Source organism: Tauraco erythrolophus, chromosome 17 (assembly GCF_009769465.1).
Source record: "Tauraco erythrolophus isolate bTauEry1 chromosome 17, bTauEry1.pri, whole genome shotgun sequence".
NCBI lineage: Eukaryota > Metazoa > Chordata > Aves > Musophagiformes > Musophagidae > Tauraco > Tauraco erythrolophus.
In genome coordinates, this window is record NC_141481.1 from 5,956,229 (window position 1) to 6,100,407 (window position 144,179).

Sequence of the window (144,179 nt, forward strand, 5' to 3'; positions counted from 1 at the left end):
TATATATTCTAGGTTCATGTTGGAAATCAGATTTTTGTCTCTCTCTGATATATAAGAATCAAGAGGAAAATCATTCCAGTGTCACCTCAGGGTAAGTCTGGCAGAAGAAAAGAATCAGGCCCAAAGCCTTCAATATTAATGATAAAGTCAAGGACTCTGTGCAAAGCCATCTGAGGCTGAAATGGACTCTGATAGTTCAAAGGAAACCCACTGTCAGCATCCGCTGCTTCTTCAGAGTTAAGGGTGTTTTTACACAGCCTTTGACTATCAGCAACATCTCACATGCTTGGGCAGGAATTCAGGTAAAGTTTCTAGCAGCCAATATCGAATAAATAATTAAAAAAAAATCCCACTGACTCCAAACTGCAAACAGCATAAGCACGGGATGCTGTGATCAGTATGAGAAGGGTGACTTAGCCACGGGGGTACAGAGCCCTCCCTGCTAAAACGGCAAGTCCCTGTACGAGGACACATGGTCAAGATATTCCTTTGAAGGCTTTTCTTCAGGAGTTCCTTGAGCATCCCCACACCTGCCTCTCTGGCAACGCAGCAGGGCTCAGCCTGCTGCTCATTTGAGGCTGCAGCACCTCACACCAGCTCTGTACTGCATCTGGAAGGAGCTGGGTTAAAACAAAGTCAGGTTTTAAGAGGGAGGAAAGGAGGGTGTAAGCTGTGAGGCTACCAGTGTGCAGTTACGGAGCTGGGACTGTATCACTGCAGGTGTCATCTCCCACAGCATCCTCCTATGGCAGGTCCCCCAGCCAGGAGTAACAATGGGAAACACTGGCATGTGAATCGCTCCTGCTGAGTGAGACACTAATTCCAGGCAAATTAAGAGAAACACAGAGCGAGTCCTCACAGGTTATTGCAGCTGGGATAACTCTTTACCTTTCCTTGCCAGAAATGTCAACACAAACAGGGTGAGCTATGAACTCAGGAGACTTGCTGGTATTTGCCAGCTGGCTACATCAAACTTTGTATGAGATAACAGACATGCCACACCGCCTCCCGTCAGCCAGCTTCCCTCTTCTGTCAGCCTCATCGCAAGTAAAAATTAATACTGTTTTTAAAAATGCATGTATTTACTTATTTGTTTCTTCCTTTTTGGGAATCTGTCCAAAGAAACTGAGAGCAATTCTCCCTGTTCCCACCCTCCAGATATAAAGACGAGAGCAAAAGTGAGTAAGAGTCCAATATGAGAGGGATTCAGACACTACAACATAGGAATCACCTGTCTTGTGCCTGATACACATTAAAACAGTGAGGTTAAGGAGTGGCAGCCATTGATAGATGCAGGTTAGTCTTTCCTGTAAGATACTGAAGTGGTTCAGAGAGAGTGGTCTACAGCACAGAAATTGAGGTAGCCCCTTTCTCCAGTCTCCCCAGGACTAACCAGCTCCTGCAGACCCGAGGGCATCAGGCCATACCTTAAGTGACATATTGTTTTGTCCCTTGTCACCATCATCTGAAGTCCTAGATCCTTGTCAGGGCAGCCAAGTATGCCCCTATCTTAATCACCAAGTAGCTTGTGATAGAATCTATTGCTTGAATTAATTCATCATTGCTGCATATTAGCACTACAGGAAATGTACAGCTGGATGTAGCATGATTTTTTTGTGCTTATATATACAGAACAAGCTATGGTGCATTGTTGTCTTCTCAATAAATCACACAAACTGCTGCTGTGTCTCGTGCTCTCCACTATATTAAATGCAACAGTCTCTTTTATGTTCTTTAGCACAGAGGAGTATCTCACATTGGCCATGGAGATTGCTCCAAATGTCATTGAAAGTCAGCAGTCAAAAATTCCCAAAGTATTGAATGTCACCAACAATATTACGGTGCATGGACAGATGAACATGATGTCAAGCTCAGTGGCTGCTCCAGAAGTTGGAAGAAAGGCACTGCTCAGAAAACAATGGTGACTGTGCAGCAGAGGGATTCCTGGAGCTGCTCCCATGATAACTATTGAACCACAAACCCTCATTTGAGAGCAATGCTAGTTAGTTTTCTAGGAACCATCCCTTAGGAAATAAGGCTATCTCATCAGCAGTGCAGAACTGGCTATTCTTTGTAAGGCCATATTGCAATTTTGAAGTATTAGAGAGTTCCTGCCACACAGGAAGAGCCAGGCTGGCACGGAAAAGCACAGTGCTGATCTTCACAGCACGTTGCCTCCGTGCTGGTTCCCCCAGCAGCCACGGCTCTCCCTGGCCTTTAGAAATGCCCTGGTGACCTTCACAGAAATCAAAACTGAAACGTCACCCCTATCCTTGCAAAGCCCAGCTGGGCACTTTCATCAGTTATCTTGCATGGAGGAAGATGTCTGTGGAACTAACACCAATTATCTTAACTGACTTGGTCCCTGAGCAGAGGTACCAGAACACTTTCAGAGCTTGGACCTTCCCAACAGGACTACCTGCCAAAACCCTAGTGATGCATCGCCCAAACTGACCACCAGACCCTGGCAGGAGAGATGAAGGGGACAAAAGGTCCACCTGCCACTTAAAGTCACCCAGGAGATAAGCCAAGCTCAAACACCAAAAAACCTCCCAGAGCTGTAACTGCCCTGTTCACCCGCCCTGAAGCCTTCCCAGCAGGGTCTAGCAGTGCCATCTACTGACTCCTGCTTCAACAGTTTTCACTCCACCACCCAAGCAGCAAGGGACAATTCTGTAATTTTAATGCTTTATAAGGGACATGGTAGAGACATAAGCTGCCACTGAGCCAAAGGCAGCTGAGAAGCAAGAAATCATCTGGGTTTCACTAATTGTTGTTCCTGTTTCACTCCAGATTTAGCAACCAGTACACAGATGAATCAGTCAACAAAGATCAGCCATGGGAACAGGCTGATAGACACGAATATGCTTGTATGCTTTTAAAAGCCACGATAACATGCAATACTCTTAGCTTATTTTAATTAACTGAGGCAGAATGAACTAATTGTTGATGCCGTTGCAGTTGGTCTGGGATGTGCATTAATCTAGAAGGACAGCCAACATTTTGACACGGTGAACATTGTGGCATACGCTACCTAGTTGGTTTGAACGGGGGGGTAAAGATATCAAGAGCAGAGACTGGCAAATCAGCAATAGCCTGAATGCCAACACTCCGTCCTCGTCAGCTGGTGTCACTTTTGTGTTAACAGCCGACCATGAGCCAGCACAGGCAGATGTTAGTGGGGCCACATGCAACTCTTCATGACAAGAGGAAGAACAGTGTAAAAACAAGAGAAAATGTTGGGTTTATACATTCATACAGAGAAAATGCTCCAGTCAGCTTTTGTATCAAGTCAGGCAACAAAACCACCATAGGCAGAAAGCAACAGAATGCAATAAAGCAAAAACTGGGGTCTTTTTTTTTGCATCCTGTGCTCCTTCCAAATACCGAGAGCAGAGGAATGCGGGTGGAGGTATCTGACAGCTGCCCACAAGGAGCTCGGAGGCGTTGTGGCTGCAGCAGTGACAGAAAGGGCCGCCAGCCTCACACCGCTGAGTCCAGCCCTTTTCAATTGCTGGCAGAGTCGATGACATTTTCTGTTATGCTGTCTTTCATTTCTTCAGCTCCTGCAATATTTCCTAGCAGGACAGGCTGGGTGATGATTTGGCAATCAAGAGCTCTGCCACACAACATCTACCAGCACTACCAGAGGCAAGCGACGTGGCCAGTTCATCCTGGTTTTCTGTCCTTGTGTTCAGCTCCTCATCTGTGGGCTGCCTTATACCTCAGATCCCAGCCACATGTTTCATTTACTCCCCTCTCCAACCTCCACCAAAGAATTGTCCATATTTTTATCCCTCCAGTTTACAACATCTGGGAGTTTTAAAATTATCTATTTACAGGGGCTAATCCCACACCCCTAAAATCCCAGTACACAACGTGGTCTTGTACACAAACACCTCCCCTTTGCAAATATCCACCTGAAAGTGAGGTGTAACCCTCTCACCCTCTACCCTTTGTGCTCAGTCCCTCAAGATAATGAAAACTCAGGTCATAGCCCAACATCTCAGTACTACAGCACAGATCAAAACCAAGTTTTCAGTCACGTCTTGTGCTACCTGTCATTCACATTGAATGGGGAACCTCTCTCCATTTATTAGTCACTCAAGAAACTAAGAAATTATGAATTCCACTCTCACAATGTGGACTGTTTGCTCTGGTCAGACCAGGAATTATTTCGGGAAGAGAGTCACAAACAGTTTATTGTAATGAATCGTTTGAGAATTTAGCAATCTGCTTATAGGCCATTTTCAGATAGAACAAAGGAGGAATTCATCCAATAACTTAATTGCAAATTATTATCTCATGTGTAATGGAAGGACTTTCCACCAAATGATACTTCCTGTGCAAAGATTTCAGAACGCTTTGCACACAGAAACGCAGCGGTACAACTACACTGTCAGAAAGGAGAAATTCACTCTGTTATAGAAACTGAGAACAATAAATGGAAGACAGGCACTAAAAAAGTGACTAAAATAGCCAAAGTGATGAGTGATTGGAAATTGTGACTTGCAGATAATGAGAACTCAGTAAATTTGTGTGGAAAATTATTATTCTTTTTTTTTCTGTGGCAGGGGAAAGGAGATTTTGCCATTCCTCAGTTAATCCTGAGAAGTCAGGTCAAGATTTCAGTATTTTCACAAATAAACAAACAGTAACAAACTTTAAGGAGTTTCATCTGTTATCCTGAATGTTTTATTGCCGAATCAAACAGATTTGCCAAACATACTACAAAACAGAAACTTAGAATCCTGTTTCTCCAGTTTCTGATGGTCCCCAACAAATTCCAGTTTGGGAGACTTGCAGAAACCAGCGCTTCACTGTGACCTCCCTTTCTGCAAAATATTGAGCTCTCAATCTCCAATCCCAGAGAAACCGTAAAGCAATGGGAGACCATCCAGCTAGTAAAACTAACACAGGGATGTGCAAGTCTGAGCACAGCCACAGCTACCCGTCCCGACTCCCACCGCCCTGCAGAAGGTGCAGAGGTTGTGGTTAGGTGCGCAGGCCACCGACAGCCCCTGGCCGTGCTCAGCAGGCTCTTGCCATGGCCAGGAGAGTCCTACACATGCAGCATCCGGCACAAGACATTTCAGCTGAGCAATTAACTCCGGGAAGGGGTTTGCTCTTTTCAGCAGAGCTGAGGTTAAATGCCAGCAGATGTGTGTCTTGTTTTCTGGGCTAGCCAGGACTGACAGTTGCACTTTACTGTGATCCACACAGCGCCGTGTGAAAGTGCAGGTTACAACAACTGTCAGATATAACAACCAAAAATAGCCATTTACAAATTCAGCAAAGTCTCGGCCTTAAAAATAGTGTTACAGCTGAATCCCCTTTCCAAGAGAGGCCTGTACAAGACAAGTGCATAACAGTTGTGCTCACTGCTACGCACCAGGGATGTCCCGAGTCCCTGCTATGTGCTAATCACTCCGCAGAGCGAGTTGTCTGTCACTGGTGGTGATGCAAACCCGACTCGATGCAGTTTGGCTTCTAGTTTTGAGTTTGGATGTGCTTATTTTTCTTTCTTGGGGAAAGACATTTGTTTTTCTCTGTGTCACCAAGGACTGCTCCCTCTCTAATGTGAGAATGCCAGTTTGGTGCTGAGTAGCTTTAAGTGGAGAGGTGACAACGCAACACACAACAAACACAGCCAGAAGGGGTTTTTCACCCTTTTGAAATTACACCACCAGACAGTTCAACTTCATTCAGGCAACTTTAAGCAACAAGGCCCACAACATATATTAGTATTCCCTGTCTAGTCAAGATCTGTAGTGTCAGGCATGAAATAGAGCTCGTGTGGTAAAATATTTGTCTAAAATTAATCCTTATTTTTAACTTACTTTCAAAAATGCTCTAGAATTACTTTCAAAAATCCAACTAGAATATCAAGTCAAAGGATCATTATACTTTTACCAATGCTAAAATTTCAGAAGAGGCTGTTCAGTTTTTTTTAATCACCTACTCCAGTTTTAAGTTCCTATTGTACAAATAAGACGTATTTTAATCGTGTCACATAAATTAACTCCACATACAAAAGTGAAATCACATACTTCAATTAAGGTTTGTGTGGTAGCAATATCCTCATCTAGATGAGCTCAAAGGAAACCACTCTCAAGACGTGGAAAATCATTTTCATTCTTTATCTCAGCATAGAAAGAACAGCTTTGAGATGAGGGAGGGTGGAAACGTGCTGCTCTCGCAGTTTGGGGTGTCCCCTGCACTTCGCAGAAGCGGTGAGCCTTCTGGTCCCAGTTCCCCTCACCTCCTCCACTGCTGGGCACCTGCCCCGCTCAGCCTCCAGCCCTCCTGCTGCCACGGCTGCTCTGGCACCATGGCCAGCCCTTGGCACATGCCCCACGTCCTGCTGCGCTGGGAGCGTGTTATCTCAGGTTCTCTCTCCCACCACTGCTTCATGCCCAAAGCACTGTTGAAAAATGTCACTGAGAAAGGCCAATTTCTTTAACCTCCTCGCTGGGCAGGCATGATCCCGGCACAACTCACCGAGGTTTGGACCGCCTCCCATGGGACATGCTGCATGTTTTCTTACAGACGCTGCAGCTGCCTTCCTTCGTACCCAGCTCTTCTCTGCCCCGTGCACATGTCAGAACATCATCTCTAGAGACCACAAAGGAGATCGCTTATCACTTTGTGATTAATCCTACAGAATTTAGTCCCTGTCCCAGCAAAGCTCCCACACCATCTTAAGCCTTGATGTGAACGTATGTTGCAGATGCCATATCATTGTCACTTCAGTATTCCCAGCTCAGAGAGAAACCCAGTTATTTTCCAAAGAGTGACCATAGGATTTTCTTGAAAACAAAGCATAGGCGACATCAGTAGCCCAAGAAATTTCACAGATTGGGAAAAAACAAACAAACAAACATACATCAAAACTCAGAATTCAGCTCAGTTTTGGCTCTCAGAATATCTGCTTTAGAAAGGTGATTTTAGTGTCTGCTTAAAAGCAGAGCAAACTTCAATTGTCACACAATCAGCACAGCCGATTGAATTAGAGAAGCGTATTTATGGGTCTAACAAGTTTGAATCTGCAGAAAAACCTGCTGGGAGCAATTTGAAAAGACTAATGAGACTTTTCCCATCACCAGCCAGGTAAGTTCTCCTTTAAAGGTTTATGAGCATGTCATTTAGTTTCACTACAGCTTTTGCAAAATCATTAATGAACTTGTGAAAACAATTAGAGAGATAAAGGGCAAGAAACGTGTGTTAGCCTGAAACCTGTGATAATACAGAGTAGGCAAAGCAGAGGAGAATGCACTGCTTTGAAGGCATCAGACACAAGATCCTGATGTTTTATGCCTGTTAAAATTATCAGTCCTAGTTTTGCTCCTGCTAATCTTAAAGTGGAAAAATATCTTTGTAGAACATGATCTTGGAGACACTATTGCTTATTAAGACAAGAGGGACAGCAGAACAATCTCGTTAGAATAAACAGAAGAAATGAATGGCAGGCCATACAAAACACACCTCATTAGTATCTGCATAAACTGAATGGCAGAGGCATGAATGCCATAAAGACTGGAGCTGACTTTGATCTTTTGAAGCTACCTTTGAATAACTCCCAGCCAACTACATATTGCAGAAGAAAAGCAAATGTTCAAAGGGAGAAAGGACTTAGAATCACAGATTCAGTGCCATAGAGGTCTTTTCTTACTTTGGGTGCATATATATTATTTTGGCAAGTAGACCCACCAAAGGCCATGACCAGTGAATATACCGACTTTTTCCCTTCAAAAAGCCATTTTCTCCTTCTGTGCCAAGCTTACAGGAATGGCACATTCCCACCCCACAGGCGACCCTAGCAGCACAAATATCCTTTGGCTTCAGGGATTGTGGTCTGTGTGCATCAAAGCTGCGAGCACCAGTGTATCAGAGGCTTCCTGGCATGGACCAAGGCTTGGGACTGAGCAGCATACAGTCCTGCCACTAGTGCAGCATGGGACCGAGCTGCACACAGGCTGCCGACCTCGCTCCTGCTGTCAAACTGCTTCCCTGCTTCCCCAGCAACTTCCAGCTGCTTGGAAGACCTCAGTCTGTCTCCTCCAGCAAAGACAGTACCTGGGTTTCAGTGCTTGTGCTCCATCCGAAAGCATAAACCTCTTTATTTAGATCTATCTCCATTATGAAGGAGTCATCAGTTAATTTCAGAGAGACTGCTCCAAAAGCAAAAGAAAAAAAAGTGCTAAAGTGACTAACTTGCTCATCTCATACCATTTTTCTCCTCTGTATCTAAACAGATACTGCAGCTGAGCCTGTGCCTCGGCGTGCCCCATGCATTCATGCAAGTAGGGTCTCTTCTTCACTAGTTTCCCCGACCAGTTTTCTGAAGTGCTCAGACACACAATTGCTAATTCAGAAAACGGAGACCGCAAGCTTCACTTCTTCCCTTTTACCCTGGAAACACTGCAAGTTTGGCCAGCTACGTGGCAAAAATACAGCTAAATATAGGTCAAAACCCAATGTCAATTCTGGATGATTTGCAGGCTAAGTTTGAATATAAACTGCAATAGAAACTCGCTGTCTCTGGGAAAGTTTGAAAATCGAATCTCTTCTCATCCGCACATTAATGACCTGCAACTGGCAAAAGGGATCATGGTAGTCTGTCCCATCACAGCCTGATGGCTTAGGTAATGTCTGAAAAGCATTTGGACCTCAGGAAGGGGAACGTTTTCAGCACAGTTTCATTTCTTAAGTGACTAAGTCACTTTCGGAAATAGAGCTTGGCTGCCTCAGCCATGCCATCATTTATAAGTGGTTTAACCTACGTGCTGGGCTCTCTTTTCCAGTAGCTATGGATAGTTCCAGTTTGGGCCCACAGTCTCAAAGCCTGAGACAAGTACGAACTCCTGGCTGTGAGTCAAGTCATCTTGGAGAAAAAGAAATGACTGCAAATGGCTCAGAGTCAACAAACACTGACAGAAAAACAAGTAAGACGTTTTACCATCCCCTACACCCACTCAAACTGGACTGGACTAAACAGGATTTGTCCACAGCCCAGAAAAAGTACTGGAAATCTTGGCGATGACTCCAGTGAATTTGGATCATACTCAAACACTCACAGGTTTCGGTGGAGAGTGAGCAACTCTCTAGCTAGAGAGTTCTGCCTCGAGGATACACTCCTAGGGAGAGTTCCATTGTGCCTTTCACTGCAAAAATCAGCATCTCGCATAGACTGCCCTTGTGCACATCAGTTGACACTGCAATCACTAGTGCTACTCCATAAATCTGCTCGCTCCAGGATTTGCTCCACTATATCAGAATTTGGCCCAGTCCCTGTGTCTAGCAGGGAAAATTGCATTGAAAAGTTCTACACACCAGCCATTCCTCCTTTCCCCAACATGCTCCAGTCTTCTAATTGCCTTGTTTGAATTCTCCTCTCATCCCTCAAACCTTCCTGATGGGAATAAAATACACAGTAGATGACAACTTTCAAGTCATTTTCATGTCACGCCTGATAGCTGCTGTAGGAAAGTTATCAATACTGTTATTAATTCTTTCATTTAAATTTTCCCTATACATTTCTGCCCCCAGCAAACCCTCAATAGGAAATTATTTCCTGAACTGTTTCCAGCCTGCTCCTGATGTTGCTCTCAGAATGATCTGAAGACAGATAATACAGCTGTCATTTCTCAAGGCTCCCCTGCCATGCTTTGATAAAATCCAAATCGTGGTTTTGATGGTGCCAGACTTTACAAGCCTATTAAGCTGTCTCTGCCAAGTGATGGTTTTCCTTTTACAAGCTCTGGGCTGACACTGGGTTTCCATGCTCTCCGCAACGTTTAACATCCCATCTCCGCCCAACCGTCTGCCATTTTTTTCATGATTATTTTTTAATCTGACTGCCATTATAGCAGCAGATTCAAATGAGGAAACCAGCATAGCCACAAGGAGCAATCACCTTATTTGTGTTCAAGCAGGGTGTTAAGGAGAAATGTTTGTGTTTAAACAGAAAAACATAAGCTCCATCAAAAATAAATAAAAAAAAGATACCCTGTCTTCTGGTTCAGATTTCTACACTTTTTTTTTTCTCTGACAAAAGATCTCCATTCACCAAAGTATGAAACACACATTTCAGTCCCTCCTAAATCTGAGAAATCAGATACTAAGCACATGCCCAAGCACCACATTGAAATCCCAGCAGCTTTAGTGAGCATCAGACATTGCAGACATCAGAGATGTAGAACAGGTGGGAAGAACAAGACCTGTAATTTATTCCACTGTTTCGTTATTGTGAGACATCTAATATTCTGATGTGCAAACCGGGTCTCACAGGTGATAACTGGCATTCTCTTGTCCTTCCAAGTTTTGCTCATGTAGGTTACACTGCACAGGGGGACAGACACATTAATTTAACATTTAATTGAACACCGACTCCCTGCAACATTACACTGTCTGAGAGTTTTCAAGGGGTTAATCAACTCTTGTGGTAAGCAGCCAAACAAGAGAGAGTTCATAGTGAAGGAAAATATTCATCACAAACAGAGATGGCTCTTCTGGCCAGCAGCACAGCCTGCCCACAGCAGATGGTCGCTTTGAATCACATTCAGTAGCTCCTCTCTGCAACTGCCTTTGAACGCTCGTACACCTAAAACAAGCCATCTCCGTGGTACCCTAACACCTTCATGGTGGGTATCAGACCCAGCTGCCCCTCTGCTTTCCTTTCTTCACCTTTACCTTGATAGACAGTAAAACCCCAACAGAAGGAGTGAGAGCAGTTCCTGTTCCCACTTGGCTGAGACCTAGCCAAGCTGGAAGAAATTTTCTAACCAGAAATTTTCTGCTATCAACAAACATCAATTAAATTGCAAAACAAATTGTTGTGAAGTCAAAGTGATAGGGATCATTCTCCGATTTCCACGAGTGCTAGTAATGCACAGACAACAGACTTAGTAGAAAACAGCAACCTGGCAGGCTGTGTCAATACCCACGAGTCTCACATAGCCCCAGCTCCCAACCAGACCTGCTACACTGTCTGCAGAGGTGAGCATGGGCTTTGTTGGAATACTGCTGCAGAATAAAATGCAAGGCTGGAGATCTGGGAACCGAAAAGGCAATGTTGTGTTCACAACACAGAAAACAAAGATTCAGAGAAGAAAGAAACGATCTCTGCAGTGCTGATGCCATTCTTGCGTGACTGAAGAGCCAGGCAACATGAGAGTGACTTTAACTTTGTATGTAGACCTGAGAGGTCCCTAGGAGAACTGCTTTCAGACCAAAAAGTCAACTTTCAGAGAATGGGAAGACATGGAAATGAGTTTAAATGAGAGCTGAAAGAAAACCAGGGCCTGGAGAACAATTCCTGCAGAGACAGACATGAGGAGTTTAATGTGTCTGAATAAAACAAAGGGACAACTCAATTGATACTCACAGGTACTTGCACACTGAAGAGCTAGCCAAGAGTAAGCCTCATCAAAATAGGACCCAATAGGCAGAAACTGAAGTCAAACAAATTCAGCTTTGAAATAAAAGCTTGTTTCCCAGCACTGAGTAATTAAACCATTGGAATGGCTTCCCTGGGGACGTGGCAGACTTCCCCACCAGGAAGCATATCCCTGCTGGGTGATATACTTTAATCTGCTTCGTCTATCCCAACACATCCAAACGTGCCGAACAGACGTATTGCAGTGGTCCCATCCCACATGGCCCATCTCAAGGCTAAGAGCCTTTGGCTTCCATGTGTCCTGCTGTGAAACAAGAGCCTGGAGCCAAGGAGCTCCTTTCTTAGCCAGGGCTTGGCGCTCCCTCTCCTGGCAGGTCCTATGGGGACCTTCAGATTACACCAGGCTCAGAGCTCCTCAGCTCTTATATTCAGAAACAGACCCTGATTATTTTATTAGAACAATGGAATTTTCTGAAGAAGGTGGTATATTCAGCCACTCATGAGTGAAACACACAACAATTAGCCATACAGGCTCCATATCCTTTCAGTCACTGCCACCACTCTCCTTTTCTGAGGAACTTCTCTCTCATCAGATGCACTCTCTGGAAATGGCTGCATTACTAGAGATACTGGGCCTGACTCTCTTTTGCTCACAAAAGAGTCATCTCTCAAAGGCCATATTCTAGTCAGAATCTCTAACAGGACAGAGAGGTGACCTCTCCTTGCAGCAGCATACAGTCTGTGAGCAGAGCTCACCTCCAAGTCTGCCTGACAGGGTCTCCCCAGCTCTGCAATCACAGCAAAAGCCCTGTACTCTGAACTGGCACGAGAAGAGGACAGACTGATACAACCATCTGTGCCATCTACTGCTATCTCACTGAGATCATCCTGAAACAGTACACTGTGCCTGCATCGTGGAATGGGCTCATTTTCCTAAATGTTGTGGCAGTGTCTATCACTGGGACCACACTTCCCAGATGAACTGGTGGGGCATCAGACCAGAAGCCTGCACTGTGAACAGCAAGACCATAGCTACCTTCAATACAAGGGTCAGGCAATGCAGTTCACTTCAAATTCTTCCCTCCCAAGCCTTTCGGATGCCTGGAAGAGGCCATTTAAAAAGCCAGACAATATTGCTTGTTTATTTGCTTTTCTATTCTTTATGCATACTTCCAACCAAGAGACTTTGCTCCAACTTGATAAGCAACTGAGCCACATTTACACTTGCTCCCAAATCAGTGGCGCAACAGTAACCACTTTAAGATGGCAAGAACACCAAGTTAAGTGGCAGTAATTTTTCACCAAGAAGAGATGAGGTCATATCTGCCTATTCTACTTTAGATTTTCCAGTGCAAGAGTGAGCCATTTCTTTTTATGCATTGCAGGCGCCTTTCAAGCATACAGTAAGTTGTTTTCTAACGAGCTGGAACATCTTGCTTGATGAGATCTCTGTTCAAATTGTTATTTTCCTCCAGCTGGGTCAGGGCTTTCTGGCTTTGACACGAGAAAAGCGCACACATTTTCCATGATTTATGTATTGCAGACTCAAGTGTCCACGCTGGCAGATGCAGTGCTCAGGCATCCAGCTCTCTCCAGCAGGTTGCTTCCCCTTCCTACTACACTCTGTTCACAAGGGGACATATCCCTTTCTCCCCTCAACTTCAGGAGAGCAGTACCAGCTGTGGTTCTTGCCCGTGACTACGTGTGTAATTTTCCTGTCTGACCCACAGACAACATGATGGAAAGGGCCTTTGTCTTACACCGAGGAGGAGCAACAAGTGCACCGGGTACACTGTACAAATGTGCCTCTAGCAACCACCAGCGTGACACAACGATGCAGCCAGTGTTGCTGCCAGATGAGTTCACCTGTCACAACTCACAGACCCTCATTAAGCACTTGGCCAACTTGCAGTTATTTGCTTTTATAATGTCTCCCGCTTGACAACAAACCTACCCATGTTGCTGGTCCAAAAGAAACATTTCACAAATAGCCATGCAGGGGTTTTATCTTCAAAGGAAATTCTCAGTGAGGCCACAGTTTCCACTCCACTACTCTCCCTCCACTGACACCAGGTGTCCACCCTCCCCAGCACACAGAGAGCAGCAGACATGTGGCAGACCACACGGCACAATTTGTTAGATCAAGGTTAGAAAAAACAATAATAAGCCTGAACTCATGAATAAACGGACTGGTTTAATTATGGGTGTGCTTTGTCAGAAAGAATTTCCCATTCAAGCTTTTCACAGCGCTCTCCCAAAAATAGGTGAGGACCCCAAGAATATCAACAAACATATCCTCACATTACCCTTCTGGGTGAAACAAAATCCATTTTACAGAGAAAAACTTGAAACAGGAGGTTTTAACATTTTGCCTACAGAAATCTATGGCTCATGGTATCTACTAGCCCCAATGACGTGACAACAGCAGAGTCTCATGCTGGAAAGGGAGGCTTTCCATCATGGTGAGCCGCACATTTCACCCATGTACAACATTCTACCTAAAATGCCACAGTGCTTTATTAAGTTTTGTGCTGTCGTGTTTGATTTATCATCAGAAAAACAGAATAGAGGTGATTCCTGGCCTGCCTTCAGATTATTCAGTAACCTGACTGCAGAATGCAAAAGCCATCCTGTCTTTCCCAACCATTCTCCTTAGAGCCACCTATGGACATTTGTTCCCATTTATCGGACGTTTCACATGTCTACCATGCATTACCTTGCTTTACACTGCTTACACCAAAGAGCAAAAGGCCATCAGTTGATGATAAAGACATGTCTGTCTACTTCTGGTTTGGTTCTTGAACTGTCCAAGCCTACAGAGCCCACCACAGTGTAAATGGCCTTTCCAGCAAGTAGGTTTGGGTGTGGGCCAGCTCCTCCAGGACAGGAAGGCAGATTTCCCAGGATTAGCGAGGCAATTCAGGCACACCACAAAGTGTGCAGTTCCCACTGTCCCTCCCAGGTAGCCCAGGCATAGAAAAGCAAAACACCAGCCAAAAACTGAGTATCTAGGAAAAGAGACAGACTGTTACACGAAACAGCCGAGATAAGGTTGCAGGGAAGGTGCAGCCTGAATAGGAGCCAGCCCTCCAGTGGCGGTAAGGCTCTGGAAGTGAGTACACAGTAAAGCAATGCACAGTTCATCAAGCATTCCATCATCTCTCACCCTGACTTTACTGAGGTGCTCAAGCAACATGGGAATGAAGAAACGGGAATTTGGGTCTACTTGAAAGTCAAAGGACAAGCGTAAGCTAGAGCGCTGCTTTGGGGCTGGATTGCGCTCCCACACTTACATCAGAGAGCAAAGAGCTGGATAAATGCACTGCCTGGACCTCGTGCTTCTGGCCAGACATTATTTGGTGGCCGCTGCCACCACGTGGCACTGTCACCCCCAGAGGGGCCCAAAGACAGAGTAAGGACTCCTTCAACCCTGTTACTCAGCCATGAACAACACAATTTAAACCAAAGGAGATCTCTGGGCTGCACAGCAGCACAGAAGCAAGAAAAGACCAGACTGTGTGGTTTTCCCCAGCTGGAACACCCTTGCAAAACATCCTCTGCCTAATTCCAAGCCAGTTAATTGAGCCCGGGGCTTCGACGCCCGTCCCTGTCAACACGTTTTTGCTAGCACAACAGAACTAAGCAGGTTCTGCTACATTCAGAGCACAGTTGGAAGTAAAATCTTTTACACGTGGTACAGTTGCCCTTTAGAAAAAAGGAAATCTAACATTTAAGAGAAGAATAAGGCCTGGAGAGACTCGGAAGTTTTCTGTTCTGATGGGTGGCTGAGGAAAAGCAACACTCCTACCACCAGAGAAGTTGTTCGGGGTTTACTGGATAGTACCTCCCTGCAGGTAAGGTGTGGTCTACATTATTCCAGCCACCCCTTGCTGTGTCAGAAGCTGGTCAAACAGAAATTTCCATCCATTACTGCTCCTCACTAACAGATCAAACAGTAGCAGCCCAGGCTTAATGATTCAGGCACTTCAGGTTCAGCCTGCAGCCAGGGCCCCCGTTGAATGCTGATGTTTAAGATCTCCAAACTGTTGTTACGCCCTGACTGCTTTCACACAAAGTCAAGGACAGGGTCTGCCCATGCCACCATACAAGGACACTACTGCGACACTACATTACTTTCATTGACAGAAGCCCTGGTTCTCACAGCAGACTGGTCCTGCTCATCTGTCCTCAAGGCAGTACAACCTCTCATCTGTTGAGGGTGGCCTACCACCACTGCTGAATCTTCCAGGGCAACTTGGTCACCAACCACCCACCGTTACAATACGAACTTCTCCTGAGGACTGCCTTTAATGGCAGGTCTTAAATCTCATTGCTTAGCACCATCTGTGCTTGCTTTTAATTATTTTTTTTTCCCCAAGATCTCTGTGCACATAAGCAGAGTGAAACCTAAATCATTGCACACAATTGAACTACAAATGAAATTATAAGAAATATGTCTTTGAAAGACAGGTTCCTCCTTCTAGGGGAGTGAGAACAGCTGTGGCTACATTCTCAACTATCCTGAGCTTCCCTTTGCCATTGCTGGAAGATCACTTGACATGTATTGGGTAGAAGCTCATGCAGAGCCACTGTTTTCATTGTCTGCACACAGTCCTTTGGGCAAGGGTTGCCATGGGTTAATGGGCATAGGCAGCACAGCAGCGGAAATCGTTTCCTCTCTGGGCGAGTAAAGCCTTCTCCAAACTTCCTTTCCGCAACTCCAAAACATAGCAAAGTTGTTGCAAAAATGTAGGTGAAACATGCAAGCTACATCCCTGAAGACGTAACACTCACTTTCAGATGCCTGGCAGAAGACAGTCAAATCTTTTTCTTTCTTTCCTCTCCACCAGCTTACGTTACAAGCTGGTCTGGGAGCACACAGAGAGCAGGCAGGCCTGCATGAGTACACCTGTAATTAGAACTTCAAACTGCTTTACCCCAACTCTCCTGTGGAAGTGTAAGCAGGAACCCTCCCTCTCACTGCTGGGTGACCTCTGCCTATTGTCTGTAGCGATATTTACAGTCATCTTGGTCTCCCTCACTCTGTAGGCTGGCTCCCGAAGTCTTTTCACATTTGGAATGTGTCAAGTAAATGGAAACACTGACAGGGAGAGAAATTTAAGCATACAGGAACCAAACTACCGTTAAAACATTGGCACACACAGGAACACATACTAATATCCTAAGGAAAAATAGCCAATCTGAAAAACAATAGGTAATTTTCTTCTGTCTCCCGCTCTTTTTATGGCTTATACTACCTGTCATAAGTAGCTATTAAAAAGTCCATACTGCAGTATGGGAGAGAGGAGGGAGAAAACCAAAACACACTACAAAACATTCTCCCTCAAATTCTGCCCATCAAAGGGAATTTAATCTCCAGCTGTCTACCATTTAAGAAATATCAAGTAAAATGGTGTGAATAGGCTGTAAAATGCCTTTTTTTGCCATTATACTCACTTCTGAGGGAAAACATTTTTGATGGGGTGACCTTTGCATCGAGCTATGTTCATACTGAAATGCATTTTGCAGACCATGAAAAAAGCAGCTCCTTTTGACAGCTGAACTCAATACATAAGAACTATTTAAGAGAAGCTGCTTTACAAACAGTGGGTGGCAGATGACAATTAGTTTTATTCTTCTATTATGGTACTGATGGAGGGGGGAAAAAAAAAAATCATCACCATTAGTCACAGTGTGCTTGATACGACAACAAAGAGGGACCGGGCTCTGTCTTCTTTCCCATGTTTTATTTTCCCTGTGTATCTGCAAGCATCGCCTTTATTCCTTCATACACACAAACACACATTGATTCTTTGGTCTGTTCCCAATTTTGTCTCCTTTGCTTTACTTCGGCCCTAAATATGTTAAATATTTAAATATGTTACACGCAAATCCAGGCAGCTTCCTGAGTTAGCGAAGCGTTTTGCGTTGGTCCTTGAAGAGCAAGACAAAAACTTGAATCCAAGAAAGACGGGGATTAAAGGAGGGCAAGAAAAACAGCACAGGGAAAAGAGGGGACACAGAATAAATCCTCCACCAGCGCAAGTCGCTCCCTCTGGTGCTTGAATTACACGAGATTAGTTTTTTTCAAAATCTCATCTGTGCCTCACCTCGATGCAGGGACCTTGCAGGAGCCCCGAGCAGAGCCGTTCGCTGCCCTCCAGGGACGCTGGCACCGCTGTTCCCAGTTGGGGCCAGTGCTTTCGGGCCAGTCCAGCCCCCGCAACTGGGCAGAAGGGACACGTGAAGGGCCGAGAGACCACTGGTTTGGAGGGGGCAGCTGAAAAGCAAGAGGAGGCTGAGTGCCTGCAAATCAGCAGCAGCTCCGGGCAGCTGCAGCCCGGCGGCCGCGCTCCGTGCAGCTTTCCCTGCCCCTCGGGAGGGGCGGGCCCTGCGGAAAGGTGGGATCCCGGCAACATCCCCCCGCCGTGCTGCCCTCCCCAGAGCAGCCCGGTCCAGGGGCTGACCCCGCGCACCGGGAGCCGGCACGGGCGGCGGCCACGTGGCTCTTGCGGGGCTCGGTGGGCCCGGAGCCAGCCCCGCGGCGCTGCCAGCCCCGCGTCTCTCGGAAGATCCTGAAACTCGGAGTCCGGCGGTGCTCACCGAGCTGAAAGAGGGAGAAGTGGGACGGGGCCTGGCTTTGGAAGCATCGGCTGTTACGTGGGGATCCCCAAACCCTCCCCCAGCCGCTGCAGAGGGATGGCCCCGGCCCCCCCCCCCCCCGACAGCCCCGGGTCTGGGGACACCAGCACAGCCCAGCGGGGTCTCCCCATCCCCTGCCCTCCATTGCCAGCGAACCCCCCAGCAAAGAGCCTGCTCGGAGCCAGGGCCCCCACCAGCGCCTGGTGAACCAGGAACAGCCACGGCAATTCCTTGCTGTGTCCCTTGTCGTGTAAACACGCGGTGAGCGTGTTCCGTGGGGGACTGGATTGGAGAGCGCTGCTTCAGTGCCCGATGATGGGCTGGGCTGGGCTGGGCTGTGTGTGAGGCACCTTTTTGCTGAGAAAAGAACGAATTCCACCGCACTGTCTGCAGAACACGGGCTGTTCTCCGCTCAGCAGACACCACGTAACACCAACGGGGCAGCGGGCGCGAGGGGTGCGGACCCGCGTCCGGCGTGTCCCCGGGGTGCTGCGTAAGGCACCAGTGACCTGCCAAGAGAGGCAAAAACATCTACTGAGCACATTCCCATCCAGGAAAGTGAGTAAACGAAAGGGCAAATAAAACTAATAAAAAAATATATCTTATAAAGAAGTTATTTGGCCATAAATGAACACCAGGGTGGCAGCATCAGATATGATGGTTCCCTGATATATTTTTTTCCCCAGAAGGTTAGGTAGCCCTTTGACTAATAAAATTTGAGAACCACAGCTATAAAGTCTATTCTTGCCTTTGTTCTTTGCCTGCAGAGAGAATATATGTGTATGCGTCTGTATTTCAGATAGCTGCGGCCAAGGATAACTCAAAAGATCTTCAAAAAGGATAAAAACATCCTTTGTTGTACAGCAGCTTCCAAACCATGATTTTGGTAGAAAATAGGCAGAGTCTTATGAAAAGCTACACACAGCATACAAAAGGCAACAAACAAAAGTATGTGAATTCAGGCAACGGGTTGAATCATTTTAATATCAGCGGAAGCTTTGAAAATCTAATTTGCATATAGTTAGGAGACACTTCTCCTTTGCATCTAAAAATACCATGCCAGCTCTGGAAGAGAGCAGCCACCAGCAGAGCAGGAGAGTTGCATCAGCCTCTGTGCACCATTGTCTACAGGGAGTAAAAGGGCCCCAGGTGCTTTCTGGGTGTTGTGGGAAATAGCTGATAGTTTGATTTTTATGACACTTAACGTAACAAATCCTTCAAGGTCAGCCTGAAAATGGTCTCAAGATGTAGATATTCACATCAGGCATTGACATGGTTTGCTAAAAGGCTGTGCACTTCCTGTAGCGCTTGAAAACTGATATCTGGCAGAATCTCCAAATGACTGTTTGAAACCTGAAATGGGAAGGAACATTTAGAGCCCAGTTTTATGGCTCTGATTTGCATGAGACTGCGCTCCCTGATAGCAGGGACAATAACAAACTCCATGGGCTGCGCCCAGTTGGGTTCAGCTGGCAGCGCTGCCTCTCCCAACAGTCACAGCCTGGTGGGGTTTGGATCCCTGTCAGTGGAAATCTCCCCTTCAATTGTTCAAAGCTTTGGATAAGGACTGACTTGCATAGACCTTTAAATGTGAGCTTCAGCGAGATTCACTAGGGAAGGCCAGTTCAGCACATACCGTCCATTAAAGGTCAGCAGTTCGGGGATGACCTTCACCAGGCAGGAGTGGGCACTGGCCAGGATCAGCTGTTATCCTCCAGACAGACCATAAATTGGTCTGGATCTTTCTCAAGTGTAGGCAGAGGCACTTTCCCACCATTTCTTCATGGCTGAGAGCTGGCACAGCACCAGCCCTGCTGCAGTCCCACTCTCAGCCCCATTCTCCACACTCCCATGTGCTTCCCATATAATCTCTGTTGTTGTTCTAGGCAGACGGCTCTGTTTTTACTTAAGGCAATTCTGTGCCTTTCATTGTGTTTTTAATTTTCATTTCACCAAGGTTTACTCCCACAACCGTGCTTTCAAACTTCTTGCAGCTTTTGTCCTTCATTTTTACTGCTGGAGTCAGAGATTATTATCTCTAAGAAAGAGATTTCAGCTGCATGATGTTGATGGTAAGTGCTGTTTTTCTTCCCCTGTCTGATTTTCCATGCAAGATGCTTTTCCTATAGCTTTAAGTGTTTTATTATTTGCAAATTGGTTGCCACGTCTCCAAGTTTCCCTTTCCCTGCTGTGGAAAGTGCCAACAGTTGTGTAAGGAGGGACTGAAGCCTCTGGGAGGCCTGAAGAAGCAATCAGTTGAACCTAGGAGAAGACTACAGAAACCTCTCACAAAGGCAGGCTGCTCTGGGGCACTGTGAGCTCCCCTGGCAGTACCACAGTGTCTTCGAGCACCTCTGTCTGCATGCCTCAAGCAGCAGAGACCCTCCTGTGCCAAGGCACAGGCTCACTGAGACACCAACATGATCGCAGGCTTCCCAGCAGCCAGCACATTCGGGTGCTGATACACAAGCTGTGACACCTCTGTCCTTGACAGCACATTCTCCAGCATGACATGGAGATCCTCAAACCATCAGTTCTGCTGCCAGCACTGGGAGATGCCCAGGCAGCCGGGAAGCACTGCTGAAGTCCAGGGCTAAAGCCAAATCCTGATGCCACCCAAAGTCGATATGAGCTGGATCTGGCCAAGACTGTCCTAGATCACCATCTTCTCCGTGACAGGAGGCTTCTGAAGATGCCATATGAATCTCCAACCATGACTAAGGTCTCCAGAGAGGCACCTTCCCCCTCCTTGCAGGCAGAGGACCTATGCCCTCCCCAGCCTCTCTGGCAGCACTCTATGTTAGCCTTCCCCACATTTCCTTCCCAGCGCAATTGCTGCCTGCTCATGTTTCGGACCACCAGTTCTCAGCTGCTTCTTCAGCCATGTTTCACAGGTCCACAGTGGCCTCTCTAGTTCTACATACCTATTACACAGGGCCTGGTAATGCTGTAAGGTCTCTCACATCACTTACTGTGCTGTCTCCCAAAGCTAGAGAAGCAGGCAACCCTGTAACGGAAGGCAAGAGCATTAAAACAGTGTCCTCATGTTGTCAAAGACCACCTGCAGGCGGAAAAGGTCCACCAAGGTCCTTGTCCCCTCAGCTGGCCATGCTGCCCATGGCCTACAGGGGACACTTGTCTGACTTCAGCCAAGTCAGGGCTGTAACCTCAGCATCTGGGTTTTTTCCTTCCTATGTCCTGCCTGACATAAACTACCTGCTCATCTCTCAGCTCTCCAATACCTCCCAGCATGCTGAAAATCAGCAGGTCCGTGGCCGTACAACGTCCCATAGGCTTGTGAAATAATATATAGTCAGGGCCATACAATAGAGCAAGCACTATTGAAAGCCACTGCTAGCTCAGCATTTTTATTTTCAATCAAAGCAGCATTTTTTATCTTTTGTAATAGTTTTTCCCCCTTTGGCATTTTCATTAGAAGACCAACAGGGGAAAAAAAAAAAAAAACCCTCAACAATCCCTGAGTGAAAGTTATAAGCAGTCTGACACCTGGTAATGAGATATTTCAAGCTATGGCCTGGCACTTTTATGGTATTTCTAAACCAAGTACTCAATCAAGCGAACTTAGAAAGAATGGAAAGTTTGTTACTCCCAGGCATATGTCTTACGGTTTTTCATCTTACATTTCAGCCATGGAAGAATACAGTACAAAATAAGGCAGGCAAATACCTGGCAAGTAAATAGTTTTGCCACAGTATAATTATTCTCTTCCACAAAAAGACTTCCAAAACTGCTCCTGAGACAGTACTCAGCATTCACAGCCGACCTGAGAAGCTCTTGGCTCCTCTCATTTGAAATGCCTCATGATCATCCTTAAGGAAACAGAGCTCAGACAGTCCCTTTGTCTGTCCACCTCATCTTCCCTTCCCCAAGCAACTCTGCAATCCACCAGCCAGTTTCACTTAAAGTTTAAGCAGGACAGTAAAGGTCCAAGACTGTCCATTTCTACATGTCCTTACATTAAAACATATGCAGAAGAGATGAGAAATCTTACTTCTGTGGCAAGGCAGCAACTCAAACATGATGCCCACTGAACGACTCGAGTGCTGAGAGGTTTGTCTGGAAGCTGTTGCAAGGGGGTCCTTCACCCCACGCCAGCCGGCAGCCAGTGTCTGCCCAACACACGGACCCTCAGCAAAACTTTCTCTGCCTCCCTCGTTACAGAAACTTGGGGAAGAAATGCCAACCGTAGTGGGAAGCCCTTATTGAACTGATCAGTGCTTTTAAAATTACTGCAGGCTCTCGGTCTCTAAGGGCGAGAAACCCCAAAGCCCATCAAATGAGAAGGGGCAGGACAGCAGCGGGGCTGCCAGACCCTGGCACAGCCAGCACGACCAAGCGGGCTCTGGGCAAGCGAGGAACAAGCACCTCCTGTGGAGCCTCCAACACCGCTCCCAGCTAAGAGCACCAGGGATGGGGGCAGCTGAAAGCTGCAGAATACAAGCACAGAAAAGCAAGACAAGAATAAGATGAGCAATTCCCGTCAGCAGAAAGGCAGGTAACCTGCACATTCCAGCAACCAACCTTATCTCCATTACCAGTCTCCACTTGGAGCACCCAACTCCTCAGAAGACAATAAAGCTTTCGTCCAGCCACCCACACGTCTGTGATTAATTTCCTGTGAGATAATCAAGATGTTTCACCTCCCCCCGCTCCAGCCACAGCTCAAGTTAAGACCGTTGGCTGCAGCTAGGCTGCCAGAAGCACCAGGGAGGCTGGTGAGGGGCATCTCGCCCTCGTAGGAGCTCTGCGGCACCCAAAAGCAGAGCAGAGCTGCCATGGGCAGGCAGCTCTCTGGCACAGACAGGCGAGAAGAGCCAGCCTCGTGTGCTGTTGTCTGACTTGTCTCTTGTTTGACACAAGGAAAGGAAGGTTTTCTCAAAGCACCGCCATGCTCAGGCCACTTGCTCATCTCCCACAACAAATGATGCCATCCAAACACCGGTGCTAATTGCAGAGAGAGGAAAATCATCTGCATCCTGCCTGTAACAGTCCATTGTTATTTTTACGCACGCACACACAGACACGAGTAAAGAACCCTTCTCATATCAAGCTGTGCCATTATGCTAACTACAGGGAAATAAATATGCCACACTGTAGCTAATAAGTGTCATTCACATCAGTATTTATTCCAAACATGTTTCCCCTATCACGTCTGCTCTGCCGGGAACTGCTCATCACTAAAGAGGAGACCTTTATTTCTAGTGATTTAAGCAGACAGGAGAGAGTTAGCAATTAAAGCACATTTTTGTATAGTTTAATTCTTTTTATTTCAGCTATCAGGGAGTGTTATCTGCTATCACTCTATCTTTCTATTTCTGGAGCTGCCACCTACCAGCACTGGGTTCATATTTCACCGATTTGAAAGACAGTTCTGCCACGTGGGCATGGGAACAGGGCAGACTCCTGATGTGCGATGGGCTCGTGGTCCTCAGCCCCATGGCCCGCACTGTAGGACTGGGTCTCTATCAGGAAAACGGGCTCAGAGTCATTCTCCCTCAAGCTCTGATACATTCTTGTACCATCAACTGCAGCTCCCTGACACCCCACGTGCGTTTAGGTCTCACCTGGTGCTGTCGTTCGGTGAAGTTTGTGGGCGGCTGCTGTGCCGAGAAATGTCCCAGTTCTCCCACAGCCATGCTGGGAGCTGCCAGCAGCCCTGCATAGGTGCAGGCACCTTCAGTCATTCCCTTGAGGGATTATTTCTCTGCTCATCAAAGCTTGGCGAGGACTGAATGTCATTCAAGAAAAGTATTTCAGAGCTAAAAATAGTCTCCTGATTTTTGCTTCCCTCCCAGAGCAAACGTCTGCCAGGCAGGTAGCAGATGAATTTAGTGGTCCTACCACACACATCTCTTCTTTCTCCTGATGATGCTTCACAAACACAGTAAGCAAGGCATCACACCAGACTCAGAAACCCCCACTACCTGGTCTGAACTATTTTCACATTAAACTGGAAACAGAACCAAGTCACAAATCCTCCACCGCTCATAGGAAACAAGGCTCTGACTGCTGCCCAGGAGGGACAGATCCACCCGCTCATCCACACCAGAGCAAACACAGGTCTCTGCACAAACACCAGCAATGTGTGCAGTTGGCTGCTGGATCCACAGCCTGCCCAACAGAGGGAAAAAGGTCTCAAATCTGAGGCACGCAGATGCTCAACTGAGGGGCTGATGCTGCTGCCCTAAGGAATGAATCCCAAGGACTGAATGAGGGCCAGCGCTAATTACCAGCCCACGCAGACTTGTGGATTACGTGTTGAGGATCCTGTTATGCAAGAATACAGCCAGGCATGTTGTTGCAAGCGAGGAGACAAGCTCCCATGTGAGTTGCAGAGGTGTAGGGAAAAAAGGGGAAGAGAAAATTTCTTCATTTTCCCCACGACTTTTTTCATTCTTATGGTTAAAGTCCTGATTTGTAAAGATACTAAAAACCTGAAGTTCTCATTGATGTTCCAGGACTTTGCTTTTAAAACAAACTTACGCTGCACAAAACAACGGACCAAACACCAATTAGGCTCCATTCATAGAGCTAATGAGGCTGGGAAAGTACACCAGAGGTGGATTTCAGCAGTAGCTTTTCTTTCAACCTCACTTGTCATCTGCTTTTCTCCTCCTGCTCCCATATAGAATCCTGGCTCCTTCCTGCTTGCAGCCTGATCCAGCTGAAAGCACAGCGGAAGACAAGAAGAATGGTTATGCCATGTTTCTTCCCCACAATAGAAGGGGCAAATCCCACTCTAACCTAGCTGGGGAGGTGAAGACAGAGGGGTGTTGCGTGTACATGTTTCTATCCAAGATCATACACCAAGTGTTTTGCTACTCCTGCCTTTTTCATATTTTCTTATACTAGGGCAAGAGGGACATCTAGAGATCACAGGCAGTGGATTGCAAGCTTCCAGAAAAACTGTTTTCTGTAGGATGAGTAGCACAATGTGATTACTGAGGGGGAATAATAAATAAAATGAATGAGATTTGAAACAAATGAACTCCTGGTTATAAATGATGAAGACCCAAGAGGAAATAGCAATAGGTTATAGAGTAGCAGGAACATTCTCCACCTCCATGGTTTGCCCTCACACAACACTACCCCCAAACTGTGAAGAAAAGCACCTTCTTGAGACAGAAAGTTTTGGGTAGGTCACATATCTTGCTAGGACACCCTGTCCAAAAGCAGCAGATACAACAGGAGTACAAACGCAATGATTAAGTGCAGTGCTAGCAGATAAAACCCTCAATAAAACATAACTAAGCTAGACTTGGAACTTGAATCCTGCCCTTTGAATGCCAAAGCACAGGCCCACATCCATCCCACCAGCATAACTGCACCAATGGCATCACTACTCTCAACTCAGTCACAAACTGATGAGATGGAGCGTCCTGAGAGGATCAGGAAAATTACAGCCCCAAAGAGGGAGAACAAGCTACCTATTTCATTAAAAATGCACCTGACCCATTTGCTTTTATAGACCATTTGGCATCCACTTTAACAATGCTTTATGTCACTATAAAAAGGGTAAGTGCTGGTTGCTGGGTGTTTTTAGCTGGCTGATCTCAAGCATCCTGCTGCATTATGCTGTTGCGTGGCACTAAAATTTGATCAACTACAACTGCACAAGGATACTGCCCTGATGCCAATCTGAGAACAAAATACACGTCCTCAGAGGTTTTGCTTAGACAGTTGAGCGTCACAACTGGTGTATGAAGGAGGGGGAAGAGGGTTGTAGGACACGTAACACAGTTGTAGTAAAATCAGCCACATTTAATCTATTGAAGAAACCAGATGTGAATTTGATTACTTTGTCAGACTGAGGTTTGGCACCAGCACATCAGAGATTTTGCAAAAGGGGTTTTAACTTGCTCCATGCTTGCTGGGAGTAATCGTCGTAGCATTGCTCCACTTGTAGAGGCAGCTTCACCACTGGCATACCTTCCTGATCATGTTTGCTCCCTCACACCCAGACAGAGCTAAGCAGGGTGAAATTCAACAGGAATGAGGTCTAGGGCCCTTGTTACACAGGGGTGAGAAAAGATAACTGAGTGTCTCTTCTCGACTTACTTCCCAACTCAGATTTTAGAGGGTGGAACGATTGTCTTAGTGACAAAAGTATTATTTTCCTCACTTTTACTTTGCATATAGTTTTTGGCCTGCAGTTTTCCTTCCCCCACCTTCAGCCAGTGAAACTCCAGCTGGAACACACATCAGGAGATTAAGGACATTCATTTCTCTGCGTAAGGAAAACTAGCACACCAAGAGAGTCGGCACGATAAAGCACCAGCACCCAGCTGAAACCTGTGTTACACAGACCCAGCATGACTACAATACTGTCACATCACAAGTATCACATTTTACCAGGTTGTAGCTTAGTTGTTAATCAAATGTCTGCCCATTCTTTCATTCTGGAGAAAGATCGAGCCAGTACAGCCTGTCCTGGCGGAGCTGTAACCCTTTTGGAGACGGTGAAATTCCCAGCAGCTGCTACCTCTGCTCGGCCGTGCCCACGCTCCCCCTTGGATGTGGTGCGCTTCCCTGTGCATTGCAGCACCCCAGTAGCACAGATTTTAATTTGTGCTCCCCATATAAGTATATATATGTTCGAGTTAGCAGCCACACACTGAGCAGGAATCACTTGATGGCTGCTAAACCCAGCGCTGTCAGATCAAGAGTGCCAGGACAGCTTTGGAAAGCATGAGTAACCACTAGGTAATGGTGGATACCAGCACTGCCTAATTGCATTGAGTGGTCCTAGCAAAGGTCAAAACCCTCATTACCTTCACCAGAACCACAGTATTTCTTTGTACTTGTTCTCCTCTGTTCCTAGTGCTTTTATGAGATTATTCTTACATATCTCACATAATAAATAAGACTGGATCAACTTAAAACTAAGTGGGAAATTTTATGCCTTCAGACATCCTTATTCACTTCATCTGAGAAGAGCAGGAGAAGGTCAATGGAATTTATTTCTTTTCCCCTGCAGAAAAGGCACCTTTGCATATCAAGCAATAAAGTTTACCCAGTTATTCTTGTCGCTTGCTATTTCAGCACTTCGCTCCTTGTAAAAATATTTGTAAACAAAACCAAGTTAATCCAGGTCATGAGCTGATTCTTGAAATAAAATGTACCAGAACAAAGAGATGAACAGCGGGAGAATTAAGAGAAAAATAGATAATTCTCTTAAAATAGAACTCCATGAGTAAAATGGCAGCACTTGAGGAGAGAAAGCATCAGAGGCAAGAGTAAAAAAGGCCACCAGCTTCTGAAACTCCTTGGCTCTACTAGAACAGTCTTCTGGACGAAACTGTGGCTAAATCCATCCAGACATTTACTGAGAGCCTGATATTTGCTTTAATTGGCAATAAGACACTGAACTATAGATGGTCTTGTCTTAAATCTAAATTAGTTAAATAGTGTTAGACGAAACTCAAAAAATCCTGTCATTTGAGAGCGTGTAATTTTAATGAAAAAACCCAAAATAATAGCTTTGGCAGTCCCAGACCCTTCAAAAATAAATTATGTCTCCTGTCCTCTACCACCAGCTCCATCTGCACATCTCAATGTTCTCATCACGGTGCTCCCCGTTGCTGCCCCGTGCAGTCAGGGCCCCCGTACCCACCACGAGTGACTTCTCTTTCTCTCACTGCTGTGAAATAACCGCTCAGCGCCAAATCTGCTGGGGCAAGTTCTAAAGCTTCGCTCATCACTTCTACTTGTTTCCTCTCCCTGCTTTCTGCTGCACCACCACACACATCCTTGTCTGTTGTTGCTGGCTTTCATCTAGACTCCAGTAGGCGTGAAAGAGCCCCCAAAATAACTGTTGAGGCGTGAAGATCAAGGCTCAATCACCACTTGCATTTCTGGTGCAAGTAATTGGCACATGAGTTTGAGGAAACAAAACACATGCTCTGCTCAGGGGAACAGAGCAGATTGAGTTACCCATGGCAGAAAACAAGCAAAAGGACAAGGAGGAGAAAGTGCCAGTGAAGCCACTCTTAGGCTTTTTACCCTGTTGCCGTATTTTGAAGATCCATACTTGTTCTCACCTCCCATATTATCTTAGATCAGGCTCTGTTGCATCAAAGACAGAAAAACTGATCTTTGTGGACCAGAGCACAGGAGAAGCCAGGATATTTAGCTCTGCAGAAGGCGCAGGGAGACCAGCAGTAACGCCAAAGCCCTCTTGGGACACCTTTCACCCAGGTCACCCTCAGTCTCCAGCAATTCGAAGTCAGGTGCTGCCATCTCTTGACAGCTTCCCGCTGCAACACGAAACGGGTATTTCTCTTAACACACAGCAGGCGGTTTGAACATGTTTTATCCTGTCACTAAACAATGGCATAAGGAGCAACGGCAATCGGCATCCAGAGGCGCCGATCGTGTCTCTGACAGCAGGAGTGAGATCAGGCTATGCCCCGCAGATGGGTCACCAACCCTCTCCCACCTACTTCCTTGACCCTAACAAGTCGATGGGCCCTGACAACATCCACCCGAGGATGTCAGGAGAGCAGCCTTGCAACGACATCAGGCTGACGTCATTGCGAGGCCACTCTCCATATTTTTTGAGAAGTCGTGGAGATCAGGGGACATCCCAGAAGACTAGAAGAAGGCTGATGTCACCTCCGTCTACAAGAAGGGCTTAAAGGAGGATCGGGGAAGTCACAAGCCCATCAATCTTACTTCTCCCTGGAAAAGTTGTGCAACAAATCCTCCTGAGGGCTCTCACAAGTCAAATGAAGTACGTGACTGGGAAAAGCCAGCATGGATTCACCAAGGGCAAATTGTGCTTGACAAATCTGAGTGGTTGATGTGGGGCAAGTGGTGGATATTGTCTACCTGGGTTTCACCAAAGCTTTTGATATGTTTTCCCATGGCCTCCTACTAGAGAAACTGATGCATTATGGTTTAGAAAAGTGGTCTGAGCAGTGGGTGGGGAACTGGCTGGAAGGTCACACCCTGAGGGTGGTGGTAAATAGCTCCTTTTCAAACTAACAACCTGTGGAGTCCCCCAGGGATCAACATTAGGCCTAATGCTGCTTAATACCTTCATAAGTAATCAGGATGATAGGATCAGGTGCACCCTGATGAAGTTTGCTGCTGATACCAAACTGAGTGGGAAGTGGACACTTCAGAAGGGAGAGCCACCATGCAGGAAGACCTGGATAGGCTGGAACAGTGGGCTAACAAGAACCTTATGAAGTTCAACAAGGACAAGCGTAAGGTCTTGCACCTGGTAAAAACATAATCCAGGAGTGCAGCACAGGCTGGAATCTACACGGCTTGGGAGCAGCTCTGTGGAAAGGGATCTGCGGGTCCTGGTGGACAACAAGCTCAATAGGAGTGAACAGTGTGCTGCTGTGGCGATGAAAGTCAATAGGATGCTGAATTGCATCAACAAGGGTATCACCAGCAGAGATAAAGTCATTATCCCACTCTACTCAGTGCTTGTCAGGCCACACCTGGAATACTGTGTTCAGTTTTGGTCCCCGCTATACAAAGAAGATACGGACAGGCTGGAGAGGGACCAGAGAAGGGCCAAAGATGATCAAAGGACTGGGAAGCCTGCCATACGAGGAAAGGCTGAGAACTGGGTTTGTTCAGCCTTGAGAAAAGAAGGCTTAAGGGAGACCTTATCACCATATTCCAGTATTAAAAGGGTGTCTCCAAAGATGGAGACTCTCTTTTCACAAGGAGTCACATGGAAAAGATGAGCGGTAACGGGTACAAGTTACTCCTGGGGAGATTCCAACTAGACAAAAGGAAAATTTTTGACAATGAGAACAATCAGCCATTGGAATAATCTCCCCAGGGAAGTGGTGTATTCCCTAACATTGGACACTTTTAAGGTTCAGCTGGACAGGGTGCTGGGCCATCTTTTCTAGACTGTGCTTTTGCCAAAAAAGGTTGGACCAGACGATTCTTGTGGTCCCTTCCAACCTGGTATCCTACAATTGTATACTTTGGACTTAATAAGTAATTTTCACAACTCAAATTAAGTTTTGACCCCATTTTAACCACCTGTGACTGAGACCACTGGTGCTTACCTTCTTGCAATCAGCTGAGCCAGTAAGAAGGGACTACAGGCAGTGCAGCATCGCCATACGCTATCCATACCGTAGTATGACCAGCCTCTCCGCACCACAACAGCCGGGCAAGCGGCCACGCTCACACGGACCAAGGTGTTGAGATTTGGCGTAGCAAGGAGAAGCAGATCTCCAGCCAAAAGGCCAAGACTTCTTTCTCTCTACTTCTTGAGAGGGTATGGAAGCGAGACAAGTGCTTCCAGACTCGTTCAGCGTTAAGACAGTAGGGTATCCAGGATAGCAGCAGACGTAAAGGTTGATAAGTAAGGGGTCTGCAGCACAGACGCTTTCCTCAGGTGTCACCCACCCTCCGTCTTTCCCACATGAAGGTCAACTGTCTCTGTCCCATAGGGGATTCCTCGTCTTTAGCATCACCCTCTGCTCCACAGGTACCACCCACCACCTCTAAAGTAACGCTTTGCCTTGATTGCCCCTTGCAACCTGTACTGGGTCTTTTCTTCCTCTCACCTCTTCCCGTTAATCCTTTTATTACTCCAAATGATAGTGAACTTTTATCCACAAACACTGCTTTCCCACGGCATATGCTCTCAGCTAAGAAAACATCACTGAGGCTTAAAAAAATACCACTTTCAGATTTTAAACATGTCTGAGAGTAAGTATTTCTGTAAACCCGATTAAAGCAGTTTCATTGCAGGGCATGTCACATCCTGCATGTCAGCTCTTGAGTCCTACTGCAGAAGCTCCTTGGATCTTGGCCAGCAGCAACTGCTGAGTAAAGCTCTCATCAGTGAGACGCAAGCTCAGAGATCATCTTAGGAACTTACATCAGCTTCCAGGTGCAGCTGCGTTTGTTAGATATGCTGTGGAAAAGGTCATCTGCTGCTGCATGCTTTCCTCCAAGTCATTCTTTTTACATTGGAGATCTAATTTCCATTTAATAACTCTACAAAAGTTGTCGGGCTGGCTTATGAAATTAACATAGTCTGTACCCAACTATCTGTCAACTGAGAACATCAGAAATTCTCTTACTTTAGAAGTCTCTGTAGTAGCCAGGGCCATAAACAGGTAAACTGGTTCAGAAAAAAGTGATGTGCATGTTCTGTGTAAAATAGGTTTAAAACACTTCCATCAGGTATCAGAAATGTGTTCTATTCTGGACTGATACAAAACAAGATTCTGTAAAAAGGAACAGCTGAATCTTGATACGATCTTCAGGGATACTCCAAGGAAGAAATACAACAGCTCGTGTGTGTATATCAGTGCTTAGTATTGCAGAATTATCCCCACCAAGGACAGAAAAAAAAAAACCTGTAACAAAATAGGTTGATTTGACTTTTGACTTTATAACTACTCTGTGTAATTCAGTATACAGATCTTGATCTTCAGCTAAGCAAATGTCTGTCTCAAATCAAACTGAGAACTGTACTGATCACATTTGAATGTTTCAAGGCCACCTGCAATCCACACTTTGTGACTGCATGTGACTGACATAAAACAAGTAAACTAACCTTTTTCATTATTCCCCTGCTCTTCTCAGTCAAGCTGCAGGTCTCTGTTACAGGATGCTCGTGTACAGTACCACAGCACTTACTGTAAGCATTCTTTCACAGCTTTGTTGCTACCTTCTTGTTCCTCAGAGAAGATCCACCACATCAGGAAAGACTGTGCTGCCTGTCTACAAAGAGTTAAGGTCTGTTTGTTTAGCAGTTACCATCTTCTCCTTTTCTCCATAAAAAGTAACAGGTTACATAGTTACTAACTATAGAGTTTAAAGATTTTGCACCCATAGACAGTCACTTCTATCCCAAGGCTCTCTGAAAACCTGTGTGATGAAGTATTGCCTTCAGGGCACACCACTTCTAACTCAAGCAGCTGCACATATCAAGCATCAAAATGTATCACCAAGAAGGAAAAACGTTTCTGTTTGTATGAGAACCACAAATTCAACAGCTGTTTCGAAGCTTGTTGAAACAGGCTTGCTACCGTTCCATAGGCTCCATCCTAACAGACTCCGAACAAAGCGAAGTAAGGCAAGGTATCTCCAACTGCTGTTAAAGGACAACACCATCCGCCCAGCAGCTTGCTTCCCGTTCTCCACCATCTCAAAGTGGCTCTTCAGCTGTAGTCATCTGCTCTGTGTGCTGCTTTGAAAGAAATTTGATTTTTCTGTATCATCAAACACATTATGCTGTCACACATCAGATGCCTGAAACAAAGACCAACTTACTAATATTAAACGTTCACTACTGCAGGTTCAGATATCCTTATGTCCTCGCTCCAAAAAGAAATCCCAAAGTTACATCTTCATGGCAACATGCAAGGCAGATGCAGGGCAACTACCCTACCCATAATTGATGTTTCAAGGGACTTTCAAACTACAAATTTGAAGAAAAAACCCCACTGCTCACCTCTACTTCAGTTACTCCATACACTGTTAAGCTGTGCAACAAGTTTTAGATCTGAAATAAAACTTCAATCATCTTAATTATTTCACAATCTCATAACTTCTTAAATGATAAACAAGAAGTATCTTCTGGCAAGGCACCTTCTGTTATTTAGCTAAAAGGTGGACAGAGTCAGGTAAATGTAACGATGGAGACACATGTATCTAACACCCAAGAGGCGATCCCACCACCACAGCCGAGTTATGTTGTTCAGAGCTCCCCTGCTGAGGCTATTCTGTAGTGACCTTAACTGTCATTCAAGTGGTAATTACTGAAAGCACATTATTAACAGAAACAGAAGTTGTGATCGGTGATGGTGCAGAACCCAAACGTCATTTGTGAACTTAAGCACTACTGAAGAGCTGTCTGTTACAAGCTGTCACAGGTAGTGTTAGGAGTCATTAAAATACCAACTGGAAACAGTAGAGTCCATTTGAACAATTTATTAGTATCCTCTTTTTTTTACAAGTTTTAGAAAAAGAATCCCAGGATTTTGCCTCCTGTGTGTTTTCGCCTAGCCTCCTCATGGTCCATGATGCCAGCTGAGGTTGTCAGTACAATGTACCTATTAAGAAAGAACAAACGTTCAGTTTACCATTTTGTTCCAGGCTCGTGCAGAGCTGACAGCACTCACTTCATTCCTGTATGACAATGGCAAGATCTGTTTCTGTAAGAATGGGCCTAACAGAACCACGATGAGGTTATCAGACAACAAAAAATAAACCCCTCTCACAAGCACAGCTCTGCAGCACACAAAGAAAGGACGTTTATAGGCTTCTGATCTCCAAACACTTGCACAAGTCTCAGCAAGAAGCTTTCTTGCACATTCCCACTGTAAAGCCAGTTCAGCTGTGGTAGCAGTACCAACTCTATACTTTCTAGACAAAGTCTGCTTCTATTTTAAGCAGATGTTTTTCTTCAGAGCAGGTAGAGTTGCCATGGTGCCAGACAGCTCCTCAACCCTGAATGCTTTGTGTCTCAGTGCTCTCAGCACTGTGCACTGATGCAGATGAGTATCTGGATCTGGAGTGACATCTGAAGCAGCCTTAGTCACTGCTAATGCCAACATTTGGATTATCAGCATACTTCATCCACACATCTTCGTGTTTGAGAACCTCTTGTCCCACCACTCTATAAATACTCTTAAAAACCTCAAGACGACAACGCACACTAGGAAGCTACACAGGTGCAGCTAAGGCAAGCGGCTTATCACTGGAGCTGTAAGAACAGAAATGACAAGGAACCACTACCCTGCCTTTGATGGGACACACTGGCTGAGTCCCTGATGACTCTGCTAGCTCTGTCATCCTGGTGCACTGAGATTTATTACTCCTGACTCAGCAAATTTTGGGAAGGGAAACCATACTGCATAATAGTAAGATTTTCTGTGTTGTGGAGGTTTGTTTAACAGAATCTCTCAGCACTTAATATCTGATCAATTTATATACAATCAGGAAGTGTAATTAAAGCAGTACAACCTACTTCCATTGACCTGGTAACTTACATGACTCTTCTCCAATCTATAAACAGTCATTAATAAAACTAAAATGAGAAAAAGCCCTACTTTCCCAGTAAACTGTAGAAACAACAAAACCAGTACTTACTAGAGCCAAGCAAAAATACGTCTTTGCTTAGCAGTGCCCCTTTAAAACTAGTTAAAAAGGGTATTTATATGGAAGATGGATTTTTAGTCTGGCATCTACCTCGAGATTGATCACAGAGGAAAAGCTGCCAGTCAAGTCTAACTCAGGCAGTAGGAAAGCATAATAAAACCCCCCACATTTTTATATAGGACGCAGATTTAACTCTTCTCCACACTTACCCAAACTGACGTGAAGGCAGTAGGTTGTTCTGCCACTTTTCCAAATCCTTCAGCTGAACATCAAATCTGGGACTGATTACACCGCACTATAAAACAGAATTCCATTGCACACTGGATTTGTACATTTGTCATTCCAACTCAACGAACAAAGGAATTTAACAACTGCAATTAAAATATTTTTGACAGCAAAACATTAGATTACCAAGGAGCACACTCCATTACCCACAGTATGAAACAGTGCTTCCTCTCAGGTAAGCTGAGACCCGCACAGAGCTATTCAGCTGGTTTTCCTTAGCCTTGCCTCCTCCTCACCTAAACAGAGTGACTTAGGCTGCTGCTGAAGCTAAACTAACAAATTACTGGCGAGACCTGGGAGAGCGCAAAAGCATAATATAAACCACTAGAGATTGCCAAGCATCCTGTATCACCAAAAACCCTGAGATTAATCAGGATTCTACTTCTAATCATAATAGCAAAAAATGCCTGTAGATTTCAAACAGGAAGAAATTAACATGCTTAAGAGCTATCAAAGTTTTCAAGTTAATTGTATTACTTACTGACCATGACCACTACTACCACCTCCAGTTAGCTCACTGGCTCCAAGTATCTTAATAAATACCCAAGATCAAGTAGACTTCCTGCACTGATGGGACATTTTTCTGAACCAAACAACTGTCCCCTTATTGCAACTATTGAGAGAAACGCTATATCCACTTGCACCCACAAGATCTGTTAGAAATTCATCCCAGAAGAGTTCAGGGAACACTATACTCAAACCTGACGCACATTAGTTTTACTACAAACACTAGGAATTTAGATGGTGTCGGAATTCTCTGCCTACTACACTCTAGCAATTTTCAGCTGCTTTATTTGTTCATCATGGAGAGAGCCCCTGACATATTTTGGCCAAGTAATTTTGTTTCTTTACTAAAAAGCAACCTCTTGCTAGAATAGCTTATTTGGAAACTATGATGCACAGCAAGTCATCACAGAAGGAGACGGCTCAGTATTTTGAGACAAAAGCATTTTAGGATTTCCAAAACACGCATGAATACTTCATACACCCCAGAAACTTAAAAACCACTAACTAACACAACATTCAACTTTCCCTCAAGCACAAGCAAAGCCTATCTAGCGGCAGGAGAAAGGCTTGTGTTCTCAACATTTACAGGGATTAAACACAAAGTAGAAAGCAACTCAGTTCCCATCTCTTAAGATAAGTCTTCTAAATAGTTTAAACATCAAACAAACTGAGAAATCACTAGGTACCCAGAAAGCCTTTAACGAGAAAGAAACACACAGCGCTTGCAAGCAGACAACCCTGAAAATGTATCTTACACATTCAGAGTTTAAAAGAAATGCAATTAGTCGACTACACCATTATGAATCTAGAAAAATTAACAGGCATTTGATAACCACTGATAATACCCATATTACTCTCATTTGCATGAATTCAACAAATACTCTTCTTTACAAGTAATTCTTTCAGAACTGGAGTAGACAAACATTAAAAAAAAGTCTCATTTAAACACCTTCCTAGAGAACCGAATTGAGGAAGACAAATCCTACCTTGTTGAGTCTGCCTGTGAGATTGACAACAATCTTCCCGGCTCTGTGATCATCAATTATCTCAAATTCACCAATGTAACCTACAGAAGGGTGGCACACAGACAAATCAAATTCATAATACTGAGCTGCATTATTACAACTCAATTAACTATGTTCTACAAAACTAGTTCAAGCATCTTGATTTGCTTTTAGTCAAAAAGCACCTTAACACGACAGCACCCACAGAAAGGATGGATGAGAAACAAGCCAGCGCTGGGCACCCTGGACTCACCGTGCTTCATCATCACAGTTAAAAACCGGACGATTACTTTGGAGCACGGCCTGATGAGAACTTGGCGTTTCCCACGTTTCTCTGCGTTGTTGATGCTTTTGAGAGCATCCGCGAGAACATTCATGCGCACCATGGTGCCTGTGGGGAAGAGAAGAGGCAGTTATGTACACCAGCTTTTCAGCGCAGAAATACTGAGCAGCGCGCTTTTTTTAAAGCTGATTTTAGAACTAAAAAAAAAATCCAGAAGTAACAAAAAGTTACATTAAACCCTAAAAAGCATTCTTAGGCTAAAAAGCAGATCAAACCACATACTCAAGTATCCCCAAGAAGATTCACAATTATCGTAACAAGTTAGGAAATCCGACACGATTATGTAAACTTGGCTTTATCAACATACACACACACAAATTTAAAAACCACTACCCAGACAACACTTCAGCAGTATGACACCTTCCCCAGGCGAATCGTTACAGACTTTGAAACCCCACTATGCAGCACTAGCCCTGTTCAAAACCTAAGTCGTACGTGGCATTAAACACAACAGACGCTGCTCGGCGTGCTTACCTGCAAAAAAATTCTAGGATACAAGTGCAACGCACCACTCTGGAAAGGCAACTGGGCACCAACTCCGGCATTCTCGTGACAAAGATAAGAGCCCCCCCCGAGCACAAGTCACGACAAAACCTGACAAACGGCCTCACTCGCAGCGCCGGCGCACGCCAGCCCTTCAGACGCGCTCCTGCCGCGGGGCCACTCCCGGGATGGCCAGGTCCTGCGGCACGCGAGGGCTTTCGCCAGCACGCCAGGGACCCCCGGACGGGCAGGCCTGGCGAACTGCTGCCCACGGGGCGAGCGTAGCCGGACGCTCGTCCCGAGAGCCGCCCCTCTCCCAAAGCCCGGCCCCGCCCGCTCCCCGAGCCTCCGCCGCCCCCCCCCCCCCCAGGCCCCGCCGCGCGACTCCCACTCCCTGGAGCCCACAGACTCCCCTGCCCAGCCCGGCCTCCCGCAGCGCCCGGCCGGGCCCGCCTGCCGTGCCCGTGCCCGCCCCCGGCTCCCGTCCCGCGTCCTGCGGCGAGCGGAGCCACAGGCGGGAGCGCTCCCCCCACCCTCCACCCCGGCGGCTCCAGGGAGCGCCAGCGAAGGCGCCGGCTGCTCAGAAAGGCCCGGGCCGGCCGGGCGCACCCTCGCGGCTCCAGTGAGGCGGGCAGAGGCGGCTGCGGGGCGCGGATGGGGCCGGGAGGCGGCGGATGGCGGCCGGGACCCAGCAGCACCCCCAACTCACCGGAGCAGCAAGATGGCGGAAAAGGAAGAGGCCGGGCGCCAGCGCGGGATTATGGGAGGGCCATGAGCGCGCGGTGGTGCGCGGCGCCCTGCGAGATCTCGCGAAACTTGGCGTCCCAGTCGGGAGGCGCCGCTGGCCGGGTCTTGTCATTCCCATTGGCCGAGAGCCGCGCGTGGCGCTTCCGGAGCGACGCTCCTGCCCGGGTTCCTATAGCAACCAGGACGCTTCGCAGCCGGCGGGACTACGGCTGGGCGGGAGGGCCAAAAAGGGGCGGCCCCGGCACCGAGCGGCGCGAGCTGCCCGAAGCCGGCAGGGCGGCTCCGCTGCCTCCGGCTGCTGGGACCCAACAAACGCACCGCGTGCAGAGGAAGGATGGGATACTGGGCCTCCCAGGAGGCGGGAAGAGAACAACAAAACGAACCCGCCCCAAAGCAACGATAAACGAAAGGACACAGGTGGCACCATCACGGCAGCTCTGCGCTTTGGTGGGTTTTTCCCCTCCTGTTTCTAATAATTTTTTTACAAGGCAGAACACCACTGAGGAACTCCTAGTATGTTTGATCTCCACTGAAGTCTCAGCGGGGTCACGCACATCGGAGAACAGCGCAGCCCCCGAGTGCTGCGAGGAGTTACGCGAGGAAGCTGAAGGTGAGGCGAGCAAAGCCACGCCAGGGGGATGGGCTGTTTCTACTGAATTTTACCTGAAAACGGCGAAGATGGCTCCGCTCCCAGCACCGAAACCGCAAACGTACAGTACTCTAAACTAGGGCTACTGGGGGGGTAGAGGGGCTGCCACCAGCTCTCCCAAAGACTCACCACTTGCCTTTTTACACCCAGCCACAGTCCATGCCAGTTAAGTAGAGCATTCTCTAAATAATGGTTTCAAGATGGTAGTGTAGCATCTCCCCACAGCTCAGAGCCATCAGCGGTTTCACTGATTTGTCCACGGCCTCAGTCACTTTGATCAGTGTTAATCAGCTACAGACGACATTTCCTGCTCAGGCAGGGGGACTGGACTAGATGATCCTTTGAGGTCCCTTCCAATCCCTGACATTCTGTAGTTCTGTGACATTACAGCCTTTCCCCTCTGCAGCAGCAGCTGGCAATGAACTGTCACAGCTGATACAAGTTTTACTATTCACCACGAGCTATTTAAAATAAAAAGTGTTTTTCTGATATGACACTGCACACTGACTCCCACACCAGCACTAAAACACCAGTCCCAGCTCCAGTTCTTGATTAAAAGACGCCTTTTACACAAGTTTCTGTATGGTAACAAAGAGCAAGACTTAAAAAAGTTTCTCTTTAGTCTGTATTTACCTGTTCAACAGTTACAATGGACACTGAAGAGAGTTCATTTTGAAACAGTAAACTTTTAAAATGCATTAACACAGGTTTTAGCTTTTTAAAGAGAAAAGTTCAGTTTTAAAAAAAAGGAGGGAGAGGTCATAGAAAAGCACAAACAATTCAGACTGGCTTATTTACAAGAGACAAACCTAGAATACTCAAGGTGATTTTGTACACAGACAACAACATTCATAAAACCAAACATGCTACATGGCTCCATGATAACAGCAGTTTTCAGAACAATCAGCTGTTAAGGTAACACACACCTTAACTCATTTTCTACAGTCTCAGTGCAATGAGTTGAAGTTTACACTACAGCTAATAACTCAACTACAAATTTATATATCCCAGACCCCTATCCAACAGATAATCTGCTATATGCAGCCAAAAAAATCAAACAGATTCAGTGAGACAATGGAATCACCTTCTGCAGCAATTTTGAGTACGCACCCTCAGCTACCATCATTGCTATTCAGCTAACTGCCCTCCTCTCACAAGGACCAGTAGTAGCAAACCTCCAAGAAGTCAGAACAGCCTCTCATACCTGCTCTAGCCACAAATTAACGATCAGTGAAACTCACACAGCTACAGAAACGCTACCACACTTTACAATTCTGCTGTTTCTTGGGTCGGGGTATTTATTCATGGGGCCTCTTAGTTTGGTGAAGACACTTAATAAGCTCCATACATCAAAGGCTGAGATCTTTCACGTAAGATCAGCTGCGGGCTGCAAAACCCTAGTCAGCAAGCAAGAGAGACACAAACCCACAGCAATTGCTAGAGTGACATTTTCACTTCATCAGGGAGCCAATAAAAAAAAAGCCAGTGAGCAATACAACTCCTATTGTCTTAATTATACGTTAATTCTCTAAAGTGTTCCCAAGGAAACCTTTTACAAGAGTGAACAGCAGTTAAGTCTTCATTCATTTTTCTTCTCCTTGTGCTTGAGAAGTTTGTTTATCTCCCTTTTCGCCATTCCAACATACTTTGTAATGATCCCATACTGGTTTAGTCCAGGAAACAGCAACAACAAGCTCACTAGAAAGCAGAGAAGGAAAAAAAAAAGTAATTACTTAATATTTCTTTCACAAGGAATACTCCTGTCACTTTGCAATTCCTTGCTTCCCTTAAGCCCCATTAACTGCTTGAAAACACAAAATAAAACCATGTGACAAAAAAAAAATCACGACGCTTGTATAATCAAAAATTAGTTCTACCAGTCTCATACTATTTCAGGCAGCTAATAAAAAAGTTACTTCTGTTTTGCATGCTGAACACTTACCAATAAGATAGGTCAGAAAGAGATTGTGAACTTGCTGTCCAATCCAGGCAACCACAGCAAGAGAAAAAAGCATGGTCATGAAGTACTAAAAAATGAAAAGAGAACAGTTGTCACAGATCTGTTGGGAATTCTTCCCCTTCCCTTGAGTATCCGTCAACACTTCAACATTTAAAGCTCACTTGAAGTTTGCTGGTTCTTCCACATGCGATACCTATGCATAGGCTTGTTAAAATTGAGATTAGAGAGTCTACAACTTTATGTTCTCCTTTATTTTCAGACCATTACAGGCTGTCAGTTCTTTTCTGTCCAGATATCCCTTAACAGACAGACTATGCCATCCCCACTGGCACAACGTCAGCCTCACACAGTGCCTGAAGCTGTTTTCAGGACAGTATACTCGGTAGCGTTCACGTACCTAAGCTGACACTTTACTAAGATCCAGTTTTTTGGACAGATTGTGTACACTGTAAACAAGCTGTTCCTCCAAAAATTGACCTATCCAAAGAAACCCAGTTTAGCTTTATCTTAATATCAAGGATATGCTCCTAACTGCACAGTACTGCAAGTCTGAAGTCATGTATCTCACCACTCCAGCTTTGAATAAGAAGTGTGACTGGCATTAAGTCACAGCCAGCACTGCTGGTTCTTGGTTTGAAATACCAGTTTGTTGTGCTTGAGACATGTGCCTTGCTAAAACGCTTAAGACAAAACAAAATAAATAAAATCTTAAGACAATAGAGATGAATTCCTAGAACTCAATACCATTTTAGGCTTTTCTTCCTTCAGTGCAAAGAGACGTTTCCACCAGCCAACAATTCGGCGACGAGATTTTACCAAACTGCTGCAAATCTCATGAAATCTTTGCTGCTGTTCTGTAGTCCTTTTATTAAAGAAAAAAAAAAAAACACCAGAAATAAGAATTCAAGATTTCATCTGAAATTTAAAAAAATCTCACATGGTAATTTTCCAGCAGTAAAAATTTATCCAGTACTTATCCTGGCGTTTACTTCACTTAGTTTTATACCTTATCTTTACCGAGCATTGTAACGCAACCACCCATGTAACTTTTCTGTACCCTGACTCTCAAATGGACCCCAAAGAGCCACCACATTCAAACCAGAAGACCACCGATTTTAATCTGATACCAGTGTGACACACCCAAGTAACGCGCACCTAATAGCAGCCAATACTTTGGCTTTTATGAGGGTTCATTATCAGACAAGAACACTTATCCATTAGTCATCTTAAAGCACATACACTGGCATTTATTTTTAACTCAAAATTTAGTTCAAACAAGGTTTTTCTCCAGCTTACTGTTTCTATATAAGCCTTGTCCTTCTTCAAATCTGTTTCAGTCACCTAAGATCACATTCATACTCTCTGTATTACTCTTCACTTCATTTACTACTGCCACTCTTTCCAAACATATAATCCAATACCCTCCTTCATGATGTTAGTTGTCAGTATCTATTATCCATTAATTACTAAAAACTAGTTTAGCAAAACTAACTAGTATCCTTAATGGAGAGCAAAGAATGTGCCTACTCCTTAAAAAAAAATTCTGTTTTTCTAGAAGAAAAGAAACAAGATACGTTGTAGTAGTTATCTTTCAGAAAAAGAAGAATGAAGGACACCTCACTAGTGTCTTCACTTCATACATTACAGAGATTGCCAAATTCTTACTACAATGACTCCATAAAGTAACCATTTCATGTGTGCAAGTCAGATATCCATTTTGACAAAGCTCATCATTTATTTACACTCAAGAAACTGTTTTAATTCAAGCTTTTCTTACCATTTATTAGAGCCAAAGATTCTAGGTGCAAGAGCAGGAACAAGATAATCAGCCAAACAGAGGAACATAACAAAACAGGAGACGCCTGAAAGAACTGAGGGGTCCAAGTAGTAGATCATCCTGCAGAAAGAAGATAACAAATTATTTCTGAACGCTAAGACTGATAAATACCAGATATATTTAGCCACCTCTTTAGATTGGCTCAGGACTTCAAACAGTAGACCTTTTGCCTAACCTCAAAAAAGTTTTCAAATTTGCTCCTATCACTAATAGAAAGAGCTTTAACTACTTCAACGCTATTACAAAGAAATACAGATAAAAAAATTACAGTTTTCTTAATGTGCTTGATAAGAAAATGCTGCAATACAGCAAGCATAGTATGAAGTTCAACAGAAGTAAAAATTCATCATTATTGCTTTCTCGGAATTTGAAATCTAGTGAACTTAACACTGACTGGGGGATGAGGATGAGTGAGTGCACATATGAAGTAACCAGGTAGAGCGAAAGCTCTAACCTTGTTGGTTCTTAAGTCAGTCACAGAATTTAAATCCACTAAAGGTTGTCATCTGCTCTGTCGCACCTGCGAGAGCTAACCAAGCCTGTTCTGCACAAGAAGCCATAAATCTCCAACTAGAACAGCGCTGTGTTTTACGTTACTGAGTGTGCCATCACTCAACTACAGCAGTACGGGTACTAGCTCGTCACGTAAGTGTCTGTTAACACCCAGCTGTGCCCCACGCCACTTATTTGCACTTAGCAGAACTTCCTGAACACTGAAGTAAGAAAAGTAAAAAAATGACACAGTCCAGCACAGGGACAGTCTTTCTATTCAGCTGGCACAGTGCCACCGCACTGAATGTCCAAATTAATTTTTGTTGAAGTACCAACTCAGAATCTAAAGTAGTTCTGTCTATTTCGTCGAAGTATTATCCAACACAAGATCTTTCCTGCTTTAATCACAGAATTTATAACAGAATATCCTGAAGTTCATGCAATTACTTCTTTTAAAAGTTACTTTTCAGTTTCATTTGATTTCCATCCTCCTCACCTCTTTTGTAACACCATAAAATTTATATTAGCCAGAAGACCAATCATCTCTGCCTCTCCTGGTTCAACGTTTATTTTTGTAACTCCCCTCTTATTATTATTTCCAAACCACATGCAACTGGCAAACTCCACAGCTGGCATGGACAAGGCAGGTTGGGGTCACCTTGACTACTACCACGTTACGTAAAAGCAAGTAACAAGTGCCTCTAGCAAGCTAGTTCTGTATCTCCAATCCAGAAACAGGCAACATCCTCCCATCCTGTCAACTGAAAGTTACCTGCAGTCTTTCCTTTTCCTTCTTTCTCAAAGGACAGGACAGAGAAAGCAAAAAAAAACAGTTGTGCAAAACCACCTGAACTCATCCTAAACACCATACCAAAGACGCAGAATAGGAAAGTCTGCCCTATGGAAACAAGTTTTCCGTAATGATATCGCTGTTGTTTCGGAGAAAAAAGCCAAAGGAGATAACCAGATTTGACTAAGAAGCAGGATACAAAGGATGAGGGCAGAATACGAACACACCAATAAAGAACATACAGCTGAGCATGGTAAAAAAACTACAGCAACCATTGCTGACAAACAGCTTTTGCAGAAAGCACCGCCTTCCCTCTGGGCAGGATGTGACTCGTGTTACTTCCTCTTCTCAATACTTCAGGTTTTTGTTTTCAACAAAGTTTATACGCGTTCAGAAACAGAACCTGGAGCAAAAGCCTTCCTACGAGGTTTTTAAAGATGTCTTACTAATTTCCTTAACAGGTTTGCTACCGACCAGGAAAGTGCAATGGTGTTCTAGGCCCCCTCCACAAGCTACTTACAGAAAAGAAAAGGAAACAACACTCATCAGTGCCAGAGGAAACCAGGCTCTCTCCCAGCGAAGAACTTTATCGGTCATCAGAATCACTTCTCCCCATCCTTGCAACTGCTCTTCCAAGCTAGCAGTTTCTGCAGCCTACACAAAAAGGGAAGAAAACTCTTTTATTACTTAGCAGCAAATTAATTCCCACACTCAAAGTAACTAAAAAAAAAAGTAACATAATTAAAGACTCCAGTCACAAACCTGAGAAATTACTAATAATGTTGAAAATTTTACTAGGTTATGACATTGCAGCAGTGATACTTTAAAATAGTCAAGATCCTAACAAAGTAGCAGTATATGTTATTAGACCAAATGACACTTCCTCCCAGATTTTGCCAAGGTGTTTTCCCCCATCTCCCATTTATGGTACTCCCTCCCCCTAGATGCGTAGAATGTCAAGTTTTAAAGTCTAGCTAAAACCTCTCAAGTTTTCAGTGTCAACGTCTGGAAAACTGCAACATGGGAACTATTTAAAGTATATGTATTTTCAAAGACAACTCTACCACATTAACCTGAAGCTTTCTAGTTGCTGTCCGACACCAATTTTTTATTACGCAGAAGACGGATAAAACTCAGAATCCACAGAAAAGTTACCCAACTGATCACATTTGGACTGCAAAGAACGTTTTCCCACAGGTTGCCCAAGACAGTGACGAAGCAGCCTTTAAAATCCTCTCTCTACATTATTTCTGCATTCCCCCCTACACATCTTCTGCAAGGAGGCCCCATCTGCTCTGGCATCAGCTTGCTAAGCAGTTCACCTGAGGTGTTCCACATTTAACATAGCTTAACAGTTTCCCCTCAGTGGGACAAAGTATCACAGAGATTACAAAACTCAGGCAACCAGGAACAGAACCAATCACTGCCCAAGTGGTATGCGGTGAAAAGTCATTGCAACCTGCACGTGTGCTGAGCAGAGATGGCTGAGCAGGTTTCATTCTCAACTGTGTGCTACGCTTAACTCAAATGAGAAGCCTGACACCACAGACTAACAAGGACAGCTGAGTGCAGCTACCACAGTAAAGCAGTTTTCTTGTGTGATACCATCGAAAATTATTTGAAATCTGCAGTTTAGGACCAAAAAAAAATGGAGTCGAAAACTATCTGACATGCTGCCAAATCCATTCCATTTCTCATGATATCTATTTCATGTTATAAACACAAACTGTCACATGGAGCTTCCTCTCCATGAAAAAAAAAAAGCTGCATTTCTCCAGAACATATTTTACGTTTTATGACAAACTGTTTTGCTTTATTACCTCTGGCTGTCTGCATTTAGCATCCTAAACAGCAAAAAAAAATTATGGGAAACAGACTAGAATATAGCCGTGTTGTTAACGGCAGCCTGCCTCTGTCAGCCTAGAAGGCAACTATTCTGTCTTCCCACAGGGCCGGTAAAGAAAACATAGTTCCACTTTTGCTAACACCACCTTAGTTCCAGAGCTCCTCTATCAAAAGTGCTTTTTCATTAATCAAACAACATAAAGTTTCCATAAACATGACCTTCCGCTCCCAAGCGGGCATCCCTCCCAAACACCGCGCGTATTTTCGGCCATTTCCGCAGCAGTTGGAACCTCGCTCCCACTCTGGCTATGGCAGTCCCGCTCTATCTCCCCGCCTGTTCAGCTTCCTGCTGCAAGGAACAACGCTCGTCAATAACACGCTCAAAGTTCCCTTCTCCAACCCCTTCGCGTGCTTTTACCCATCGGTTTTCCCATTTCCACAGCAGGCGTATATCATTACGGACATAAACACACACGTCCTTGCATTTGTTTAAGTTTTTAAGGATCCAGGCCCACCCTCGACGTGTTTAAGTCAAGCTCATCACCCAGCTCCTGCCCCTCGCCTGGCTGAGGCACTCGCTAACGCAGCCGAGGGGCGCTGAAGCACAAAGACACAAACACTGAACGTTAAGCCCCGCACACCGGCAAACCCGGCCGCTGTTACGAGCTCCGGCCGTGCCCGCTGCCAGAGGCGGCACCACGGCAGCCCCCGCCGGGCCCCAAGGCATGAGCCGGTGCCGGTGGGAGACCCTTTCAGAAGCAGGAGGCAACTCCCCGCGTTCCAGGAGCGCGGGGGGCCGAGGCGGCCCCCGCCAGCCGCGCCACGGGCAGGCCCGGCTCCCCGCCCCCCCAAGCGCCGGCGGGGCCGAGCGGCCGCCAGCCCTTCCCCAGCCGCCGGGAGGCAGAGCAGCTCCCCACCGCCCAACACCAGCCCGTGAAGGGGCGACTGGCCCCGGCGCCGCCCGCCCTCACCAGCTGGTAGACGCTGTTGTTGTCGCCCTCCGCCATCTTGCGCGGCACTGGCACCACCGCCCCCCGCCATGCCACGCCCTTCCGCGCCACCGCCCTTTATAGCCTCCGCGGCCCTTCTCGGCACCCTGATTGGCCTTCTTGAAACCCTGTGCGGACCAATCCCAGAGCTCCTCTGGCGCCCGACCAACAGCCGGTTGGCTGATGCGATTCGAACAGCGACAGCCGCCCAATCAGCGTGGGACGCCCGCGCCTCCTCCCCCTCCCTCCGTCGCAATGCGACTGCGGGAGGGGCGGGCGGCCGCCGGGCCGTGCCCGCGGCGAGCCGCGGTGGGCGCGTGGTGCCGGCCGGTGCCTGCTGCGCTGTGAGGAAAAGCCGCCCGCGGGGTGACCCGGCCGTTAGCACAGGCGGTGACACGGTCACCTCCCGCCACCGCTTCCGTGATAAGGCTTTTATTTAAAAAATCCTGACCCGTGTGACCGGAACGTGCGATTATTAGGAGCCAAATAAGTAAAACACAATGCAGAGTCTAAAAAATGTTACCTTCTCTTGACATAGGTTGTAAGTGTACGTGTCCCGTGAGCTAGACAGAGCCTTCCGATTGAAAGTGCTTCAAGGCTGGTGCATCGCCTGTTATGCTGAAATAACATGGCACTGGAGGCGCCAACAAACTTTATTTGACCTGAAGTTTTGCTGTTTTTTCAGCACAGGTATTTATTGCATAGAATCACAGAATGGTTTGGGTTGGAAGGGACCTCAAAGATCATCTAGTTCCAACCCCCCTGCCATGGGCAGGGAAACCCTCCACTACACCAGGTTGCCCAAAGCCTCATCCAACCTGGCCTTGAACACCTCCAGGGATGGGGCAGCCACAACTCCTCTGGGCAACCTGTGCCAGTGCCTCACCACTCTCTGAGTGAAAAATTTCTTACTTATATCCAATCTAAATCCACCCTCTTTCAGTGTAAATCCATTGCCCCTTGTTCTATCACTACACACCCTTGTAAAAAGTCCCTCTCCAGCTTTCCTGTAGGCCCCCTTTAGGTACTGGAAGGCTGCATGTGACAGACATGAAGGAACTGGTGTGTCAGTTGTGGACAGCAGAATCTGCGGCTACAGGATTTCCACATTACCACACGGGAAAACCATGAAAGAACTCCTAGCTTCACAGGAAGGTTCTCCAGCTCTGAACACCACCACAGCCTGACCTACATGTGGTAATTACCATCTGTCCAACTACTTGCTTTATTTTTTTCAGAAGCTGTAGCAGCATTGGTATAAACACAGGAAAGAAGCACTAGGATATAAATATTTTTTCTGACTCAACTTCCTGAATGTTTGTAACACGTTAATGAGCTTAATCACAATCCCTGGGATGTAATGTAACTCCAAAATGAGGGCAAAGAAAACATCATTTCTGGCATCAAAACTGCAATACATTTCCAACCCAGCTCACCAGCTTGATGGAAAGGAAAAAAAGGGCCAAGGATGATACCGTAAAAGCAAAACCATGCCTGTACTGAATTGTTTGATATTTTACAGGGTGCTTTTCAGACCCTTTCAAGATTGTATGTAAAGAATATATACTTTACTGAATAACTTTCAAGTGCATTTACATTGCTAAAAGATGCAAGTATTTTTGTGTACTGTTTTGCACTTAAAAATGATGGTGTCCACCCTCAAAATCCATAATTGCACCACAGCAAAGCTCAAACAAAAGCTAATTTCATAAGGAAGTGATGCCAGCCATAATTCTGATTAGTCTTTTGAGGAAATATGGAGGCATGCAGAAGCATGATGCATTGCTGGATCTAGGAACATTTGCAGCATCTGGCAGAAGCCACCTCTGTGTTATTCGATACAATCAGCCAGCTCCTGGTTTCATCCATTTGTATACTTCTCTACACAAAAACGCAAGCACTTACCAATGAAAAACAAGCAGGTGTTTCCATCATCTCCAACCAGTCAGTCATCTTCCAGCTAGTCTTTCAAACACCAGCTCCCAAATCAGTCCACAGCTAAAACTTTTCTCCCACCCTAGAGGGCCCACAGAGGTGGAATTCACTCCTGTAAAGTGCTTCTCCATAACTCGGGGAGGCAGAGGGAAACAGCGAGCCTTGCAGGATGCCCTCGTGGCCCAGAAACACCAGAGGAGATGTGCTATCGCACAGCAGAGTACAGGACAGCGTGTGGCCCTGCCACGCTGCTGAGCACCTTCCTCCCTGAGCAGCCGGGCCTTTTGAAGCACAATGTAAAATGAAAAAAAAAAAGTGTGTATACCTATAAATCTATATGTTTAGAAATGTGGTTGTTACAATCTTAATGTAAAAGGTAGAGAATGGTAATAGCAGTAGCTTAGAGTGTGGAAAACTATTCATCACCTTCTATACCTTACCTGAGCTATAGAAAGACAATTGTTTTCTGAACGCTTCAATGTGTGACACAGATCATGCTGCAGCGTGATGCATTCTTCCTATGCTCACTTAGCAGCTGCCCAGAAAATTAAATGCCCAAGCTAAGTTCAAAGCACCTTTCAAAGGAGCAGTTTAATTGCTCTGTGTACTTAGAACAGACATACAGACACAAGTTTTACATGTTAAGCGTCCACCCATTCATCAAACCTTGCATCTCAAACTTTCTTATGTTATCAATAAAAAATTAGACTGATGGATGGCAAAATTGCTCTCATCAGCTATGCATTTAAGAACATACAACAGTAACTTTATGTAATATCTGTATTTTCAATGAGATTCTTTAAATGTTAACAATATACTCACGAATAACTATTTCCACTAAAGAAAAAATACCCATGTGATAATTGGGTACAGTGTTAAGAAAGCCAAAAATGGATGGCAGGTGCAGTCTTAAATGTTTTCCTTAGTCCAGTCCTTTAATGCATAAAGGAATGTGTCTGCTACTTTTAGAAGCTTGCAAAAAAAGAAAGGGGAAAAAAAAAAGCAGATCTTTGAAGTACTTGAGCATGCTAAACCAGGATGGCCAAATGTACTTGGCACGGAACACACTGATGAATAATTGAAGCAAATTAACCTCAAGGACGACAGCATTTAGAAAAATGGAGCTTTAACCTCTACACTCCCCTCCAGTGTTCCTGAAGTCGTATCTTTATATGGTGCTTTTCTTTCAGGTCTCACAAAGCAGTGAACAGGATGGATGTTATTTGGTCAGTTTTTATCAGAGGGTGTCACAGGGCTGGGGCCCATGGCTGCTGCAATTCCCACAGCGGAGTCTGCACAGTGACACATCCCTCTTTCCCACACAAGGTAACCTTGCACTGGCAAGTGTCCCAGGGCTTTTATAGAGGACTCATTCATTTTTCCTTGGAAAAGTAGCTCCCTCCAACTTATGTCTGACTTATATGGCAACTTGAGTCTTTTACAGATATTTGAAAAATTACAGACGAAATACATTACTATTTAAATAATCACTGAAGGCAAAACTAATTGTTGCAAAGGAAAAAAAATGGACCATGAAATCCCTGCAAAGTACCAAAATAATTTAACTGTACATTATCTGTCTTAATTCCAATTTCAGTTATATTAACCTAACACTGCCACTATTCCACCAAAATAAACTGACACCACTAATGACTCCGGTTTGTTTAACACATCCCAGTAACCCGTTTGGCAGAGCAGTGCTCACATCCTGGCTTTACACAGGACAGCAGGAAGAGAGGCAAACTAGTAACTGGATTTTCAAAGGATTAAGAGCATCTCAGGCATAGCCTGTATAATTGGGAAGGAGTCACAACTGAAAACTGATGAGAATACTTTCAATTTGACTTTGAGAAATTAGTTTATAGCATAATCCCTTGATTAACATTTACTGCAGGTGAGCATCATGCAAAAATTCGCCATCAGCTGAACAGTCTGACTTCCACAGCTTCAGCCGATTTGTATGTATTTACAAAGATTTGATTCTAGAGTTGCCTTATTCTAGGTCTGTCGTACTGCAGGAAAAAAGTAAATGTCTTGGTTTTACTGAAAAAACTGAATATAATAACCTTATGTCTTTATAAGAAACATATTATCTTTTAAAAGATAACATGACTAATGCAGTCTTATTTAATATGCAAGATGCACGCAGAGAAATCTCCATTTTGAGTTTAACCAAGACTGTACCAACTTGTCATATTGTGAACATTTACCAAGGAAAACGCATCACCACGCAAAAGCTGACAGTCCCACTAACTCCTAAGCATGTGAACTGTCTCCTCATAGTGGTAACTCAAATTTAAGTCTGTAAAATCCTGCTCTAATCTGAGATTTGTTTTGTATTTGTCTGTATTTGGCATTTTATTCTCCCCCATAATTTTCACAACCACAAGTAGTTTTGCATACAAGGAAATTATGACTACATAATTTTTTTTTTTTCTTTTTAAACTTTATTAAATTACGCAGTAAGAACCCATCTCCACACAAGTGTTTCATTTCTGGATAGCAGAGGTATAGTACACGAGCCACAGGTGAGTGCATTACCCCTCCCTTCCCCCCAGCTTCCAAGAAATAAACCAGCATGTATCATACACTCTTGTTATTATGGTACTCCAAACGGATTGTTCATAAGGTTATTTTTAACTGGAGAAAAATAAAAAGGACTAACAGTGTCAAGTGTCTTCTTCTGCACATGAATGTTCTTCACTGCAACATTCAAACACCTTCTTCCTTGCAATGCACAGCCTGGCAGAGGTTCGGGAAGCAATGGCAGTGGAATGCGTTTGCACGGGTATTGTTAGATATAAAGTCTGTGACTTCGAGCTAAACAGGCAATCAGAAGGCAAAAAAGGCCGTGTGTCTCTGGAAAACCTTACACTTCAAAGCGCATGTCCACAAAAAATTGGCAACAGAGGCGAAAGTGAATTCTAAGACCTACTGAGGAGGCAGAGCAGTCGGCATAGTGCAAACCCTGACGATATACGATCTATTACTCATGCCTGCTGTTAATTTATGTTATTGGAAAATTACCAGCCAAGCTTTCTACTCAGATGAACTGCTGCAAATTCATTAAATTAAATGAATTTTATGCCTGCAGCAGGCTTGGCTCAAATCCTTTAATACTTAGATTTTGATTGAAAAAATGCTGTATTTAAGGCGTGGTTTCACTCTGAAAAGTTAATAAAATGGCATAAACGACCTTCCCACGTCTATTGTTTTTCAGCAACTAGGCGCAATGAATTCATCGAGTTTACAAAAGAGAAACTTTTTATACATAGCTACGCAAATTTATCTGGGTTGAGAACACCAGTGTGCATTTCTGCTTTAGCTATCAGCACCTGCAAGATTCTGCAATTTGTAACTGAATTGTTTGAGGTTTATTTGCTCTAAGAAAAGGAAGTTGCCTCTTCCTAAAGGTGTCCTACTTCAAAAAGTAAGCAAGAAGTCTTTTAGACAACTAGCAGGACAAGCAGAACATTGATCTAATTAAGAAGATGCCATTTTTAGAGAGACTTTTCTGACCATAATCATCTTTTGAGTGCAGAATTGATTAAAAAAAACAGAACACCTTGGTGGAAGATTCACTATGGATGCATTATTGAACAACCGTCTACAAAAGTAATATGGCAAAGGAAAATTACTTTGCAGAAGTCTTTACAGATCTAGTTGAACAAAAATCGGAGTCCTTCATTTCTTGGGTTATATGTATACCTCTGTGAACTGAAGCACTATAATTTACAAGTGTAAACTAAAAGTATTAGGAAAGTGAAGTAAAAAGCGCATCACTCTACCTCCACCAGAACATCACTTTATTGTTTTTCTGTCATCAACAATGTAAAACTCTACTAGATACTCTATCCTGGTTTTTAAAAAGGTAAAGATTACATTGGATTAGCTACGTCGTACGAAAGAAACTACAGCAATCACAGTAGAATGAGATTGGAGGGACAACTGGAATTACAAAAAAGTGTACACTGCAAGCAGAGGGAAGTGCACATTAAATCAAATGCCTGTAGGATTCATTACTTTTAAATGCACAGTGACAATTTTGAGAAACTGTACATAATAGAATCACAGAAATGACTTTAAAATAACCAAAATTACATTTTGCATTTGACCATCCAACTCATAAGTAATCATTGATGTTCTATATTTTCAGTGCTTTTGGAAAATTTGTTTACCAAACAAAATTTCAAGTTGTTAATTTGACTCAACCGTGAAGTAGAAGGATAGAAATAAAAAGTATATTGGAAGTACGCCTAACCTACAAGAATAAGCCGAGAGGGGTGTGTGCAAGGAGAGGCTGGGAGGGAGCAGAGAACGGAAAGAGGAAAGGGGGAGAAGAGAAGGAGAAGAGAACAAAGGCTTTTTCTTCTATCTCAGAAGTTCTTCCAATGCAGCGTATATCCGATGTACAGCTCTTTGCTTTCAGTCCATTTCTGAAGTTTACATTTTGTAGCCTTTTTCCATACTAACTGGTCGACTCCACCAGCACTGTTGCCACGCAACAAGAGTAACAAGAATCTGAATGCATCAAATCTTCCCTTGCTGTGATTTCTTCATGGCCCCATTTTTTCCGTTTTTCGTTGAACAGGGTTCGGTGTTTCCTGAATTGTTCACAGGGTCAGGTGGAATTGAGTTCCAAATCACTCTGCGGTTTGTAGCATCCCGATTTCTTTCTGCGGCTAACCCCCAGACACGTTTGCAGTTCTTCCGTGGCAGAAAGACAAACCGTGTTGTTCAAGCGGTGAGCTTTCACCCTTGACCGTGGAGGTTGCAGACCATTGTGTTTAGCGTATCCCTGAGTGCAGCTATCCTGCAGGATTCACTTCCCAGTGCACCGAGATTTCCTAGGTTTCCTCAGATTAAGCCCCAGTATGCATCACCACCGACTGTGGTGCGGCTATGGATGCCTGAGGCCGAGTTGATTCTGGTGGATGTCTGACCTCGCTGAACCAGACTGATCTGCGTTCTCCCTACTCATACCCAGGCAGTCCAACCTTCATACAGCTGAGCCAAGTTATCTAGATTAGTTGCTTCCTTAATCACAAAGTCAACCTATTAAAAAGGTCAAAAAAGTAATGAAAAATAAGATAGATTTTTCAAGTGATCTTAAAATTTACTGTTGAATGTCACCTGCGAATGCAAAGTTTCAGTTAAAAAAAATCTATAGTAACTGAATCTTACATAAAGCTTCGTGTAGTCCACATAAGAAATAGGAATTTGTACTGCAGGGGCAAAAAACCATCACGCATCATCTCATTCACAGCCCCTATCTTGAAAACAGTCACAGCGTTCCCAAATTTACAGGGACATCTGGGTCCCCTGACTCAGTTTCCTATAGACAGGAGTGTGGTTGTGTTATGCCAGTAAACACAGACGAGCTCTATCCTTTAGACAGCTGTACAGATCTCCTGTTCTCCCTGGATATCAACAGCTGTGTAACAAATGTTAATTTACTGATATACAAAAGGCAGTTTTATCCAGTTGATGAGTTCTTACAAATTTACGAGACAGAAAACAAAAGCATTTGATAAATAAAATGAACGCAGCAATACAAGGCAGCAGCCTACCTTGATTTGCGTTGGAATGTAAGTCACATACCTCAAAAGGGACCCCCAATTCACAACAGGATTTTAGTCTTTAAGGCATACTTCAGCACACATACACGTGTGCTTACTACCAAATATTTAAAGCAAGGACCAGTACTGGAACTTTCCTATTTTCAACTCACCTGTTCAGCAACAGACATTCTCCTGTTGGGATCCACATCTCGGCCCTCTAACTTGGCTTTGACCCGCTTCCACACGCTAACTGCATATGAATTCCTTTCCTGCACGGCTAAAGGTACAAAATAAAATTAATTTAATTTTACATTCCTGTACAGAAGCCACTGAGGTGTTTTGTGGTTTGTTTTTGTTTTGTTTTGTTGTTGTTGTCAGTGGCAGGTTTTTTGTTTTGAGTTGTTTTGTTGTGTTTTTTTTTTTTTTAAATCCCTGTATTTACCTTTTCCTGTTTTAGGATCCCTGGCTGTCTTTTTGGGACTACAGGCAACACTTTTGCCAGTTCCTGGGACTGTGCTCGGAGGAGTATCTGCTGACGTGGCAAGATTTTTCTGAATTAGCTTTCGTGCATTCTGTGACATCACCTCTGGCTGAGTTTTCTGCCCTGTATTGCTACGTACAGCTGCAAAGAAAGTTTAAAAGCGCTTAAAGTATTCAAAATAGTGTATTATAGATGCAAGAAAAATCACAATTAAATGTGTACCAAGTGTAACTATCAGTACAAATGTATTTTAAACTTGTAATTTTAAACGCTGCACCAATTCTTCTCTTCAATCTTTCTGTTTTCCTATTTCTTTTGACTTTATAAACAACAGGTTTTGTTCCATTGCAAAACATTTATTTACATTAAGCAAATTTTTATGGGTTCTCTCAACCTCTAATTCTATCATTTTGTATAGCAGTTATAAAATGCAATTGTTGTTTTTGATAGAAATCAGAAACCTGCACTTAGTCCAAATATTGACAGTAGAATAATCCTTTAAATACAAAGTAGTCCATGCTCACGAGAAGCTTTATTCATGTTTTTAACTGTAAAGTAATGGAAATTTTGTGAACATTAATGCATTTGTAGGGTTTCAGGGTTATCTCCAAAGTCACCAGGAGTTTCAATACTAATTTCAACCGAAATTACAGTTCAGTTGATATATGTGACAATGTGCTCGATGTATTCTGGGCTTTATGGGGTGAATCCAGATCTTGAAGGCCAGTCAAAGGCTATGATGGAGCAGTCATTCAGTATTGTATGCTGTATGACTTGAATTTTATAGGCTTTTATAATCTTATAGAGATTGTATTTCAAGCTTTAATAAAACTTACAATTTCCTCTCTAATATCAAGTCCTGATGTTTTAATGTTTGTACTTTTTAAAGTATTACCTGCAGCAAAGGTTGGCTGATATGTAGCAGCTGACGTTGGGCTTGAGCATTCATTTGATGTATCTGTGACTAAGGGTGATGCAAAACCCACTAGATTATTGTAGACACTAGGAAACAAAATAAGAGTTGATAAACATTCATGCAACTACTTGACTTATTGAAAACTCAAAAAGAAAGTTAAGTCAAATTTTGAAAAAGATTTCTGCATTCTAAGACAACTACCAAGTAGGTACCCCATGCAGTGTTTCTGCCATATACAAGCAGATAAGCAAAATGCCTTCAGCTCAGAGAAGGTGTCTTTCTTACCCTTGGCTCTGTGTTTTTAGTTCTTTCAAGGTGGGAGTAATTTCCTGCAGCATTTCAACATGTTCCTGACTGCGGACTTGACCCATAACCTGAACTAATGTAAACAAAACTGTCTGAATATTATCTTGCCATGATTTATATTCGCTCAAGAACTGCCTAACACTGTTCTCATAGGGAACATCTTCACCATCTGCCAAAGCTGCTTCTTCATCCTGTAACAAAGATGTGCAAAAAGGTTAACTATTTGATATAGTTTGGCTAAAAGAATAAAGTTGAGCATTTCTTAGCCTTTCAGCCCTTCAGTTTGTCACCTGACTACAAATAACCATAATTTTCAGTAGTTACATTTCAAGAAAATAAATTTGAAAAAGATAAAATGTTTTACTGACTAAAAACCAAGAGGATTTGTAAACACAAAGAAAATGTTACAACTGCCAAACGAGAGAAAAGGTTTCATTCAACCAAAGCCTGATTAGCCTATTTCTAGACATAAAGCTGTGTGGATTTTTAGAGATTAAGTGAACTTTATGTCTTGAACTACAAATGCATGAACACATTTCACTGTTTCTAGATGCTTTAAAAGGCACATAATTACAAGTGTTATTTTTCTTAAACCATACTGACATGGATTTGAGGAATAAGCTTAATGAAGTTCTAGGCATACCTTTGCCATAGCTTTCAGCAGATGTTTGACATCTCCAAGTTGTCTGTTATGACCCGTGAGCACAGTTTTAATACTATCCACCAGATTCTGAATTGTTTCACAAACTGTTTCTATTTGCTGTTCTCTTTCTGTTTGTACTGTTCTCTGTGTAGATATTTCCTGGGTCAACTGCTTGTGAGCTGAGTGAAGCCATTCAGAGCTGCCAATAGGATGTTCAAGACCAGTGCCCTAAAAATAACAAACGTTTTTGTATCTGTATCCAGAGATAAAATTCAATTACTGTGGAGATGCTACTGCCAAGTGTTTAGCAGCTGATGGAATAAGCTCTATAAACCACAACCCATTGGAAGGTATACATAACATTAATTTAGAATGAAAGACTAAACTGAGAACTCATGATTACAGTGATTCTGTAATGTTACATGTTTTGCTTTGACCTTTACTTACCACTCTCTGAAGCAGGCGAAGCTCCAGTTCAGAGACTGAACTGTTGAACTGCGATGCAAATGAGCACATTTGTTGACAGCGTTTGAGAAGTTCAAATAATGCAGCATCAAGATTTAAGGCTTCTGCTGTTCTAGTACGCAAACTTTCGAAGTGAATGATATTACTGCAGAGGAAAGTGACCTGAAAACCAAAGCAAGAGTGAGAAAAATTATTCCAATTAAACCATTACACAAACTGCATTTGTTCCATGTCCTTAGAAGGGAGAAATTTAAATACAGCAGTGAAGCTGCTCTGTTACAGTAGCAGTATAATTTCAGGGTCATCCAACCCTACAGCAATTCCCCCAGAGACTATTCATAATTGCTTTTGAAGTGGGTTTCCCATAAGTATTTGCTTATCTATGTTTGCTCTTTAGATGCTGAGGAAAAAAAACATCATCTACATAAATTCAAGGTAGGAAATAGAGTGAACACAATCAAGTCAATAGCACTACACTATGTACAGTACCTGACTTGCTCTTTGACTTTCTTTCAGTACAAGGTTTCTTCTTTCAGCAATAGTGGCATCAAAATCTTGCAAGACTGGCGCCAGTGCAGGATTAGCACCTCCTGCCCATTTTAAACGCTGCTCAATACTTGCTTCAAGTGCTGCTAGTTTCTCCTGCATTGAGGAAGAAAAAAAACAAACATATATATGGACAATCCATACTGATACATATCATCTTAAGCCTAACTTTTTTAAAAAAAAAGTTACGCATATATAACACAGGCAGACACATTCTTATACCCATATATATAAAATAACGTGGTATTCATGATCGACAAATGTTAGTTTATGCTGTTTGAAGGTTTCTTTTCAGCACACATCACGACTGGATTTGATTGTTATGGAAATTAAGTCACCTGTCTAAATTTTAACCCATCAGAAAAAAAAAAAAACAAAAGCAAGCTAAAAGTAATATTTCTAGACTAAAAATTATATAAAATCACAGGAGTCCTGAATTGTTTTACAAATAATTTTAAAACTATTATAAACAGTATCTTCACAACTAAAAGGGAAATTAAATTCAAGAAGCTAAACAGTATTTACTTTAAACAATTAAACACACTATATTACTGATATCCAAAAGTCTAAAAAGCTGAGCCAAGCCACACCACAGACACCTTAACACACAGAATAACTGACTTGCTGAGATCTACAAAGGAAGCTTTGACACATAGCTAGTAAAATGACAGTAAGGATGATCTAAGTCAGACAAACTTAAAGAACAGGAGTATGATTCAACCTTCAAAAAGAAAAGTACTTTCATATATTCATATTTTCGCTCATGAAACAGATTTACTGTTATTCCAGAAAGAATATTTTGTAAGAGAGAGCAAAATCAAACAATGTAACAGTATACATCAGACAGACTGAAAGAGACCAACGAAAATACCACTAAGTTTGTGCTTCGATAGCAAGAGATAACATAATCTGGAGGTAGCAGATAATTTTGCAGTTTGTGTTAGAGTCACGTTCCAATATGCTGCTGAACAAACCTCCCAAAAATAGTAGTACCTGGACTGTTGCAATTGAAGCTTCAATCTGACTGAGCGTGTGAAGTTTCTTTTTCATGTTGGCTAAAATTGCAGAACGAGGTGGAGGAGTAACAGAAATAGCTTGTGGGCGACTGATGAGGAGATCTTCATGCTGCCACTTTACAAAAATAATGAGAACACTTGATTATCAATATTGCTTAGCACAGAACACTGCTTCACAAACAGCAATTCTAGTACTCTGGTACACTTTATAAGTAAGGGCATTTTAAAAGATCTAGGTGTAGATGATACTGGCACACTTACAAGTTCTAAATCATTAGAGTGTGTTAAATTGTATAACTAGTTGTAAACTGTGTTTTGCTGGCTTAGATATTTATACCATTAATCAGTTGTTAACTTACTAGAAGTCATTTACAAACATTTCCTTATCTAAAGGAAAATCCATCGATATTCAGAAACAATTCACTTGTGATGCATTAAAACCAAGAGTTTTGCTTACCAGTCTATGAAATGGCTTATTAACTGACATGGAGCAAGCCTTTACCCTTAACTTACAAATCACTACAAAATGAAGATCAATGATTATGCAACACAAGTGGATACCAGCATACAGTTCAAGGCACACAATGGCATTTATCTAAAGCCTCAGAAGAATATTTTCAGGATTGATACTGCTGCTATTCGTACTTTTTCATGAGGCAAACAGTGGAGCAAGGAGACAGTTAATGCATTAAAACTTTGAAAGAAAGGTACAAGATGATATTCAGCAAAGCATACCCTCTGTTTTAAGCAAATTCCTCCCTTAAAGTCATAGTCTGTTTGAAAAGAGGGGGAGAATGTGACAAGACTGCTAGTAAGAAAGCCAGTGAATGACTTCTTTTCTAATAAATGACCTGATGGTTATTGAAAAAAAATTCACGTATTGACTCAAAGAATTTTCACTCGTGCGTCTTATAAAGTAGCTAGTCTGCAAAAGCAGCTAGCTATAACACTTTCTCCTTATACATTTACAGAATAATTTAAAACGAAAATACTTTATCAAGTCCATTAAAATACTCCAAAGCTCATTCAACAAAATACAAAGTTCCTGTTGTGCTCAGACACGGTAACTAAAGCTCACTTTCCACAGACACAATTTGGAGAGAAGTAACTTGCTTTGTGGTCTTACCTGGAACATGGCAATATGCAGCTGTACTCTCTGAAGACTGGTCTTGCAAGACGAAATACTGGTTTCAAGCCTGCGCACTAGATCATGCTTCTTCCACGCTGTATCATATGAACTAGCTAATACCGTGGCCCTGTTCATGACCAACTGCGAGAACTTGCCAATTTGGATGTTGTGCTCCACAGCTTTCTTGCACAGGTCATCCACAGAAACTTTGCTTTCTGCTCCAAAGTCTTTAGCCTCTACCTGAGCAATGATATCGACACCCAAAGCGCTGATGAAACTGCACAAAGTCAGTCCCAAAGCTTGATTTGGGAGGCCAATTAAAAGCTGTCTCACAAAGTCAGCTGTAAAAGCCTTGATTGGTTTGGCCATTTGGTCTTCACTAAAACAAGAGTTTCTGTAAAGGGCTTTCACATTGACAATTTGAACAGGTCCATTTACTGCATTCTGGTCTTCAAGTGAACTGATTCCTTTTAAGGGAAAGAAATAGTATTTTTGTTATAAACAAAATATTTGATGCATCTAGAAAAATATTATCTGACTTATAAACAGAGAGAGATTACAGGAGTTCATTTTTAATTTCTGCATACTTGCATAAAAGGTAAGTTGGAGCAAAAGTGACCATTTCGCATTCTCTTCTCAAAAGTCCACACACTTCAAAGAAGTGGACAAAGCGATACTGAATATTTGATAATGTTTATTTACCTGACAATGTTTTAGAAAAGGTACCACAGAGCCTGAAAAATTCTTTAATTGTTTGCAGTCTCTTCAGAAAGAAAATTTCCTCTAGAACTTGCCGATTATTGTCATCATCAAAGAAGTTAACTTGGGTGCTGCGGGCTTCCCTAATTATGTCAATCTTACGCCAAGCAACAGGTATTTCCATTTTGTTAAGCTGAGCAATGTAAAGGAAATAAAATTAGTTTTGTTTTTTTAAAGCTTTCATATTCTTGACTCAGAGTACTCTGAAAAGAACAAATCCATACCTTTTCAATCAATAAACCAAATGCAGTTTCCACTTGAGCAAACATTCCATCAAAGGCTACCAAAAGCATCTGACCAGCTGACATTTTGGGAGTTTCATCAACTGAACCATTTCTTGGCTGAATCAGCTCACCATACTGAGCATGAAGTACTCTAATAAAAAGAAAAAGGAGAAAATTTACCAGTTTTTGCTTAGTCTACAAGAAATAATCAAGATTTTCTTAAACTGATTGATCCCACATCTAGAATAGATTGGAATTAAGTTGCATCTGAACAAGGTGAAATTTCTGCAGGCTCTTCATACCCCACTCAACTTCATTTATCACATGAATCCTAACGCTGGTCTCATAAGAACAGGTAAGGATATCATATAAAACAGGATTATATTAAAGGACCAGCTACAAAGCTAACTTAAATACAGGTAGAGGATACAGACTGTGCCTGCTATGAGCATGGTAAAAAAGTTATGAACAGTTTTGTTCCTTGAAAGCCAAGTACTACTTTTATAACAAACACATCATATATAACTGACTGACTGAAGTAGGATAAAAAGCTGGAGGAGGTGGTCTTGGGTAATGGCCGAGATGGTTTAACAGCTTGCCGCTCCTGAAAGGGTGGTCTTATCCTCTCCCTCCACTATATCGCTTTTGACCCTCAACTAACAGGCTGAGCAGGCTTGCCAAAGGGGAAAACAGGAAAAAAAATAACCTAAGTAAAAAAAGTAAATTGTTTTCAACTGGTATAGCTGTACCACTAATGGGCCACCATAACTGGCTCAAGGAAAGCAGCAAGATCACTTCTACTTGGCAGGAAGCTTTTGAATTGACTCAGTTGTCTACCAAGCACGTCCCCAGAAAGGTACTGTTGCACATTACAAGATGCAGAACTCTGGTTGGTGGGTTCTGTTTGTGTTTTGTCTTTATTTTTTTAACCAAATCACTGATTCATTATGCAAAAACTGCTCAAACCTCTTGATGAGAGGAGTGCCATAGTTACAAGCTCTCCCTTTCACAGGTTCCTCCTACAAACTAATGGACCAGTTCCTGGTTTTAGCATCCTTTAACTTCAAACATAAAATCACAACTACGTATTCTGGAAAAAGTTGACTATCAAAAGTCAGCTTTAAGCAGATGTAAATATAAATTGCCACTGCTCTGTATTTCTACATATGCACACAGATAAATACACAAACACAGAGAGGGAACGTGCGCACTTGAAGACGCTGCACTTCGCTTAAGGTATTCTTTGGCAAGAAAAGCCTGTACGTCAAACAAATAATAAAATTTAGACAAACTAACATTCTGCAGTCTTCATTGTCTCATACCAGAACTAAAAAAAAAAAAAAAAAAAAAGAATTTACCTTGCAACATCAATGTAATGAGTATGTGTTTCTTCCTCTAGTCCCATCGCGGCATTTCGTAAGTAGGCTTGAAGAGATTCAACCAACGTTTGCAAAGGGACTCCATCAGTTGTTTGTTCAATAAGATTATCTAATTCATGGAGCATACTTTCTAACGTATACTCTCCTTTCATTAAGCACCTAAGGGCTTCAGGAAAAATGATCTGTCGGAAGTTTGAGTTCAATTCCTGTTGGGAAGCAAGTATGAAAACATAAGAAATGTTTCCCTCTCAAAAAGTATCATACGCAATGTCTTTCTCATTTTAGTATTACGCCACCCTGCAGCAGACATTATCCAAAAGAGAATACGATGGTGGTCAGCCAAGGATTGAAATCTACTTTTTTTTTTATTTAAAGAAGTCAGGAATACATTAAACTCTGTACAAACCAAGGTTTGACATTCGCACAATGTAGCAACAACCACCTCAACAGCATCAGCAGCAATACCTTACAGCAATCCTCAGCAGAGGATTAGTGGAACAGAAATCATTTTCAAATCCATTTCATCAAATCACGCAGCTTCTCTTTTCCATTATGTGACTATAAATCAGCGAGCTAAATTATTTACTGAATTTATGGTTTGCTAAACTGATGGGACCAGGCAAGCGAAAAGAATAAAAAACTAGCCAGACAGTGATTGTTTTGCTAGAGCCCTACTCATGCCACAGAAATCAATGCAGGTAAGTAAAGCAGTACCTGAAGTGGCACAAAGCACTTTTTCCCCAAGCAGAACGAATTAGGGGGCTAAAGGCAGCTACAGAAAGAACCAACCACTGTGCTTTGTCTCCAAAATGAGACAAGAGACACCAAAAAGTTTATCTCAACTGTTCAGTGAGCTACACATCTTAGCCAAGAGCTCAAAGGGAGGACAACAATGTGTGGGTGAAAGATCTCGGCTGCAATGCAATGAAATTGCTTGCATGTTTCTGAAAAATTTCTGAAATGTGAATACTTTGAAGAGAAACAAAGCGATGAAAATCTCAATGCGCTTACACAGGTTGGTAGGAAAATGTTTTTCAAATACAACACCATGTAACCAAAAGCCTCAAAAAGCTATTTACACCAGTCACAGTTTATAAACCACTTAAGTCTTCAGCAGGTATTTTACTCAAGCTGTCACTAATGTTTTTTGTTTGGTGGAAACATTTCTGAAATACAAAATCATAAATGCATTTTTCTCCTTCCCAATCTTGGAGACAGGGGCCTGTAAAACAGGTTTTCAGAATTTGTTTCTAACTACTTATTCAGGTGAAAATAAGTAAGGCTTAGCAGGAGCAGAAAACAGAAAGAGCAGATTCGACAGTTTGGAAGTTGTTCTGTACTGCCAGCAATAGAATCAAAGAAAGCACGACAGGAAGCTCGTATGTCTATAAATCTGATACTAACTTCTTTCTCCTGGTTACTTACTTGACAGCAGTTTTTACAATTTGTCATATATATATATATATATACACACACACACACACACATACATATATATATATATATATATCTCAAAATGGTTTCTTTCAACCAATAAAAATGTAAATGGTAGCAGCAAATGCCAGTTCAGCTCAGCCAAATACAGCAATCAAGACTAAGGTCCAATGGAAAAAAGCCTCAGCAGCATCATAAACAAACATTTAGGCTGGTTAATAAAGAAGCTGTTAAGACTGGCTTAGCTGAAGCTTTAAGAGGTTGGGGATGAGGAAAGAAAAAGTAACATAAAAATAACTATCACCTGAAGCGAGATATATACTCCATTTGCTAGGTGAACAGCTTCTGAAGCTTCAATTGGGTTAGGAATATCTAAGTCCTGGGGTACAAGATGACACTGCTTCAGCAACTGCACAAGGCACGTAACATTTCCACTCATGCTGCAAAGCTCCTCCAAGAACCAGGCTCCATCTCTTGAAGTCAAATCAACCAGTTGCTCTCCAGCACTAGATGCTGCACCTTCCATCATCAGATTTCGCCTAGATGGATTATGACAGTTAGACAGCCCTCCTGCTGTTGCGTTCTCCACATAATTATGTCACTTGAATAGTCCTTTTAAGCGGTCTCAAACATGAATGCATACAAAAAATGATACAAGAGGCAACTCACCTCGTCAGCGCACAAAGAGCAGAGATGATAACGCTTGCTAAGCTCAGTGAGCCCTCCTCTCCATTTTCATGAAGGAAAACCTTTATGCAACGTTCAATTTCTTTCAGCTGCTCTTCACAAACAGGTACAGTAACTGCCTCCTGTTTCAAACGCTCCACCTGCCTGATAAGTCTGTTATTTATATCTGCTGCATAGCGCTGTAGAGTCATTTCTGTAGCAGTTATGAACTGACACATACTTGGAGGTGGTTGAGGAGCATATTGCATTTCATACCTGTAAAACAAAAGTACAATGACAAAATTGTCCCTTCTCAAGAGCTAGCAAATCGCATTCTGCTCTGTGGGTAGGAAAAATACTCTACATTTCAACAGTTCCCACATTGCCTACTCCATATCAACTCTAAATATCACAGCAGTTGATTGCTACCCTATTGACACTTCCATAAAGTCCTAGAATGCACCATAAAATGCTTGAATATAATCTAGATCTTGTAAGCCAAGCAGTAATAATGCTGAAATAGCCTGACCTTAGAAGAAAAAAAAAAAAAATTCCTTGAAAATCTGCTTTAATAAAAAATCTTTAGTTAACTTAAGTGATTTTTAAATACTAAAAGCTTCTAAAATCCTTCTAAATAGGATTTTATTCTATTCTAAAATATCATTACCCTAAAGCCACAAACACGGTTCTTCCTTTGTTCATTAGAGGGCAACGTTACTTGGTTTTCTTTTTGCAGTACATAGATTAAACTCTGGAACAGTATTTTTAAAGCAGTTTTTCATCTTTTTCTCAAAACTTCTGGAATTACAACTTAATCTCATCTTGCTTTATAATCAGAGCCATCCTCACCAAAGTATTCATTTTAATTAGAAAATTAAAATCCTGAAACAGCTTGAAAATTGAGCTCTTCAAACAACCCATTATTCTGCCAACTTACTTCCTAAAGATATCCTGACAATGCTCTATGGTCATGTTACAGATGAGTTCTTCCATCCAGGTTTTCCACTGCTCTATTCTGTGCTTCTGAAACACAGCTTTTGGATACTGAAGAGCTACTGTTGCATAGTTGTGCAATTGTTCAAGACAACCACGTAACACGGATCTTCTCTGCTGAAGAAGCGCACCAACTTCTCCTTCCAGTTGTTCACACTGACTGATTAGATGTGCCTGGCCTGCATTTTGCAGAAATGCTGTTGCTGGTACATAACTTGGAGGACCTTTTAAGAAAGAGGGTTAAAAATTAAGACGTATCTCAAGCACACGTATTTTAACACACACAAATACTGAGCCTTAGCATCTTTTTGAAAATGTTCTTTTACTTGTGATAAAGGAGGCATGGAGAATTCGGATTGAGAATTTTGAGTATAAGGTAAGAGAATAACCTCGTGTCCAGCTAGGGTGAGACAGACAAGTTCCTTCAAAGAGCGTGGCACAGAAACTTGGAAGCGCTCTAAATCACGCTCTGAAGAACCCCCTTTCTTTTATTATATATAGGTCCTTGCCTTTATGTTAGAGGATACTCATAACACCGACTGATATTAAACTCTAGTTATTTTCAAACCGTTAAAAAAACCCCACAAATACTATTTTATACCTAGGTCCACTTGTGTGCTTATTTCTTGAAGAAGACTTGCAAGTTGCGTTGCCTCCAAATTACTGAAAGCAGTTTGGTAATGTGTTATCCACTGCTCAAACTCATTCAGCTTCACCTGGATTGCTTCCTGGACAGCTCTTTGTTGAGACTGCAACTGTGTGTGCTCAGAATACCTGAATTATTGAAGCCACAGAATCAAGTAAGTACTACAAGAAAAAAAATACTCGACTATATTGAATACAAAACCATATTGAACAAAACAGCTACCTTGTTGACCAGAAAAATAAACATATTCTCAACAATTACATAAAACTAATAATGTTGTGTTAATAATTAATTCTGTTTACATACAAAATAATGAAAGCATGTGCATATTCATGCAGTCTGAAATACTTGATCAATTTCAAATAAACTTGCAAAATAAGTTACAGAACCAGAAACTTAGACAAAGAGATTCTTGTGCTACTTATCAATAGCTGCATTATGCAGATTGATTTGATGGGATATCACATTCAGCATGTTCTGGCTCTTGCCTTGAGGGCCAAGTGTGGAACACGGACTAGCACAGCTTATATTGATGGAATACAAGGTGTAGGACATAAGATTATTCAGTAGGAAGATGGTTTCAATTGTTCTTCCACACAGAGTGTGACTTGCTTACGTAAGAATAGCTTTTACCCAGCTACTAATCTCTCTCATACATACATTTCTAACATTGAACTCATAAGTACATTACTAAACCACCAACTGTACTGAACGGCAAGATTCCTGACAGAATTCCCAGCTCCTCGTACCTGTGCTGAAGTGTGTGGGAGGGATGATCCACTCCTTCTGCACCTTCTAGAAATTCCATCTCCTCCAGTAGTTTTCCTTGTAACTTTTCTACATCTGTCAACTGCTCTTGCAGGTTCAGATACTCTTCTAAACTACTGTCCAATTTTGGCAGCACAGCAAGCATTTCATCTCTGTTCTTAAACCAGTTAACCTATAACCAAGACACAGATGTTAGAGAAGTGGACTTAATTCAAACAGATAAAGTAATACATGGCAGCACTTAACCCTTCAATGATGTTGCTCATCTAGGACTACCTCCAGTGCTACATCTGCTAAAGCTTAACAGACATTCTTTACTTAGACTGCTCTCTATCACCTTTAGCCCAGAGTCAGGCAAAACATTATAACATGTTTCAGAATTAAGCACACAGAAAACTTGCAAGTTCCATAAGCACTTCTCAATACAAACTCAATTTAGCTCAATAAAATTTGTGAACTATTTCTAATAAACAACCACCTCTTCCACCGTCCCCAAAAGGCAAATAAATGAAGAGAAAGCACAGGGCCTACTTTGGTTATAAAATAGGAAATTACTGTAGAAAACTCACCTTTATCTCAGCCACTCTTGAAGAAAAGAGACTACGTGTAATATCTCTTTCCATTTCTCTTTTGCTTTGCTTGTTTTCAGCCTGCTGGCCACCACCACCATAGACAGCTCCAGCAAATCCTGCTTCACCTCCTGCTGTCCAGTCCACCAGAGGATCATAAACAAAAGCTTCAAGCAATGTAAGCAAAGTCTCTCTCCCACGCCGCATAATATGAAGGACCTGCATCATATATTAAACAGACTCATTCTGATCTTGCATTATCCTTGTAGAACAGTGGAATTTTAAATGCAAAATACTGTACTTGAGTAGGTACAGAAATCCTTAATTTATCCCTAACCACTACAAATACAGGAAGAACACCACAATGTACAAATGTGGCTAGCCTGTAGTAACATCACTAAAGTTAAAGATTGCATTCTAGCCTTCCACACAAACTCTATACTCTAGCAAGAGACACTTGAGGAATAAAACTCTTTGTTCAGAGCATTTTTTTTTTAAAAACATTATCTGTCATGTTTTATAAGAGATAAATCCTGAAGAAAGCGAGTAAGCAAAACTTCAAAAAGAGCTTCAGGAAAAACATAACATTTTACATCTAGAGCTACAAGTTCCCCTTTACCCCTGAATTGTAGTTGTACCACTACTTGCACATGTATTTATTTGACATTCTCATATTTCTTCAATATCTACTACAGGACGTACCTAAAATAAGTCCAATTAAAATCACAGCAGAAAAGGTGAAGGCTCTATAAATCAACACCAGAATATCTAATAGAAAATTTCTAAGACAGTATTTGGCAAGCGATAGCCCTCTGTTTTCTGCAAGTTTCCTAATTTACCTGTTCACAAGAAAGCCTGAAAACCCCTTCTACTCCTGTCACTCCAAGTGCTGTTTCAATATTATGCGTCATCCGGAACGGAACCTTCTCTGGTACCCTAAGGCTTTTCCCTTTAAGATAAAAAATTAAGTTGTTTCTTTTAATTACCAAGAAGGGAAACCTTTTATTTGAATAACATATAGCATTTTTTAAATTACCTTTTTCAAAGCAAACATTATAATCTATGTGGACAACTTCTCCTGTAGTCATATCTATAAGAACATTATCCAGATGTCTGTCTCCAAGACCAATGATGTAGCCAACCATGGACATAACTGCAGTGGATCTTGCATACGACTTTAAAGAGAGTTTCAGGAAAAGATTATTTGTGGGAATCCTCTGCCAACACATCGGACTGACTACCATCTTAAAACATTATTTTAAGTGTAAGCGTAAGACAAATCAAAACCAACTTATTCCAAGCTGTTTTCTATTTGTTGTCTGATGATATCTTACAAAAGTTTTCATGTCTTAGGCTGATAATTCTAGTATAATAATGTACAGCTACCAGGTGTATACCCAATTTTTTATTCCAGATGGTACAACTGCCATCATTTCCTGTTACTTGAAACTTCAGCAGTGCTAGCTCACCTAACTCATGAGAATCATTGCTTCACCACATCCCAGACATTTGCTGCCTCTCATTCCATCAAAAACACAGGCTTTTGAAGTGAAAATCTATTTGTTGTAACTCACCTGTGTAACTCTCCACCATTCATCTGGTGTAGTACACGATGACCAGAGCTCCTTAGCTAGGAGATTCGGGGGAGTTGCTTCCATCAGTTCTTCTAGAACAGCCCTCATGACATTCAAGGGCCAGTCACGACGTGACACATCAAGACTAAGCCCAACCGCCTTTAAAGCTGGTCCAATTTTACTGTAGTAAAGTTCACTGGGTCTAGGCACTATTCCAGGATTCTGAGGAGCTTGGTAAGAGTCCTGAGCCTAGAAGAGGTAAAAATAGTAGTTTACTTATCACAACTCGTTACCACAGAAAAGTAGCTCAAATTCAGTTTTGGTGAGAATGAAACATGAAATCAACTCCTCTACCAAGGATGACTTTTACAGCTCAGAGAATTCTTTCAAAATTCAATAGTTAAAAAAGCCTAAATAAAATGAACACACATTGTTTCGGCCTAACTCTACTCTTACCAAGGTAAATTTCAAAAACATAACTGTAAAAACTATATTTAAAATGAAATGAGACGACAGAATGACACATGGAACTAAAATAATTTTAACCAAGGTTAACTATTTGTTCAAAAACAGTACTCCGTGAATTATCACACCAGAACAGTGTATTTATGTTCCATACTTTAACATATGTATTTTGATTTCATATATTGCACATATATGCAATTTCATTGACATCTAGTGAAATCCTAAGAGATATGAATGCACAGAACCATTCTGCATTATTATGACACAAACACAATCCTTTTAAGACTATGTTACTTCAAACTGTAATCAGAACAAATGTTTCCTTTCTGAGGTGCTCTAGCTGGCGTAAAACATAGTTGTTACCTTTTGTGCTTGTAAAGCAGCTTCTCGCTGTTGCCACCGCTTGTAAAGACCAAACAAAGGTGTAGCTCCATCCACCCACTGGATCAAGCCTGATCTTGTTCCCAGAGGCGTCACGGAGTAGTGCCTCGCGTGGAACCTCGGTGTCTCTTGACGGTTAATAGTAGCAAACATTGTGTTCACAATTGATAAGAATTGCATGATTCTTTCATCCAGATGCAAGTCTTCCAAACCTGCAATACGTTTGTGTTTAACATTTAGTTTTCTCTTAAAGTCCCAAATATAGCATTTTTTGAAATCCTACTTAATTTCATACTATGGATAGCTTTATAAATTATGTAGATTAAGGATGAGTTGTTCAGGTAAATCTAAATGTTTACATAGCATTTACCTACTAGAATCAGCAGTTTGTGACAGTTTTCTCTGCGAGCAGTACACACAACAGCTACTAACGTAACAAAGAGATCTCTCCCTTTCAGGGAAGGCATGAACTCTCAAGTTCTCTTCTGGGTGCTACCTTAAGCTTCTGGAAAAGTGCATCCAGCTAATCCTATCAGAATGGAAGCAGAACACTTTTTCTGATGGAATCCTTATAAAGAAGGGATCTGAAACACCCAACTTAAAGTTTCACACTGCAAAATTCCTTGAAAATGTATGAAGTGGGAGGTGGGGAAGAAAGGGAGCAGATGCTCCAAATAACTCCTTCTCTGTAATGTGCAGGCAGATAAAGTTGCAACAACGCATCTTCCCAACTATAATATAGTCTAAAGACACAGTTAACTTGTACGAGAAAAATTCAATTTCTTACCTTTGAACAGGTAGGGATAGTTCTTCCCATCTGAACCCAGAAAAAGCAGCTTTTTAGGTTTGGTTTTGGTAGGCAGGATTGTGATGGTGCTGCCCACACTATGAATTGTGACTGTATCTCTGGTAGATACTTCTCCAGGAAGGGCTATTTCAGTATTCATCATGGCAGCCAACCCAGGACTGATTTCTTCAAGTCGTAAAAGGTAACTAGCCCGTTTCTGTGCTCTTTGCTGCAAACTTAGCATAACCTATGCCAAAGAAATTTTTTGTTTAGGTTGAGGGTCATCTTAACAGCTAGCACTAAAAACAAAAACACCACCAAAACCGACTTAATGGTGGTCATCTTTCAGAAAGCATGGAGATTTTTCTTAAACTACCTTTCACCCTTGTCACCTTACTAATCCATTTACAGCTTAGGATGAAGATGACAAAAACTAAAAACCATCCTTTATGCAGCAACTATACCCTGCCTGGTGATAAGCACCAAAGGCACAACAAATGAAACTCCTCAAGAGGTTTGCTCCTACATTTATAAATATTTTGGCTGCAGTCAAAGGCAGCAGTGTTCAGCAACCTCCTGTTTATGTATCTGCATGCTTGCTTGTTCTGCAAAGCAGAAGCGGAACTACAAAAAATAAAGGTCTATCTGTGTAAAACTCAGGTTCTGTATAGCAAGACTTACACATCAAGTTGACTCTGGATATCTAACTGAATACATATTTTATTTCTCCTCAGATGTGTAAAAAACTAAGACAAGATCACAGAATTGAAAAACAAAATATCTTTCGGAAGGGTTGATCATCTGAAGGTTGCTGCACAGCCCGAGGACTACACTTAGATAACCAGAGTACCAACTTGTTAAAATTTAAATCCACTAAACTTCAATGGCATACAGCTTCAGAAAGACAGTATTTAAAAAAATAAAGCCCTCTGCCTCCAAAACTGACAGCAGAAGATGCCAAGATTTAAAAAAAATAATATAATTTCACCAGGTAGAAATGCAATAATGCAGAAGGTCAGTAGGACGTTGCTACAGAGACAAAAATCACTGTGCTTTAGTGTCCAGCACAAGTTTCAGGCTGCAATTTTAATACGGCAAGATAAGAGCAAAAGAATACTAAGGAGAGGGTTAAGCACATGGTGCAGCAAGAGTGCCAAGAGTCTCTATCTACATTGTACTCTTAGTCTGTGCATATAATACCTCTTTAAATGGGAGCCAGCTGCTTCCAGGTTTAGCAGGATTCAAAGGATTCTTAAGTTTCTCTAATGCGTTTTCAATTGCATCTCCATAGTTATCCTGAAACCATTTCTCATGAGGAGTTTCTGCAGGAGCTGCAGTGATGCTCCGTACATGTTCCAAAGCAAATACAATGGGCTTCATTAGAGCTGTATGCTTTTCACGCATGATTGCTATTTTCTCCTCTCTTGAAAAAAACAAAAAATTTTCCTCTTAACTCCATAAAATCATGTTACTTAATAAGCAGAGCATTAAAATAAGACTGCAAATGAGACATTTAAGAATTCACAAAAATTATAACATGTCTAAAATAAGGTCATCAAGGATGACTATATTAAAAGAGTATTTAATTCCACGTGGAATGCATACTCCACTTCTCCACCCCCTCCCTCTTTTTTAAAAAAAAAAAAAAAAAAAAGACTGAAACATTTGAACTGGGCTCTTCACCACTGGAAACTCTTGAGGAGAAGCTCAGAGATCAAAATCACTCTCCAAGCAACCGATTTCAATAAGAGCTCTTTACTATTATGCTTCCTGAGGATGTACCACACTATAAAGAAGGGGAAAAGAGAGAGATTCAGATCATGCTGTTCTCCCATTACAGGTCAGCCCCAACTACAGAATTCAAGACACATTCTTAAGCTTAGCCAGGTGCCCAGTGCATGGCTTTCCTCTTCCACAAATCCTTTTACAGGAGAACCCATGTAAGAGAGAGAAAAAAAAAAGGCTTGCTGAACACAGAAAATCAAAATCAAGATGTTTTGTTTACTCTAAATATCTGTATTTACAGTAAACTTCAAACAGATTATACCCTTCAACACACTTGTCCTCATTTTAGCTGACTTGTAAGAAATGAAGAACTATAGGACCTCATAATCCATCACTTACTATGCACTGGGTACTAACACATCATTACTAAGAAAATCCCATCATGGATTCACAGGTAGACTGTTGCTGTTTCTCATTTGATTTGAGTACTAGCTGTAACATCAAAATGTTCTTGAAATAAGGTCACTGGCTTTCAAAAAAGCAGCTAGGATAGCATGAATTCAGGAGCAACACTACTGTTGATTGGTTTGACAGTATGCCTCCCCAGGAACAAATATTTGCTACGATTATCACTTGAATTATTCAAAAAAGACATACTTCCGTAAAGTGTTGTTGTTTTGGACCCTCTTGACTTCATCTTCCAGTTGTTGAATCCTTCTGAGGACGTACATGTGCTGCTGCAGTAGAACTCCCAACCAAAGTTCATCCCAAAGAACTGTAACTCTGCGCAACTCAGCCACTAGCATCTGAACCTGCATAAAATAAGATTCACCTACTTCTAAGAGTACTAGTATTAAGACTTATTTTCGTAGATGAACAACTTGAAAAGTGATGACAGCCTAACAGCAAAGATGCACCAAACTTTCAGTAAGTCTACCCACAAGATACACAAACTACATATTTTGCAGTTCGAGAAGAGCACAAGAAGCATACATTTGGATTATTTACCTGCAATACCATTGTTGGATTTGCAGCAGAGAGTTTCTCCACAATTTTGCTGTAACAATCTTGCATCATTGCTTGATCTTCATTTAATCCAACTTTTGTGTCATCTTTACTACTTTCTTGAGAAGCTGGAGGGCTCCCTCCATCACATTCACCACCCAACAGTTCTTCTCCTTGAATATTACCTAGCAAAGTAGGGATGGCAGAAGGCAGCTTGTTTCCTAAATTAAAAAGCAGATATTAAAATATTAGCTACACTGTTCTGGCCTTGAAAGATACATCACTCAATACTTCATTTAGCATCAAGTCCACATATTACATTAAGTAAAGTAACTCACAATGTATATGATGACAAATTTTGAAAAACTAACTTATTTGCCAAACTGTTAAATGAAAGGCATCAGTGAGGTCCCATAATAAAAATATTCTTAACATAGAAAGTATCAGAGTTACTGAAAAAAAACCCAAACACCTCAGTATCATTTTATCTAGTACGTAAAAATATATTAGGTAAATTGTATTTGCACATTTATTTTTTCCTCCATACCTGAAGTCTGGGATTCACTGCTAAGTGAAATGGTACCCACTATTGCAGGATATAGTATGAGATGAGGAGAATCTTGAGCCACTCGACACAGTAAATTGCAAATACTCTGACGAACATACACTTCTGGGTGATTCAGGCGGGAGAAAAGCTGAGGTATAATCCCTTCATAAACAGGAAAAGAAAATGTGCCATTTCCTTTCACTTCAAACGATGCAGAATTTTATTTTTAAAAGCATGCTGTTGTTGTATTGGGAGGATGTAAATGTCTAGTTTCCCAATAAAAACTTCTTTTAAATAACTGTCTTTCACAGCACAGGCAATAGCTTTTTTTTCTTCTAGTTTTCAAATACAGATAACATCGGATGCGATACATACATATCCTTTAGTCAAGCACTAGGAATTGAGTTTTGCACATTGTATCTGTTAATATCATTTTTCAAATATAAGGAGAGTCACATTAATAGCTGTTGAAGTTAGCATAACTGGATGTTTCAAAATAAAGTACAATTTTGCAATAGTTGACCTCTTCTGCTGCCTTCCACACTTTAACTCAATAACCTTTTGTGGGGAAGTCCCTCAGCAACCAGAATCAGTAGTGCAGTGACAAGCAGCTACTTCTGAGACACCTGGTTTTAGCTGCACATCTGTCTGAACTGTTGAACTGCATTTCAAACTGTAGCTAGCAAAAAGCCCCACTCCCTTAGGGCATTTTTAGGGTGGTAGTAGAACGTAATACTTCACAAACTACACCTCCTTTCTCCTTTCAGTGTCTTAAAGTAGGAGAGGGAGGGGATCAGAATCTATGCTACTTACCTGTTCTAAAATCAGAATGCATAGCAGACTTGAACACATTTAATGAAATTTACTAAAAGACAGGCTTTCTTTCCATCACACTTAAATAAAAATTTTATGAAAGTGCAAGAAATATCTTTCTCCTTGTATTTCGAGAAAGTGTGTCAAAATTAATTTGAACAACTAGATCATCTTTTTACATTGAGGGTGGTGAGGCAGTGGAACAGGTTGCCCAGAGAAGTTGTGGATGCCCCATCCCTGGAAGTATTCAAGGCCAGATTGGATGAGGCTTTGAGCAACCTGGTGTAGTGGAGGGTGTCCCGGCCCATGGCAGGGGCGTTGGAACTAGATGATCTTTGCGGTCCCTTTCAACTCAAACCATTCTATGATTCTATAGCACAGACTTACCTCTCCAAGGAGCAGTAGGTGTAGTATCTAGCCCATGCTCTAGATACTGTCTAAGTTCTCCAGCATGTTTCACAAGCAATCGTAACAGTCTTAGGGTTGCCATCACAATAACATCATCAGTGCTCTGCTCAGAAGTACTTCTTAAGTGCAGCCTGGGATCATCTTCATCAAGCGGAACCTTGAAAGAAAGAAAGAAGTACTCCTCTAAGTTAAGTATATAGTTTATATCATCATTTAGAAAAGTTTGTAACTGGATTTCCTCCTCAGCACAAACACTAACCTGACCAGCATTGAGTTTGAGGAAAGTAAAGTATGCACTGCAGGAGAGTTTATAGAGACTGAAGATTCTGTCTACAACTTTCCTCCACACTTTAATTAACCCTTCTGTTGCATTTTCATCAAGATCTGAAAGCCAGGGACAACTTGTTAACAACTGACGCCATATAACATCCACCATATCATCTTCTTCATTGTCTTCATTTTCAGTGATTTGTAGAGTCATATCTTCATCCTAAATGCAAAAAAGAGAAAAGAGATTTGATTAAGTTCTCTAACCATTTCTGCAAGCAGTACTAGTTCCTAATCCAGTTTTAGTCTAGGCAACTCATACAAATGCATTACTTGATCATAGTCGCATAGTCGATAGAATAGATGCGTTATCACTTAGCTAACAGATAGTTTCTTAGAGAACTCTTGTATTGTTTGAATTTCAACTTTAAAACATTTACAAGAGTTAATATGAATCACAAGTAGAGGAAAAATAAAATTCACGCTGAAGTTGAACATTTTTTAAGCAAGCAAATTTACACTTACTTGAATCCCAGCTGGACGACACACTGCCTGCCCAAGAATCCCATAGATTTTCTCTTTATCTTCCTCTGCAACGTTGTCTGGAAGCAAGTTCTGAACCTCAGATTTCTCCCGGGGCAGAAGACGAACACCTTCTCCCTGACTGTAACATTTAATGCATTATTGATCCCCAATATATCAGTATTCATAGAGCTCCTGAACCCATTAAGACTGTAATATAAAACTTCTTGAAGGAAGAAATCTTCATGCCTATCTCAGAATTAAACTCAATTCTTTTACAGAAGGCAAACAATCAAGAGAATATTCAGTTCTCTGCTCACATGTGACTTCAGACCACAAAGAACAGTAATCATAAATAAAAAGCTAAGATTTCCCTTAAGAAAACTAATTGTGTCACAGAAATTTAAACATTAGGATGAATTTACCTGGCATTATCAACCACTTTTCGGCCCCATCTATAAGCCCAACTAGCCAGGGCTGCCCAAGACTTGGCTACTTCAGGTGCCTGTACTGAAGACAAGTGGTACAGCTGTCCCAAGATGAAGTCAGGTTCTCCAACTCCAATATTTACTGTGATGGGAGAAATAGAGCGATACATGTTATAACATAAAATCTACTTCTAATTTCCTTAACACAGGAAATAACATCAAAACATAAGTACTTTTTTTTTTTTCCTCAAGGTAGTACCCAAGAATATCAAATTTTCTTAAAAGTAATTATTTTTCACTTCTGATGCTGGCTGCAAAACAAAGACTAGTTTTTCATTTGCTAACAGCCACTGCCTGTACTCTACAATTGCTTTTGCTTTCACAGAAAGATGGAACTGAGACAAGAAACTCGTCATCTCCAAAAGAGCAAGGTGCTTCAGAGAGCAGACTTTTATGAAGTACCTAGGGCAGTGTGTTTGTGCTTATTTGTCTATATATTTACTTTCTTCACCATCAAGTCAGAAAGCACCTACAACTTAACATCCATTAACAGCTCTAAAATAATTCGCACTCTGCAAGAGAGGAATGAAGTTATTTATGAAATCCATGTTTAAGCAAAGAAAGAACTTTACTGAAATATGAAATATCAGTATTAAGGTGCATGGGTTTTACACCTGTATATAGTTATCTATTGCACAAAACACACTGTTTATACATGTATTAGGAAAACAAATACATGAGTGATGGCACACTTAGTTTTAGGGTATATATCCCTCAGTGGAATAACCAGTAACTAATTTAACAAAAAATGAGTAAGAACAACAAATCTACCTGTAGATTCACTTTCAATCCTAGGATATTCCTCTTCTAATGTATTAACAGCTGGGAGATCAATCAAATTATATATGTTTTTAGACAAGGTGGACAGACCAGTGTGATTTTGCTGCTGTCGAGCTCTATATACTTGTTTCAACTGTCCTGAAATCTCTTTCCATTCTGCTTGAATCCATTTAGCCAGCGTGAGAATAGATTTAGCAACTGCATATTCAGCTTTGGCAGATTTGCAAAATGATATGGCACAAGAACTCAGCATTTCCATGGCATGTGTTGACTGACCTGCATATCATGAAAAGCATACGTTAACTTTACTCAAAACACTTCTGAAATTCAGCATATTCAGGTATAGCTTGTAACAGTATATTTTTGCAAAGAAAATTCTCTTTAGAAATGGCAAGTAAGAAAAGACTTGTGAAAACACTTTCAGACTGAGACATCAGTTAATAGGATGAAATCAGTTCCTAATGATACTGTCCCATCATGATTTCTTCAAGGTCAGGGAAATTACCCTGGTTAGAAGGACAAGAAGCTCGAGTATCTAAAACACACTTAGCAAATACTCACCTGCTGTGTAGAGCAGTTTTGTTTTCTCAATATCAAGTTCAGGACCCCATTTTTCATCTATCTGACCTGGTGTGGACAATTTTTTAAAGTGCTGGACTAACTCTTGTGCAGTTGTGGTTTTTCCCAGCTGAACTTCACTGCACTGGGCAAGCAGTCGTGTAGCTAGGGCAATGTTTCCTCGCTTCCGTGCAAATTTTGCTGCTGTTAAGCCCAGTTCCATTAGATGGCTTTTAATTGGGACTGTTGGTTCTGAAGAAGAAAGCAAGACATTGTAAACAAAATTACTAAACAAACAATACTTGCACCTGGCTTATACAGATAATTTCTGCCAAATGTATTGTGTACATGGCCATCAGTAAAAAAAAAAAAAAAAAAAAAAAATCACTCAGCTCTTCCACATTTCCCAACACCTCCTTCAGAAAATTAAATAACTTCATTTCTGCCTAGAGTATTTATATACCCCATCTGAAACAAACAAACAAAAACATCCATAGATTATCTGCTGGGCAAAAGACTAATTTTTTCACTATAAGCATTCTTCTTAACTAAGAAATCTACTTGTCCCCTCATACAACTTTTTTCTCCCATTACCTCTTATCATTCTGCACATTTAAATGGCTTTCGTGACTTTTAAAGACCCATTATTGATAGCATTGTAATGTTCAAAAGTGAAAACATTTAAAGTATGAAGAGAAGCAAGTAAAGTGCAATTAGAAGAGTCTAAAATTGCTTAGCGTTTCAGAATATTTTTTTCTTTTTAAGTCTATATATCAGTAGTAGTTGTAAAGCAAGACACCTAAATAACCAAAACTTGGCTTTTAAAAAGTAATCCATCTAAATAATAGAAAAAGACACAGCTGCTGCTTTCAGCAGAAGATTTAAGTTCGAATTCTGCATTTATCCTTCATAACACTAAAATAAGAGCTTACATACCTTTAAGTTTTTCCATCAGTTGATTCTGGTACACCGTGTACCTCAGCGCATGCATCCATGGCCTTACATCATGCTGTTTGCATGACCTCAAAGCATCATTGAAGAGAGGTATAAGACAGTCCTAAAAGAGGCATAGAAATTGCATAGTTGTCATGAGACACGTTTACTAAAACGTATTTTCATTTATTAAAACCAAAGACCATTTTAGTGAAAGCATTCTTATTTGTATTAGTAGCCACTCTTTATCATTAACTAATAAAATGCAAATACGTTTTACATAACTCTAGAAAGACATGCTTGATTTTGAGAGGACAACACTAAGAATTGCTCAAAATCAAGCAGAATTGTTTTCTGAACAACACGATTAGAAATTAGAACTAGATCATTCATGCTGGTTGAAGTCTGACACTGAGTTTTTAATTGCTCGGGGGATTGTTTTCTGATTAATATTTTAAAATTACTTGGAAAGTAAATTACATGTGTGTTGTAGGAAAAAGTTTTATAATGTATTTAGAGAAGAAATATCAACACTTTGATAAAAAGTAACTACCAATAAAACTTTAAAAATACTCTAAGCATAATTGAAAGAGATGGTATAACTATAGAAAGAAGTCCAACTAAGATGTAACCTTAAAAAAACTTGGTCAAGGCACATTAGAAAACTAAATGAGGTCTTTTTACAGTATGATTAACAATGGTCAAAACATTTAATGTATGTTCTTTATTCAATACTGGACGTGACATGGAGAAAATCATTACTCCAATTAGGCTCTAAACACAAAGACATACCTCTGATGTCAGCCTGTTGGATACAGTGTTTTCTAAAGCAGAAGAACAATACAACTGAAGAGTGCTCAACACTGGTAAAGACTGAGACACAGTGAGTGTGGAAAGTCTTAAAGGTCCAATAGCGATTCGTGATGTTTGCTTTAAGTACTTAATCACATTTCTGAAATAAAAGAATCAGAACAGTCATTTTTGTCAGCTAGACTTTAAGAGTAAACAGTGACATCAAAATTACTGAAGAAAAGCAAATTCAACATCTTCAAGGAGATGAGAAAATCTTGCAATATCACACACAAGTTACAGTATGATACGCTTTATTATTAAAGTGACAAGAAGCAGTACTTTATCAACTCAAAGAACTACATAATCTCCAAGTTAAACATCATCTTATTTTTCCTCAGTAAGCTTATAACTCACAACAGCTAAAACTAGTAGCAAACTACCATAGATGCTGAAGTACAAAGCAGAGTATGCTTTTCACAAAGTTACATTTAACAAACAGGAACAGCTTTTCACAGTATATTAATTCATTCATTGCACATTTTAACTTACTCAGATATTGACTGCCACTTTTGCTCCTGTTCTGTGTGGTTTACAGCTGTTGCCAGACATACTGAACTTCTCAAAAGCTGTACTTCAACTGCTTTTTGAAGTTCTCTTGGATCAGGACTTAGCATATTAGGAAGGAGTTTCTTCATGTCTACATGGAGATTAAAAATCGAAACTAACTACAATTGCCAAGTTTTATGAAGTGTCACTGTCTGAGAATGCATTTTTGAAAGCAAGGAAGTTTTGAAAAAAACATTTTAAAAATAAATATATTAAATATATATCTATGTACATATTCATATTAGAAATTGATGATAGGTTACTTGTAAACAAACACATTAACTCCAGAAAACACGCTTGTATCAACATTTAGAATGATCACTGCCAATCATTTTGAAGATCGATTCATGAAGGTTATGGTCAGTCTACTGAACACAGCAAACTGCATTCAGAAGTTTCAGTCTGTCATTTAGAGAGACAGAAACATGCAGAAATATTTGCTTTACTATTTGAAGTAATGTTAACTTATGCATTTATACCTATCTTTTCTTTGGATCCTCCTGCAAGTAGGTTGATGTTTTCTCCTGGCAATAATTCTAGTTGTTCAGTGCATTCAGTAAGTTTTCCAGACTCAAAGCTGCTCAAAGATCTGCAATTCAATGCTTATAGTTTTATTTTCACATTTCTTACTTCATTCCAGTTGTTAAATATCTTATACAGCAAAATAGAAAGACTCAGGCCTAACTCAAATCCTACAGAGCACTTATGATTAATTTTAAGCAAACATCCTAGTTTTCAAATAGATCAATAAAAGGTAACAGTACTGCACTCTATGGATAATTCAGTATCAAAGTGAAAGGAAAAAACACTTCTCCAGCTATAAAGCTTTTAATTTTATCATCACACTATAATAATACTCTTCTACCATAGTCAGGAAGAAAAAGGTTGACTCTGGACGAGTTTAAAACCAAAGAAAACCCAAAACTTGCCCCTGCCTCTCTGCACAGAAAAGTTAGTTTTGGGACAGAATTTCATGAGGCCATGATTCCAACTCTTCAGTTTACATGAAACCACAAATCCAGAAATACTGGAATATTGTGCAGGTCATAGATTATACAAATTTATATTGCTTAACAGCCTGAAAGAGCAAATCTAACTTTTTTTCCCCATTGTTCTACATTAGGAAATAATTTGGGCATTACAGACTTTTACACAACTACACAAAATAGGCATTGAAAGGTTAAGAGGTTTGATGGCTCAGAACACAGAAAACTCAAAGGTTCAATATTCTTGTTACTATTCACTGAAGAAGGAATTATCTAAGTATCTACACTAGAAAAAGAAATATTCAGCATGTGAAAACTCCCCTTTCTGCTGAATTATTTTGATTCTCATTACTACAGAGAGTCTCTTCTCAGCCTGCTCAGGAGCAGAAGAGTCAGTGTGCTGTGCATCCTCAGGAGATCTTTCCAGGATATTTCTGACAATATATTATCTTACTTACAGTAATTATCTGGATGAAAACTAACTCAAACCAGCCAAAACCACCAGACCTCTGCAATAGTACAGCAAGTACTTGTGATGTTTATCAGAAGTACAGTGGGTTTATTTTACCAAAACATGAACATTCCAAAGTAACACACTTTCACATCCATGACAAGGACTCACTCTCCTAATGGATTAACTGCACAACACTGAGTCAATGTTGTAAGAAGAAGGATCACACCTTTCTCTGACAGAAGTAGTCACCTTTTCAGACCTGCAAGATCTTATTTCAAAGTTTCCTTCTATGCATTTATTTTCAAGCTTAGAAGTTTCAGCCAAAAGTATTTTACAGTCTTTATCACAATAGTACAGGGATGGAAAACAATCAAGTTGTCAAATGAAACAGCAATGACCCTTAAACCTTGAAGGACCACTTCAATGTCACGAATATTTTTTCATGAACCAGAGAGATATCAAGGGTTAGAAAATAAATGCACAAACTACAATTCTAAATTCCATTTTAAAAAACTAAATAATAATTTCAGCAGTCAATATCATCTCTTTAATATACTTTTCACATTAGATTAATGAATTAAAATACTTTTAAGAACTGCACCGACAGGTGTTTTATTTTTTGCTATCACTGAAGTTGTGCAAAAGGATGCATCTTCTGCTAACAGAAGTAGAATAAATTTAGTATCTCTTACTTTCAATGAAAAGATGATTTCCTTGTATACTAAGAAACCTCAGCAGTCAGAAAGCCACAGTAATTGTTTATAATGATGTTACCTCTTTCCTTATCTGTATGGCCAGTAATATCATGGCCAAGTTCATCCTCTTCCACCAAGAACACAATTTTCTTTTCATCACACCTTCATTTCAATGACAACTAGTTTCTAAAATCCATAAAAACCTCAATATTTCAGTTCCAAGACACTAAGCTCTAAGGTACTGTTGAACAAATTAATTATATACTTACTTTATGTAGTTAAAATCTGCTTTCAGATTGATTGAGGTATTACTATTGCTTTTCTTCAAGTCATGGACCATATTTTGCCACTCCTGAACAGCAGACCAGTCGGCAATGGAAATGTAACATTCACATGCTTTGTTACCCAAGTAGTTTATAACTTCAGGTGAAGAGTCACTTGGCTTAGTCAGAACAGTTTTTCTAGTTTCTCCTGTGAAACAAAAAAATAGTATGTATACTTCAATATATATTTATGTTTGTATGTATTTTAAATAGCAATTCTAATACTCAAATGTAATTTCTATGTCTTTTGTCAAGAGAAACAATTTAAAAAATCAAATAGTTACACATTTACAGTATTCTTCTTCCACTTACATGTTTGTTTGTTTTAAAAATAGAACCTTTTTCAAAGGAGGTTTTGGAAAAATCTAGTCCATATCTGTAAAGTAGTATCGAAACAGGAAAACAGAAGAACTAAATTACGAACAAAGGTGGTCCCTTTTCAAAGATGAAATGGAATACTGCAACAAAGCCTCAGTAGTTAAAACAACTGAGTAACTAGTGTATTTATGATACAATTATGTCAAATACTAAGCATTAAGTTATGATGATCTAAAATAATTTAGAATTAAATTAGTAATTTAGAAAATATTTTACTTATTATTTTTAGTTTCATTCAGCTAGACCTCAGTACTGCAAACCCCCATCTCTACACATAAAACTGCTTTCAATGACATTAAGCAGTTCAGTTTAACTGGAGACAGAAACGGGTTTTCAGATTTAAGAATTAAACATTATCATTACCCTGGCTATATCATCAAATGTTCAAAATGTTATGCAAATACAGTTACAAAATTGTATTTCTCTTAAAAAGAAAATAAATACTGACCATTCAAGGAATGCTTTGGGCTGGCATTATTCACACTGTTTGAATTGGCCAACTTCAGAACAGTTTTGTCAAAGCCTGTTATGCAGCAATCCACTCCTGTCATGGAGCACAGGTGCTCCTGGTATTCTGCAGTCGCTTTTTCAAACCTTAAATGGTTCAATACTTTAGTCATCATTTTACAGAATCACTTTTCTTTTTTGGTAAATAGACTATATTATAAACATTTCTTTACCACAATAGTCAAAAAAGTTCACGTATCACCTTCAGCAAAAGAAAGGGATTAACACAGAATACAAGTTTACCAGCTGAATTCCCAGGTTATAGCACAGTATAAAAGCTTTTCCATTCAGGTTCTAATAACTACAAACCAAGTACAGATTGAAGGAGATAAATGAGTTTTATAGTCGACTATCAGACTTTTTACCTGAATGAGTAGAAGTGAATACTGATTAACTACGTATCATTTAATAGAAGACTGCAAAACCAGGTTTAAGGCAACAATTCACATCTTAAATTGACAATTCTGAGAAACTTCTCAGGTATTATAAAGCTGCACACTATTTTAAGGAATCTTACAAAAATTGGAAAACTATAGTTAGAAAACCTCATTTTTTGTTTTGTTTTGGGATTTTTACATGGCAGTTAAATAAGGAAAGGTGTCTCTTTTTCGTTTCATACAGAAGAAAGGATGCATTCCTTTAAGAACATGAAAACACCAAAATGAAGGCATACCCTATCTGGAACATTGACCCATTTATTTGTATCTGCAGCCAAAGATTCTACTTCAATAGACGTAGAAGCCACTTTTTCAAAGCTGAACTAAAACTGCAAAGCATCTCTCTCGGAGTCCCTCTCTTGGCAAACTGTGGCAGGTAATCAGATCACGCCGTTGGTCAGAAACTTCATTAGAAAATATTTAAATTAATAATATTTTGCAATGAAAAATTAAACACAGTATCAAAATAGTATTGCTGTGTATGAAAAACTAAGAAAAAACAGTTTAGGAACACTTTATATTCAAATCCTGGTAATTCAGTTAAAACTAAAAGTTAAAATATCTAAAAATGCTAGATGCATTAAGTATCTCTGAAAGACACAATGCCTTTAATTGACATGGAAATTCGATCAGTAGCCTTGATTCATACCACAATTTAAAAGATTCAGAAGCAGAACTATCCATAAGAAGGAAAAAATGTCCAAGTTTGTAATAACTAGATATCTGAGAAAACTTACCGCCCTTCTGCTTGCTGAGCTACAGAATTGATCCAGGCAAGACTCTTCCCAACTACAGCAGAAGACCAGACAGCGATACCCTGAATAGCTTCAGGGCAGTGAAGCTCACATAATGCTTCTACCAGCATCATAATTGTCACTTCCAATTCATTTCCCTAAAATCAAACCAAAAGCTTTAATTAACAAGTCACATATAAAATAAGAGCTCTATACACGATTAAATACTTGGAAATGGTAAAGCAGTATTTCATTATATGCATCTACAAGCGAAGTGCTCTGCATACCCACCCATTACACTGCTTTTGGAAAAACAGGGGAGCTGAGGGAAGAGTACACGCTGTGAATCCACAGCCTGAATGTCAATAGTTAGCCATCACTGTGTGAGTTTTAAGTAGAACCTTCCACTTCAAAATAAATTGCTTAATTCAAACTGAACAACGTACAACACTCATTTATGTATAGTATTTGACCATATGTGTACAGTACAATCTAATCTCCAATTTACAGTATTCACTTAACCACAAAAGTCTGTTAATCTAGAACTACGAGTTTAAAAATGTAGCTTTAAGTAACACAATCTTTTACAGACCAGCTGGGTTTAATAACTACCGATTGCCTTAGTTTAGCTCTTCCAGAATACCTTGGGAATATTTTTGCAATAGTCTACAGAGTTTGAAAAGAAGAGTACCTGAGAGATACTGTTATTAGTTTTCATTTCTGTGAGTAAATCAAAACCATGCCTGACTGTCACAGCAGGCTGGCCAGCCAGCAATCCAACTCTCATGATGGAAAGTCTAATCCGCGTTAGCCAATCTTGGCATGTCTGACGATTAGTATAAAAGAACGTCCTGATAACCTTTAAAGACAGAAAAGATACGTTTTACAATACCGTTCTTCTGTATGAATCCAAATAGTTACATTAAGTACTTAATATTTATAACAATCAAAGTCAGGACAGGTTTTTTTTCTCCAGTTGAGTTTTCAATTGGGAGACGAAAGAACAGGTAAAATCCTGCATTCTTATTTTTATTAATGCAGATGGTCTGAAATCATGCATAGCACGCAACTGGCGAGGCATACTGGCAAGCTAACAATCTCGAAATTAACTGACTATAAATTGCGTATTACTGTCATGTCAAAGTCTAGTAATTAAACAGCTTATTTCAACAGTGAAGAATGTTTTGCAGTTAAAGCTACACAAAAGGGTATGTTGTTTATAAATAATGATCATATTCTTCAAAAAGCAATTTAAAGCCTCAAATAACTGTTATAAAGTAACAGGACTGCTGACAATCTACAAATAGATGAGAGCTACGAATGAGAAGTACTACAGACTTGCTTGATTTGTACCACTATATATACAAGCTGGTACTCCAGAAATAAATCCCATTTTCACACGTTCTCTAGGAATAAGCCAAAATCAAAGCCAGATGAATTAAGAGACTCAAACTTTGTTTGAGAAGTTCTTCTGAAGTTCCACAATTAAGACCTGAGCCACTCTGAAAAAAACCTGTTCATTCAATAGAATATCAAGTAACATCAGCACTGTAAGACAAACAAACCTTGGGTGGAGAGGTGAGGGCATTGGCACATCCTTCATAAGCATTGTACATCAATTTTTCCAAGTTCTCCAGATACTGTAGAAGGAGAACAAGCCTGAGCTGGTTGCTACTGTGTCCTTCGTCATTGTCTGCAGTAGTCCACTGGCTAACATCCTGGTCAGGGTTTAATGTATGGGCTGCAAGACTCCTAATAATACCTACATGTTTTACCAAAACATGGAAAAAAGTTACAGATGATATTTTATTTAAATATGTCAAAGGACAGCAATGCTAAAGTAAAATCTCTCAAAAGTTGATAGCAATTATGAAACCACTCTTCTGTCATTGCATTTCTTGATGAGTCAGTCAAAAACTGCTCTATTATGCTAAAATCTATAATCACGGAAAAACAAAGCCATGGCGTTTCTTGCCTTGGACAAAAAAGTTCTTAGCTGCACAATCTTACCAAAAAAAAATCACATGAAAATAAACTATATTTTTCACATTACCTTCAATTGTTTGAAATGTATCTTGGGCTCTACCCAGAGGAGTTCGTAACTTCGAAAGAACAGTAAACTGAGCTGCTTCCCAAACAGCCCACTGCCAAAGAACAGCATCAGTCTTCAACAGATTACGAGGAATGGCTGGTTGATCTCTCTTATCTAGTCTTTGACAGCTATAGAATAATCTTTCTAACCAATTATCCTTCCTGAAAGAAAACATCAGTACGTGAGTTCATGTAGTAACAAGTTTATACTGCACACACTTCAGCTCCCTATTGCTCTCAAACAAATCTCTCCTAGGATTGCTGCTGGGAAATAATGTACATAGGCAAATATGCAAAAAGGTGTGTGCTTGAAGATATTTATAAATACTTAAAGAGAAGTGTAAAAAAAATGATTGAAGGTAAAGCAATGTAATTGATAAATACAATTTAAAACTAAATGTAGCTTGGAATTCTTTACTATAAATTCAACATACATGGATTACAGTTTTAAAAGAAGTTCTTACCCAGTTCGGTGAGAGTTTCCATACAAAATAAAACTAATGACATCAGAGAAATCCTGCGGGTGGAATGTATTGCTTGGAGTTTTGCTCATATGACTTCTTATAGCCAAAGAAATTTCTTGTATTTCTGTGTGGGTACGGTTACTGCAGGAAGAGGGTGGGGGAAAACAACCCACAAGGATCATGTACTCGAATAAATAAAAGTTGTGCAAAAAGGTTACACACATACACACGTCCATATGCAATGACTGGAATTAATATACTATTTGGTATAACAACTAAGTGCTTTAAGAGCTCAGGTCTTTGAGACAAATTGCAGGACATAATATTGCTGAAGCTCTGGATAACATGGATCTTACAAGTATTCGTATTTGTTGTAAGTTTATCAAATTGGTTAATTACTTTGTGTACTACCTACTTTCTTAAACACAGAAGAAAGTAGAAGAGACAGCAAGTCACTTTATGCTTTTTGATTTTAAATTAAGACAATATGATTCTATGATGACATTCAAACAGCATTATTTTTCATATAAACGTCATTGAAGAAAGAAACTAAACCATTCTCTATATCGAAGTTAATCTGAACAACCTACCTCAACACGACATCTAAAGGAATTGACTTCAGAAGTTTTCCAAAACTTTGTCTTACACGAGCACCGCTATGTACTAGTTGAACACGACACACATCAACACACCTGCATCACCAAAAATGAAAAAATACGCGCTGATACTTCCATTAATAGCATAATTGAAATAACAGACAGAATTCTGAGCAAGTACCTTTGTAAAAGGTCATCTGGGAGGGAGGAAGACAGGGCATGGAGGCTACTACATGCTTGGAGACAAATGTTCACATCTTCCAAAAGGGCTGAATTAAGGAGTTGAAAGAAAAAAAAAAAGTTATTCTTTTTAGAATTAGATAACTTATGCATTACTCTGGTTGTGTTAGAACATCTAAAGACGTTTTTACAGCACAGCTGGTATAGAAGGAGACAAAGGCTTTAAGCCATACTTTTCTTTTGATTTTGTTGACTGATTTTATTATAACAAGTAAATACTTAGTAACAAAAAGTCACTTGTGCTTTGTGTTACTTATGAGTCTTTTCTGACCACTGACATTAATCATTCCACGGACTCCATACATTGGCATCATACACAATTTATTTCAGTGACAAAAAACTAAGGTAAAGTTAGTTTACTCCTGGCTTTGGGAAGTTACTGCTCTTGCTAGTATTATGCTACTAAAAGCATTTATTCCTATATTTCTATTTCCAGGTTTTGAAATCCAAAACAATACATCACATTATGGAATGGTTCCACTGCTTTCAATAAAATAAAATGCAATCTTACAAGTCAGATTTGGCAAATTGCTGTCATTTTTGGTAGATCAATTTCACAATCACAAATTATTAAGAAAATTAACTGTTTGCGTAAGTAATAAATAGGGATCCATTTGAGAAAAATTATAGAAGGAAAATGTAAGTTGTTGCACAAAACAAACCAGACGCACCCCTAAAAGCAAACGAAACAAGTTCAGTTACAGCTATCAGTGGTACGACAAGGACACTTACGTATTTAATTATGCCACGTAAAAGACAGTTAATAAGTAAAAATATGCGATATCTTACTGTTTGCTAAAAGTCCTTTACAAAACTTATGAAAAGATGGGAGAGAAAATAATGGTGCATATGTTTCTGATTTTTTCATCAGAACAGCCACTTCCAAAGCCCATGTCATAAGCAGTTTCCTTCAAAAAACAAAAGTTTTAGTCACTCTATACAGCTACAGAACGATAGCTTTCAATATAACTTAAAACTATTTGACATTACAGATGAGTATACCATAAGCCTTATTTGTTTAAACAAAAGGTTTCGTAACATTAAAAACATTCCTAGCTTTCACAGCATTTTGGTAATACAGGACTACTATTGTAAAAGGGAACTTTTAATGAGCAAAAACTTTTTTTTCAGTAAAGTTTGATAGCTCTGCTTTAACTGTATAGATCTTACGATGGTTTCAGTTTTTCTAGTTTTCATGCATAAAAATGGGCAGCTACTTTTTCCACAGGTATTTCATTATTAATGTTTAAAAAAATCCAAATACTTGACTGGCTAAATTTACCCCAAGTTTTACACATGAAAATTATCCTGGTTCCTGAATTAGAGCATTCTACTTGAAAAAAAAAAAGTCTCCTGATTAATAAGAAAAATGTTAGTTACCTGGTATCTTGAGTAAGGTTATCCTTCTTCAGCAGTAGCCCCAAAAGGTTTAGTATGATTGAGAAATGTTTTTTTGTTGCTGTGGTTACAGTACTTATAACTGCTCCATCAAACAGAGAGGGAGAGGAAGAACTGAGGCTACTGGATATGAAATGGTCATGCCTGAAAAGGCAAAGAAAAACATAAAATATAAAAGCACCCCAGGATTAGGGATACTTCCTCGAAGTATAGAGTAGGGGAGGAAAAACAACAATTAAAAAAACCCAAACCCAAACCAACGAGAAATCAACAACCAAAGAATCCAGCAGTACAAGTTAATGTACACCCACACAGTAACCACACTATGTCAAAACGTAAGTATTTTGATCCCTGGCCTAAAAGAACAAAGCTACAATTTCACATCAGTCTATGCAGCCCGGTAACCTCGTTTCAACTGTTACTGGTATCAAATGCTTACTGAAAAATCACCAAAACCAAGAAATGTACAGAATACTAGTTTAGCTGTTATAGTCCCTTACTTTGACAACATTTTGTAGTAACAAGGTCCACAACGTGTATAAATCTGTTGTTCACATTTCATTACCTCTCCTAGATCTCACAATAAGCAAAATAGTAAATAATCTTTCCTTATTTACTTTCAGCAGAGTTCTCCCTCAGTTATCTCTATTCAAACACAAGACTTCTAATCTGCCTTTGAATAAAATGCCAAATTTTAAGCCAGGATATGCTTTCTTGGCTGAGATACAGACTCCCTGCAATTAATCAAAGTAAAAACCGATTAGGTAAGTTTGGGCAAAAGCTTAATTGTAATTCCCTGTTTAAATTCATCCCTCCAACAATATATTCAGATCAGTCCATCCTAGTGCTTTTAATATACTGATGAATTATTAATCTTCATACCTGGAACAGTGTGAATATAACGTATAAAGTACTGCATACTGGACAGCAGGAAAATGAACTGCTATGTCACCATGAACGACCATCAGATTTTTACTCAGTAGTGCAAACACAGTTGGCGAAAGGGCCCACATCTATAAAGCAATCGCAACATGAACAAAGAAACATAATAACCAGGATCGATTTTCAAGCGTCATTTCCATACTACTAATTATTGTGTTTTGCTTCTTCCCAAGGGAAATAATTTAACTATTAATTTTCTGAACTTAACTAAGTATTTCCTTTTCCCTTTTTAAACAACCTGTTAAAAGCAGTTTATGTTTTTATTTGGAAAGATCTGGAACAAGTGTTTTCACATGGCTGATATACTACCAGAGGACACACTAAAGCTGCTTTTATCTGTCTTGATTTTCAAAAATAATTACTGACAATCTTAGAATCAAACCATGAATAACCCTGATAAGATGACCTTCCCTAGAAACTTCATTATGCACCAACTAGAGACACAATCCACCCATTCCATTTCCCCTAAGTTTCAATACTGGAAGTTTTTCTAGAACATAAGTTAGGAAACAAATATCATCATTTTAATTACACATGTGTACTACTGGTGAAATACATTATGGTATCTCTTAAGTTAAAAAGTGTTTTTCACTTTTTGCACAAACTTTATCTGTAGAGTTTTTACTCACCCCAATCAATGAGTTTTTAGCATTTCCAATAGTACTTAGAGCATTGAGGTCAAATATAAAAACAAACTCTGCATTATCCACATTGAATATACGCTTCTTGAAAGAGTCATGGTGGATTTCAGAACAGGCCTCAGGAAGATGTAAACTATGGAGAAGACTATTCAGAGCACAGGTCATTTCTCCTAGAATCAACCTGTAAGCAGTCTCCAAAACAGGAATGTTCTTCAGGCTCAACACAGCTTGGTATACAGCTTGGGCTGCTGCAACAACCTTGAGAATACAAAACAATTACAGTAATAATTGATTAGTATGAAATAATAAAATATATTAATCATCAACACAGAACTTAAAATTACTCTTCTTTATCTATGAATAGCCTAGATTGATACACATACCTATCTTCTCTTTTCTGTATTTAAGTACTACTTACTTACAGAATCCATTAATTACTTTCTGGATCATCCACATAACACACTGAGTATGAAAGTCACATCAACTAAGGACTTCTCTATCTGGTATGATGGCCAACTTACCAATTCCTTATCAAATCTAAATGCCAAAACCAAGAACTAGCTACATCTGCTTTCTCAAAAGATTCATAGATATATAGTTAGATATAAAAAAATATATATATAAGATGAACAAAGTTTTACGGCTTAATAAATATATTCTAGGAAACGCATGAAGGTTGTTGTAATACACCTGTAGAAGTCACTTACTCTTACCTCTTTCTCCTTATGATAACGAAGAACAAGTAGTTTAGACTCTGGTATAAATAATTTCTCTACAAATGAAGATGGTAGTTTTGTATTTATTTGTTCAACAATCTGTGGATAAAAAACAAAATTATAAATATTTTTAACTACCTGAATTGATTTTTATTAGAATAGATTATTAAAGATTAATTAAAATACTGTTTTTCTAGCTTGTATACACTATATCTAGAAAAAAAAACCAGCTTCCCAGCAATGCAAGTATTTTGTATTTGCTTTCCTAAATTCACATTCAGAGAATTAGTTATTTTCATGCTTTAGCAGCACAGGTGAGAGCAAGTTGCGTGATTAACTTAGATGGATATGGGTTTAACAGTTTGTGGCCTACACGTTAAGAGCCATATTTTGAAGAAGTCTGATTTCCCAGGTCATGGCATAAGTAGATAAATAGAACATACTAAACACTAAGAATCTGAAATTCATCAGGTGGTGTTACCATCTGCAGAGGCTAAAGAATGGCACTGTCCAACAGTCAAGCCAGACAGGGATAAAAAAACAAAGAACCAAACCATGAACACTCAGGTTAAAACTAAACACCACTTTATCAACAAGCCAAATGCATAAACAAGCCAGCAGCATAAGCTTTACAGAACAGAATACAAGCATTTAGAAGAAGAATTTCTTGCTTATTATCAGGATGAAGAGAGTTTTAAATATTTATCTAATACACACAAAAAAAGCAAGCTTGCTTCGAAAATAGTATTTTCCAATGTGAAACCACAACAATAAAAATATATACAAACCAGTGTCAACAGATTCAGGACTGAAATGACATAATCAGTGCCACAAGTCTGACAACTTTCCATTTGATCTAATCCGTACGTGATGACCATGTCACAGTGTATTGTCATACTTGGATCTAGGCTGCCAAATAAAACACCAACACACTCATTGGCAGCTGTAAGTACAGCTTCAGAAAAGAATACTTGGTTTGCTGCAGTCACACATCTCATTACTCTGTACAGAACCTGGAAAGTTAAAAATAGACCTAAATTAAACTTCACTAAAAAGAGACAAGGACTGTATGTTATTTAATGATATTCACGTTCATTTGGTATCCTGCCTCATCACCTACTCTGCAGCTTGGTAAATTCTGTCAACAGAATATTCTGAATAATGCAGATCAGGGCATTAGACTTCAAAAGTATAAGAAAAAACAAGCCTTCAATCGCCTGGTTTCCTACTCAGTTAAAGACCTGCAAAGACCTAGAAAACCTAAATTCCTTATACAGAATTCTGTTCAGCTCCAACTGATGTCAACAGAACTCCTCTTGTAAAAAGACAGACTAGTTTTCTTGAGCTTTTGTCACAGGAATTCTCTGCAGATTAAGACATAAGTTACGTAACTGTCTTGGCTTTAACTGGGAAATCCATACACTTATTTATCTGAGATGTTTTGTCCCTCACAGAACTCTGCAAGGGCATAAATGCCAGTTGTGCAGCTCATGCAGCAACAACAAGATTTTAATGTCAAGTTTTTGGTTTTGTTTGTTTTGTTTTTCTTTAATTATTCACATCCTCTCCAGTTCCTGTTACAGAAGTATAGCAGCTACTTTATATAACATTTATTCTGAGTTTACACCACACTATACTATAGAACAATAGGACTTTGCTACCAAATTCAACAGATACAATTTCAGCATGGATAAAAAAATCCTACATTTTATAAAATTGAATTCACTTTTATAGCATCATAGCAATCTGAATAAATGGTAACATTATGGTTAGAAAGAAAGATAACACAAGTATAAGCCTAGCTGCACAAGATAAAATGTCTAAAAAAAGAAGTTAGTGTCTGCTATATATGACTCCCATGTGCCATTATCACAATCTACACCTTAATATTGAACAAATTTCTTGTAGAATATTTCTTGAAGAAAATACATTTGCTCAAAGCCGAGCATACACATATTCATGTAAAATTCTAAATAAACTAAACAGTGAATAGCATCATTTTATGATGATAAATCACATCAGTAACAAAAAAACTAAAAGAAAAACATGAATTCTTACATCAGTTACATACGCTTCCGTAATTGGTGGTCCTCTAATTGGGCTGAAGCGCTCCCCAATACTCCTCACCACAGTACTGAAAACCCGAAGAAGTGCAGCCAGTTTAGGTAGTGACACTGAAGGAGGAGGAATATCTTCATCTACTGATTCCCCAGAAGCCACATGGCTGAGGTCCTACAGCACAGACATTTTATACATCAGTACACATCATTAACAGTTATAATACATGCATAAAAGATCAAAATATGAGATTGAAAATACTTCACCTATTTTCCAGACATATTACAGATACTATCCAATTATAGATACATTTATTCAGTATCTCTAACTTCACATATGTAGGAAGATGGGATATAGGCACACAATGACGATAATGATGATGAGCAACCCACAGAGCAGTAATGAGGTGCTGCTCATTAGTTTAGCCACTGAAACAGTGTACTCAGACTATATCTTGTGAATTAAGACAGAGGCTTATGATATTCCTGGCCCCTGGAACATGACCATCCATATCACTGCACTATTACAACAGTTGTCTGCACACTTCTACCACTCTCCCAAACAATTCCCGGTCACAAACTGGAGTCAGGATGTTTGAGTGGCCGTTCCCGTCACACTGTTTACATGCAGCTACCTTGATCTGGAGACCATGAGTTTACCAGCAGGATACTTCATGCCAGCTGGCATCAGTGCCTGGGAACATTCCCAGAAGTGCTGATCTCATCAGTATAGATATAGCCTTGGTCTACTCCACTGTGAGATAAAAAACACACTAGCTGGAACCACCTCTTCCATGATTTAAGTTAATGCATGTTATCTTAAAACTCTTCCGTGACTAAGAATACGCACGTTGTCCGGTTCAGCAGACAAGCTGATAAGCAGCTACTTACTGCGCTGCCTCACCACTTTCAACCGTGTGCTCACACTCCGAGCAGCACAGGTTTCTGTGGGCTTGATGCTGCCAGAGAGGTCTGCCAATCCTAACTCTTAAAGCTGTACCATCAGAAGCCTTGGTGCACGTGTAAGTACACTAACAAAATCAAACTATTTATTCTGCTTTGAGTGAAACAGATTATGCTGGAAGTACAATTTCACCTATAGGATCTGCATGCCAACATAAATAATACAGCATAATCTAGTTATAAGCATGTATACATATGAGCACATACACTTTAAGACAACAACACCCTCCCCAAACCAAAACTCTTCCTTTAATGACAGTGTTAGATAAACTCTACACAGGTTACAAATTCAAAAGAAAGTATGCAAAATGAATATATTTATGTTTTCTATCAGTTCCTGCTGCACTATTTCCTGCACAATATAATCCGTCACTTTATTTAAAAAACAGATTTACCATTAATCTATGAAAGCATTAAGAATCCTGCTCTCCTCAGTAGTCACTACATCTGAAAAACTCTGAAGTTGGACAATTAGAGAAAATACCAAGGAAAGACTGTGAAATGTCTTCACTGCAGCTTTTAAAAGTGAAGGCATTCCTGTTTGGTTAATTGTTTTTATTTTAAGTATAAAATTATATTCTCAGTTGACAATGGCTGAAAGCCTGGCTATGATACTATTGAAGTAATTCATAAGGATTCATGTAGAATTGTTATTGTACATGCCTTAAGTATACTTCATAATTTGATTCCCTTTTCCCCAAGAAAACCATATAATTTTATTTTCTACAAATGTAATACATCCAGAAGAATCACAGCTCTGGATTTATTAAGAAATCCACAACAGTCAACTCTGGTATACACCATAAAGTCTTGTTTACCTCAGCATAAGCTTCCATATCTTCTAAAAACTGACCCAGGAGCGTGGTAGAAAAAGTAAGATCAGCCACCCAAAAGGGTTCCAAGCTCTGCAGCCATCCTGTATAAAAATACCAGGGCAATAAAAACAGAGGAACAAGGTAACATAGGAAAATTAAATTTTAGTGGCATATTGCTGAGGTAAAAGTCACTAAGGAAGAGAAGGTCATCTGCATGAGTTGTTTTTAAAATAAATATAAATTGTATTTCCCTCTCTTGTTCCTTTGACAAATTCATTTGAAGTTTCAGTCCTGCCTCACAGCAGTTAAACATTTAGGACAGAATCTAGGACTATGACACAGGAAACAAAACAGATTTGCTGTGAATAACTCCAAGATAACTGCTATAGCTATAGGAAGAAGTTTCCCAATTTTTTAAATGCCAGTACAGTATCTCGACCACAAAGATTTTCTAGAAGTACATAGGAGAAAATATACTCTTTCACAACAAACATATTAAGATCTAGAAACTTATTAAAAATTAAAGTTACACAAAACAACTGATGTTTAAATGTAGCCTGAATAAAGCATCCTGCTTTTCCAGATATAGCATAAAATGGTAAACGCAAATTTACAAAAAAAGTAGGAGCAAAGTCTCTTGTGACGTAGCCAGAAACTCATTTTGGTTTTACGTCAACTTCCATGTCAGTAAGACCAGACGTGTGTCAGTATTCCACATCATCCACACACCACAGTCGACTACGTTAGCGATTCTTTGGCCACACTTACCAGACACCTGTTGCGTCAACGAAGGTTTCTGAGTGTGATCTATATGCCACCCAACCAGTATGTCCACTGTGTCCTGGAAAGCAATTTTGAAAAAAGGTTCATTACCCAGTTTGCTGCATCAACCTTCGTATGAGAGAAAGAAAATACAGAGGACAAAGTAAACTTACCCTAAAATTGGTGCTGAAAATGTGTGGGTAGCATCGGGACACCAAAAGGATGCACTTGACACACTTGCACAGTAGCTCTGGTGTATCCACATTTTCTAGAATGGACTGCAGGCTGGTCATTACAAGCTAAAAAGTAAAGGAAACACACTAGACATTTCACTTCATTAAAATAATATGCCAAAAAGTTATGATATTAGACACACAGATTTATTCAGTGTTGAACACTTTTTAGCAAACTACTTTGATTCAAACAACAGAAACATGTCAATATTCTTTCTGCAGGAAGGAAAAACATAAAAAGCATCACACATACTGCATGAAAATAATCATCTTTAGTGTAGATGCCCCATGTCCGGAAGTGTTTAAGACCAGGTTGGATGAGGCTTTGACCAACCTGGTGTAGTGTAAGGTGTTCCTGCCCATGGAAGAGGGGTTGGACCTAGATGATCTTTGCGGTCCCTTCCAACCTTAACCATTCTACGATTCTATAACATTTGCTTGAAACATGTCAGGCCCAGGTTAAAGGTTTGGAGACACTGTTTTCTTTAATTCTTTAGCCACAGAACATCTAGCTGTCCCAAGTTCATTTCTCCTACTGAAGCTTTTTGGCTCCGTGAAGTAAACATTAAATTGGAGCACAGACCTGAACATAGTAGTTCTACACCCAAAATAACAGACCCTAAAACTTGAACCAGAGGACCAGATTTGTCTGCACACATCCTACTCCCTCTCAGATCTAATTACAGTTCAAGTTAGAAGTTGTAAATAGGAGGTAACACAAAGCAGTCAACAGGTTGGGTTTTGTGTACCATTCTACTTGAGTTCTCTTTTTGGTCTCAACAAGATTCTTCCTCTTGGATCTGCAATATATACTAAAAAGTCACATAAAAATATATATCATCCTACAAAGACCTGACATTCCTTTCAAATGTAATGAGAACGAAAGAATCCCATTCAATCAGAAAGTTCTCTCCCAGTTATAATTATATTTATTTATTATGCCGACATAGCATTACTTATTGTACATTCCAGTTTAAAAAGTTGATTGAAGCACTGCACTGGAAAAATTATTAATAACCCTATTTTAACTTGTAGTCTTACCTGCATTAAAGATGAAAAGGCTTTCTTTTCTCCTGCAGTCTCTAGTGCTTTGTAGGTTGCACACAAATAAAGAAGTTTAACTTCATCTTTTGTGGATGAGCTGAATTTGCTAAAAATCCATTTAAAGATCTTCTCAGCCTCGTAACTCAGAGAAGCACAAAGAAGGCCAAGACAGCAAGCTCCTTCCTGTCTCAGTTCTTGAAGCAATTTGCTACTGTATGTGGGGAAAAAAAAAAAAAAGAAAGAAACATGGAATCTCCGGACATGAAAGCAGAAAAGAAACCATGAACAAATTAAGATTTTCTAAAGCAGAAAAATATATGTGTGAATGAAGCTGCTTCTCTCTGACTTAACAGCAGCAGTGATGAAGCTAAAATAAAAACATAATCTGAAAAATTATATGAAATATTAATTCTATGGAATAAATCAACTTGAATAAAAGCAATAAATAGGCTGTTCTGCTTGCAACACACTATCCAAGGAAGAAAATTCTTAACATACAGCTGGCTCTGGGTAATAACACTGAACTCAACACCAAAAAACCCACATACACCTGAGCTCCCTCTAAATGTGCTCTTAGTTGGATGTAAACGAATTAGATGAGGTTGAAAAAAACCTTAAGTTTTTTCTAGTCTGGAAGCTAGACAACCACAGCAGCACACTACAACTTCCAGGTGACTAAACACAGCTGAGACAGACTTCACATTACATACAACATAAAAGCCACGCTTGTGCATTTGAATTCTCTCCAAGTGAAGTGTACTCTAGATGGTCTAACAGCATTGTTGATATGCCAGAGTCTTAACTCTCTCCAGTTCTGTCCTGTTACTGCAATGTCACACCATGCAAAACTAAAGAATGAATTTCTTTCACCCTTCTCCCCTCCAACTCCATTTCTATACTGAAATCCAAATCTAACACTGTCATTGTTTCTCTCTTTAAAGCCTTCAGACTGCTTAGTTGTTCCAGCTTACCTTTCATTGAGTACATCATGAATGGCACTCAGGATATTATCCAGTTGTTTACCTAGTACCTATAATACAAGAAACATAAAAGGCATAAGCATAATAATGGCACGGTAACTTCTGCAAACTAGGTCCTGTTTACACCCACATTAAAACCACCACCGCCAATTCTGTTTGCTAATAGAATGCTATTGTGCCTTCCGTGGCCACTGCAGACTGGCAGGAACTATAAGTAATACTGCAATATTAACCTACATGTTATATTTCATATTTATTTACAGTAGCCACAAAAACACACTGGCAGCCTGCTACCAAGGTTTATTCTAGGTTTAGTGCTTGCTGATAACATTACATCACAAATTTAAGACTCACCATACAGCTCATCAGTAGCGTCAACTGAAGTCCTAATCTCCTGTACTAATAATTGTATCAACACAATATTTAATTGATCAGTCTGACGTATTAAAATTTCTCCTTAGGCAATCCTGACTTTCAGAGAAGCAGAGTACTATTTTGGAGGATGAAACATTATTGATGAACCAGTGCTTTCCAGTAAACATAACTAGAAACACTTGTTTTCCTAATATGCACTAAAAAATACACATTAGTGAGTTGAGTTGCAAACTAACACATTAGCTGCAACTCTAAGATATTAATAAGTTTTCTTGATGAGTTAATAAAAAGGTTTGTTCTCTTTTCTTCAGAAAGGTATTAACCTTTAACACAGTGGATGTTATGCGGTTTTTGTTTTTAAGCTTTGAGCAACATCACCCTTTTGGGGGGAGGAGGAGAGAATGAGGTCCACGTGCTTGGGCCCTCAGAACTCACAAGGGCATTTTAAAAACGTGCCTATTATCTGCAAAAGACTACAAAGCAGACAGGAGAAGGCATTTATACAATTTAGAAGCTGGAGCATGACGCCATTATATGACAATGCCACTACCTAGTGACTTTTACTATTTTACTTTGTTGAACACACATTTCAATCCTGAGAAAGAAAAGAACTTTGTTAAACTACTCTTAATAGTGTCAAGAACTGCAGGAGCTACTGCTAGGTTAAATACTGTCAATATAAAGTTTTAGGCTTGACATCTGATCTTGTTCTCATTAGCAAGCTGGGAGAAGTTTAAAGAAAAGTTTCTCAGCGACAATATTTTAACCTTCTGACCACTAACAAGTACAAAGTTTGTCACTACTGAGTTAGATATTAGAATGGCAATTCCAATATGTTCTGCGATACCAAGAAACTTACATAAAATGCAGTTATAAAAAAATAATGGAGAAAAAAAATAATGCATCGAGAATAATGGAAGTAATTAAACGAAAACAACCACAGAGTAATTGTGGAAAGCATTTATTTCCCCAACCTTTGTATTAATAAGGATTTGTTTCAGAGGAAAGCTGAAGTATTAGCTAGGCTTGCACATGGTCTGCTTATACCTAGGTGCACAGAACAGAAAAGTCTCAATGGTTAAGTGTCACGCCTTTTGGAAAAGAGCACAATTATCACTGGTTATTATCCATAATGAGAGAGTGAACCAACTTCTTATAAAGATGGATAGACACATAACCCACCACTGAAGTATCACAGCACTGCTTGTAAATGAGTGGCAGAGTATTGAACCATCAATTCCTGTGCTTTTCAATACTTAGAGAACTCCTAAGCTCTTCAAAACAGTGGAGGAGATGTGTCAGACAAAATACTCTTAACATTCCACTTCAAAATAAGTAATATTAAAACCACATACCCATAGTGGGATACTTCCTCCCCCACCCCCAAATCCTTAAGAAACACTTGAGGACATGACACAGTTCAACAACCCATTAAAAATCCCAAAGATGTAATGAAAACAAAGACATGTTTTGTTCTCTTCCCATAAAAGGGAACCTACATACAAAGGTGTTTATCTAGAAAGCTGAGTTAACTCCAACATGAGCCATTTACAAGACTGTATAAAATCTGCATATCTTTAACTGAAAATACAGAAATAGTTCTTGAACAACAACATGTTTTACTTCCTTTTTCCTCTATTTTCTCGCTGACGGATCCAGAGGATACTGCTAAGACCAGTCAAAAAACCCCATATGCATGCCACATTTACTCCTATAGCTTGCACATTCAGTAGTTTGCTTTAAGGCAATATGTTTGAAGTAATCAAACAATAAAAAATTGCCTGAATGACAGAAAAAGGAAAGGCAATCCAGGAATACACTTTCCTTTGTGGTGGAAGGAAATTCCTTGTATACAATATATTTCTCGCAGACATATCCCAATCAGATTTTTAAAAAGACAGTTTTATGAAATGTAAATACTCCAGTGCTACAGAAAAGTAAAAATCACTAACCAGTTTGTTTTCTGGTTGCTGAATGAATTCTTTCAATTGCTTTACAGTAGCCAGTCTTCGGTCTCTGTCGTCTTCCCGAGTAATCCTCCGAAGAAGATTTGACAGTCGAGACTCGTCAGAATAAGACAACGATCGCTCTGAAAAAGAAAAGGCAATTATTTCTCTACAGCATTTGATCAATAATATCTGTATTGTCTAAAACGTGCACTTCTAGACTCAGTAAGTCAAAACAGTAATTTGAGAAAAAAGTAAAAAAAACAAATCCTGATTTGTTTTAAAGCTAGTATGAGAAAAATCAAATGTAAAACCTGATTTAGCTACCAAAATACTTCATTTCTTCCAGTGGACAGCTCAGTACCTGGGTAGGACTCATTCAGAACTAAGCAGAACTGGTTTACTTCTACATAAAACCTTGAATTTAGTTTCTATATAAATGGTGCTATAAAAAAAGAGGTGTGGTAAGATTAAATCAGACTTCTGATTGAATACGTAAATAAAAATAATTCCACAAATAATATTTAAAGAAAACCTTGTGGAAAAAATAATCTGCTTCTTGAAGCAAAGAACCAGATTTAAGCTCAAGCAACTACCAAGGAACAAGATTTTCTCTATCATTTTGGCACAAGCAGAAGCATTATGAGTAGTCCTCCGACAGCAAGCAGAGCTCTGGTTTGAAAAGGAAAATAGATCTATTCTTCCTCTATTGAGGAACATAAGTATACAATGCACAGAAGTGCAGTGGCTATTAATTTAAGTGGATCATAGTACAGAAGAATTAGCATCTTCCTAAGAAAACATTTCACTCAAGTTGATCAATAGCACTATTTATACCAGTGAAGGTCACAAGGCAGTTTACCTGATTTAGGTACCAATTACAATGAATTCATATGAATAATTAATTTCCCTCATTTGCAAAAAGGAAACAAAGTTTCTTTTGAAAAGTTTAACATTAGATGTTCCATGGTGATTAAAATTAGAGGATTCATGGAACATGAAGTTTTCTTAGTCACCGTGACTCTTATGAGAGCACTCAAGACAACTACAGACATCTTTTTTCTCTGGTATGTTACACATCAGGCATTCAAGGGGAGCAGCCATAAAGGCAACCTGGTTATAATGGGAAGGTTATAACAGAAAAATACTGACAGAAGATAATGTGCCAGCCTGAGAACCCAGCCTGGGAACCGGGAGCATCCTTGAAGGGCTGCTGGATACCGAAGAACCTGAGACATCCCGAGATAACCTCGATAAGTGCAAATCCAAGAAACAGTTACAACAAACTTATTGCCTGGAAAGGTGAAAAATAGACTGTAATGGTTGAAAACATCCTGGGAAAGCAGGAATCAGCAATGGCTACTGGCAGCTCCTGCTGGAAAAGCAGACTGGGAAAGCAAACATTGGTCTGAGAAAATAGAGAACAGCATCATCTATCAGCTATTCCAGGTGAAAAACAGCAGTTAGTAAAAGCTGCTGGTGGCTCCAGGTGGTTGCATCCTATGTCTCCTTATGTCTCTAACAATATAAAAATAACTCACTTTCTACCCAAAATGGAGCTTCTCTGAGACCTCCTCCTGCAAAGAGGTCGCTCCGTGAGATGTCCTGGCCAGAGCGGACCCTCACTGGGGATGCCTGCCTGACTCCGGGCTCCGCGATGCAAATCATCTTTGAAGTGAGACTTTGTCACTCATCAACCGGCCTCACTCCTGGGAGAAGGTGGGCGAGTGCTCTACTGGTAACACTTTGAATAATATCTATAGGTGCGAATATAAGTAATTAATCATAAGTATATACCTGCTTTACTAGTGGCAATTTCTAGTAACTCGTAATAAAGAAATTTAAGAAACAAAACCTTTGTGTCCTTGTATATTACAGAATCTGATGAACTCATCCAAAGACCAGGTCATGACATCATCTACAGGAGACCATGTCTTCTGTATTATAGTCAAGAAGAATATTCTCAACCTTAGTTTTTGAATTTTAAAGAAAGTATGAATAAAATAGGCTTTGATGATCTGTTTCTTGCAAGGCATCAGTTTAAGCAATTAATTTTGAAGACACCTGACATTCTGAAGGATTAGGTAGGCTTAGCAAACATTAAAATAGCAATAGGAATCTGAAGGATCAAATCTACATTTTGTTCCTAGCTAGCATAACTACACAAGACATGTTGAGGTGTTATCCGACAAGCATGAAGAGAATTTCTTTTAAGATTTTACTGATTTTACAGAAGACTAAGGCATACATATCCATTTAGGAAGAATTAAGATTCTTTTCCCTTGCTTTATCTGGAAACCAGCCTTCAGTAGTGGACAAAAAGCCATGTGCCTGGTGAGAAACAGACAAGGAATCATGATTGGCAAAGGCACCTTCTGAACCAGTATCTGAGGTCTTCCTGAGTGATGGTGCCAGCCTAACAGCTACAATCCCTGCTAGATGATCACTTCATCTGAAGATCTTCTCTTATTTCTGCCCAGAGTACAGCTAGCAGCTGTAGTCCAAGGCTTGCCTGGCAATGGTCAGTACATAGCCAAACTTCAGAAAGATGGACCTAGCGCAGTTACTCACCCCAAAAATTTGATCAGTCCTGGAGAAGAAAGAAAAGGACTACCAGGAAGAATGCAGCCTGCCCAGGGGCATACCATGTCTACTATTTTCTTTAAAACCTGGGCAGCAGCAGCAGGTCACCAGACAAGGGAAAAAATTTTTTTTGAAAGTTCAAATGGAATAATTCAGGAACAAAATATCGCAAACATGAATGAAAGTTCTTTTAGAGCATGGTTACAATGGAAATTAACACAGACTACAGTATACAAAATAAAAAGTGCAACTGCTATTCATGAATAATTCCATGTGAAAACTCTTCTGCTAGGAAAGTACTGTGTTCTACATTACTGAAGGTATCTTGAAAGCTTAAGCTGAACTGAATCTACACACACTTATTTCACTATTAGAGTGTCTACATACAAAGATTCTCAAAACAGCAAATTTAATGTGACCTTGAATAATTCTATGCATTGGCCACCCCATAATACAGTCCCTTCCAAGATAACAGATATGCCTCATAAGAAAGAGAAAAGCCTATTCTACAACATTCCTACAGTTGCACTCTACCAACACTAACCTGGGCCAGGAACACACAGTACACATCACTTCTGTCACTCCCAGTCTGCACTGATCTCTGCCACCCAGCAAGCACACGGCAAGATACACCAGCACAGCTGGGTTAGGTCACTAGATACTGCTCACGAAGGGCAAACCAGGATGCAGTGATTTGGAAAGCACTGAAAATTATTTTTACTAAACTTTTTAATAAAGATATTCTAGACTTCTGCAAGGTCCCTAAAAAAGTTCCTCCTCCTGTCCCTAAAAACGGTGGCTGACTCTTCAATTTTAGATGAAGAGTCAATGGTAAGTCTAAGCCTTGAATTAATTAAATCCACAACTTGCAACATTTTAGTGTTGTATTCTCTACATTTATCTTTTTCATTGTTATCTCTTCATGGAATATCGTAATTTATTTTGAAATATCATCGTGCTGTTCTACCTACAAAAAAAGTCCTAAAACCAGAACCGTATAAATAAAATTACCACCACCAAGGTTATTGGTATGAGACACACATTTAACTGTTGCTAGAACAAGACGTGCTGTTCAAAACTCTCTACTAAAAGAAGCTTTGCTTTTATTCAGTTAATACTGCTTTAGGGAGGAATGCCAATATTCATTAGGTAAGTGTTAACTGTCTGTTGATCCATAATCATAACCTAAAAATATTTTTTTTTAAAAAGAATAAGCTAACCAAGAGCATGACTGAAGCTATACTAAGCAAAGCACTAGTTAATGAACACCTGTATGACTTCCACTTCGTGAAAAATCAGCAAGGTCTCAGCCACATGCTAACTCACTCACAGAAGACAACTATTTTAAAAATTGCTTAATGCACACACTAACAAACAAGAAAATATAAAAGTATTTAAAAAATAAGATCCTATTGCAACATAATCCCACTGTGTTTTGAAGAAGATAGGAAAAATCAGAATGACTTGCTGAAATCTGCAACAGTCATAAAGACAGTCTAGTTAAAAAGGAAAAACTCTTGAAATCTGACATCCAGAGAACAGAATACGTACAGAAGCACGCAAGTCATAGGCAGCGACTTCAGTCACCCAAAATTACAGTTCCTAACATTTTAAGGATTAAAGAGGTGCTCATGTACCTAGGAGAACAGTCTGAATTTTCTGCCATTACTAACTACTAGTAAACTCATGCACAAGCCCACTACCAGAAGTATTATTTAATGAGCTCTTTATTAGATAAATCTCTATTTCCTCTACATAGATACAATTTAAGACAATAAGACCGAATAATTTTTATATCAAGACACCAGAAAGGGATGTTAAAGTCTAAATTTAACCCATTTCCAAGATCAGCCTTTTCCAACAGTCATGTCACCACTTGCACCTCAGTTCTTCCACCCTCAAAGCACACCGAACACTATTCTCTTACCTTTTCTCTCCTCTGAAATATAAATCCCTGAGGAGAAACACCATGTCCTCATATGTTTATAATGTGCCTGGCATAGAGCAGTTACAGTTTTTGTCAGTGGCTCAACTGCCACTTACACTAAGTGATGCAGTAAAAGACAGTGCTTAGACTTCACGAAGTTTTTCTTTTCATTCAAGAGTCTTTGGAGTAACTTTTTTTTTTTAACTATGATTTAAACACAAATACTGGGAAAAGTGAAGCCTTCTTTCTCAAAAATGCATACCCAGCGTTCTTGCACCCTCTTGCAATTCCAGATTTCCTCTCGCTGCATCTCCCAAGACCCTGCTCTCATTCTTACCACGCCTCCTGTTCTTCCCTGGCCTCTAATCCTCAGCTGAGCAAGAGAGAGCATGAATTGTGGCTGGTTCAGGAGTACAGATCTACTGACTTATCAGCTGGTACGATGTGATGACTAGTTGACCCGCAGGCCAGTGAGAACAGATAACAGTTGAGCTCACTGTTGCAGGTTTTCCCACACTAGGGACCCATTAATTAACAACTTTTTACTTAGGTATTAATTTTCAAAAAATCTAAGAGCAACATCTCCTTCTTGGAGCCCTTGATCTCTTTGCCAAATTTGGCTAACCTGAACCTACTTAAAGTTCCAAACCTACTTAAAGGAAACTGAAAGATTCATAGCATAAGCCACATGGTCAACAGATCTGCCTACCTATGGGGGAAGTCTCAATGCAGGGAACAGTAAGTACAAGATGACAGTTTCCATCAACATCATCTAATATATCACGCAAAAAATAAAATCCATATAGATTGTCTAACCATAGTGAACTTCTTTTCACATTCTGAACACAAGAGAGGTTGCCAAAAGAGATCCTCTTTTCCCAAAAATCTGTGGTATCCTTACCCTGTGATTTCCTCATGTCTTTTGTGGCTAAAGCACGATTTCCATGCGGAACACTGGTAAAATCAGGATTGGTCACATTGTTAACTCTCAGCTCTTGCCCCAACGACTTCCGACCATAAGTATTTTCCCCAGATCCTCCATTGACACTGTAGCCACCTGTGGAAAAAACAACGTTGAGATTAAAACAGGCTATCAGACCATACATTTAGTAGGGCAATATGTTATGAGTTATTTGATTCATATGCAAATTAGCAGTCCTATCCCCTGCCATGTTCTTTAGCTTCCTTTTTCACTTTCACAGGCAAAAATGTTTTGTTATGCCTCGTAGGTTTCCAGGTCACATATTCAGAATCTAATCAGTCTATTTTTGAAGCACATGAAACAAAATCTCTATTGTGATTAAGTTTTAACATCTATTTTGTTGCATTTGGGGTTTTCTTATTATTACTTGTGACCCTTCATGTCAAACTGCTAGGACACATGGCTAGATACGTTCATTTACTTGCTCCTTGATTATGCACATCAAATTTCCACTCTGTTTTTGCTATAAATCCAACACACAGGCTCAGTAAAATGGCAAAAAAAAAAAAAGGAGAGAGCTTTTAAAGAGCCACAGATTATTTATATGTACAGATTGAACAACTCTCCCTGAACATATAACAGTCAATATTTTCACATACTAATAGTAACATGATCTTAATTCAACTCAATCCTACAGTCTGCCACTTGAGATACACATGGTGTATCTTTGGTAACAATAGCAACAGAATTAAAAGTGTCATTTTGAGTAATTCAGTTACTTTTACTCTTAGATCCACAAGAATTTACATACGCAAATGTTGAAACCAAAGATTTTTCCAGTCTGTCACATTGCTCCGAGAGGCAGGTTCTTCCTCGGCAGTACTGTGGAGAAATGAAACTGTCCCCTGAGCCTGCCCCATACTTCACTCATTGTATTAAAGCTCACTTTCAAGGCAGCTGTGCAGGCAGTTTTCTAAAGTGTCTGCCCTGCCTGAGACAGGGAAGAATCAACTAATAAAATTAAACCCAGAACAACAAAAGATATGCAAGACTTCTTTCAAAAAAGGTACTTGCACAATTCCACCTGCATCAGTGTATAAAAGGAAGCCTGGGGAAAAGGAGAGGTGGCTCTCCATAAAAAGAGGCAGCCTATTGAGACTACAAGATGGATAAAAAAAAACTAAGTTCAAACATCAAGGTGAATCCAGACCTTAGCAGATGTAAAGAATGTCATCTTGAAGGCAAAGCTTTTGATAAAAAAGCAGCTGTGACTACCGGTAGACGTTTGCGTATTTCTATACACATGGGACTACCCTACCATTACAGATAATGCTGTGCAAAGTCTCAGTTGTAATTAGTTATTTACAATTACAGTAAAGATAATTCGTGTATATTTGGATTTACAACTCCATTTTTAAACATTAAATGGCATGTATGACACCTTAACATTATTTTGGCATAACAAAGCAACACTGTTCTGTGAAGGAAATTACTTCTAACAGCAAGAATTAAATTTACAACTAAACAGAAGTGTACTGCTAAAATTCAAAGCAACAAACAAACTAGTTTAACTGAAGATGTCAGATAATCATGCATTCAGACCACAAACAACTATCAAAACCAGACATACTACCATATATTATTGGAGTTCTTAAAGTTATTTCCTACTTTCCTTCTGGCACACAAGATGTGTCAGCTCTTTTGGTGGTCTGCAAAGATATGTAGTATTTGCTACAGCATGCTTCACATTATCTTAAGTGAATTAAACACAAACCTATATTCTCCCACTTGACATATAGATGATACATCTTTAGTAATAATATGAAACAATTTGTCATTTAGAGTAATTAAAAAACTGCAGGGCAATCAGGGTTTGGGGAAATAAAGCTGTAAATATTACATTATAATTCCCTTCAGTTCTCTCCTGGTATGAAGTTTTTGAAAATCCTAGTATTTACAAATTCTATACATTTCCCTTTAAATGTTAAATCTGAGACCAAACAAGAATATGATCAGCTATGTCACTGTTATTAATTTTAGCATAAATACGCAGATACAATGACATATGAATACTAGTGCAGTATCTTTTTAGCAGTAAGGACTCTGAAGACATCATAGTTACAAATCAAAAGGGAGGAAGGTGTTGCAGAAAGGGAGAACATCTCATCTATAAGTAAAAACCCAAGAGCCTTCCATTTAGTTTTAAAAACTTTAATCTTCCAGCTCCCCATCTTGTTTTATAAAGTAAAGGAGCTAAGACAAAGATGAGAGATCTGATTGCAGTCTTCCACTAGTTACTGCGAAGAGTTTTTTTGGAAAACAAACAAACAAACAAAAAAACCCCACCACAAACACAAAAAAAGACAGCCAGATTAATCTTACAGATGCAGAGCAAAATGACAGGAGTCAACAGTCATAAGCTGCAGCAAGGGAAATTCGAACTGGATAAAAGAAAACAATTCTTTGCCAGGAGAGTGGTAAAGCACTGAACAGGCTGCTAAAGGCAGGCTGCAGAACCTCCCGTCCTTGAAGGTTTTCAAACCTGAACAACTTCCAGAAATAATCAAGCTGGATTATCACCACCAGAAATGGGGAGGTGGGTGGAATCTCTTCTCAAGGATTCTAGGTACTTATGATATATGGTTAGCCACGATAGAATAGCTAGAAGTCTTTTTCTTAAAATGAAAATTCCATGCTGGCAGACTCCAGACTAATTGAAAAATCTTAGGAAATAAAGAAACTATTCTGCATCTGTAAGCTTACAAGTTTCTCCAAAAATAAAAATGAACTAGAGATACTTGGGATTTGGTTTTATAGCACAAAATATCCCAATCATCTCTTTTCAAGACACACCTGAACAAAATAGCATAGTTAAAGTGCTGAGCTAGCAGAGACATGCCCTGTAAGATGCAGTACTTGAGGGAGAGATAGATGCATTTTTCTTTTCAAATGGCACTTTCCCAACAACTTCACAAACTATCTTACTGAATTCGTCTGAAACTATTTCGCTAGACTGCCAGTACGTTCTTTAAATAATTGCACACTTCAAAGTACAAGAATAACCTACTATGTCAGTGTGTGAAACACAGTAAAACTCTCCATGTTAGCACAGACAAATATACTCACTTTCTAAGCAGTTTCTCTGTAAAAGTTAATCAAAACTTAAGGTTCTCAAGGTATGCAGATAAACAAATCCCTGTTTCATGCTCCTGTCTCTTGCTAACAGTACCTGCTACTTATAAAAAATAAATTTGCATCAGCATACTCAGCTGTAACTTCCCCTAAGATGTAGCAATTCTTTACAGATAGTTACAGGGCAGAGAAGTAGGGGAGTGCGAATGTTTTTTAGGTTCCTGAACAAAAAAACTCCCACATTAATATTCCTGTGAGATTTTTTTGAGTCTGGTCTGCTTGAAGATCATTTACATAGTCTAAAAAGCGACTCTGCAAGTAAAAAAAATCCTCCCGTTTGATATCTGTATTTGATGATTAAAAAAAATAGAATAGTTTTCTTTTTCATAAACGCGAAAAAGATATCATTCTGAATTTTTGGCTATTTTCTAGAGAAAGTACTTCCATTCTCAAACAAAACCAAACCCAAGCAGAAAAAACTGCATGAACCATACATCACACAATCTATATGAAGTCAGACAAAATACAGATTTGATTCCCAAACAAACATTCCAGTTTGCTGCAGTAAATCTGCAATAGGTAATATATAGGATCAGCAGTCCATTTAATCAGGCAGTCTATTATCAATACCAGAAGCACTAGACAGTATTTAGCAAGAAATTACAACTTGCAGACCGGACACATCCAGAATATTACTCTTTAGGAAAAATTGCTCATTCTGTTAATGCATTAAGTCTTCCCTTACATTCTTCTCCTAAGGCAACTGCGTATTTTTCTCACTATTCATACCACCCACAACTTTTCTTTGATCCCTAATAAATCTCTCAACACAGTGATACTGTAGCGATGGGTTGTATCAGTTCACTGCCTTTTTTTGGACAAAAAAATAAATTAAAAAGAAGTTCTCCACCATTTCAAGTTTACTGCCTTTCTCTCAATGTCCCCTCACAATTAACACGTGAAACAGCAATCTGTATACCTTTTTCTTCATTCTGTATGTCAGTGTGGACTCTGATATCATCGTGTCTTTGTCGAGACACCACAGCTGAATTTGAGGGTTGTAATCCATAGGAGGCAGAACTGCCCCGATCTCTGGATGAAGAGTATTTTAAATTGTCCTGGTCAGCTGATGCACTGTCAGTTCTATAAAGAGAAAAATATTTTTTTTTTTATGTAGTGGTATAACAGGAGTGGGATTCACATTCACTTATAAATGCAACATTTAAATGACAATCCCAAATGTATTTTCCTGTGTAAAAAAAGTTGCACGTCTAACCTGCTTCTTAAAAAGTGACCTTAAATTCACATTGGGATTAGAATTGACTAATTACTACAGCAACATGCAAAGGAAATGCATTCTAGTGCCCCAGTGCCTTTTCTCAGGATATTCTCAAGTCTCTTTTTCAGTCGGACACCTATATGAGGAAAAATTACTTCCCAGAAGTGAAAAGTAAAATACAACTAGGTATAGGTACATATGACAGCTAGGTGATACAGTGTCTACCATTTGTGAAAGTCATTACTAATCCACACCTGAACATTTACATAATATGCTGCAGGCCTTGTAAGCAATGTAAAACCACTTATTAGATGGAGGTGTTAACAAACTAGCATGTAACTGATAATCAATATAGGAATCACACACCAAGTTTCTCAAAAATAAAACTGCAAAACAAGAAAACAGGCTTTACTGTCAAAAAACCTGCAACATAAACTAACAGTTGTTATCCTTTAGGGTGAATGTTTGCAGAGAAAAAGTTAAAAGTATCTGCATTAAGTTTAAACCACTCTCATATCAGAGAACTGATTTAGAGCCCAGAATAAACTTTTAAGAAAAATGTGAAAATTATGAAACTAACTCTTCTCATTGGACATACTAAGTGATTTCACTTTTAAAATACAGTAACACTAAACTCATGCGCATGAGACTTCAAACTCTAAATTCAACCAATCACTTTAAATGCATTCTTACAAGCAATACTGGAGGTTTTAAACTAAAACCAGTAAAACAATACCCACCCAAAACAAAATCAGCATAATTTTGATCAACTCAAGTATATTTGGAATCACACTATTCAAATCACTTACAGAGGGCTTTTTCTAAGCAAACTCTAAAGATTACTATTTTTCTTTTAAGCTTTGGATAGTTCATTTGATTATTTGACAAAAAGCAAGACAGATCATTCCTTTTCATTCCCATAACTACAATTTGTTTAAGGACAAACACTACATGTTCTTGGGAAAAAGTCTTTCATTTTTAATTTTCAAGAGAACACCGATTACAACCAGTAGACAAATTCAGGGAAAAGGAGTTAAATACATTTCAAGACCAAAAGGCAGAAACACAGCTAAAATTTTTGAAAAGCAGTTGTTACCTAAGCTGTCCTGAAGGCTTGCCATTATCAAATAGAGCTCATCCTCAGTTCAACTGGAATAGCACTACCATTTGCAAAAACAACTGGAACTGAAGAAACCCCCCCACATATTTTATTCTCTTGAGAATGTTAAAAGGCAATATACTGGAACTGGGTTCAAAAGAAGGAAATTGCACTTTCGTCCTGTTCTCACAGCAAAAGGCTCACGCTAGCTTTGCTGGGCAGGTATTATTCCCTTTTTCTCTATAATCAAATTCATCTTCAGATATACACAATAAGACTCTCTTCCTCATTCAGTATTCACTGTGGCGTCACATCTACTGCTCTGTCAAGCCCTTGCTTGGACTATTTTTATAAAATAGGCTATACTATTCAAGAGGCAAAGCCTTAGTAAAAGTCTTTGTCCATGACAGTCAACTAGGGTTGCAGAAATACTTACAGTTGGATCTTCACCACTCACCTACATTATGCTGAACAACAATGAAGTTCTACACTGAACCTTCAAATGCACCTACACCATGTGCAAATTTTCCACTCTGCTACAGAGCCCCCAGGTTTTCTCCCTGCCCTAAAATCTCAGGAGATGTCCAGCGTACTTGGAGGAACAGCAGAGTTTACTACGGAGGATTTAAATTATTTTAGCCTTTCAGTGAAACAGACTGACAAATTTTCAATTTGTAAATTTAAGTACTGATGGGTTCTTAATAGCGGACCTCCCCAAAGAGCACCACTTTTTTAAGGCAATGTGCTGTGGACTGCATCACCTCCAACTGTCAAGCATTAAGTCTAAAATCCTTAAGTCTGAAAGCAAGCTGATTAAACCTACAATTTTTAAGACTGCTCTGCATATCCCAATCAACTGAAGGACTACACGTGTTCTCAGCTAACCTCACTTGCCGCAGCACAGCCGCTGAACATTCTGTAAAATTTTCCACTGTGGTAAAACACATAAGCCTATTGTTTCCCTGGGAAGAACCACACACTCACTTCGTTCTGTCTTTGGGAACAGCATTCTGCAAGCTAATCTGTTCACACTTTATCACTTAACTAAAAGGTGAGCACAATTTTATTAAAAACATGTAATTGTTCTCCCATATATCAATTTAAGAGACAATAGTTCCCACTGAAGACATTGTTCCTACACAATAAGCATGTAGCTTAGATAGCCAGAGCTTCTGCCCTTTTTTTATGAGGCAGATTAAAAACGCTTCATAGAAAGATACTGTTTCCAGAGAACGAGGTTCTGTGACTCAACTGGCTGCTATGGTCCATACTGATTTGCAGAAGGATTTTGGACTGAAAGACACCTGCAATAAGATCCACACCAGAAGCAAAGCCCACCATCTCATGGGCCCCTGCATTTCCAGCTGCCCAGTGATACACGCCACACCTCAGGGGGAAGCGAATTTAAGAACTGTACTGTAGGCTCCTGCATCAGCACTCTGAGAGTTTGTGGCATGGGCTCATCAAGACCTGGGGACACAACTCCAATATCTACCACCTGCATCTGAGTTCCCTTACCGAGGAACCCAGACACCTGGGTGACACAGGACACTGCTGTGTAAACTCACAACAAAGCATGGTCTGGGTGCACAGGAAGAGACATTTAATTCTCAAATCTGTTTCTGAAAAATACCATTTTTCACATCAGAAACACATTCATGATTTTGAAGGAGAACCACTTGGAACTCAAAACACAGCCACTCTACAGACAGGTACTTGCCAAAGTCTCACAAATAATTACCTTTTCCCCCTCCCTCCAGCCCTTGAAGGTGCTCTGCAGCCATTCCACCAGGCGATGGGAAGAACTGCACCCTCAGCTACCTCAACTCACGCCCACATTTCAGGAGGACACTCTTCCTGTTCCCATGGCAGTAATTCCACTTCAATTACATTGTGCCAAGCAGATGGTAGGTTACACGACAAGGCATAACGCTTAGTGTCATCTTTCAAAAGAAGTCTATGTAACAACAAATTTATAGTTACGTACATTGACATTGTCACAGACCTGAACAAACATTGTATACTAATAAAATCACAACCTACAATGTTTGCAACAGATAAGCAGAAGTACAAACACAAAGGTGGTATTAGACAAAGTAGGAATAGGAAATTGCAAGGATGAACATGACTATATAGATCACCTTATACTGTAGCTTCAAAAGCATATTTGCCACTTGAGACACTACTCTGTGTTATTTCCACCTAAAAAGCTCATTGATGGAGACTAAGCAAAGTACTTCAAGTGCTCACATGACAGTTTTCATCTCTGTCTGGTTCTGGGTGGAAGACTACCTGATTACCACCAACAGCGGCCCCGATTTCCTGCATTCACTGTCTCAGCAATATCATCTATACAGAAGAAATCACATTCAGTTTTCTGCAGGGCAATTTTTAATCTGCCTTTATTCATCAGAAAAAGAAAATAGTTCATCCACCTAAATAAGCAGAAATGACCACTAGTTCTCCTTAAAATAAAAAGCTGCTTCATTTTTTCCCAAGGACATACAAAAGGACTTAGACTTTGCCAAAAATGAGTGCATATCTCATTGCATCAAAAGTATAGGCATGATATTACTATGCCAATTTGTATGACTGAAGAAAGCATGGCTGAGAACAACTGGCTTTAAAAATAAATCTTTTTATATAGAAAAAAGAAAAATAGGTCAATCAAAAATATATAATGTTTCTTTGTTATACAGAAGCCTTAAGAATTTTTGTCCAAGAAACTTGTTACAAACAATCTGGTGCATATTATTCATTACCTGCAGCTCTTTCAGAACAATCCCACCATATGGGTATTATTTTGAGACAAAAATCACTTAATAATTCTATTTGATTTTATTTCTAAGTACAGGATCTGCATGGAGGATTTACTCTGAGATAACTCTACTGTAGGAGTTGTATTATGTTCAGGTCACTCAGTTTTACTTGCTTATTTGCTCTATTTGCCAAGTTGATTTGCTATAAGGCAGACAAATTCTTCATTACTTAAAATCTTTATCAATAAAACATTTAAAACTTAAAAGTCACTGTATCCACTCAAATTAACAACTTCCTGCCAAGTTTCTGACCTTTCTTCCACCGGCACACAGAACAATGACAACCCTTTTTTGCCATGCTCTTCTATCATCGCTTGGTCCATCTTGCAAAGTCCAAGCCTGCCTGAGCTCACCCCAAAGCCTACTTTTGTTTCTACTCCTGTGTAGAGAGAGCATGACGAGAGTGTAAGTGGCTGTGCTTTCTACTAGCAAAATAACAACTAATTAACTATTTTCCTACTGCAATTGTGCCATCTCCACTGCTGGACAACTACCTGCACAGTCACAGCAGCTTTTCAAATCATCTCTCGATTCTGCATCGCTCCCTTCTTACACAGTATCTCAGCAATTTCCTTCTGTTGGACATGGGGAGAGAATGTCAGGGAAGCGTATCACATATATGCATCCTGTTCTTATTTTTCCATAGGCATGTTCTGATAGCCATTTCTGGACACAGGATATTATGCTAGCTAAATCATTGGTCTGATCTAGTATGGCTATTCTTGTATGGAAGACTATCTGCTCTCCAAGTTCCTTTTGCTTCCCACTGACACACTTTAATCTTCTTTCATCTTTCTCACATCTCATTCTCCTCTGTCTTCACATTAAAAACAAAGGCTTTCACATTACAAACTTAGGCTCTGCCATTTTACAAAAAAAACAAAAAAGCTCTTTGATCTCATACCTTCCCAACCTTATCAGAATATTCAACACACTCAGATGCGAAAGGAGATCAAGAATTACTTGTTGCCAGTTCAGAACTGAACCTATTCCTGCAACATCCTCAAGCATCTCTATGTCGTCAACTTTAGGGTCTCTTAGTTACAGATCTGTCCAAACTAGATATTTCAGTCTATCTCTAACAAACATTTGCTGTGTACCTTGTTGTACATGCAAACAGAAGAAATAAAGTCTGTCTCAACTTTCCTTATACACAGCACCCACTACTATCATCCTGCTTGTCATTCAACGTGTTAATCCAGCATTATGAGCAGACAATACCCACAACAACTAGGGCTTGCCTTTTCTAAGAGACTTGCCTCTGCCCTTCACAGCCATGTAAAAAGCACTGCTCTAACCATCACTTTCTTAGCCCATTTGCTCTGAGTTTCTTTGCCCCCTGCCAATACCTGCCATTCTGTCTTTAATTAAACACAGAGTACTTGCTCTCAGTTATAAAGTGCTAGCCAATACCACTCTCCTGCTTAGGTTATAAGCTACCTGGAATGAGAGTCGTATTTTACCGTCTTGTCTCATGGTGTCAGGACCCATGGGGACCTAGGTGGTAACTTGGTTTGGCAGGCACAGTGCTAACAGAAATTAGTGATTCATAACACTGACTTACACTGCATGGAAGGATACGCTTCATTCTCAAGAACGAATTCCATACTGAAACTAATAAAACACTTCTGGAACTTTTCTCAGATGTGAAAGATTTTCTTTTGCACTTTTCCATATACTCCTCTGCTAACCTACATTTATGATAGGAGAGAGACTGAAGTCTTATTAATTAAAATCTTACCTCCCTTTTCTCATTTTTGCCTAAGCAAGCCATGGTGCACCCTGCACTTGCCAACAATGCCACCCTGCACTCACACTCCTGCTTTGTACCACCATAAGCGCATGAAACTTGCTTTGCCAGCCAGAGCATTTCCTATCAAAGGGAAGTATTGCTTGTTTCAGTACATAAGTAGCCTTTAGTACTTTACCGAATTAACTCTACTCACACATAAGACCTGCACACTGAGGTGATTCTGTTTTTCCCCCCAGAAGTTTTATCAAGAAAAACACAGTGAGATCTGTCAAACAAAAAGGAAAGAAAAAAGAAGTAAAGGTCTAGAAAGCTATCAAGATTAAAAGAAAGGGGAACAGATCTTATCGAGCCTTCTGAAAATACCTCACCATTCTGTCACTCATCCAACATTCACCTAAAAAGTTTTTGTGTTGCTACTCATTTAGAGTCTGGTACACCTCACTGCACAAACTAATATGCCTATATATATATATCAGGACAACTTCTTCCTCTGTAATACACAGCTCTGTCAACACACACATTGTAGGAAAACCATTACACACGCATCTGACAGATATGACTGCATTCATGCATGCACAAAAAAAATATAATCAAGTTCTACCTAAAAAACTACTCCTCCCTAAAGAAGGATGTGGGCTCCAAATTCCAGTTTCGCACTGTTTTCACCCCAAGTCCTGATGCTGATTAGCATTACTAAATATTGAGAGGAATCTGGACCTAGTAACAAGAATCCATCTAGTCGTTTTTACACACAGAAAAATGTGTATTTGAAAACACAACCCATCTGATAATACATCTATGCATTAGCAGTGCCCTTTCTCCCCTTCAGGAACTTGAAGCAACTACAATTACTGCAGTTTTCATTACTTTGGCCATGTGCATTCCCTCTTCCACACCCTGCGAGAAAGTATTTATCAGCAACATCACCTAAGCTAAACGAAAGTAAGAGTCAACAGAAAAGAAAGAGGAAGGAAAGAATATGTGGGTATATTTTGTCTTGCAAGGTTTGTCCAAGAGCATATTCTAAACAATCAACGAAAAAGAAACACTCGTTGCACAATTGAAAGGAGATCTGTTATACAAAACTGGCACGTGAATCACTTTTAAAAATTAGTTAACGACAAAACAACAAAGACTGATTTACTCTCTGCTTCGTTCTTTAAGCTCCTAGTGTAGACTCACAGGTTCCATATTGCCAAAGCTATCTTTGAGATTTAAAAAACTTGATTGTAACACAGAAAAACATTCTCTGTGTTTGGGATTGTGTGAATATTTCTGATTCCTGAGCTCTCTCATCAGATTAAAAAAAAAAAATACAGCAGAGGATAAAGTTAAATTTTTACAAGTGATGGGATCAGTGCAGAGGTGTTACCTATTTCTTAGCAGGAGCTCTAATCACACAGTGCTGGAAACAGAACGAGGCCCTGTCCGTGCCATGAAGCTCCCCTAGTCTGCCGCACTTTCTCTGGTGCTTTTAGATTTTTGGTTTTGCTGTGGCTTTTGGGATAATTATTTTAGTAGCCCACTTTACAGCAGCTGTACCCAAGAGCTAAGGAGGCACCAAACTACAGGATGGAGAATAGACCAGAGTCGGACACTGAGGCAACAGCCTAACTTCTTAAACCAGCCTTATCACCAGGCAAAGCATTTCTGCAGCTACACTCTTACTTTCACCCCTGTCACAACTGAACCTATTGCAGACAATATATTGGAAAAAGTCAGCTTCCCAGCTCCTGTAAGAATTTTTTTAGGCTAAAAGACAGAACTTGTGACAAATTAATATATTAAATCAGAAAGCATTTATAGAAGCCATTCCCTGCAAAGACACAAGATGCACATCCAATTTCTTCCAAGTGGGAAGATCAAGATTTAGGGTCCAGAATTCCAGACTGCAGCCTAGAAATCTGAAGCAAGGTAGGATTTAATAAGTAAGAGAGACACAAGACTTTTTAAGTCCCTGAAAAAAATCTAGATGCTGTAAGATGTCACCAAAGACGTCTGCAAGTTTTTAAATGAGGAAAAAAAAAATTAAGTTTTTTGACCAAGTAGTTCAATAACAGAAGAAATTAGAAGTTAAATAACCATGCCACACACACCAGTAAGAATTTAATAGCCTCTAGCGTTAGTCCTAGGGGCTGCACTGCTACCTGTTCAAGCAAAAGGAAAGACTCATTCACAGTAAAAACTGAAGTATATTTGTGTTTCATAAGATCCATCTTCACATTCACCCTGTTTTCCTAGACCAAGCTGCATGCGACTGGAACTGTCATTTGTGAATACACTCCCAAGCATGTGCCACTCTATTCTTTGCTGGAAATTTTAAAAGTAGGATCCCATACTATATTAAATTTAAAAAAAAAAAAAAACACAAACACTAAAAAGCCCCAAATCTTCCACATTAAAAAATAAATTTTAAAAATCTCAAATTTATTTACAATTTCTACATGGCAACTTTGACTATTAAAATAGCAAAGCAGGGCAATATAGTAAATATATTGGCATCAGGTATACTGGAAGTAATCAAGACCTGAAATACATTCTCTATACCTGACTAAAAAAGTCAACAGACTTTGAATTTCACTTACTAAGTAGTAAAGTACCAGGTATAAACACACCTCACAGTCTAACACATTGTACAAGCTCTCATTCCAGTCTACTTACAGCTCAAACACTTTCTCCAGTTAAAAAAAAAAAAAAAATAACAATAATCCTGTACTATTTTATTGAACCTCAAAAGGCTACGAGCACTTCTACGGCCTCTGCTCTTCTCTAGTTAACTCCCAGATGAAAATTAGAGTGAAAAAATAGCAGGTATCGAGCCCACCCCCCAGTTCCCCACCCCGCTGCAGGCACCCAGCCTGCCAGGGAAGCGTCTCCCCCCGCGAAGCGCAGGGAGAGAGGAAACGCTGCCGGCAGACACGCACCAGGATCGCCCAGAGACGAGATGCGTTCCAGCCGCCCGAGCCGCGGAGACCGAGGGGACTCCCGGCAGGAGCCGGGGGAGGAAGGAGCGCTCTCGCCCGCCAGCTCGGAGCCCAGAGCGGGGTCCCGCCGAGCCCGCGCAGTGACAGACCCGTCCCTCTCCCGTCTCGGATCCGGAAACGCCCTCCGCGCCCCTGCCCGCGTCCCGCCGGGCAGCACACGGGCACGGCCGCGGCCGGTACCTCCCCCGCCGCCTAGGCCCGGCGGCCGGCCCGCCGCCACCCGCCCCGCGCTAGGCCCGGCGGCGGCCGCCCGCCTCTAGGCCCAACGGCCAGGAAGTGGCTCCACCGCCGCTCCCCGCTCCGCTCCGCGCCGCCCCGCTCCGCTCTCCCGGGCCCGGCGGCGGGGCCGGGCCGAGCCGCCAGCCGCGGCGCCCCGCTGCCCCGGCCCCCGCGCCCCGCAGGCGGCCAGGCCGCGCCCCCTGCCCCAGCCCTGCCCACCTGGGTTGCCAGTCATTCCAGCCCCGCGGGTGGTAGTGCTGCCTGCTGCCGGTGCCGCTCAGCCGAGACCCCGGGGCTCTGCGGCTCATTACCTTGCCCGAGACGGCATGGCCGGCCGGGCAGCGGCGCGGGGCAGGGGCGAGGGAGGAGGGCGAGGGAGGAGGAAGAGGGGGCGGCGAGGCGCGGGCGGTGGCTCCTCACTCGAGCTCCGCAGGCGGCTGCTGTCTCACACCGGAGGGAGGGGACGCGGCCGCCGCGGCTGCTCTGGCTGCTGCCCGGCCGCGCGGCATGCCGGGATCGCGGACATGGGCCGCCCGCCCCCTCCGCGGGGCACGCTGGGAGGGCGGGGGACGGGGCGCGGGGGCGCTCCGCCTCCGGGCACCGCGGGACGGGCTTCCCCGCCTGGGGAGGGGTTACCGGCCGCTGCGGTGCCCGCGGCGCCTCGGGCCGCCGTCTGCCCGCTGAGTGGGTGTGCGGGAGCGGGCGGCCGACGGCCCCGCACCGCCCCGGGGCGTGAGGGGAGCGGTGGGTCCCGGCCCCGCGCGTCCTGAGGGGAACCTGAGGTCCTTGGGCTGCCAGCGCCGGTGGCAGCCGGCGGGCTCCCAGCCCCTCCGCGGTGAGGGGAACCGGGGGCCCCTGGGCGTGACGGCAGCCAGGGGATCCCCGCGCGAAGGGATCTGGGGTACCCCGGGCCCTGAGGGGATCGTGGCATCTCGACCGAGGTCCCCGGGGTGCGAGGGACTGCCATGTCCTGACTGTGAGGGGATCCGGGGGATCGCAGGCCCTGGGCACTGAGGGGCACCTGGGACCGCTGGGCACCGAGGGGACCGAGGTCCCGGGGTGTGAGGGGAGCCGAGAGCCCCTGAGTCCGGGGGGAGCCGGGGCTCCGAGGCCCTGCGCAGAGCGGGAGGACCCTGGCCCTCCTCCCAAGGCCTCGCTGGGGTGTCTGCAGGGAGCTGCGTCCCTCGGAATAGACCAAATGCCCGTCCTCGTGTTTCTCCCCATGACGACATGTCACCCATGTACAACTGGAAGGGAGAAGTCTGACGTTTGGCAGCAAAAAGCTGAGTAATCCGACACTACTGGTTTCTCCTTCTTCCCGGCTACTAAACTACATTTCGCAAGCAGACTAGCAAAATTCTAAGCCTGGATCGCTTTTCATGTAAAGCACTCGCTGTATTTGCTAGAAGGGCAGTGGAAGCGCAACGCAGGAAAAGCCTGTCTGTAAACAGGAGGGCAGGCAACTGAGGGGACAGCAAAAGGTCTCGGCAATTTGGTAGATATTCTGGGTACATTTCCCAAAAGATATGTGAAGACTGTGTTAGACATATTTTTATTTCTCTTGCAAGACCTGGAAACTTAAATTAGCTGATTTGATAAACTCAATTCCAGGCTACAGAATATTTCCTTAGTTATAAAGAATCTTAATAGCTTAGGTAGATACTCAGCGAAGAGGCTTGGGTAGATCAAACTTTTTTTAATTACAATATCCTAGATTTGAGACCACTAAAGGACCTGAGGAGCCTTTTTAAATTCCCCTGTGCCTAATACACCACAGTTCTGTTGGTGACTTAGCTAAGACAGATGGCATACCGCCGCCTCCCTTGGATTCTGCTGGGCAGCCATCATCCTGCCGATATGGTCTTGTTGGCTTACGGTCCCTAAGCAATGCATGCAAGTCATGTACAGGTTTCAAAACCAGTTTCAAGGCAAAAAAAATTAAAAATTATATCACAGGGCTTCATTGCAACATAATGCCATTTTGACCCAGCACCCATCAGACTGCATTTTGACTGACACACACGTGTATGTCTTAAGTGAATGAGTTTTGCAAAAACAATCAATTTCATGAGCTATGATAAATCTCATTTTTTTCTTCTTTATAACTGAGAATTACCCAATATACAGCAAAGTAAAGCTTTTATAAATATAGGAACAATACCTGCTGCAAATTTACTCACCCTTTCCTACAGTCTAGCGGATCTTCTGTCCCTGGTGATACAGCAGGTGATGATTTTTCTTTTTATTTCATGACTGTATAGTATCCCAATGGTAACAACATGAATCACCTGAGGGGCAAGGTAATACTAGGAATGTATTTTTAACTACCTTTCAAATTAATTTAGCAAGGAGAGGCAAGAAAGCAAGCTGGCATACTATGACCGATGACTGCCTGTGTATAGCAAGAGATTAAGAACCACTGATTTAGTGTTTGGCACAGTAAATTTTGTATCAGAAATCCTGTATTCTAGTGGCGAATTTGCTGCAGTCTGTGTGGTCTAATGCAGGTCCCTGTTCTGAGTGCAGTTGTCTCCATTTGTACAATGGATCAGTGAGGTTTAGCTTTCTAAACTGCCCTTGCGCACAGCCTTAAAACTGGATTGTTATATAGCTGCCAAATGAAAAGATACACTTGATCTATTTCAACAAGGATGATTATATTGTAACATTTGCATGGTATCGTAGATAATAGTTAAAACGCTCATCAAGATTTGTGAGACAGAGCAATAATTATTTGTGTAGCACTTTATCAGTTGTGGATTTCAATCAGCCACTTTGCAAAGATCGATGAGGCCATACCTTCCGACACTGCTCTATGAATGAAGACAACCAGGGAAGCTGAGGCCAGGATTTTCAAAACTGCCTTCTATTTTCTGTCCTCAAGTTTGGGACTTCAGATTTGGATACTTAGGGGCCAGCACTGATGTCAGGTGGAGCTGCAGATTCTTGCGTCTTGGTAAAAAATAAATAAATAAGGTGTCTAAATCTGGAACCCCTCAAAATAGAAATAAATGGACTTAAAAGACCTTCTCTTAAATCTCAGAACGAGTCGATGACACTCACAAAGACACATCTCCCATCTCACTCTCAGGCATGTGCTTGATCCACTCCACCAAACTGTCCACATCCGTCCTCATGCAGAACTCTGGAGTGACACATCTCCTGCTTTGTCATTCGTGTTAATGATTTCTCTATTTAATATATAAAAGAAAGCTGTGTTAATCTGAGTGTTATTTTTAGTTGGAATGAAGTGCAGATTGTATATATTTAATGTGCTGAAATAGGGCAGTAAGCACTGTATTGCATCTTTTACCCCTTACTAGCTTATTTCCTTACAAAGGAAATATTTTATTTCCTTACAAATGTCTAGGAAAACCATCATGTGCTGAAGATTACAAGTCACTTTTGGCCCTTGGCTCCCTCTTGATCAATAGCAAAGCTACGGGTTGAGAGAAGAACAAGCAGCAACCATGAGGGGGAAAGAGTTGCTATTTCCTCTTTTGGAAATAGGACAGATGCCAAAGAGCAAAGCAGTATTTAACTAGAGCAGAGAAGTACCAGACGCCAAGATCCTGTAGCCTGTATACTGCAGATGGATGCTTCTTAAAAATTATAAAGGATTCCTAGAATAGTTATTCCCTATACCTGCCAATTCTCCTGCTTTGATGGCAGAACCCTGTTTTTATCAGCAACCTACTAGATTTTCAGCGGAATAGCCCCCTGCGCTGTTTTCTGCACAGACTCAAGCCCACGTGATGTATGGCCAGTCTGTGCAGGCTTGGAGGGCCCAGGGTGTCCAGAACATATTGTACCTGTGGCGCAGGCACAGCGCGTCGGCGCATGTCGGAGTGCAGATCCTTGAAGAGACTGCACGAAGAAAATCCTGTGTAAATAAGGACTGGAGCTCTAAGGTTAGGCCTCAAGGGCAGAATGCCCTTGAAGTTAAGGATAAGAAAACTATGCAGTATGATAAGGGAGTAGTGTTTGCTTAGAGCAGAGCTTCGCTAGGCGGGTACCTGTTTGAAATAAGCTGTTAAATATGACAAGCATATGTATCATCCAATAATGGTGTGGAAAAGGTGTGGTCTCAGGATTATTGGCAAATACTGTCTATATAAGCAATAAGAACTGCGCAATAAACGAGACTTCCTGCAGCTAACTCATATTGAGTCGTCTCAGTACTTCTCCAAATCCCTTCTCCGCATTATGGCGCCCGAACAGGGACAGGAAGAATGAGCTGGACTCACTATCGTTTCACTCGGGACATTTATTACTTGTTTTGAACGAGCATTGTTTTAGCGGAGAAGGGACGGCGACTTCAGGCGGCCCATCGGGGAAAGCCGGGCGGATCTACTTCAGGCGGCCTATACGGGAAAGCCGACGATCCGCAGGATCCACATTCAGGCGGCCCATCGGGGAAAGCCGTGCAGATCTACATACAGGCGGCCTATAGGGGAAAGCCGGAAGATCTGTAGGATCCACTGTCGCGCCATACCCGAAAAATGAGCTAACCTCACGTTCGGGATATTCTCGGAGAATGAGCTAACCTCACGTTCGGGACCCTATACTTGTTTTGAACGAGTGTGCTAATTTCGCAGAAGGAAGGACGAGTGAGTACAGGCGGCCTATAGAGGAAAGCCGGAGCAAATCTACTGTCACGAATTAGGAACCAAAAGAAGAAGTAAGCGACTGAAGAAAAAAATAAGCGACACCTGCCTCAACAGGAGGAGGTAAGCGACTGGGAACGATGGGAAGCATGGCTTTAACAGAACATAAGTCTGTAGTTAAAGTGTTGACAAAGTGCTAGAGAAACCAGCACTATTAACAGTTCTGACTTGATAAAACTCCCGGTACTCCTGGTTTGGGAAGCAGCCCATGTACCGGAGGCAAGCTCTTCAAATATATACATGACAAGGACTTGGGACACTATAGACATTAAACTTTGGCGTGCAGCCACCTGTGGGGATGCTGCTGGCCTGGAAAAGTCATCATCGAATCTTTTGATCCAGGGCCCCGAACGAAAGACAGACTTATTTCTTTCCCCCTCTTCCAACGAAGTCGGTACACCGGCACCCCCGCGCCGCGCCGCCCACCGCGCCCGGCGGCGCCCCGGGGACGCCGCTGCTGCTGCCGGCTGGGGCCGCGGGCGCGGCGTTTGCCTCGGCGCTGCCGCTTGTGTGCAGAGCGAGCCGCGGCTGGACGGGACGGAGACGCGCGGCGGGCCCCGCTGCGCCGGTTCGTTCGCAGCTGATGGTCCCCTCGGCGGGAGGGGTCGGCGGCGGTTACGGAGCGCGAGCGGCCGGAGCTGCGGCAACAACAACAACAGCAACAACAACAAGGGGGGGGCCGGCACAGGGCTGCTGGGTCGTCATCGCCACCCTGCCCCCCCGCCCGGCTGAGGCGAGGGAGGGCTGACCCGCCCCCCCCCCCCCCTCCCGCCGCTGCTGCCCCCCCACCCGCCGGCCGCGCCTGGTGAGCGGCCGCTTGGCCCCGCCCCCCCGCCCGGCTGAGGCCCGGGGCCCAGGTTGTACCGAGAGACAGCACATCTTAACTTGGATCGTCTTGATCGGCATCGCGGGAAATAACTAATCCTCTTCTGTTCCAGCAATTTCAACAGTTAATATCAGTGTTGCAAAACCGTAAACATGCATATTCCATCGCACATCTGCGAGCGCACACCATGCTTCCAGGGCCTATAGCAGAAGGGAACAGGCGAGCTGAGCCTCTCACGAGTGCAGCTCTGGTACCAAACTCGCTCGTGCAGGCAAACATCTTACATGACTTCTACCATCAGAATGCTGATGCTATTAGATGACAATTTGGTATAACAAGAGAGCAAGCCCGCTCAATCGTACAATTGTGTAGTACCTGTCAAAATACGATCGTGCCACCAGTGAATGGTGTTAATCTTCGTGGTTTACGCTCGCAGGAACTTTTGGCATACACTTCTTATCAGACATATGTATTTTTGTCATCATAAGATATCGAGCATGTTGCTGGTATTTCTTACAATCCTACTGGGCAACCGATCACAGAATACGCACATGGTACTTTGGAGAATATGCTTTTAAAGCAGGAATGATGGGGAAATCTCCCAATGAAACAATAACTAAAGTGTTATAGGTGTTAAATCTCTTAAATCGAGAGCTAAAAATTTTGGGATGAATAAAATGTCACTCATGTCAAAATCAGGCGCAGGCAGGGTTACAGCAAGTGGCTTTCCAACAACTGACTGAATTGGCTAAGAGAGCATTAAGACGTGTCCCTGATTTTTGGGACAGGGGAGGCTTCCTTTGCTTCCATTCGGCAGGGAGCACAGGAACCTTATGAGCATTTCCTTGATCAGCTACAAATGGCAGTTCAGAGATAAACAGAAAATCCGGCTACTGCAGATGTGTTGGTATTCCAGTTAGCCATTGAAAATGCTAACACAGACTGCCAACAAGCTCTTGATCTTATCAGAAATCGGGCAAAAAATGATTGCAGATTTAGTAAAGGCGTGTCAGAATGTGGTCTCGGAACACTATAAAGCAGAGATATTGGCAGCTAAATGTTTTGGTCAACAGTAATCACTGACACGTTGGTGCATTTAATTCCTACTGGTGTCTTTGGTCTTATATCACGAGGATTATGTGCACTATTGCTGGGACGATCATCCACCATAAAATTAGGATTGTTTGTACTCCCAAGGGTAATTGATTTTGAAAAAAAAAAAAAAAGAAAAAAAAAAAAAAAAGAGCCAAACACACAAACAAACAAACAAAACACCAAAATGCTAATAACTGCTTCTGCAGGGCTATAATAGAGCTTAGCAGGGTATTCCTTTCCATATAAGGGGAGATCCATGTACTATAGGGACTTTAAGAATGTATTTCCCTAACACCACCATGAACTTAAGTCATAGATACACCCGGAATAGGTGCAGCGCGCATGCTTATGATAGCTAGTGCGATTCCAGAGCAGAATTTTGGGAACCAGCTAAAATCATTGCAGCTTCAATATTTGCACCAGGAGTTGGAGTGGCACAGGTGTTAACTACACTGAGTAAGTTGGGTTGTTGGCTTGCAAAACAAATTAATGCTACAGGTTCTGCTTTATCAATGCTCTTAATTGACAGGATGGTTAAAATCTTTAGCAAAAGCAGGCATTATATTGCTAGTAGTTCTTTTATGCATAGTAATAATCATCCCCTGCCTATTGTCACGCTCCCAGCGAACGGTACAGAGTACGGTTCATCAAGTAATGGTCACAGAAAAACAAAAAAGGGGAATTGTGGCATCATACACACAGTTACAGTTGGGGTTTGACCTTGATGATTTAAGCCTGTGCTCTTTTCTGAAGTTGGAAAACACCGATAAAGAGGATGAGAAAAGAAAAGGCAGTGTGAACAGCTGGTGCAGGGAGTGTGAGAAGCTGACATGGGAGTTTGGGAAGTTGATATCGAGTGTGTGAGAAAATGATGTTTAGTTTAGCAAGTAAAAATAAGCTCCTTTTTAGGCATAGCCAATAATAAAGTTAAAATAGGTGCGTGCACTATTGTTTGTACCCAATCACAGCTAGGTAAGGGGCGCGTGGACACATCGTGGCCAGAATAATAATCTATAAAAGCTGCCGGTATAACAACAATAAAGGCCACTCTGCTATCACAAAGAATTTTGGACACAGACAGTCACAGCTGCACAGCCTCCTTTAACAGTAATCATTAATGGGAAGGCTTTTCTGGCCTAGTTGACACAGGGGCTGATGTATCTATAGTGAAAAATCCTGACTGGCCGCCCTCTCAGCCTCTGATACAGCCCTGGCAGCTGTGATCAGAGTAGATGGAACACAGATCCCACAGCAGAGTGCACAGACCTTGTTAGTAGTAGGCCCAGGTAACAAACAAGCTATTTTGAAACCATATGTTTTTGATGCCCCATGTACATTATGAGGTCGGGATTTGTTGAATCAGTGGAATGTGAGGCTAACCTCAAATTTTTAGCACACGTCATTGATGTCCAGCCCTGACTCAAGCTGGCAAGCCGGTCTGGGTCGATCAGTGGCCATTAAAAGGTGAGCGGCTGGAGTGAGCTCAAAAATTAGTCGACGAACAGCTCAAATTAGGACATATAATTCCCTCCACTAGCCTATAGAATACTCCAAAATTTGTTATCCCAAAGAAATCAGGAAAATGGAGATTTATGTTAAAAGATTTAAGAGCTATTAATGCAATCATTTCACCAATGGGTGCATTACAACCGGGCGTACCAAATCCTACTATGATTCCAGAATGTTAGCATTTGATGGTGATTGATTTAAAAGATTGGGTTATTTCACCTTTTTACTTTTTTTATTTATTTACACCCTAACAATTGTCCTAGATTTGCCTTTTCAGTTCCAGTGCTTAACAATGAACGACCCACGCAACAATATCATTGGATTGTACTGCTTCAAGGAATGATGAATAATCCTACAGTTTGTCAATTGGTGGTAGATGATGCTCTCTGTCAGGTCAGACAGCAGATCAAGCTCAGCAGATTGTACGTGCCTGCCCCGACCGTCAACTTATTGTGCCTTCAAATACTCCAGCAGGAGTAAATCCAACAGGTTTATGTGCCAATGAATTATGGCAAACTGATATTACTTATATTCCATCGTTTAATCGATCTAAATATGTGCATGTAACTGTTGAGATGTTCTCTGCCTTTGTTGTTGCTACTGCTCACACTGAAGAAAACCATGGGAGTACCAAAGAAAATCGGGACAGACAGTGATCCAGTATGGTGCCTTTTTACAGGATTGGGGAGTGACTCACACTACCAGTATCCCTCATTCACCTATGGGACAAGTGGTTATTGAATGAATTCATTTAACATTAAAACAAATGCTTAAAAAAAAAAAAAAAAAAAAAAAAAGGGGCAGTCTTCCGTATATTTCCCCACAAGAGTTAAATTTATTAGGATCAAAAGTTGTGGGTAGTGCCAGCAACAACCACGTTACACAAACGTGTTGTTTTAATCTAAGTGACCATAGTGAGTCCATCCACAAACAGTTGCAATGGCTTGGAGAGCATTCGAGGAGAATTGTGGTAGAGGATTGTATATTGATATGTAAACTGTCTTTATGTTTCTTATGATTTAGTATATTACGTGTGTGAAAGTTGTTTGTATATATTGCTTGTATATATGCATTGTGTGTTTTTTCCAATCAGAAGTGAGCTACTGGAAGGAGAAGCATTAACTGGTACCGAATTAATGACAAAGAATTACAAACTAGACTTAGTTGTGAGCACGTAACTTTGAAAAAGGAAGCTAGGAGAAATATGTTACAACTTAAAAAGTCTGCTGTTGGCCAGCAGAGCACATACCTGGCGGCCTTGTTGCACGCACTGGCCACGCGTGCAGCAACGCCGTGTCAGTACCTTTTTCGTAGACTCTGCTGAGGGTGTAAAAGGGATGGCTCAGAGCGGAGCGGAAGGAGGCTGCAGAGCACGCTGTGTGGATAAACAGGGGACGCCCTGAAGGTGCCGTGCCTGCCTCTCTTCTCTGCGATGACCCTGCTGACTGGCACCCTCCTGCTCAGTGGAATCTTGGATATAGCGGAAATAGTAAAGCCCTCGGAAAGGGAAGTAATATGCTAGAAACTGCTTTTGCAAGGCTGTACCAAAACAACATGCTAGTAACTGGGGTTGACAGTCTCGTGCGCAGGATTTTCTTCGTGCAAGAAAAGAAAGGGGGATTTGTCGGAGTGCAGATCCTTGAAGAGACTGCACGAAGAAAATCCTGTGTAAATAAGGACTGGAGCTCGAAAGTTAGGCCTCAAGGGCAGAATGCCCTTGAAGTTAAGGATAAGAAAACTATGCAGTATGATAAGGGAGTAGTGTTTGCTTAGAGCAGAGCTTCGCTAGGCGGGTACCTGTTTGAAATAAGCTGTTAAATATGACAAGCATATGTATCATCCAATAATGGTGTAGAAAAGGTGTGGTCTCAGGATTATTTGCAAATACTGTCTATATAAGCAATAAGAACTGCGCAATAAACGAGACTTCCTGCAGCTAACTCATATTGAGTCGTCTCAGTACTTCTCCAAATCCCTTCTCCGCAGGCGCATGCACAGGAGGTTCCCCCAGCGCTCCTGCTGCTTTCTTCATCAAAAACCTTGGCAGGTATAATGATCTATGGAGGTTGCACAGCCCAGGAAAGATACTGTCTGTCATGAACAAATGCTGCGGTCCACATCGGGGCCTACCTTGTTTCAACCCAAACTGGAATTTTTCCTTATCCTAGGGGGTGTATTAATACAGAAATCCAATGTAGAGATAGTCCTAATAGCCATGCATAGCAAACCATTCTGGAGTTTTGTGCTGAAAATCTTTTCAATGCAAAAAAATGTCAATCTTATATTTTAGAATTTCAGAATAAAAGCACTGTAATTTGAATACTAACAACAATCATCTTTTACTTTCCTTTCTTTACAGAAAAAACTAAGGAAAATGTTATTTTATGTTTTCGGAGTATTTATAAAACTACTTTGAATTTAAGTGGGATAGCACATGGAACCATCTGCTCCATTTCCTCAAGGTCTTTTAGAGGATAACTTTTACTGAACAGTATTTCTTTTCATCAGTGCAACAAATATAATACATTCACTTTCTTAGAACTTCCTTTTTTCTCTGCTGAGTTTCTTTAAGGCTATTACATCTTCAGGCGTTTTACACCTCCTAGGCAAGGCAGCATTATGTACGGTATATAAGTAAATCCTTGAGTTCCTGCCACAGATGTTCGTTATAGATTTACTACATCCTGGACTACAGAAGGTTTTGGTTGTGTGTATAAGCTGTTTCTTTATTTTCTGTTTATTAACAGATGCTTTTCTGTTTATTAACCATATGCTTTCTTCAATGTCCCAGACATCATTTATATATTACCAGCAACCGTCATATGTAATACATAAACTGAGCACTTCCATTTAAGTGACTGGTTCCTAAACAAGTAGCCTTTGTAGTTACTTTGACCTGACAAATACCTAGCCTAAAGCAGTTGTAGGTCTTGAAATATTTAGATCTTGAAACATCCGAGGAAAAACAGTAGAATAGTAAATTTTTTGTCAATACGAGCAGCCATATTACATCTGTTAAACTCCAGCCAGGATACAAATGGCGAGATAGCCCAAAGCGGTAGTTTCCGCGCTGGTCTCCAGGAGAGCAGAAACTGCAGCAATCCTTTTGTGAGTTTTGGAAGTCACACAGAATGCCTTAGAGGAAAGTCATAGACTGCATGCAGTGTGTTACGTAGTTAAGCTGACAGCATCATAGCAACTTGGTTAGAAAAATCTCTCAACATCTCTGAAAATCAAACTTGCCGTGAATCAGTTGCGCGTCTGATTGGTAGGCAACGCTGGCCGAGAATCAAATGTGCTTTTACTCATACGGAATAAAATGTGTCCCACAAGCAGCAGTTCCCTCTCTTTCATTCCGTTAGACGGTGCCGTTGCCAAGGTCCTGCCCAAGATGTTCTGTTATCTGCAAGCCAAACGGCGCGGCTGCAGATTGATTCATGTTGCTGCAAGAGTTGGCTGTTTTGACTGGCAGCTGTTGGGAGATTTGTGCTGCTTGCATTATTTCTGGAGAGCCTGGGCACAAGCTTAGTGAGAAGCTCGGCGTCCTGCAAGAGTGAAAAGCTGAATCAGGGCTTATGAGCAATGGCACGTTATGAAATGCTGCGCAGTGCTGGAACGGAGCTGGTGTTCATGTACTGCACTGCAGGAAAGAAACAAGTTGGAGCAAGAAGCAGTTATCTTTTACCATGGATGCCAATAGCACAAGACTCTTATACTGTGAAGTCCTTTTGCAAAATTAATGGTGTACTTGGTGCTTCACCTTTCCATTTGTCCTGGTTTTGACTGGGACAGGGTTAGTTTTTCTTTTTAGCAGCTAGAAGAGCTCTGTGGTTTGGATTCAGTATGGGATTTGTTATGAAAAGAATGCTGATAGCGCACTGGTGTTTACAGTTGGTACTGAGACCTCAAGAACCTTTCAGCTTCCCGTGTTTTGCCAGTGTGCAGGAGCACACCAGGCTGGGGGGGAGCACAGCTAGGACAAAGGGGTCTCCAACTCTCCTTGTGATTTGAACTTAGACTTAGGATTGAGGGCTAAATTGGCCAATGGAATATTCCATATTATGCAACGTCCTGCCCAGTGTGTAGATGAGGATGGACTGGGAAGTTTGGAACTCTTGCTCTTTCGAGGGCTCTCTCCAAGTGCTATCTCTCTCTTTCACTCTCTTTTCGGGCCTGTCACTCATCCAGGATTGCGACGTGAGGACTTATCTGTTTTGGAATCGTTTGCTGGGACAGGACAGGCATTGGTCACTGGGTGGTGAGCAATTACACTGTGTATCACTTATTTGTGTATATTATTATCATTATATATTTTTTCCTGTACTATTATTATTATTTTACTATTATTACTTTAATATTATTGTTATTATTAAATTGTACTTATCTCAACCCATGAGTCTCCTTCCCTTTCCCTCTTTAATTCTCTTCCCCACTCCCTGGGGGTGCAGGAGGGTGAGCCAGCGGCTGCCTGGCCTTTAGTTGCCAGCTGGGCTAAACCACAGGCATTGGGGAATCTGAGAATTTCTATCTGTTAAAATAACTGCTCTCACACAAATTTTCATGCTCTACAGACCGAAGTTTATGTCATGTTCGTTGAAGGGGTAATGTGAAAGAGGCTGCTGGGAAAGTATCAAATGCTTAAGGCACAATAAGCCTGGGGAAATTTGCTTGGATGGTGTAATGAATCCAACTTGTTAATTTAGCTCAGTTTGGTGCTTATTGCTGATAGTGGAGCGCTATGAAAATTAAAAGAAAAATTAGTCTAAGAGGTGCAGTACAATTAGAAGTGAAAAATACAGTAAACTCTCCCAAGGTATTTATCCTTTAACCTTCTCTAATTTTAACTGCTTTTTCTAGGCTTATTTTCCTACCTGTCTTTTAATGTCTTCCAGGTCTCAACGTTACTAAGTCCTTATCTCTGTCTTTTCTTGAAGCCTCTGGAAAAGACTTTGATGATATCACTAGAGATGTCACTTGGGTCACTTGTTGAGTGACAGCTAGCTAACCAGCTTTCATGAGGAAAAACATAGATAGTATCAGAGCATGGAAGGGAGGAGCCTTGGGGCCAGACTCAGAGGGACATTTTGGCAACAGGTCCTTACCTACCAGGTAAAAGCAGAGTTCACTGCTCTGACGCAGGCAGTCTTTCATGGGACTGATTTTATAGGTGAAGTCCAACCAGATTATCTGTCAATTCTGCACACTTTTCTCGAGACCCACTCAGGTTTTCTCACAGTCCTTCTGAAGGGTACTTTGGTGGAAGCTCACCAGTGTAGGTATTTGACCACAGAGCTGGCGATGGGACCGCAAGTTGTTAACAGAGGACCCACAGCCCACCTGCTGGCCCAGGGACCGCGTAACCTCTGCTTCCATCAGAAACTGACTCAAAAGACAGTCTTTCACACCTCTGGATGTTTGCACCATAACATGCTACCAAGGTGGAAAAACACTCATCAGCAAGAAGCAAATGGAGTTGGACTCCTTCACTTGTGGCCCGTGGATAAATCTGGGGTAAACTCGGGGGCAGCAGCAGCAGAAGTTGCTCTGCTCAACCGTGGCTGTGCTGCTTGGTGCAGCGGAGGACGGGCATCCCTGTGACTGCAGTCATCTGGCACTATCTAGAGCAACCCCAGGAGAGCTGGAAGTCTCCACAGGGGGAATTGAGGCCTCAGGCACTGCTTGATTGAAATCTCACCTGCACAGTTGTTATTACATGTTATTTTTGTGAGAGAAGTCGTGTCTGTGTCTAATATAATGACACAATTCAAGCCGAATCAAAGGAGGATAAATTGCCTTCTACTGCCAGATACGTTCCGTGCAAAGACTCGATATTAATTTGAGCCTGTGAAAAGCTCGGTGTGGGAGAGCTGTCTAGCATTATGTAAAAGAGAATCCTATTTCCCAAATAACATACATGCATTGTAACCACCAAATCATCTGCCTGTAGTGCCCCATCTAAATCACTACAATTTCCAGTTTCTCTAACAACAGCCTTACAAACCACAGCTTCCTTCAGTACGCAGCTTTGACTCATGCCCAGGTCAGAATGAAAAAATAGTATGTGCTCTTGTGCATAAAAAGCATACGTTATTCCTACTCATCCTGAATTCTGACTTTTCCCCAATTTGCAAGTTTTGCTTCTGCAGCCTTCATAAATATCTCTTAATTCAGTTTTTGTTTTTTTACAGGGAAAACACCAAGGATTTTATCAGAAATAAAGAGAAAAAAGACACTAGATTTTATCACACAGTACTGACATGTTCTTTTAACTTTATTTTGATTTACACATAATCCATACTCCTTAGTCCCCAATACTTGTGACTTCTCCTGTAAAAACCATGTTGTTCTATAAAACTCTGTATATTGTAAAGCTTTCTAGGCAGAAATGACATCTTTCCTTATGTTTAGCAGAGTTAAGACTTTGATCTAGTTGTGATCTAAGAACACAACATAACATTGACTAATAATTCTGCTATAGAAGAGTCCAAGAGCCTGAAGCCATTGGGAGCTTCAGCATTTGAAGCAAAATGAGCTCTTAAACAGAGCACATCTCTCTCCTCCTTTCTCTCTTTCATTGTTTTTCTAGACCATAGTTTATGTCATGCTTTTGCCCAGTTCCTTGTAGCACAGGTGTCCTCTTCGGGCACAGCCCCTGCAGCCGATGCACTTTAACCAAAGGCCTTTTAACAAATGTGATCAGCCTTTCATTAGCTAGAAAGTAGTCAATAAGTGATGAAAATTTATTGTCTTTTTTTCACATAAATTCCTTCAAATTCTTATTTGAGGTACTAATTAGATTGTTTTCAACCTATGGTTTGGAATTACTTAAATTCTCTCGGTTCCTTGAACTCGCTGTTCCTCAGTCTTACAGATACGGCAATCATTCGGAATGAATAAAATTAACCTTGAAATAATCAGTAATGCACAAGGATAGTGCTTCATCATGGTGCTTTTTCTTGTCATTTCTGTTCACTGAATATAAAAACAGGCAACGTTTTGCTCTCTCAGCTCATTCATTCAGACGTTTTGTAAAACAGTGACACTAGAAGCTGCCCTGCATTTATTCGTGTCTGATGTGCCCATTCGTTAAACACCTACTCTCCAGATAAATGGAATTCAGCTCCAAGCATGCAGACCCCGTTCACCAACCCCATAATGACACGTTTGCAAATCCATAAATCCTGTCTGTACGCTTTCACCAACACACAGCTAACGAACAAGGTAAGTGTATGAACGTGGAGAAGAAAACCCTTGATGAGACAAAAAAGTGACACCGTGAAATGTAGCAGTACGAACCAGAGCTGCACAGGTGATTGCTGTTTGGGCACAGGTGCCCCTCCGAAATGCATTTGCGTGTATGGTGTATACATACATACACATATGTTTCCATACACACTACCTGGATCAAGGTAACTGATTTCCTTTAAATCTGGAACCCAAGTTGAAAAAAAAGACCATCTAAATTTGAACAAACTACATCCTTCAAATTTTAAACTTTGTCAGATTGACACTGAGGCAAATTACAAAGCAGCCCATCACTTCTAAGATGTAATGAAATCAGTTGTTCAAGATAGTGTTTGAATGCGTTTCCCTCCTCCTGTCCTTCACTGCCCGGGAGCGTGCTGGCTGCCCAGCGCGGAGGGTGCTCTCAGGGTATGTCCCTACACCCACACCGAGCCACGCTGTCACAGCCCGGACTACAGAAACACAACCTGGTACGCAGCAGGGAGATGCACATCAGCATCTTAAAGCAGCTTCACGTGTAACGAACTGATTTTTTTTAAATCAGTGAACAGAGAGTGACAGGGTATATGTGATTCCTTTTGGTTCCCCAAACCCCACTTCATTACAAATCACATGCCTTAGTAAAATATGTAAATTTGATGTACGTTTTTGCAAAATGCCTGAATTGATTAATTACTTCATTTTATTTATATATTTAAATTCTTTTAGCTGGGTTCAGCTGTTCCTAGTACCTGCTGAATATTTATGGCTCTGTGTTGCGCTAAGGTGGTGGTTTGGAGGCTATCTGCCTGCTTACAGATTTCTGGGTACGGGTGGGCTTGGATTTACCCAGGGAGGGTAACGGAGTTATTGTCCCCACCTCAGAGCCTTCCTGTGGCCTTCTCGCCCCAGTAGCCGAATGACAGTATATCTGTTCCTGAGTTACTGCAGGGCATAGACCGACATATTAATGCAAACTGGAATTGAGGATTATGCTAATACGTCAGACCGTGCACTGGAGTGGGGAAATAGGGCAGAGAGCTGGGAACTGCAGCCTCAGCTGCCATCTCAGCATGAGCTGCAGAGCTCATGAGAGGAGCTGTAACTCCCACCGTGAATGTGGGACTTTATTATTTTATATATTTTATTTCTAGTTTTTACCTGCTCTCTTGCATCCGCTTTGAAAGGAGTCTTCCCATCGTACTGAGTCCCTGTTGGACCGGGTTGCAAGGGTTATTCTCCCTCCTGTCTCAGAAGGAGGATACTCTGGTGTGCTCAAACCCACTGCTTGCTGGCCCTTCAGCCCAGCAGCAACCGCTTTCCTGCACACCAGCTGTTGTAAACCCCAAATGACAACTTCTCCTATGTCTTGGTTTTCTTAGTAAAGCCTACAGTTCTGTACTGGCCAAAGTGGTTCAAGTGCACAGTGCCAGCACACAGTTAGATTCCTCCACCTGCTAGTGTCACTTCGATCACTGGGATGCTGCTGCTTCTGCTGCAACCACCCTGCCGCTCACTGGGAGTCCGCGTGCTACCGCTCGACTGATACAAACCCAGGTCCTGCCCTGAGCAGGGCACAGCCTTCATCTGCGGTGTCAGGACATGTAGACTCGGGAGCTGCTCAAACCAAGCTGCAGATCACCCCTTTCACCGCGTTCCTCCATGCCACCAGCCCGGCTGCACGGTTCCCTCTCTCCTGCCCTGCAATGGTGGCCAAAAGAGTGGTTCTTTCCCCTCTCTTTTGCACCATTATAGTCAGGCATTTTCCTTGATTTCACCTGTTTTGCTTCATGTAGTATCCGTGAACTACACGTAGTATCCACCATACCTGCATTCTCTGCTCTGATCCTTGACTTTGTGAGCTTGTTCTGCTCTTACCCCAGTAAGTCAGTCCTTCTTGCTATTCAGGGACTTGTCTCAATAGCCTTTCCTGTAATTACGTCTCCTCAAAATAAATGATTAGGAAATCCTTAATGTCTCCAGAGCTACAGTTCACCTACACCATGCAAACACTTACTCTTTGATCTGAAATGATCTCTTCACCAGAGATAGCAAGAGCGTGAGAACTCAGCAGAACACAAGCTGAAGACCTGGAGGATAAGAGGGTTTTGGACTTGGAGAGCCCTGCCAAGAAGCCAGGGCAAGCCTTTGGCTACCTCCCGTATGCAAAGTTCACCTCGGCTTCAAAAGCATTGCCAGTGAAGCCATCTTGTTATGGCCCTGCCCTCAGAGCTGTGCAGGGTCAGCTCAGAAAGTCTCAGCACAGCCATTCCCTGGCATAGCCAGGCTGGACAGTGCAGGTGAGAGGCCAAAAATTAAACAGCTCTCCTCCTTCTGAGCAGTGAGTTATGAAATACACATTCCTCGTGGGGCACTGGGAGTTGCTAAATGAGTTTCTGATAGTCTCCATAGCAATGGAAAAGCATACTAAGAGGAGAAACCACAGAGAAGATGTATGCCAAAGATATGTCTCCTTGACAACAGCCGAGGCATGGGACTGAGCGAGCTGCCTGGAGAAGCTAAACCTGGATCCTCACGTCCTCCTCTTCTGAAGTGACTCAGGACGTCAGAAGGGGCTACTCTAAATAAAAGCAACAAGCACCAAGACAAGAATAAAAGGAACCACTAACACCAGGAATGAAACTACCACTGATTTACATGAATTGGATATCTGTGTCTGGGTATATCAGTTCCTTTGCCTACCTATATGAATTATGTATGAGTTTTATATATTCACATGCAAAATCAAGTATTGAAAAATTATTAGGCTTACTATAGGCCATGCAGCTGTCTCCAGTCCTCCTGTTTCTCTGCGTTGTGAGATATTCCTTAACAACATGGTCAAGGGAAATTTTTCTGTAGGACCCCTGCCTCGTTCAGCACAGTAGGCAGATGATGCTTACTGAATTGGTGCATCAATATTTTGTTTCTCCCTTGTTGTTCTATAGCTTGCCTTGGGCCTTCTTTATTTCATGCTGTATGAACATATTCGCAAAGACAGAATAAATTCCCTCCCGACAATTTCTGCAGCGGTTATTATAGCAGCAAGGTTAAATGCTACCAAACTGGAATAACTCTAAAAATACTAGAAAAAAAAAAAACAAAAACAAACAAAAAAAACAAACCCCAAATCTGCAACTGCTAAGGCAAAAAAGCAGGAAGAGGGAAGGCAAAACCATTCTACAGCTGTGCCGCTCACCAGCTCACCTGCAGCGCTCCAGCAACCAGCTGATCCAGCTGTTACTTTTGCTCTCATTTCTCTTTCTGTTTACCCAGATTCTGGTAAGGTTTGCCAGCCCAAGAGTGCCCAAAGGCCCCCCCCAGCTCCTCCAGGGAGAGATCAAGTTAGCTGTGTGCTCTGTAAAGGAACTGCATGACTGGGGGGGTCTAAAAAAAAAATGTAATTAATAAGTAATACCAAAACAAACAGGGCATCATTCAGCTCAGTGCTGGGTTCTCCCAGTGAACTTTGGCACTGAGGGCAGATCTGCTCTACAGACTTGGGATTGTAGTTTATAAACAAAGTGTAGGGCCCTGGTTTATTTTCCAGTCAGGTGCTGAGTATTAAGCAAAGTCCATGCCATGGTTTATCGCAGCAATGGTGAAGATAAAAACAGAGTATTTTCAAGCATGCAGAGTATTGCAAAGCAGGAAGTTCTGTCACTTTTGTAATAAATAAAATCATAGCTGAGTTGTTTGAGGTTTTATTGAAATTAAATCCTCTTATTTCCCCCATCGTGCTTGTAATTAAAGGAAGTAATTGCTCTTTCATTGTTTAGGCGATTTAAAATTAATTTCATTGCTATATCCTACCTTGGTTATTAGCTGAAGGATGCAAATCTCCCAGGACAGTTGAGTAGCTCGTGCCGTGTTCCTCCTCCCTCCCTCACAGCTTACTCTTCCCTGCCTTGGAGTTTTCAATATTTCCTGAAAACCAGGAGGAATCTGTTAATCTTCCTGCAGCAGTGTCAGCAAAGAGGGTTTTTACTGTTTGCTACCAGCAGGCAGATTGAAAAAAATTAAAAGAAAAAAAAAAAAAAGAAGAAAAAGGGAAACCACAGTCAGAACCCAGGGCCCAGGAGTCTCTAGTCTGGAAGTGATGGGTTCCCAAGACAAGAGGCTTGCTGAGGAGCCCTACCTTTCTTCAGTCAGCTGCTGCTGAATCCTCACAGGTTGTTCTGGAGCCCACTTTGCCCCTGTAAGAGGGAAAGGGCCACCAAGGCACGAGGATGAACTGGCTGAGAGCTGGGGCTCATCCTACAGATGTAATTGTTGGTACAGTGTAAAGCACAATCACGTTGACTTTGGGCTCGTCCAACACGTCCTCTGCTAGGACTCAGTACTGTTATTCCCTTTTATCTTTCTGAGCATATTTTTCATTTTCTGCACAAAAAAAAAATTGGATTTGTTTTGCCGTTAGCCCAAAGCTGCACGTACTGCCCCAGCTCCCGAGGAAGTTTTTCTTTCAGGGACCACGATGTCATCAGTGACTCGGACCTGGCTGCCCTGGACACTGTGTGCAGACACTCATGTGCCAAACGGAAAAGAACAATGGCAAAACATTTCACGGGCTGCCAACAAGACAGCCTGTGTCACGCGAGGTGCCTGCCTGTGAGGCCCATTAAATACACACCGCTCGGAGAGCTTCGCAACGCGTTCGGCATGAGAGCCCAGATCTGGCAAACGGGCAAGTCCCAGAAAAGACAACACATTGAAAAAATGAGGGAGATCTCCTTAATGCTTTTTATCCACGTCTGCAAAGCTGACAGTGTTCATAAGCCCCGGGATAGATCTTGTTCACATGGTGTGAGTAATGCCGTTTGTCTTGTGGCGAGAAATGACTCCGTGTCTGCTTCAGTTTAACCTCACAGCTCCCCGACCCGGGTTTCTTTTGCTGTTGCTGCAACAAAGCTGTCTCCGGAGCAGGGAGCAACAGCCTGACACACAGCTGAGCAGTTCCTGCAGCCAACACACAGAGGACACCTTTCCCATGCCAGGATATGGGGGGTTGCTCAAGCCCTTCAGAGGTCAAATATTCTCCTTGAAGTTAGGGAAACCCATACCTAAGGGTGGATATGGCCCAGCCTGATACAGCGATGGGGGTTGTATGTCAGTGTGACTTCAGTGGAGCTACAGGCAAGCAGGACCAAGGGAGTGTAGGTTGGGAACATTAATGTGAGCCCACAGAAATCGCCTTTTCTCCTCCTTTTATTTTTCAGAGATTTTTTTTTCTTTACTTAAAACAGAAGATACGAAGGGGGAACACTAAACAAATCAACAATGAATTCAGCCTAAAAGAAAGTTTTCATGAATATCCCGACCTCCAGCTTTGTATGAGATCGATATCCATTCTGTACCAGATGTGGCATGTGTAGCAGTAGCATTAAACACTACCCAGGCTATTATGAAACTATCAAACAAAGAAGAAAATTGGAATACAATTGCTATGAGTGCTGTTAGGCCACGGACAAATCTCAGCCACGTCTGGGAAGACTTTCACTTATGATTAAGGACAGTGGCAAGACAGAGAGAGTGCAAAGCATTTCACTTAGCAGGGTGAAGGAACTGCACTGGATTTTTGGCCAAAGGAACATCCCACCCCTGGAAGTCAGGCTCTCCCCTAACAGCGAGGTTGTCCCCACAGCTCTATTCAACAGCACAGGTATGTTCCTGCAGCTTGACGTGAATCCCTCGCTCTTCTGTATGACATCTCCACCAATTCCTTTGATATATGACAGGTTTATTTTTACTCTAGGCCAAGAAAAACCAACCAAAAACCAAAACCAAAGTGCAGCAGCAAAAGGGCTACAATGGTGTACTTGAGCTCCCTAACACTAGAGGGGGCTCAGAACATCACACAGCCCTGCTTGCATTCATCAAAAACAGCAGCTGCAGCCAAATCTTGCAACTTGTTCAGGCCTTTATAAAAAGCCAAACTGTAAGCCTCGGAGCACACATCCCTGTCCAAAACCTGCGGTTCCAAGTTTGAGGATGTGCCCTGTCACAGAAAGAGCACAAACTTGAACAGCTTCTGGTGAGATGCTGAGAAATGTGAAATGAAAAACTGAGTTGGAAAGCAAATGAGCAGAAGCGAGTCAATACGCTGCCTGTCGAATACAGAAGTGGTTTTCAAACTGATGATAGCTGAAAGTAAAGAAATACATTTTTTTCTTTTTTTACAAATGCTATCAACAGAGCCCTTACCTGGCACACGTTTGTTAAAACAGTGGAACGACCCCAGGGCTGAACTAGGATCTGGGGGGTTTCAGGTGATGACTTTTGACAGATGATGAGAATTGCTCCTTCTCCCTCGAGAAAGCTGGACCAGCAGCGATGCACACCTTGGGAACCACTCCTCGTACCAGAGGCTCTCAGCACTGGCCAGCCCAGGGAGCAGACTTCTGTTGAACTCCACTGATTCAGCATCTCTGCCATGGATTTGTCACCTTCCCTTATCTGATCCTAGCTATCCTGTAGGAAATGGTTCCGTGTTCCCAGCTCATGACCCACAGCTGAGACTCAGAGTTTGATGGATACAGGTGGAACCGGTGTTGTAACAATGCCAGATGCCCCTGTGTCTGGTGGAGGTGGGCTCATAGGGCAAAACTCTGGCTGGGCTGAGAAAATTCAGGAATAATTCATTGGAAAGAGATTTAAAGAGCATGTTTAGGAAAGATCAGAGGAAATGGCTGTGCTGTTATTTTACCTATGGAGTCAAGGCAAAGCTAGACCGTACCGCTGCTGTCACGGTCTCACATCCCTGAGTTTCTGTATCTCACGATCTGGACAGCAGATCCTAGCTTCTGTCTTCTGAGAAGGGCTCATCACTTCCACTGCTCCTTGCCTTTCTCCTTTTCCTGTCTCCACATCTTCCCTCATCAGCTTTTCCTTACTCTCTCGCCCTCCATCACCTCCTCCACACAGCCTCGACCACGCAAACCAAGGCTTTCCCACCTTCTTTTGTTCAGACCTTTCCACGTTGTGTTTTTCTCATTTCCCCGTCTGTCTTCTCGCTCCTCTCCTTTCCTCTCTCACCTGGATGTTGCACCTTGGTTTTCTTCCCAGGTGTGGTCCATGACCCTATAGGTTACAGACATTAGGCAAACACATTTCTAGAAACACCTCCAGCCACTGAAAGCAACAAGTGGCCAACAGCCTGGGGAAGGCTTGCCATGGGCCAGCAGGGTCATCTGCTAATTGCCACCCACAGATACCATTACGGCCAAACCTGGATTTAGGTTTCTTTTGATGTCAGGAAGTCCAGATGAGGCTGTCACCCCCGTCCCACCATGTGGGGCAGATCCTGTCACCTTTGTAGGGTGCTGGGTCCCCACCATCCCTCCTCCCATCCGCAGCGGCACACTCGGCCGCATCTCCGGCAGAAGCCGGCGTGAAGGGGTCTCTGCTCCGCCGTGCCCGTGCAATTCTTACTATCATCAGCAGATGGCCAAATATTACCACACATTCATAACATTTACATCAAAAAGGCCACATAATTGGGTAGAAAACGCCTTTCCTTGCCAGAAGCATTTATTTATAAAATGGCATATGTACACTTGGCATTTACCTTTCTATATGCAATATTACCAAATGTGTGACAAATGTTAACACTCCTTTCCTTTCCCACTCGTGACGCGCTTGCCAAAGTAAAGAGCATCGAGCAAACAAGTAGTAGGATAAAGCTCTGCCCTCAAACACCTCGATGTTATCTCTTATTTTAAAGTCATTTTACAATAAACTAAAAGAAAAGAGGAAGGTCCAGACCTGGCCGCAGCAGGCAGTGGAGCGAAGGGGCTGTTGTGCGTGAGAGGCACCTGGAATTTGATTGCAGAAAGTGTTTCCTTAAAAAGGCGAACAGGCCCGGCGAGGGGTTGTTTTTGCAAATGCAAAGGGTTTAAAGCTTCAGCTGTTTCGAAGACAAGCACACAAACGTGCTCTCACGCTGCCTCGCAGGGGCGGAGGGGCTTTTTAGCTTCGCGCTTTAGCCTTGCGTAATGTCTGAAAATAATCGATACGGGCACAAGCGCCAACATGACTAACAGGAGCAAAAAAGCCAGGGAATAACCTTTCCAGCAGCAGCTCGGGGCACGCCTGTCGCACAGCTGGGCGCACGCGGGGTGCATCCAGCCAGGGTGCGTGCCTGTGCCAGGCAGGGAAGACGAGCCACTGTAGTTGCGGAGGAACAGGAGCACGGACACAGCGGGACACGACTCTCCTTCGCCTTTTTGGGACCACGGCGGAAACACGCAGCAGGTTTTGCTGATCGGCCAGGGCTCCCGGGCCGTCACCGCTGTTGTCTGGCAGATCCACCCCTCCCAGGGCTGGTCAGGAGAAACAACTTAGGAACTGGCTCTGCATCCTTTGCTGTACGTCAGCTAAAGAGGACAAAGGGAGAACACATAGCTCCATCACTCAAGCGTGCTTTAGGAGTACAATCTTCCTGAAATGCTGAGTTTCTAGTAGCTCAGGAATTGCCATTTAATCATTAAGTGATTAAAGATTACTGTAGGGCACCAACGGCAGCCAGACCGAAATGCCTTCCCTGTTGTGCAGTGCTGTATTTTATTTTTCCTTAAACAGTTTGAGCTCGGTTCCAGCTGGCCAGCTAGCTGGGCAGTAACATGGGCCATCGGGGAGGCTTTTGGTGTCACCATCACCTGCAGGAAATGCACAACTGCCCCATTCTCACACCCCACTTAGTTCACAGCTGACCTCTATCAAGAGTGGGGCCTGTAACTCTCAATTCCATGAAGGATGTAGGATGGCTTTCTAAAAATGTGTGATCTATGGACCAAGCTGGCAAAGAAGAAAGAATTCATACTTGATTTCTGCCTTTCAGACTAAATCATGAAGACTACAGGTATGCACACAGGGCTTTCCTGCTGGCAGCCAGTGCTCACACCTCTTAACCCTGCTCACAGCCTAGGAGGTAGATGGATATGCTCCAGATGAGATCCTGTTATACACACAGCAGTATAACCTACCCTGGCTCAAATGGGGAGCGATGTTCAGAGATCGCTTCCTTGAGATCTGATCCGTGGCCCTGGTTTGGATGCTGCAGGACACCTCCCAGCAGCTCCTGACATGTGGCAGAACTCCTCCTGCCAGCAGCTTTCAGGCCCTGGTCCCTGATGGACACTTGTCTCAGCATCACTCCTGAAATAGCATCTGCCCTTGCAATGACACATCACTCCCCGATAACCAGACAGCGGGTTATCGAGGCGATCCCACAGCTCCATTACCTCCCGCAGCTGCCCAGATCAAGCACCTTTCCACCCCAACAGCCCTCCCCACACCCCCCCACTGCTTCACCATCCCGATGCCTCCTTTGCCTGTGCTTAGGGACCTCCAGCTCTGCAGCACTGCTCCCCAGCTCGGATGCACTCCCAGACGTATCCAGTCATACACAACGAGGAGATGCAAGTGCAGGACCAGGAGCTACAGTGTGTCCCTGAGGGTCTTGGGCATACAGGAATGGGATGTGCCCCACAGGCACACACAGCCTCAGCCTGATTTTTCAGGTTTATTAGATTATGCCCAATTTTCCACTCTGTGCAATCTCCAGTTTTGCTTCATGTCCACGTGCGAGCTTTTGAACACTCTTGAGGAATATTATTTGCACTATCTTGGAATTTGAATAGGATTAAAGGTGCTAATAAGAGGCTGCTGTCCCCAGCTAGGGCCCTGCTGAGGATGTTCTTGTTCTACAACAGCTCAAAAAAGAGAGCGCTGAGGCCAGGCCACAATCAAGGATGGCATTAAGGTGGTGGATGCTATGCTGCAGTCTCTTTCTGCCCATCCGCAAAGGTCCCTGTCTTTGCAACCTAATCTCCTGGACCTGCCCTGTCCCTTTATGGAGGCTCCTTGGGGCAGAGACTCGGCTGGGCTGTGCTGGCTGTCCCTCTGCACAGCAGCAGCCCGAGGAGACACTGTCCAACCTCATCACCAAGCAAGACCATCCCTGAACAGAGGCTGAAGGACAACTTTGCTGTCTAAATAACCTCTTGTAGTAACTCCTAGCAGGAGCTGCGATATTCTGACCTTTGGAAGTCTGCAGTGGTGTCCACACGCAGACACCACTTTGCCAGTGGCTGGGATGTGCTTACAGCCAAGCATCAGCTTGGGCTCCTGCCATTTTGCAAATCAGGCCCTAAAAGTCTTTTTCATATATTGTATTTGTACCTACAGTA

General features: G+C 41.6%; 3 protein-coding genes across 5 annotated transcripts; all 3 read right to left on the reverse strand.

The window, feature by feature from the left end:
* Positions 1-32,971: 32,971 nt before the first annotated feature.
* Positions 32,972-37,542, reverse strand: RPS15A (ribosomal protein S15a). 2 transcript variants are annotated; one of them, XM_086622217.1, is made up of 5 exons: positions 37,488-37,542; positions 36,206-36,343; positions 35,935-36,014; positions 34,366-34,451; positions 32,972-33,108 (listed from the first exon to the last, which is right to left on the reverse strand). In XM_086622217.1, exons 2-5 carry the CDS (start codon positions 36,336-36,338, stop codon positions 33,015-33,017), a joined length of 393 nt encoding a protein of 130 aa, XP_086478343.1. In that variant the 5' UTR covers positions 36,339-36,343; positions 37,488-37,542; the 3' UTR covers positions 32,972-33,014. The 2 variants fall into 2 exon arrangements, with proteins under 2 accessions (XP_086478343.1, XP_086478344.1); XM_086622218.1 differs by lacking the exon at positions 37,488-37,542 and adding an exon at positions 36,770-36,864.
* A 1,239-nt stretch (positions 37,543-38,781) lies between these two features.
* ARL6IP1 (ARL6 interacting reticulophagy regulator 1) lies at positions 38,782-46,129 on the reverse strand. 2 transcript variants are annotated; one of them, XM_086622215.1, is made up of 6 exons: positions 46,070-46,129; positions 43,774-43,907; positions 41,912-42,031; positions 40,879-40,996; positions 40,117-40,201; positions 38,782-39,872 (listed from the first exon to the last, which is right to left on the reverse strand). In XM_086622215.1, exons 1-6 carry the CDS (start codon positions 46,103-46,105, stop codon positions 39,754-39,756), a joined length of 612 nt encoding a protein of 203 aa, XP_086478341.1. In that variant the 5' UTR covers positions 46,106-46,129; the 3' UTR covers positions 38,782-39,753. The 2 variants fall into 2 exon arrangements, with proteins under 2 accessions (XP_086478341.1, XP_086478342.1); XM_086622216.1 differs by lacking the exon at positions 46,070-46,129 and adding an exon at positions 45,318-45,447.
* Positions 46,130-51,735: 5,606 nt separating this feature from the next.
* On the reverse strand, positions 51,736-118,986 carry SMG1 (SMG1 nonsense mediated mRNA decay associated PI3K related kinase). The gene is made up of 63 exons (XM_086622377.1): positions 118,888-118,986; positions 109,495-109,658; positions 105,363-105,518; positions 99,958-100,094; positions 97,622-97,680; positions 96,648-96,861; positions 95,547-95,672; positions 95,380-95,452; positions 94,615-94,712; positions 92,835-93,008; positions 91,565-91,789; positions 90,774-90,875; positions 90,049-90,318; positions 89,360-89,490; positions 88,460-88,621; positions 87,869-87,987; positions 87,021-87,108; positions 86,834-86,935; positions 86,244-86,384; positions 85,742-85,941; positions 85,254-85,450; positions 84,380-84,547; positions 83,692-83,846; positions 82,459-82,604; positions 81,579-81,780; positions 79,654-79,763; positions 79,118-79,265; positions 78,569-78,728; positions 77,780-77,900; positions 76,847-77,095; positions 76,277-76,561; positions 75,443-75,587; positions 75,021-75,159; positions 74,488-74,718; positions 74,208-74,385; positions 73,008-73,169; positions 72,464-72,681; positions 72,113-72,267; positions 70,931-71,153; positions 69,731-69,977; positions 68,926-69,155; positions 68,098-68,346; positions 67,560-67,698; positions 67,363-67,472; positions 66,524-66,742; positions 65,936-66,126; positions 65,142-65,314; positions 64,485-64,764; positions 63,551-63,823; positions 63,186-63,420; positions 61,427-61,653; positions 60,069-60,219; positions 59,788-59,977; positions 59,083-59,552; positions 57,934-58,071; positions 56,884-57,036; positions 56,377-56,556; positions 55,930-56,157; positions 55,266-55,477; positions 54,960-55,066; positions 54,026-54,205; positions 53,754-53,860; positions 51,736-53,077 (listed from the first exon to the last, which is right to left on the reverse strand). The coding sequence occupies exons 1-63, from the start codon at positions 118,974-118,976 to the stop codon at positions 53,000-53,002; spliced, it is 10,989 nt and encodes a 3,662-aa protein (XP_086478503.1). The 5' UTR covers positions 118,977-118,986; the 3' UTR covers positions 51,736-52,999.
* Between the last annotated feature and the right edge of the window lie 25,193 nt (positions 118,987-144,179).

Bases quoted from the DNA above. Each gene is read 5' to 3' on its own strand.
- RPS15A (XM_086622217.1), bottom strand. From the start codon at position 36,338: ATGGTGCGCATGAATGTTCTCGCGGATGCTCTCAAAAGCATCAACAAC. The intron at 36,015-36,205 runs GTGAGTCCAGGG...ACCCTTCTGTAG, and splicing joins AACTGTGATGATGAAGCACG to GTTACATTGGTGAATTTGAG. The intron at 33,109-34,365 runs GTAAGTGTGGAG...CTTTCTTAATAG, and splicing joins CTGCCTTCACGTCAGTTTGG to GTACATTGTACTGACAACCT.
- ARL6IP1 (XM_086622215.1), bottom strand. From the start codon at position 46,105: ATGGCGGAGGGCGACAACAACAGCGTCTACCAGCTG. The intron at 43,908-46,069 runs GTGAGGGCGGGC...CTTTTTGTGTAG, and splicing joins ACAACAGCGTCTACCAGCTG to GCTGCAGAAACTGCTAGCTT. The intron at 42,032-43,773 runs GTAAGTAGCTTG...TTCTTTCTGCAG, and splicing joins GTTGTTTCCTTTTCTTTTCT to GATGATCTACTACTTGGACC.
- SMG1 (XM_086622377.1), bottom strand. From the start codon at position 118,976: ATGAGCCGCAGAGCCCCGGGGTCTCGGCTGAGCGGCACCGGCAGCAGG. The intron at 93,009-94,614 runs GTAAACAAGACT...TCTGTGCTGTAG, and splicing joins ATATGGAAGCTTATGCTGAG to GACCTCAGCCATGTGGCTTC. The intron at 71,154-72,112 runs GTATGTCTTTTT...GTTTTTTTCAAG, and splicing joins AACAACAACACTTTACGGAA to AGAGGAGAAAATAGCAATCA.